A 144,179-nucleotide genomic window follows, 5' to 3' on the forward strand; every position below is an offset into this window, starting at 1 on the left:
ACATTTGGCAGGTCCCTGTGTCAGTGATTTCTTTACGGACATGACACTTTCTTCTTCTTCTTTACTCCAGTCCTCACTACCTAAAGAGAATTACTTTTTGACCATTATAATTTTCAGTTTGTTTCTGGATACATAAAAAAGCATTATTTTGTCCACTATCTTAAATATATTTTTTCTCAACGACCTTCTGAATATAACAAAGTAAAATACATTCTAAAAAGTACTCACATTTTAGTTAAATTATCCATTTTTTTTTCAGTATATATATTTTTCTTCACTCGTCCACTGTCTTGAATTTTTTCCAATGACTTTCTAAAAAATGTAATTAAATTTAATTACAAAAAATGAAACTTATTTTAAACAGTTTTTTAAATATTTAATTTGTTTTGATTCCCCCCCCCCCCCCCCCCTGTATTTTTAGTAAACTTTTTCATAGTTTTTTCTAGAAATTTCTTGAATTTCAGTTACCTTCTAAAAAATTAAACAAATAATAATAATATATAATAAAATAATTTTATCCATACCCTAAACATTTTTCAATTATATTGATTTTTTTTTTTCACCAAACAAACCTTCACTGCATTAGAATGTACTTTTTTGGAGTACTTTTTGACTAGGATGTGGAGCTCTAATGTCAAATTCGCCCTTCATAAACATTACCCTTCATTTCAAATCTATCATCAGCAGAGAAGAAACGTTGTTTCAGAGATGGTGGAAGTTAATATATTTTGATGAAAAATTATGAAGGCAAATTTTCCTTTAGAATAACTCACTGACAAATCGCTCACAATATGACCAAGAATACGTATTAAGAAAGTAAATAGGATCAGTTTTGATTTCATAATGATTTTAATCGTGCCCTTCTAACATGTCTTTTTCCAGATTTCAGGAGGACTGTCATGACAGGACGTTGTGTTTATGTTAGGAGTGAAAACACACCCCTCGATGTCAGTGGATCTGAGCCGGTGACAGCATCATCAGAATGCTAGTCTGTCACAACCGGATGCTTTGGCTCAGGCCCGTATAGCTTTGTGGAGCCCAGCGGGCCACAGGCTGCCAGACCCTGATCAGAGGAACTTTCACGCCTGTCTGATTTCCATCAGTTTCATATTTCTCAACATAATCTCTCACTCTGCCATAGTCAGTCTCTCATGCTTATCTCTTACTCTATACTATTCTCTCTCTCTCTCTCTCTCTAACAGTGTTAAGTTTTGGAAATCCTGCTGTCAAAAAGAGTGTGCTTTGCAAGTGAAAAGGTCACTTTTCCCCGCTTCTGCCCCAGAGCCGCCAGCACTACATGCGTTTTTGCCCTTATATCACGTTAATCTCTTGCTACTCCAAGATTGACGCGTCTGACAATCTGACCCTCGGATTTTTGCGACCTTGTGACCTCTCCTCACTGGCAGCATGGAGGAGGTCACTAAGTGGTGAGAAAAATCTGACCAAGATGAACTAGCTTGTCAAACCGACCCATCATGTTGTGACCACAGCATCTATTACAAGGTCTGCATGCCTTTTTCCTTTAAGCACCATGATCAGCTCATCTCCTGCCTCCATCCTCCATAGGCATCTGTTTTCTAAGACAGCATACTAACTGAAATGGAACCTCAGAAGTGATTTAGAAAGCTCTACATAAGCGATAGGAGACTGCGCTTACAATGGATTCCCATTGATTTTAGCATGTTGCTTAGCTGAGGATGTGACATTGTAATGTGATGTTGTTAGTCACTTTTTAATTGAATTATTTTAAATAGGTTTCAACATTCAATACTTTGAATAAACTTTTTTCAATGAACTAATTAAATAAATAACATTCAAATACAGGTTCTTAATAGCACACAGAAATATTGGTTAAAATAGGTTAAATTTCACTTTTTAATTAACTTTTAATCAGTTTTTGTTTTAGATATTTTACATTTTTTATGTTATTTAGTTTACTATTTTGTTTATATTAACTATTTTGAATAAATTTTTCTAAATTAATAAATAACATGCAGAAATATATTTTTTAAATAGTCATATTTTAGTATTTTATCCATACCATTTCTGTATTTTTAGTATACTTTTCTCACTTAACACTATTTTTGGGTTATTTTTTCCCCCAACAAACTTCTAAATAGTATACTTATATATATATATATATATATAAATAGTAAATAAATAAATAGTAGGCCTATGCACAAATATTTGTTAGAAAACAATATATTTTTATTTTATTTTATTGATAGGCCTACTTTTTCTGTATTTTCAATATACTTTTCTGCATTTTTTTCTTGTATCGTCCACTATCTTGAATGATTTCTTTTTTTTTTCTTTCAATGCATTCTGGGATTGCGTTCGCTACAAAAGATACATGTGACGCTAACTTAGAATTTGGCAAAAAGACAATACCTTATCATGACTGTTTTTAATATTTAATTTTTAATTTAATAACCCTTTATTTACCCAATATAACTGCTGTTTTCGGGAACGTGCAACATATGCAGCACAAAATGTGTGCAAACGCTGAGAAATAGAAAGTCTTGTTAATAACAGTACATTTCCGCCTAGTCAGACTAATGATTTTAAATTGTTAACCGCCCTCTGGTCATAGTTCAGCAGATTTCACAATATTTTAAAATCAGTCGTCCCGTATGAAAGCCAGAGTTAACAAATGACATTTGAATCAGCCGCTGTGATCGAGCACCATAATGGATTAAATAGCCCTGACATTTCAACACATGCGCCACATTTTGCCTCTCATCTGTCACTGTTAGACCACATGACCTCTGTGCTTTTAATCTCTCTCTCTCTCTCTCTCTCTCTCTCTCTCTCTCTCTCTCTCTCTCTCTCTCTCTCTCTCTCTCTCTCTCTCTCTCTCTCTCTCTCTCTCTCTCTCTTTCTCTAAGATGGTAATGTCCAGCTCATTTGTATGCTGTCCTAGTCTGAGTATCTTGCTGGTGGCTGGAGCCAAAGTTGTGGCATCAGATTGATTTGAATAGATATTATAGTGAATCTCACAAAACTGTCAACATCTCTCGGTCGTATTTCATAAGAAATATTGCTCAGAGACATTATTACATCACAATTAATCATTACATCCGTCCGTCCATCCGTCCTTCCTTCCTGTAGACCGGAGAGTGTTTGGCAATCTTTCACCTAACAATCATTAGTTTTGCAATTACACTTGTTGCACAGAAATGACTTATTTAAAAATAGGGTAAACATAGCCTTCATTTATTTTCTGCAAAACATTTATTTATTTCATTCATTTTTCTCATACAATAAAACATTTTAAACCTCAGTCACGAAAATAATGGCACGATGCCAAAACTCTTAATCTCAGGCTATTACTTTATGCAAACTATTTTGGGGTGCACACTGCAAAGTGACTTGTTTTTGTGAGATTCATATTTCATACTGTATACTGTGCATTTGGAATATATACCTTTTTAAACTGCATAAGTATCACACACATAGTGCAGGATCTGTGGGTCACAAACTTTGGTGAGTGTCATGCAGGAAGGTGAGGCAGATGGGGAAGGCAAAATCTACCATCAACCTTCATCTGTGTTGCCTTGAGAAAAAGAGGGAGAGCAATGCCTGCCTTCCCTCTCTCTCTCTCTTTCGTCTCAGTACAGAGAGAGTCAGGGAAGCAGCAAGGAAAGAGGAACGGAGAGGCAAGACCAGATCTGGAAGAATACCTTTGCAATAGCAGATCTGAAAGTTTGAACTCCAGCTGAATACAAATGAGGATGGCCTGTGTTGAGGCAGGCACAGTTAGAGAAACTCACACACACTTCACGTCAGGGTCCTGATCACCATGTTGGGGTTTAGTTTTCAATAACAAGTGATTATTACACAGCCGTAAATAAATAAATAAATGGACATGAAATATTGATTGGATTTTAAATGAGTTTATTATGTGAGAAGAAAGAGTGTGCAGAGTGATACGAGAGACTTGAAACTAGCACAGCTGTGTTGGAAATCATTTTCCTGGACGATGCTCAATTATACAGTTTAGCGTGCACAAATATTTTGGAATGAAAATGATTTTTAATAAATATTCAGGTCCGAAATATCTGTATGTGGCTCTGAGCATCTTATTTAGTAATCAATTACATTTATATAATGACATCTGGGTATTTTGGAGCGTAAACATTTTCCATAGGGATAGTTCTATGAAGATATATACAGTGTGATGCCATAAAGAATCGCATGCGCAGGGTAAGATTTGTGAAAGTGTACATAAGATTGCAAGCGTAAATTAAATGTGCATGCGCAAGAGAAGATTTATATAAGCGTAAATCGCCTTTCAAGTGTAAGAAAAAATATATTTGCAGAATTTTACTGTAATTCATGTATTGTGAAGCTGCAGCTTCATGCTAAAGCAAAATAAATATGATCTTTATTCTTCTGACTTCTATTTTTTTACACTTTTGTTTTTTTCGTACCATTTCGGCAGCGAGAACGATGCTGAGCCAAATGAAGATAAAGATGTGCTCTGGCAACTGGTGTGATTATTGAACCAATAAGAGTAAAACGAGAGTCAGCGAGAAGCTCATTTGATTGGCTACATGAAGGTGGACCCGCCCTCCTCTTTGCACTTGCAAAACTCAATGAGTGAGAGAATCGTGCCAAAACAGCTAAAAGTAAGACGCAACTGTACAAATCGTGTTATTTCGGGAACTTTTTTGCTCTCATGTACACAATAAGTCATTTAGACATTTGCAATTGCAACAGTTTATTTTTTTACACAAAGGTTGATTTTACACGGTCAATTTGTTTTGCAGTTCCTGACTCTGTTGATTTCGGTTGCAAATTGCTGTTCACAGGCTTGCAATGCTTTTGCCAAGGGGGTAATCCACCAGCCGGAAACTGAAGTTTCCCCGGGCGCCGCCATTGGCTAACAAGCCTTCACCTGCTGTTAGCATCCCATTGACTCCCATTCATTTTTGCGTCACTTTGACAGCGAATAACTTTACATCTGAGACGTTTAAAGACTCTATTTGTCCATTATTTATTTCTAAAGAAACACGACAATGTATAAAATGCTCCATTACCTTGTATCTTACGTTGTGGCCCCGTAGAAGCAGTTTTTGTAAAAATAGGCTAACGATTGCGTCATAACACGCGACTCTCTGTCGCATAGAAGAGAAATGACCGTAAAGACAGATGTGGAAGCTCACGCGCAATCGGGGGACGTGGAGGCATAAAGTCAAGGGAGAAGCCCATAGAGAGTCATAAAGTTGCTCCTGCTGCGAGCTCATTAACAGCTAATACTCACGATCTCCGGCTCTGTCAGATTCAGAAGGGAATGATTCAGATTCCTCTTGGCACAGCTACTAGAAGACGTACAACTGTCAGACAGGTTGCTCAAGTCACAACTACGTCTTCAAGCTCAGTTTGAGCATGCGCAGTGCGCTTGGCAATCAGGAAGTGAGTGCTTCTATTTGACTTCACTTTTCTCCATTGAAGTCTATGGGGTCGCTGTGTCCATTTCTTTTACTGTCTATGGCTTTTGCCCGTATTTGTGCGGAAAAAAAACGTGTCAAAAGTGTAGGCTAAGCGTGGAAAAATGGAAGTCAGAAGAATACAGATCATATTTATTTTGCGTTAGCATGAAGCTGCAGCTTCACAATACATGAATTACACCACTTGAAAGGCGATTTACACATTTACAAATCTTCTCTTGCACATGCAAATTTAATTTACGCTTGCAATCTTATGTACACTTTCACAAATCTTACCCTGCGCATGCGATTCTTTATGGCATCATATTATCTTCATAATAGTTCACCCAAAAATGAAAATGTTGTCATCATTTTCTCACCCTCAAGTTGTTCCAAACCTGTATGAGTTTCTTTCTTCTGTTGAACACTAGCCATTGACTAGCCATTGACTAACTTCCATAGAAGGAAAACAAATATATGCAAGTCAATGGGTGCCGTCAACTATCTGGTTACCAACATTCTTAAAATATAATCTATTGTGTTCAACAGAAAAATAAACTCATACAGGTTTGGAACAACATGAGGGTGAGTAAATGATGACTAAACTAACCCTTTAAATGTTTACATGTAAACATCTGTCTTTTATATATCACCAGCCAGACATTTTTAAAGTAAGAGCTACTTGCAAGTTTACACTGATTTTGCGTATTGTTTGAAACATAAATTAAAGCAGGCTATTTGTGGTTGATTATATATGATTATTCAAAGATGAATACATTTTATTTGAATTTGATGAATGAAAATAAATGTAGAACTGAAATGGCTGACACAAAACTCTCGTGAAAACAAAACAGTACACTAATTTTTTGTAGACTAATTGAGACATACGGTGCTGACGCTTTAATGAGGGTTCTTATGACTGCAATCAAAACATCCACATGAAATTTGATTTTAGTGCTGAAATGATTTTAATTAGGGAAATCAAGCTGTCCATAATTACAGGATCAACAGAGGTCTCTCTCCTCTGTGTCAGAAAGCCACATGATGAATCAGGACTTCATTAGCAGAAATATTACAGTTGCTAAACACAAAGAAAACGGTAAAACTCCCTCAAAATGTTCCCTCAAAAAACTTTTTAATAACCCCTCACAAGCTCACATTCTTAGCCAAAAATACCCCAACACCCGTCCTGAGCTCCAGCTATTCCTTTCACTGTTTTAACACTGTCATTTGGGTTTTGAAGGTTATGTTTTTGTCTATGCTTGCATGTAATTGTATTATTGTGCAATAATAATTCAGCATTAAATACGAATGTAGGCTATACGACATTTATTTTTAGGCTATACGACATTTATTTTTAGGCTAATTAAATTTGTCCAATTACATCATGTTGTTTTTTGTATTATTATTGTCGTTGTTTCTATGTTGTAATCATTAAATGGTTGTAACCATGTCGTAACAAAAAAGATTATGCTGTCTTCTCGTGCTATTGGAATGATCGTAAATAGTTTCCTTTCCTAGTTGAAATTTGGACATGAACGCCCTCTCAAGTCGGATTTACCACTGGGAACCTCGGGGTACGAAACTTCCCAGGAGGACTTGAACGCACCAAGTTTGATACCCAAGTTCCCGAGTTGGGCGTGCCATAAACTTGAAATTCTAGGATGGTAATTCAGCAAGTTATCTAGATTGTTGTCAGTGAATTGGACGCTAAATATCATTTTGGCTTTAATAAGATTTTCTCCAAAATAGGCAAGAATAAACCTGGCGTCCTCCTGTTCTTTCCGACAACAAAGCACTTGAATGTCACGACTTCAGAAAGTTGACAGTAGGGAATATCCGATAGCAGAGCACATGAAGGCTGACAGCTCTTAATGCACGAGCACCTGCGCATGCCCGCTAGGCGGCCTACCTAGATAAACTCTCGCGAGACGCGTTGCTATAACGACAGATGTACACAGTTTCCACAAGAAGTATTTCGCGAGGACGATGTGTTAAGGTGAGTGCTTTAAAAACCTGCGAATTTTTGATAACGTATTGTTGGTAAAGTATCTTTTAACTCTGTACAGTGAGTGCTGCAGCTCTCACCTTTGTTTTGGAAAGCTCTTATAATCATTCTAACGCCCATATGTGACTGAAACAAGAATGAGAACATATCAGCTTTCTCTCTTTTAGCTGTAACGTTAGCTAACGTTAATTTATTTCATCTTAAATGGCTAATAAGCAGGAAACTACAAAACGGGAAGGTAACGTTACTGTGGTAATATCATGTCGTATTCTTTGACGTGTCTTTGAGTTCCATGATTACTTACAGTATGTCAAAAGTTTACAAACTGGCTCTAACATGGTTCTTTAGCTAGATAGCATGGTGGTGCCATGGTATTCTTTGGCATACAATACCTTTGAGTGCCAATTTATGTCAATTGTTTGTAATAACACAATGACACTATCATGGTTGTTATAAATGCCATTTTATGTCAAATGTTTGCAATAACAAAATGGCACTACCATGGTTATTATAGCCTGTTATTCTTTTAAGTACATTGGAGTAACGTAGCATTTAAATACCGTTTTATATAAATAAATAGCAATGATACCATCACCGCACCATGGTACCAATACAGTTCTTTTTTTTTTTTTTTAAAGGTTTGCTATACTGTTCATTTCATTGGCCTTTTGTGTAGGTTAATTCAGTGAAATTTGTCCTATTCTGTGCTGTTTGTTTCTCACTCAGAACTCCTTTTTTCCTCAGAACACTTCAGTGGAAATTACAGCCTGTGTGAAGCTTACAGTCTGATCAGAGAGCACCATGAATTTAAACAACTTTGTGGTACTTCCCAGCAAGCCCAAGTCAATGAAGTTAAATGTCAGGTTTGAACAGTCGGCTCCCTTGAGTTGCTTTTCACGCTTCAGATTTTTCACATTATTAGCACATAACACGTCGCTTTTGCAAATGGCGGCGCTCCAAATATTTAAAGTAGTCTGTTCAAAATAACATGATTTTGTGTATTCAGTTGAATGATTGTCTAAAGCAGACTGACACAAATAAAACAAGTCAGGGTCACATTGGTTTGTAAGTAACCATGTAGTATATCCAATTGTATATTTCTGTGTATGTTTTTCCTAGGAATCTCCGGGAATTGCGTTTGGAAACAGTGCAGCTGGATCAACATGCCAAGGAGATGGAGAGCAGACTGGAGGAGCTCAAACAGCGTATGAATCAGGAGAAAGAGGAGAGGGAGTGAGTAAAATAGGGAGGGGAGGGACAGCTTGTTGAATTAATGAATGGGTGAGTAGATGAATAAATTAACGAGCCAAACAATGACTGTGACAGAGAGCGTTGAGATAAAAGAGAAAATGTAAACAATGAAACGGTGATGAATAAAATGAAAAACATAGGAAGAGATTGCAAGTGAAAGAGAGAATGAGAGATTATGAGGGTAGGTGTGGAGACAAAGACAGAGGAATTCAAACGAATAATTCACTGGTTCATTAATATTCATTATTATTCTGTTCATGTTTTTTTCACCCTCCCAAAACTTGTATGCAGCTGTTTTTCTACCTTGATTTTTTTACTAGTTTTTTCCTCATACAGTGACAGTTTACAGTGACCATGGCTGTCAAACTCCAAAGAATAAAAAAAGAAACGACAAAATCTCCATTTACATTTACATTTACTGTGTGCACTTGGCAGACACTTTTATCCAAAGGAACTTACCTTGCTTAGACCTACATTTTTTTAACAGTTCATGCTTTCCCTGGGAATCGAACCCATGACATTGGTGTTGCGAGCACCATGCTCTACTTTTCGAACTTTGTGAAGAGTAGAAGAGTAATTAACATCTTACATTTGGGTCTTTTACACAGAGCTATCGTGTGACTTCAGAAGACTTGAAATATAGGGCAGGAGTAGGGTTGGGTATCGTTTGGGTTTTATCCGATTCCAGTACCTACTCGGTATTTTTTAAACGGTTCCGGTGCTTAAACGGTTCTTAAATCGGTACTTAAGAAAATGAAACCGCACACACTTTATCAAAAAATAATACCCTTTAATTTACAGGGCCAAACTGGACACAATATTAACTTAAATCTTTAAATAATATAAATACAAGTAACATATGGTAATAATAAAACCAATATAAAATAAAAATTCATATTTACATAATATCAAATGAAACAATATTGTATCAAACAATGTAATAATACTGGAGATTAATAGAGATTTACTAGCAGGCAGAGCTGCCAACTCTCACGCATTGACCGTGAGACTCACGCAAATGACCCTTTTCACACAGAAAAATCGCGGACAAAGAGGACACTGACAGACAAGACAGAGAAGGTTACTTTTGATATGGAACAAATCCACAGCTGTCAGATTCTGTCAATATTTTTACGAGATTCACACAATAAATAACGTTTTGGCTCTTTGAAATGTGACAGATCGCTGTAGCGCGTCAGTTCAAACGGCACGTGATACAGCAGCCTACAAATACAAATCCACTGCTTCTTAGCTACGCAGCGTTGAGTGAACCTATGAAAGAGAACATCTCTGGTTGGTGTAACATATCTCTCAATAGGGAACGGGACGCAGCCAAGCTCCTCGCGCTGCCGACCAGCTTCCTTTTTCGGCAGAGAAATCTGAGGAGCAGATGGCGCGCGCGCGACAGCATAGTATGACGACGTAAGTGCGTCGATGCGGCGCCATCAGCCAATGAATTGGCTTGATTCTATATGGATTCAGACTATCGGCACACCCAGAGGGCGTTCTGACACGTAATTTTACACGTGAAATGCAGCCAAACCTTGCGAGAAAGAGCGCGCATGCGAGACAGAAGAAACTGTGCTCCAAACTGTGTAGCACACGCACGGCGGAGAGAGAGAGAGCGAGCGAGAGACCTTGTGTGTGTGCGCGTGTGTGCCTAATGAAGTTAGGCACCGAAATCAGGCACCGAAATTTTCTTTCTTATTCGGTCTGGTTACTACCGTTTACGTCGGAACCGGTTCCCTATTGGCACCGAGTTTCGGTACCCAACCCTAGGCAGGAGTCATATGGTCTATACCGTATTTATGTTTTTTTAATAGAATTTGACTTTTCTGGTCACTATGAACCGCACATGGATATCAAGTTGACGTAGCTGGATTTACTTATCTAAATAAAAAAAATACATAAAATAAAAAAATGATGTAATTTTTACCATTTTAATTAAGATGATATTAAAGACTTTTTATTCTTATTGCGGGCACCCTGGAAGTTTGCAGAGGCACCCTATTGGGCCCTTGCTCCCTGTTTGAGAACCGCTGGTTTATTATACTGCCTTGATTCAGAATATTCCTATAATATAAGGGGAATTGGTCTAAAACACTGCATTCACATAGCAATTAAATATGGCCTAAATCTGATTTTTTTTCCTCGCATAAGACGCAGAAATAAAGTGCATATCAGTATTTTTTGCAATGTGACTTTGTAAATATACATTAATCTAACTTGACATTTGTCATAAAATGTCAGTCCATTAAAACCCCTTGATAGGCAGGGATCACTGGTGATCCCGGATTAGTGTTGTTCAAAATTCATTACTTGTCAAAACATCTCACTCTTACTTGATCTGGACGAACTCAGCATCGTAAGAAAGGTTGAAGTCTACAGCTTCGATGTTTGACCACTGTTTATGATTTAACTGGTTTGCAGTGATATTAATTTCTTAATTTATGCCAGGAGTGCAAAATAATTCATCTGTAATGTTCGTTATTTTGAATAGAAATCATCACTCATAAAACATTAATTCTCGTGTTCTCCGGTTTATTTGTGTTCAAATACATACAATATACAGCATCCGCCAGGGCTATTAGTCCAATGGTGCGCATATTTGAAGAAATGATTAATAATTATCACATGCTAGTAAAATATTTCTTCATAAAGAATAACATTTCTATTCATTTACCACTGAAATGTGCGATCTAAAGAGCTCAGACAGCGAACGGAGCGAGATGTGTGTCTTCTCTTCCTGAATCGCGTCACATTTGACCTCAAAGCTATATCATTCGCTGTACAGCTGTCAATCATCTCACGTGGTCCAGCGTGACCTCTTCTGCATGACGCGTCATTTGTACACTTCCTCATACTGGACATCCGTGATAACAAAGCGAAACTGACATCTCTTCACCCGAAACAAGGAACTAATAAATGCACGATTGAAATATTATGTGTTTTGTGTTTGATTTTCGTGCGATTTGGGGTTTTCATATCAATACAGAATGTTTACAGAATGCATATGCTAGGAAATGCTAGCCCATAGCTTCATCTGAAATGCTAAATATAACATATTTCAAAATCTTTTCATGACTTGAAACCATTTTAATCCGCGACCGGCATATGATACAAATACTAGATGTTGTTTTAAAGTGAACTTTGAATAAAAGTGTAATATTAATACATTAAATTGTGTCATGTAGCTCGAGGCTACTTGTGCTAATGCACCTGCTTGCAGAAGCTATTCCATTTCATACAATCATTTAAAAAAAAAAAAATTCGCATTTAAAGTTCCAAGAATTGTTTGTTTTCTAACAAGACTTAATATAATAGATGGATTGATCATGTAGGGTGGGATCAGAGAGGTTTAGATGGCCAATATAGGCTATAATGGCTGAATTCAAACAAAAGAATAAGGATAAAAGAATAATGAAGATTAAGTCTCATACCGGCATAGGTGTGAAAGGTTGGTCGATTAAATGAAAAGAACATGAATGGGCCAGTTCTCCTCGCCAGACATTAGTCAGAGACTGTAAATGGGTGTTTACAGGGCAATAAAATATTTGATGAGAATCTTATATTAGCATCCTATAAAACTTCTCTAAACTCTCTCCTGACATGGTTTCACAATAGGCTTAATAAAATGCATAATTTTAGAAATATCATCCTCAGATTTTAAATGAAGCATGACCACAATTGTGGCTACACTTTAGTTGTGGTTTCAAGTTGCTATCCTAAATTCACATAATATTTTTATACATTTAATAAATATGTTCTTAATATTTGTTGTTTTTGTTTTTATGTTTGAGCTTATATATCTCAATATTAATAACAGTCTGATTAATTTTGAGTCTTGAAATGTAAACTCTCAAGGGTTGGCTTTCTAAATATATGTTGGTTATGTGTCTATTCAGAATGACTTAAGAGCAGCAACCTTTTTATTTTGGGTATGTCATGAATGCTTCACTTGCCAAAATTGGGGCCGACTAGTAAGGGGTTAAACCCAGTGCATGCAGTACATGCTTTCTCAAGGGTATGGGTCACCTACTAAGTGCAGTGCCTTGCAGAAACACTCTGACATATAGTTGTCATAAGGTTGCCAAAGACATCCTAAAGTTCTCAGAGAAGACATTATGTTCCCAGCACTCCTTGTTCCAATTGTACATCCATACACTCCTGTTCTGTCTATGTATGTGTGGGTTAGTTTAGGACCAGGATCTGATATGAGCAACATTTAAAAATTTGTGTAAACGACTGGCTACCTTTTGATACTTTTGAAACAGTACGTACATACAGGTATGCGAGTATATGTAGCCAAGATAGAGAAGAAGTGGAAATGGAGTGACAGAGATGACATTAGCTTTAAAATCTGATCGGCACATGGATTATGCAGCTCCTGGCCTGCTCTGCAGGCAATCTCGGGTGATGGTTTGACTTCTTAGCGAACTGGTTTGATGGAATCAGCATAGCCATCGAGTGGAAGGAAATTGAGTCATCTCGGCTCCAGCAGCTCTGCTCTCGCTGCACATCCATGCTTGTCTTCCCATTTCTTCCAAACAAATTAAGATTAAGTAGGACCCTATGCCAAAACGAGGAAGGCAGGAAATTAGTTTTCTGTCAAAATAAAAGAATAGGAAAAAAATAAAATCAGTAGTTATTAATTTGATGTCTCTCTCTCTCTTTCTCTTCTCAGCCCGGCCCCTTTCCTACAGCTCTTCATTAATAACACTAAAATGTGACCTGTTGAGGTCCACCTCATGAATTTATAGTGGCGGCCGTTTTAGGTGTACGTATCAGCTCATAACTCAACAGGGGAGGGAAACACTACAGTAATGAGGTAGATGCAGTGAATACATCATATTCCCATATATACTACCAAACAAACGCAAACATACACATGAAGTCGGTCAGGAAGAATGATGTTGAGGTAGCGTGATGAATGAATTTCAGGATGAATTATGTTGAGATAGCGTGAAGAATTAACATTATCTGTAATTTAACATATTTGTGCCTGGAAAGCGGATATATCAGCGAGGCGGAAAGCCAAACGGAGACAATTGCATGAAGCTATACCCGCGAGTTCTTCACAGGGATGGACGGCGCCATTTGCACCTGTATCAATAACACAAGGCAGCACTTTCCCGAAAATCAGATGAAGGAATGCAGCTTGAATGCAGCTATAGACTAGATGTCTGTGAGATCTGGGCTGCGTACCGGAACTGTCATATTAAGGAATGTAAGCGGTACCATATCTAAATTACGACTAGCTCCATACGGACGTTTTAAAATAAAACTGTTGTAGATTACCTCTTATCGGTGGCCATTAATCAAAGCAGAACTTCTGTTGCGGGTGCCATGCTGGGAATGGTTGATGTTATCTTCCTCCATGCTCAACCTGCTCGCTGTTTATTGCATTGAAGGCAGAGGACTAAAGGGCTACAGGTGAATTCATAAGAGTAGATGAGAGTCGATAGGCACTGGCCTTGTGCTTGGTGTAAGCTGTGCTTTCAAAGTGAGCCTTTTTTAATACTTTATCCTTTCAGAGCTGGTCATTAGTATACACTATCATTTAGAAGTTTGGGGTCAGTACACATTTTTAATTTTAAAGAAATGAATACTTTTAATCAACAAGGATGCATTAAATTGACCAAAAATTACATTTATAATTTTACAAAAGATTTCTACTCTCACCTAAAGGATTATTAGGAACACCTGTTCAATTTCTCATTAATGCAATTATCTAATCAACTAATCACATGGCAGTTGCTTCAATGCATTTAGGGGTGTGGTCCTGGTCAAGACAATCTCCTGAACTCCAAACTGAGTGTCAGAATGGGAAAGAAAGGTGATTTAAGCTATTTTGAGCGTGGCATGGTTGTTGGTGCCAGACGGGCCGGTCTGAGTATTTCACAATCTGCTCAGTTACTGGGATTTTCACGCACAACCATTTCTAGGGTTTACAAAGAATGGTGTGAAAAGGGAAAAACATCCAGTATGCGGCAGTCCTGTGGGCGAAAATGCCTTGTTGATGCTAGAGGTCAGAGGAGAATGGGCCGACTGATTCAAGCTGATAGAAGAGCAACTTTGACTGAAATAACCACTAGTTACAACCGAGGTATGCAGCAAAGCATTTGTGAAGCCACAACAAGCACAACCTTGAGGCGGATGGGCTACAACAGCAGAAGACCCCACCGGGTACCACTCATCTCCACTACAAATAGGAAAAAGAGGCTACAATTGGCAAGAGCTCACCAAAATTGGACAGTTGAAGACTGGAAAAATGTTGCCTGGTCTGATGAGTTTCGATGTCTGTTGAGACATTCAGATGGTAGAGTCAGAATTTGGCATAAACAGAATGTGAACATGGATCCATCATGCCTTGTTACCGCTGTGCAGGCTGGTGGTGGTGGTGTAATGGTGTGGGGGATGTTTTCTTGGCACACTTTAGGCCCCTTAGTGCCAATTGGGCATCGTTTAAATGCCACGGCCTACCTGAGCATTGTTTCTGACCATGTCCATCCCTTTATGGCCACCATGTACCCATCCTCTGGCCCCCACAGTCACCAGATCTCAACCCAAAAGAGCATCTTTGGGATGTGGTGGAACGGGAGCTTCGTGCCCTGGATGTGCATCCCACAAATCTCCATCAACTGCAAGATGCTATCCTATCAATATGGGCCAACATTTCTAAAGAATGCTTTCAGCACCTTGTTGAATCTTGTTGTTCTGAAGGCGAAAGGGGGTCAAACACAGTATTAGTAAGTATGGTGTTCCTAATAATCCTTTAGGTGAGTGTATATCAATTAAATGCTGTTCTTATTAACTTTGTATTTATCAAAGAATCTGGAAAAATTGTGAAATGTGGAAAAAAACTGTTTTCAACATTGGTAATAATAAGAAATGCTTCTTGAGCAGAAAATCAGCATATTAGAATGATTTCTGAAGGATCATGTGACACTGAAGACTGGAGAGAATTCAGCTTTGCCTTCACAAGAATAAATTACATTTTAGTTTGATTTAACACAAGGTTAAATGTGCAGTAGTTTAACCTCTCACCTGTCCCACTACCGCCACACAATGTACTCGAGTAGCAGAGGAGTTGGTTGTCTGTGACCCTGACAGGAGATAAGTGTTTGTCTTGTTGGTTGGCACTCAGTGTGTGCGCCCGATGGTAATCCGCCAGTTGTTAGCACAACTGCCACGTTGCTTGTGCGTTTCCCTATAATGCTGACAGGCAGGCTTGAGCGCGGTTAATCCCCATCCCAAACGCCCGTCTCCATCAGACTGATAAAGGCCAGCACATAAACAGCCCTTAATGAGAGTGGACAGCACGCAGAGGAAGTGTCCTCTCTCCCTGCTGGCCCCTTCCAAAGTCTCTGACTTTCTCAGTCTTTAATAACATGAGATGGATTTAAGTGTAGCTGCTGCGCTGTGTATTTTTAGCATGATTAGGCATGATCTATTCATGACTTTTCCTATTGCTCAAATTAGGGTTAGGTATTTAAGATGTTCCCAAAGGGACCACCTCTATAGTAGTGTGCTGTAAATCACTTTGACAAATTAGTAAATTAATGATTCGTAAAAACTCAAACACAAGTGCCTACCCTACTTCCGCTGAACACATTGAGCTCAAGCATTTCTGTGGTAAAGTCACATGACCTGTCACCGAGTACACATTCCTCTGGGATTTTGATATTTAAACAGTCTCTTTTTTTCAGGATTTTTCAGGCAGCCATCCAAACAGTTTCACGACCTTGAAGTGGCACCAGCATGAGAGAAAGATACATTTCAAGAGCACGGTTTCCTCTTTACTTGAAAAATTATATTGTACAAGCAGACACACATAGCATACATTTCCATCCTTTGAACACACTCCGGCTTGCGGCTCTACGCCAACATGACAGCCCACCCTAAACAAACGGCCTCCCCCGCAATCACACCGTGAATTATTTAGACTGTTGATTTGATGTGGCAACCAAAACAACAAATCAGAAAACAAATGAAGTCGACCTCCGTCTGTGTATCTGTGTGAATTATGTAGGGCAAAAGCTTTAATGTACTGTTTGTGTTTGTTTTTCATCATTTGATATGTGCTTAATTAAAAGTTACCAATCAGCAAGTGTTCTTGTTTTTTCTTAGTTTTTTCTTTATAAATTGACATTCCAAAGAAAATATGGTGATTGTCTGTGTGAAAGTCACCCCCACAATGCTAGAATGGTGTGGATAGTTACCAGGGCGTTGCTAAGGTGTTCTGAGTGGTTGCTAGGTCGTTGCTTACTGGCTCAAGTCAAAAGAGATATGGCTCCTTTAAGTCTGTGAAATTTTCCGCCCGTTTTATCTTCTGTCAAGCGAAAATTGTATGTTTGATTTGCTGTCCGTAGCACATGTTGAAAAGTTAAGCACTGGATTTTAATACTTAAGGCTAAGGGTTTTTCAAAAAGTAATCGTAAGTACTATAAATTCTGCAGTTCTGTGCTGAACTGAGCAACTTTCTGTGATATTTCCACGCAGGAAGATGGGAGCTTCTCGCTGGCATTCTGCACAGGCTCTTGGCCCTGCGTTTCAAAGAGTCAAGACGAACAAGGAAAACGCACCTCGCAGAGTAAGTCTTTTCTTATCAGACATCATCTTTTCATGCTAACACACAAAAAAACTCTGTCAGCCTGTCCATCTGTTTAAGATATCCAGTCTCAATCAGGACGACTTCACCTTCATTCATGCCAGAAATGGTCCAAATCCTTGGACGCACTTTCTAGAATTAACTGCTTGAACGATTCACTGGTGGATTTGGTGATAATGTGGTGTTTGAAATATGTTGTTTCGGGCAGCTCTCTCCAGGCAAGATGAAGATTAGAGTGCTGAAGGATGAGTCTGTGCCAGGTGGGTGGACTGGAATCTGAAATGTGTTTTGAACTCCTTTTTTTTCTCAAATAGATCACATGGACACTAGTATAGTAAAGTATTAGCTTTATACCCCCTTCTTTTTCTGTGCGAGAACTCATTTCAGAATGGTACGATTCAAAATTGTCTTTAACTCTGTTCCAAAGTCTAGTTAGCTAACTAACTATTTCATCACACAAAGCTTGTTCCAAACAATAGACAGCATATTAAAGCAACACTAAGTAAGATTTTTTACCTTAAAATAATGTTTCCAAAATCGTTTCAGTGGTTCATCAAGTCGTAACAGGGTGAAATGCACTTATGCCTCCGCTTTGCAGTCCTATATCTGCTATAACCACGCTATGAAAGATTGCCAGATCAGGTCGCGTTTCTGTAGTTTTAATGAGACATAAGAAAACTACAAATTTGACTTGCTTTACGTCAAGCGTTACAATAGTCGGTAACGCTTCCTTTTACAGTACAGTACTTACGTGTACTTAGTGTACTTACCTAGAAAGTACTGGCTAATATAAGGTAAGTACATGGGTTAGGGGTAGGTTCAGGGTTAGTACCTAGTTATTACCCAGTAATTATAATTACTATAATAAGTACATAGTAAGTACATGGGTAACAGGACTGTAAAAGGAGGCATTACCCAATAGTCATTATTTTGGTTTTCTTCGTTTTTGATGTCGCAATACATCATACTTTCATGAAATCATGCAACATACTCTACCTTGTCTGTGGACATCGTTAATTCCAAAGCCGGTGCTGGATAAACAACGAGCGTGCGTGCGACAGTAGGCTGCGGTAGGCTAAATTATTTACGACAGCGGTAATGGACAATTCCTCTTCCAACCTGTAGGGCGACAGCAGAGGAAAAGTTACTTGGTGTTGCTTTAAGGCATCAATGCACTGTATCTATCACAGAGATTGGACTGCAAAAAAGTAGTTTTCTTGATCGTAATGTTTGATTTGTTTTCATTTCTAAAAACAAGAAAGAAAGAAATAAAGATAACAATAATGATCTTTTGCAGAGTGAAAAAAGTAATGCAAAGGAAATGTTGGTTATACATATACTTGTATTTTATTTAATACTGCAAAGTTGTGATAAAAATGGCTCCAAATTGACTATTTTACCCAAAAGTTTTGTATTGTTAGAGTACTGAAGTGTTCTGAAGTTATTGAATTTTGTGTGTGTGTTTGTATAAATGTAGCAGTTCAGAAGCAGGTAATAGCGGAACCAGCCAGCAAGGCACATAGTGCTAACGGGAAGCTTAAACTGAGGGGAAAAGTCTGTGGACAGTGTGAAGTTCAACTGGCCGGACTGGTGAGTTTTCATCCGTTCTGTTATGTGAACCATTTTTAATCCCAAGCTATTCAACCCCTTCATTCATCATGCATCATGTCTCAGAAGGTCTTTTTCCTCACCAAAGCTACATTTATTTAATCAAAAAATGTTGTGAAATATATATATATATATTTTTAAATAACTGTTTATATATATATATATATATATATTTATATATATATATTTTTTTTAAATGTAATTTATTCCTGTGATGGTAAAGCTGTATTTTCAGCAGCCATTACTCCAGTTTTCAGCGTCACAATCTTTCAGAAATCATTCTTATATGCTGATTTGCTTGATGTTTACAAGGTTCATGAAGATTCATCTTTAAAAGACATTCAATAGCCTAGTTCTATTTGAGCCACTCTGCAGCAAGATATCCTTGAGCTTCAGTTTGTCTATTAAACTAACATTATGTATTTCTGAAAGTACATCATACAGGGCTTTCTGCACAACTCCTCACAAGGACTTCAATGCCACTTCAGTTACTATTATTATTATTTTTCCCACTATTATTATTGTCTATTATTGTGGTATCATCAATTTGATCCATCCCTAGTCATACATATTGGTCAAACAGTCTTCTCGACCATAATAAGCTAAAGCTTGGACCAGACTTCATACCGATAGTCATGGCTCTGCAAGACTAAAGTGCATGACACAAAGGTTTGTTCACACTTTCTCTGAGCCATGACTGGCAGCAGTAGATTGAACTGCTCCCAAATACAGTGCTGCAAATATATTCCTACTCATCCAACATGACTTCTTAGCAAGGAAGACATGAACTGCAGATTCTATAGTCCCAAAGCTCTCTTAAAAATCAGTTTGGGGAGAATGCCACTGCTGTCCTGCACTGTGCTGCTGTAATTTATTTCAGCGGTGTTGTGCTGAAATGAGACCTTTTTTATGTGGCCATTAAAAGAGCTGGTAATGGGCACAGCTGTAGATTCACAGAGCAGCACTGTATTTACCCTTTTCTTTATTCACTGTGTGTGTGTGTGTGTGTGTGTGCTTCTGTGGCCGTATTAAAGGGGACCCAGTCACCCCTGGGAGATTTGGGACATTCATGCACTCCTCGACTGTGTGTGTGAAGGGGACTTGAGTGCTTTGAGACAGACAGTCTCTAGGGGACATGTACCTGTGGATTTTGCACACAGGCATTTGGCTGTCAAAAGACAGCAACTGTGTTAAAGAGAATGTTCAGGGTGTGCGTGTGTGTCTCAATATGTGTATTTATGGATGTGTAGAGCCAAAGCTTCCTAAGGGTTTCCTCCATGCTCACTCACACAACCCTAGAGGAACCCACAGGAACTAAAGTTGAGCTGAAAGCTGTTGTTTTGTTCAGAATGAAATGTGCTATTTACTGCCAACTGCATAGTATACACTGGATACAGTCTGCCTACTTAAAAAAAAAATAGTATGTGAAATATAGTTTCAGACATCACACTTACCGATCTGTCCTTTCACTAACTGTTTGATACATTTGACAAGCACTTGCTGATACTGTATCTAGAGGCTTTGTTTGTAGTTCTCAGTGGAAAGTAAACAAAGTAGAAATCCACAAGCAGAGTTTTATTTTTAGATTTGTTAAAGGAGCTGTATGTAAGAAATTTAGTTCAATTAATCATAAAATGGCCCTGAAATGTCACTAGACATTAAGATATCATGTACATTTCAAATACTTATATCACTGACAACAGTAGTCTGGCCAGGATATTGTCATTTAAAAAGTGCAGTTGCAGCCCTCAACTGATGTTGATGTTGTCATGTTGTGTTTTGGTCTGATGCTCCACCCTCCACCTATCTACCAATCACGAAGTCAGTAGTGTTGCGGCATCCGGGTTGCCAGCTCTGCTCTAGTTACCACAGCTGCAGCTCGTCACGTTCCTGCTGGATCCTGCAGCCGATCTGGCAACCTCGAGTCAGGGAGGAGGGGGAGGGGATACACCACTCTACAGTAATTTGACAGTGATTGCAGTACTAGTTTTGGCCACAATCTTACATACAGCTCCTTTAAATAATCTGTATATGCCCTCTCTGTATGAAGATGCAGAACTTCGGCTTGAAAGGTGCATGATAGATGAAAAGAGAACAGTTTGAGTTTAAAGTAATAAACATTTGGACACACATTACAAAGTCTACACATTTTCATGTTTCTGAATGACTAGGTATTTATTACTTTATTAACTAGTATTTAAACGGCATGTAAAAACAAAACAAACTGCTGGTCTCTTTACTTGTCAGTTGATCTCATCCTGTCTAAGAGGGTCTTAACCTAATAAAGTGCAAAACAATGGCTGAATTCTGAATAGCATAGTAACTTTATAGCTTTTCGCTATCTGGCTTATTATAGTAAGTGCTATTTTAGTATTATGTATTTCTATACTATTTTTATTAATATTTTGAATTAGCTTTTATTTTTATTTATTTTTATTTTCATTTAACTTTTGTTATGTGCTTTTGTAATTGGTACACTATTAGTTTTTTAATATTTCTAATTAGATTTAAATTTACTTCAGTTGTAGTTTTAGTTATTTTCATTTAGTTGCTAAAACAACTTTTCATATATATATATATATATATTTTGTAGTTTTTTTCATGTAATATTTTATTTTATTTCAGCATTATTTCAATTAACAAAAGTGATTTTTAATAGTTTTCATTTTAGTTAATAACAGACAATTTCATGGTGCATTCTTGTTGTTTAATGTTTCATTTTGTGTTAAACATCTTGATTAACTAGGAGGCTTTGAGTTAATTTGTTAGGCTGGTTAACACTGCATTGTGGGACAGTATTTTGCACAAGGTGTTCTGCATATACTTCACATTTTGACATATTATGTCATAGGTTAAACATTTAATGCATACAGAGTATTAACATATATGCCTACTGTGCACAGTGCTCATATACTACAGAAATATTATTCCAAACATATCCGGAGTCTGTCCCAAAAAATTCTAACTCTTCCAAGCATTATGCATCTCTTAAGCTGAAGTGCTGCATCATCATACAGAGAGGGCATGTAGACGTTCAGAGTGAATTAATCAAGACGGCATTGCTGGGAAGATTCATTTACAAGTGGCTCTTCAACTGTGGATTTGATCGACCTTCTTTTAAATTCATGTGCCGATATGCCGTCTGTCTCTCTACCCGTCTGTCCATCAAAAGGATTCTCTTATCGCCATCCGCACTCATTTACAATCGGTAACAAAATAATGAGCTCCCTTAAGATTATGTGCAACTCCCTTCTCTCCATTTTAATATTTATCATGTTGAGCAAAAAGTGTAAGATATTTAAATATATATTGCTGATAATAAAGTTTTTGGGGTAAATATACCTTGCCGTACATATCCTAGGTTTATTTAACTGTTTTTGATCTGTTTCAGATGTGTTCTGAATGCGGAGAGGATTATTGTGTGGGCTGCTTCGTCAGATTCCACCAGAAGGGGGCACTAAAGCGCCATCGCATGGTTCCCATACAGGTGAGGAGGTGTTCTGGCAACCTTCGTCCTTCCCACGCAAACACACACACACACACACACACACCTACACACGCCCGCAGCAGTGCCAGGCACAAACAACGTCACCGAGCAGATTCCATCTTCCTCCTCCATTCCGTTTCTCAAAAAAGCAGAACGCTGATCACCATTAGTGGACAATCTGCTCACTGTAACCCAACTCTGATTACACACACCTGTTCCCGGGTTAGAGAGCAGCCACACAAACACACACAGCACGAAGGACAGCTGATGTGTGTTCACACACACTCGCTCTCGTCAGCTGGAGTTTGTTTTAGAGACTTGAGCGGCCCCGTGGTGAGGTCTTTGATTGAAGCTTTTATCAGGCGGTCAATACATCCATCATCGCACCGGATCGGACCATCATTGCCAGAGGAGGGGGTGCTGTAGGGACCATTGCAGTCCTGTTAGCAAAAGACGCACAAACCTTACTTTTTCTTGAGTCTTTGCAGTCACATTCCCTGCTGAAGAAACAACATAGATTCAAAGATATTCATTTTAACCCTAGTATGTGTTTTTATTAACAAAAAAAAAAAGAAAAAAAAAAAAGTCAAAGATAAATTTTTATGTCGACTTGACTGCCTTCTTTGGGAAGAAAATATTTGAATCTAGAAAGTTTCATTATGTCTTACCGACATACATATTGTAGATTTATTAATGAGGGTGGAATAATTTATTTGTTGAATTTTTGTTGGATTTCTTTGAATTGCAATTTTGAAAATTCCTCTTTCTGTCATTCCAGTTCAAACCCCAATTCAACTTCCTCTGTGGCCAATTCAATTCAAATTCACGTTAAAAAAATATAAAGAGATTCGTTAGTGTGAATTGGCCTGCGACCCTTCAGAGGATAAGTGGTTTTGAGAATGGATGGGTGAATTTAAAGCTGGGGGTCGAGCAAGGATGTCTCTCTGGAAAAGTTAGATAAGTGTTTAACTAAAAAATTTCTGAAGAAAATGCAAGTAGTATTTGCATGTTGTCACAGCCACTCAATCTTAGTTTCATTTTCATGGACTTTTAGTCATTTTCAGTCACATGTGTTCCTTTGTTCAGTTTTCCGGCCACTTACCAGTTGTCATGGTGATTAATTTGATCTGCACAGGTGTTTGTCTCCCTCATTTACATTGTATATAGGTTGCAATCTTTTCAGTCCTCAGTTTTCTGGTATTGTTTGTGTTTAGACCTTCTGTTACGCTGCCTTCTCACATTTGGATTACCTGAGTTTGTTTTATTAAAGAACCTTTTGTTTGTAGAGACCTGTTTGAACCTTTTTCATTATCTTCATCTGAACCAAACCGTGTCAGATGTGCAAAAGTCATCACCATGATGCTAAGGTGTTTTTGAGTGGTTGCCAGAAAATTGCTATGCAGTTGCTAAGGTGGTTGTAGTGTGTTGCTATAGGGTTTTACTCGGTGATTTAAAGACATCTGAGGTTGCTAGGGTGTTCTATGACTATAAATCTATTCGATTTTTGCCCAATTTGCACTTTGCAGTCTGGATGAATCTACAATAGTTGCTGAAAGTCTGTGTCAGTCTGAAGATTTTGAGCTGTCAGAGTTGAAAGATTTCACAGAAAATCAACCATTTTCTCTCTGTAACCAATTACAAAGTTGTATGATGCCTAGTGTTTTAAAATATGTTCATATTTTAAAAGTCTTGTAGTGTATTCCAGCCTAAATGAAAAAAAAAAAATCCATCTTCAAACCTTTGTGATCTTCTGGTCTCAGTCCCTTCTTCGCTATATATATACACTACCGTTCAAAAGTTTGGGGTCGGTACGATTTTAAATACTTTTAAAAGAATTCTCTTCTGCTAACCATGGCTGCGCTTAATTGATTAAAAATACAGCAAAAATCAGTTATAGTATTAAATATTATTCCAGTGTAAATCAGCTGTTTTCTGTGTGAATATATAGTAAAGTGTAATTTATTCCTGTGTCCAAAGCTGAATTTTCAGCATCACCAGTGTCAGTGTCTTCAGTGTCAAATGATCCTTCACAAATCAGTATAATATGAGGATTTGATGCTCAAGAAACATTTATTATTATTATCAATGTTGAAACAGTTGTTGGTCTGTCAGTTGTACAGTTTATTTTTTATTTTTTTAGGATTCTTTGATGAATAGGAAGTTCAAAAGAACAGCATTTGTTTGAAATAGAATCTTTTGTAACATTATAAATGTATTTACTGTCCTTGATAAATAAAAGTATTGATTTCTTTCCTCCAAAAAATAAAAATAAAATTCTCACTGACCCCAAACTTTTGAACGGTAGTGTATATAAAAGTGAATTCACTGAAAAAATAGTAACTGCACATATCTTCTCAAAATGCCACATAATTTGAGGTTTCGTCCAGGACGGGTTACTACTTTTTAATACTGGGTTTCAAAATGAGCAATAGATGCTTGCCTTAGTAAACACTACTAATAAATAGCATAATAATACTTTCTCTATTTCTTCATTTTTCTTTGTACCCATTAAATTAACTGTGTATGTAAAAATAACTGTGCTCATTAAATTACCTTTAGGCTTTATGTGATTTTACTATAATAGTATCACTCCGAACTACAGTTACTTAATTGGTAATGAATTGAAGGTTGACATTAATTACGCTAACTTCTGTGTACAAAACTATGTATAACTGTAATTAGTACATTTCTTTCAAGAAAAGAAGACCAACAAACACTATACTGGTCAAAAGTTTGGAATCATTAAGATTTGTTTTAAATCTTTTTATAAGCAGTTTCTTATGCTCACCAATGCTGCATTTATTTGATAAAAAATACAGTAAAATTGTGAAATATTATTACAGTATGAAATAGAAATAATGAATCGTACAATAGACATATTTTGTTACATTATAAATGTCTTTATAATAATGTTATATTAACATTATAAATTGATTAATTCTGAATTAAAAGTATTCTTGCTGAAAAATAATTGTTCTGAATTATCAGGGTGTATCAGGGTTTCCACAAAAAATATTAAGCTGCAAAAACTGTTTTCAACATTGATAATAATAATAATAATAATAATAATAATAAAAAAATCTTGAACACTAAATTAGCATATTAGAATAATGTCTGAAGGATCATGTGATACTGAAGACTGGAGTAATGATGCTGAAAATTCAGCATTTCAATTCAGCATTTCCATCACAGGAATGAATTAAATTTTTACATATATTCAGATAGAAAACAGTTATTTTAAATTGTAATAATATTTCATAATATAAATTTTACTGTACTTTTGGTCAAATTAATGTAGCCTTGGTGAGCATAAGAGACTTCTTTCAAAAACATTTTAAAAATCGAACCGACCTCAAACCATTTGAACTATACTGTATACTTTCTCAAACCAAGCAGTCGAATAAACAGTAGTAGGTTTCTGATTGTTAGCTGTGCATTTATATAGAAATATCCATTATTAATCATTCAAGGTGCAGTTTAACTTGAACCACTGAGTCATTCAGACTGTATTGAGTTTACTGGGAGAAATCATCTCATTATGGCCTCCATTTCAAGTTAAGCACTAACCCCAGGGATACATAAAACATATACCTCACAATGAGCACATGACCAAAAGCACTCCACATAAGCGTATACATATGTATAGCAGGGATGGAAATTAACTTTTTTGTCCACCGGCCACTGTGGCTGGTGGATTTCAAAATCTACCAGCCACTTTCTTGTTTTTAATTAACCGACAATGTGTAACTGCATGTGAAAATGAATACTACAAGAATACTTAAGCAGTTTATTTAATCTCAAGTCTCAATGAAATACTGACATTTTCTCTTTCCCTCACCCTCGGCCTCATCCACCTAATCTGTCATTTATTTTTGTTTTGATGATAATTTGAGCCAGCCTCCAAAAGTAATTAACCTGTCCTGTGATTTTTTTTTTCTCTCACACAACACTCTCCAGACACGGATTTATGAGCTATAGTATGTTGGTTGCCTTTACATTAGAATAATATTTAATATAATCTAGATATGAAATGGAATAAATAGCATTCAATACAAAATGAATATGTCTCATATATTGAAATCAAGTTTTATGTGATAAAATATTTGCTTTGTTGTGCATTAGAACCACATCAGGCATTTAGTACAAAATAATTTATTGAAGCATCCAGATACTTCACCACGTGACAGCAGCTAGGCTCCTGATTGGTTAACGCGGCGCGAATTGACGCCAAAGTTAAAATTTTTCAACTCGGGCGGCAGACGCGAATTCGCGTCAAACGCGTGAATGCACAAAAGCACTCAATAAAATCATGCGCGCGGAACGCGTCAGACGCTCGAACTTGCCGCGCGAATGAGGCGTATTCGCATCTACCACGGCGCGCTCTACACCTCATTCGCGCCGTAGGAATTTTTTACGCGCGTAACGCGTCTTTGCATTGACTTAACAATGAAATCACTCGCGCCAGACGCTCTATTCTCGTCTGGTGTGAACGCACCATGATGTTTTCTCTGCAGACCTCTACGCCTGCGATGTAACGCCACATTTTTGTTTGAAGGTGTGCCTCCTCTAAAAGTGTCCGCCGGCCGGGTGAAACAGTATGCTATTTTTATTTACCCGCCTCGGTGGCCGGTAGGTGAAGCGAGTTTACCCGCCACAACACAAAATCACCCGCATTTGGCTGGTGGCGGGTGCTAATTTCCATCCGTGATGTATAGACATCATTATGCATGTGTCAGTGTTGTTTGGAGCATGCGAGTTGCTCCAATTTTTGCATATAGCAGGTATGCTGGCAATGTGTGGTGATTGGCTCTTCCTGGAAGAGGATGACCTTGAGCGACCCACATAAGCCCACATGGATGTTTACATCCAGCCATGCAGCATTAGGCAGCACATGTGCACCGCCAACCTTCCTTCTGCCCTGCGTGAAGCTCACTCTGCACTGCCGCATGCTAGAAGACGTTAAAGTAGTTACACAGACACAAGCAAACAAGTCCAGATGGAGGAGAAACAGAAGAACCCATAGGCTCTATTCATAAACCGAGTGAGTTGCCTGTTATTTATGTAGATTTACATTATCCAAAGCGACTTACATTTCATTGAAGGCTTACATTTTATTACTTCATGCTTTCCCTTGGAATCCAACCCATGACCTTGGTGATGCTAGCACCATGCTCTACTGTTTGAGCTACAGGGATATACAGTGCTGTTAAAGAAGGTTGACTGAGCGAAGGAGAGAGAAAATCAGAGAAAGAGAGAGCAGTCACAACTTTGTGCTCTCTTGGCATGAAACAGAGAATTGTATTTAACTACACATCGGCTCTAATGCAGCTTTATGCGTCCTAATCCTGTTTAATTTGCTTCCATGGGGGGAAAATGAGAACAAATATTAATATTTTCATCCTCGGGTTTGTTCTTTGCCTTCTTGGTTCGTCTTCGTCTGTCTTTGACATAGGCGTTTCCCCATCTGCTTTTGATTCATTCTCTTTTATCTCTGTTTTCAAGTTACACTCACTTCTTCCCCTATTAATAGTTTCTGATTGCTTGCTATCGTCTGCAAACGTAAACTATCGATATGCAGAGATAAACTAATTAATTTGCTAATGTTTACTCAAGTGCATAATATAAATGTATTCACAAGACAGTCAAGGTCTTATCTGATGTGGTAAGAGAAAGCATTATTTAGCAGCCCTGACCACCATAATGGCCACTAACAATGTTATCTTAAGGACATGATGTCATAAAGAGGAATTAGTCGACTGGCTAGCGGTTATTGGGTTAATTACGTGATTTAATCAAGCTTTTTTTCTGTGCTATTATTCATTTGCACATTTTACAGAGATATTTGATAATGTTTGCAATAATCAGTGCTAATAAAAACTGCTAATACCTGGTGTGAATGTGATAAACTTCTGACCAAGATACCTGTAGGTGTTAGGTTTTCTTGTTGAAAGCTTGAAAGCATGAAAATCAATGTGAATTTCTTTTTGGAACCCATTTTACTTCTGTAATATGACTTATTTCAAGACTTCCATTGTAAGTGCATTATCGTTAGCATGATTGTTGGTTGTTTCTTCGAACTGATAGATGAAATTTCCATTGGAACCGACAGCATGCCACAGATGCTGTCTATAAAGCTTGTTTTAAATGCAGGATATCCATTTAATGATTTGGATGAATGCTTTACCTATAGAGGGTGTGCATTCATTCGGTTGCATCAGTACATTAGCCGAGTCATTAACAGGATGCATTTGTGCACTTTGAATTAAAGGTCTATTTGAAATCTATGTTTCATCCTCCAGGCAGAGCTCCAGACCCCCGTCAGCACTCGGGATGTGTTGGGTCGCCTCCAGCAGCAGGTAAGCGCTGAGGAGAGTCAAATTGAACGAGGTGCATCCTCCAATTCCACTGATGAAAGAGAAGACACAGAGGAAAGATCAACTCCTAGGCCCATGTCTGATAACCAAATACACCACACACAGGTGAGTCACTGATTGTTTTGGATGGTAGATCAAATTTATAAACAAATTTATAAATGTAGCTTCTTTAGGTCAAATATGGTTAAAAATGAATAATGCTTTAAATAGGTCTTCATAAAGTACATTGTAACTAGAGGTTGTACGACTACTGATTTCTGCTAGTCGATTTCTTATCAAAACAATACTCGAGTTACTCGACTACTCGTGGTTCATGCTACTGTAAATGAAAAGACATGAAATAGTTCTTATCAATAAATGTTTATTAATTCATAGCCTAAAGCCCCGTTCACACTACACGCGACTTTGTCGCTGCAAGTCGCCAGTCGCTGGCGATGAGGTCGCTAGTGGGCGTTCCCACTACTGGTTGACTAGTATGACATCCAAAAGACAGCGAATCAGCTTTCTTGCCGCTAAAAAACACAATTCTGGAGGGAAAATACTAAATATAAATATACTCCGTACATAAAAACGTCTGTAGTGAAGCATGAAGATGAACGAGACACAGAAGTCGATTTTTCTCGTTGCGGCCGTTTATCTACGGCATAAGCGCAAACGCCGGTCTATCTGGGTTCACGAGACCATTCGGGCTTGGAGACAGCACGGCGAGTACCACCGGCTGGTGCAGGAACTGCGGCTGGATGAAGTCCGGTTCCAGCAGTACTTCAGGGGCTGAGGAGAGGGATCACGTGCGCTCCACTCCTATTGGTTGTCGCTCGCGAAAATCGCTCTTCATTTGCATAAAGTGAAAAATTTCTCAACTTTGTCGCGTCGCCAGACACGCCCCATCTAGTCGCCACTGGTCGCTGTCGCGCGTGTCGCCGGATGTCGCCCGCTCACCATTGAAATGAATGGTATCGCGTCGCGTGTAGTGTGAACGGGGCTTAATGCAGACCTGCCAACCCGTACGCATTTTGTGTAGCGGATACGCATTTTGACCTCAAAGTACGCTGGTACGATTTGTCACTCTAAACTACGCAAAAACCTGGTGACGCCTCTGTGCACGCGCAGTCCTCAAATCAAGCAACAGCAAAATAAGCGGAGATCGACCAATCATAGCGCTGGGTTCATTCCCCAAATAGCAAGCGGGTATGATTGACAGATGCTTAAGGCCTATCTTTAAAAAGAGACTGAAAATCGACAGCAATAAAGAATCCCGCTCGATCCCGCTTCCACTCCCGCGGCGCGCCGTCTGACTGAGTTCATAAGAGAGGACAGTAGTCACAGTACTTCTGACTCCTGAAGGTAAACGGGCTGGGGTGGATGTGGAAAGTCGAAATATTGTTTTTAGTTAACTTAATCTGGATTCGATGATCACACGTGAGTGATCGCAATCGCATGGGTTATCTTAAAATACTCCGTCATTCATGGTCACTCAGATAAGGGGAAAACATCATTCAGCCATGCAAATTATAAAATGCTTAAGTAATACTGAACAATAAATCGCTATGGCTTAGTGATTATAAAAGTTCTGTGATTTGTGGATTGCTGAAGCACGAGTCTGGAGAAACAGGCGTTTATTTATTAATTCTCAGTGTTGAGAAACGTAGCCTGCATGTGTTACGTTATTGTGTTAAAAATAACTAAAGTACCTAATTAAAGCATTATAATTATGACATTACATATTTTAATTTTCATGTAACAGAGTAAAGCAAAACAAATAGCTGTTCTTGACTTTCATTACTGACGCAATATCCGCTTTTAGGGGCCGTTCACATATCGCTTCTTTTGCGCGCTCAAGTTTGTTATTTCAAATATAGCATGCTCATAATGGAAGCGGCACGCTCGTTTTTCCAGGCGCGCCTATGCCTCTGCGAGATGAAAACATCTCAACTTTTCAGAATGCTCTCTAGCTTCTGGCCAAAAAATCCTTCGATGACGCAAAATGACGATTTTTGCGTCATCGGAGGATTTTTTCCAGACAAAAAATACATAAATCTCTCGTATCAGAGGGATATGAGGGTGGAAAGCATGGTAATTTGAAAATACTACAGGTTTTCTACTAATACAAAGCTTAATGCTAAATCCTGAAGTATCCCTTTAATATTAATTTCAACATTTACTAATACAATATTAAAATCAAAAGTTGTATTTGTTAACAATAGTTAATACACTGTAAACTAACATGAACAAACAATGAACAGCTGTATTTTTAATAACTAACATTAACAAATATTAATAAATACTGTAACACATGTATTGTTCATTGTTAGTTCATGTTAGTTAATACATTATCTAATGTTAACAAATGAACCTTATTGTAAAGTGTTACCCAATTATTCATTATAGCTTTATTGATAAGTTTTTGTTGGGTGGAAGGAAGTGGACGTTTGAACAAGAACCCGCTCTCAACTTTCTGTACAGTGTGGAAACTTGGCCATGTTCTCCATTTAATTTAGTTTCCTTTTCTCACTCTCTCTGTCACTCTCATTGTGTTCTCTGTCTCGCCTCAGGTGTTGTTTGTGAATGACGGTGTTGACCTGGAGGATGAGGAGGCTGGTGAGGAAGAGGACAGCTCTCTGCTGAGAGGATGCTTTGATGAAGAAAAGTCAGCCAGGTCCTTCCAGGAGGCTCTGAAAGAGTGGAGAGAGAAAGGGCAGAGACCAGGTAACGCGCACACACACGCTCGCACACACACGCTCGCACACACACGCTCACACACACAGCTGTGTTTTTTGTGATATATGAGGACATTCCATAGGCGTAATGACTTTCATACTGGACAAATTGTATATTCTATCCCCCTACACTGCCCCTATCCCTAAACCTACCCATCACAGGAGACATGCTGCATTTTTACATTTAAAAAAAAACATTGTTTTTTATGTTTTTTAAGCTATTTGAAATATGAGGACTCGTGCAATGTCCTCATATATCACGTGTAAGTTGTAATACCAGTGTAATATGCATGTCATTATACACATTTGTGTCCTCATATATCACAAAAACAAAAAAGCACACACACACACACGCTCACTCACACACACACCCTCGCTCGCACGCACACACACACACACACACACACACACACACACACACACACACACACACACACACACACACACACACACACACACACGCGCACATCTAAGTCTGTGCAGAAAAGCTACAGTCAAACCACAGTAATAAAGTGACATACTGTCAGGTTTGTGTGAGCAGCCACGCATATTCTGTGGCAGGCTGTCAGAACACACAGAAACAGTCTCTCATAAAGCACACTCATGTGTGGCATTGACTGAAATAACGCACCGCACGAGTGTGACAGGGCCACTGATTGGTTGCCAGTTAACTACATACAGTATATGCATGACAAACATGTGCTATGTGACGGTGCGTGTGTGCTTCCAGATGCTGTGTACAGTTTGCAGAATTCCGTGATTTGACAACTTATGATGCAATGTGTTTTTCAGAAATTATCAGCAGAAACTTGAATGACGATGCCAGGTCACAGGAATTTAGTATGTTAGCGATATTAGTCAAGAACCATTGGATGCAGAGGAGGTTCCCCTTCAGTCGCTCACGTTCGACGTGACGTCGACGTGACGACGTTAGGGGATCACTTCAGGGAGCCCTATCAACTTCGAGTATCTAAGAACAAGCCAATGAACGTTGGCGTGCGTGAACGCGTCACGCGCCCCCGCCCCGCAGCGCGGGTATAAAACAGGAAGCGGGCGCGAGCACCCACCGTCTTTCATTTCGGAGCGCGAGTTTCCTGTGACTGATGTCTAAGATTCAACGCCTTTGAAGACTTCAAGGAAGATCTCTCTGTTCCAGTGTTGGTGTGACGGCGCGATCAGCGGTGGCCGCGAGCAGTGCAGCTCTCAACTGCTGTTCTCACAGCACTATTGTTTGTGTGTGTGTGTGTGTGTGTCCACACAGTGGCTACCCCTGGGCGCCTCAGCACTGTGAGAGCAATTTCCTTTTTTTATTTTACTAAAAGAGCAACACAAGCGGACCCTGCGTCTTTTTCAAGATGTCATTCCGCTTGTGCGTTTCTGGATGCAGTCGTTCCCTGGCGCCAGCAGATGGCCACAATAGCTGCATCTCGTGTTTGGGCGTTCGGCACGCTGAAGCAGCTTTTGTGGATAGCTCATGTTCCCATTGCGGGAATATGACTATCACAGCACTTAGATCGAGACTCGCTTACCTCAAGGGAGGTGCAGTCCCCTCGCCTATGCCCCGATCTAGTGCTTATTCTGCCCCGCAGAATAGGCCTACTTCGGCGCATGACCAGGGTGATCTGAGGATTACCGTGAAGGCTTCCCCGCCGAGGCAATCCCCGCGGGCCCCTCATGCCTCTCATGTGCTGTTGCCATCGGCGCCCCTTGGCGAACGGCTCGGTCCTTCTCCGGAACGACCAGTCGTTTCCTTTGGGGCACCAGCTGACGATCAGATGTCGATCGCAGCATCGGAGGGGGAGCGGTCATCTGGAGATGACGACTCGGCTGCGTTGCCCCCTTCGGGGTGTGTAGCGTTGTCCGAGCCGGATCCAGAATGGGCCGCTATGCTCTCCCGGGCCGCCGAGAAGGTCGGGCTTGCGTGGAATCCTCCACCACATCCCGAACCTTCTCGGCTGGACGATTGGTTTCTCGGGGCGGGCCGTGCTGGTTCTCAGTGCGCCGCCCCGGTACCTTTCTTTCCGGAGGTGCATGAGGAGCTTTCTAGGACGTGGAAGGCACCGTATAGTGCCCGAAGCCGTCCTAGTGGCTCCTCTCCCCTCGCCACCCTCGACGGCGGGGCAGCTAAGGGGTATGTGGGGATCCCCCAGTGGAGCGGGCTGTCGCGATGCAGTTGTGTCCGGCATCCGCCTCCTCCTGGCGGGGTGACCCACGCCTCCCGTCCAAGGCCTGTAAGTTCTCGTCCGGTCTAACGGCGAGGGCTTACAAGGCCTGTGGACAGGCTGCTTCCGCTCTTCATGCCATGGTGCTCTTGCAGGTCCACCAGGCCCAGGCGCTCATGGACATGAACGAGGGTGGTTCTGACCCAGAGCTCCTCCGGGAGCTCCGTGTGGCAACCGACCTCGCCCTCCGGGCGACGAAGGAAACCGCACGTTCAGTCGGTCAGGCGATGTCAACCTTGGTGGTCCAGGAGCGCCACCTTTGGCTCAACCTGGCGGACATGAGGGACACCGATAAGTACCGGTTCCTGGATGCCCTTCTCTCCCAGGTTGGGTTGTTCGGCGACGTGGTCGAGAGCTTTGCCCAGCAGTTCTCGGCCGCACAGAAGCAGACGGAGGCCATCCGACACATCCTGCCCCGGCGGACCGCTGCTGCTCCCACCCGCCCGCCGGCCGCAGCTCCTCCGTCTACTCGTCGCCGAGGTCGGCCTCCTGCGGCGTCCTCCGCTCCCGCTGAGCCCCAGCAGCAGCCATCATCCAGGCCTCGGCGTGGAGCAAGCCGCAGGAAGTCGACCCCGCCCGTCCAGGCCGCTGCCAAGCCAGGAGGCAAGCGCCGGTGCAAACGTCCCTGAGACGGGCGGCCCAGAGGTGGATCAAGTTGCTCTTCAGGAGATGGCGGACGTGCCACTCCTTCCCCCGGTGGAGGGCCGGGTGGAGAATCCTTTGTTTCCTTTTCTTTTTGTTCCTTTCTTTGAAAAGGTTCCCACCTTTTCAAAGAAAGAGCAATTTCTGAAACCTCTGGGCCCCAAGAGGGCGCGCTTGGCAGTCGACGACGCTATGCCTTGTCACTCCCGAGCCCCTCTTCCATCGCCAGCCGGCAGCAGTGGCTGTGTCCTGGACGCACTGTCGCCTCTGCACACTCACTCTGCCCTCCGGCGGAAGCAGGTACGTCTCGCACCACACGTTCAGACCCCACTCCGGGCCGCTATGCCGCCCGAGTCGGGTCCCTGCATTCCGTCACGCTGCCCCACTCCGGGTACGTCTGTGGTGCCGTTGGTCCCGCTTGCTCGGTCTCTGGGAGCTTGGCTAACGCTTCCCAGTCCGTCTCGCTGGCTCATCCGTACTGTCAGACTCGGCTATGCGATTCAGTTCGCCCGGCGCCCCCCTGTTTTCAGGGGCATCCTGTTCACCCGTGTTCTGGCGGACAGTGCCCCTGTTCTCAGAGCGGAGATTGCAGTCCTAATGGCGAAGGAGGATATGAAGACCGGCTTCTACAGCCCGTACTTCATTGTACCCAAGAAAGGAGGTGGGTTACGGCCAATCTTGGACCTGCGCGTCCTGAATCGGTCCCTTCACAGGCTACCATTCAAGATGCTTATGCAGAAACGCATTTTCAAATGCATCCGTCCCCAAGATTGGTTTGCAGCGATCGACCTGAAGGACGCGTACTTTCATGTCTCGATTCTCCCTCGACACAGACCGTTTCTTCGCTTTGCGTTCGAGGGACGGGCATATCAGTACAAAGTCTTACCCTTCGGGCTGGCCCTGTTGCCCCGCGTCTTCACGAAAGTTGCGGAGGCGGCCATTGCTCCCATGTGCGAGCGTGGTGTTCGCATTCTCAACTATCTCGACGACTGGCTTATTCTCGCCCAGTCGAGAGAGCAGTTGTGCGAACACAGGGATTTGGTGCTCAGTCACCTCAGCCACCTAGGGTTTCGGGTCAACTGGGAGAAGAGCAAACTCACCCCCTGGCAGAGGATCTCTTTTTAGGCTAGTGACAAATGGTCAAAAAGTGCTTTAGTTTTTGAGATACCCCTACCGGAGGTAGAACTAAACGCAACAATGTTTGTCCTCATCTCTAAGGTCTCCCATATATGAAATGGATTCTTGGCTAAAAATATTTTACTGCTAAGATTGTTAAATTAACAGATATTGTTATACACCCCAAAACCAAAAAAGGACTAAAATATAGCCTGTCCGTATGGGAGTTAAGGTATATAAACTAGTGCAGATCAATCACACAAGCTCTGAGAGCTTTAAAACTTGACATGTTTGTAGTCAGGAAGTTGCTTTAACTACTAGAAAAGACTGGATGTGAATATCTTGATGTATGGAATAAATAGAGACATATAAACACATACCTAAAATAAGCGGACATGCACGAATTTAATATTTATGCAGAATATTTTCATTTACTTTATGGTTGCTTTGCCAGGGATTATCATAGAAAGACATATGATGGCTTGTTGGAAAGGTGGGGTTGTGCTGAATCCAGCAATACCAAGTATGTAAATATAGCATGACAAATCAGGGTGTTCTGTCACTCAATGCATGAGGTGTCTAAAATGAAAGAAAATGGAACACTGACAAAATAGTCTCAAGTCCAAATCACATTATCAGTGGTGAGAAGAATGTTGACAAATTCATTGTTACTGCAAAGTAAGTTACAAAAGGTAAGTGCTGATCTGTATTTATGATACATTTAATAATGATACATTTCATAAGGCACAGTATACTTTACAGTATACTTTACAATTCATATGAAACACAGATCCAATTGAATCAGGTTAACATTGGAATGGAACACCTTTTATTAAAATATGTATATCCACTTGAATTTTGTTATGGTCAAGTCATTACTGAATAATGGAAAATGATATTGTTAGCTTTTGTCTGTCCAGACCAGCAGGGGGCAGTAGAGCCTACACTGCTTACTTCACCCCATTGGTGTGATCTTTGATTAGATAAGAATAAGATATTTTTCATTTGATAAGCGTATTGTGGTCTAGTGAGTTGACTACTGTTAGGCTAATGGTTGGATCCAGCTGTAGCTAGCGTTGTCTTTATTGATATCTTCCTAATCAGACAGGTAAATCATTACAAATATTATGCAGTGTTTCCCCTACCATTGTTTTAGGCGGCCCGCCCCCCCAAAACGACCCCCGCCCCCCCTAAAATGCTGACGAAATCCAGTCATTAAAACGGAATTTACTGTATAACACGGAATTTGTAAATCTTTTGAGGAATAAATAGAAAGCAGTTCAGTACACTTGAAATCAAATCGCGATGTAGACTAGTGTGTGTGAATATTAAACCACAAAGACTATTTAAATACGAATCCTGCATGTTCTGTGTTGATGAATGGTGCAGCCGGGTGCAGCCGACGCTCAGTTTCATTTACCTCACCACGACGCGCAGTTTCATTTACCTCACCACGACGCGCAGTTTCATTTACCTCACCACGACGCGCAGTTTCATTTAGTTTTTTTGCCTATATGAAGACACAAATGCATGAACTTCATCTACAGGCTCTAGATCCACTCTGAAAGTCACTTCGTGATCATTTAACCGCTTCATTTGAGAAAAACTATCATCATGACATAAACACACAGAAACTCAAAACGTCTTCACGGCAACCCGTCAAAATAAAAGTTCGGTTTAACTTGACAGAAATATATTACTGTTGTACAGTAGAATTTAGATATGTCCCAATGTAATAATACTAACACTAATCCAAATAAATTATCAAAACTAAATTTAAGGAATAATCAATTTTTCTTCCATGTTTTAATTTTAACAGTAACGTAAAGCTCATTGTACAGCACGTTATTTGACAAAATTTGTATTTAATTTCATATGATTAAAATTGATGATAAAAGATAAAATTTGTGTTTTATGTCTTAATTTTATTACCAGAAAAAACACAACACAGAAATAGTGTGACATTTTTTTTCATAGATTTGTAGAAAATGTTGTATAAGTGTAATGAATTATAATACATGATTTCAATTAATTAGACATGCTTTTTGATTACTAAAAAATGTACACCACGTATCCATAACACGCCCGCTCCGCAACACTAGCAGCCCCCCCCCCCCCCTGAAAAAAAATCCTAGGGGAAACACTGGTATGGCATATGAAAAGGCTGACCTAGCCTAATACAAGTAGCTAAATAGCTAGTTGTAGAAACTACTTAGCCTAACTAAGAAATTACTTAGCCCTCTGACTAATGTTGCATGTGTAATTCAACTTGATTTGGATTTCAATGAAAATTCTGAAATGTATATCATTTTTCCTTTTCACTAGTCTCTTGAATTATGGAGAATGTCTTACAGACATTGGATCCAAAGCTTTGTATAATTTGTGGGAAACATTTTGAAAAGGGCAAGAAAAAAGATCCCTATGTCCAAAACCCCACAGTAGAAGGTCTCCAACGCATACTTACCCTTGCTCAGCAGAGAGAGTATGATGTCCATAAAACTCTGGCTCCATATACAGATGACATACTTTCCTCCAAAATCAAAGTTTCATATCATGTATCATGTAGAGCGAATTACTGCAGTAAGACACAAATCAGTGAGCAGCAGCAAGTTGCAAATGTTGAGAGTGAGAGCACATCTGCACCAAGAAGGCTGAGTAGGGCTGATACAACATCATTTAAAATACGGAGAGATTGTTTCATTTGTGGGAAGGCCAGCTCTAGACCAGAACCTCTGACAGCCATTTCGACTGGTACAGGCGCAAGTACCAGAGACAGGGTCCTTCGGGCAGCTTCTGAAAGGCTTGATGAAGATGTACATCTTCGAATTCTTTCATGCCCAGATCTCTTTGCATATGATGCCAAATACCATAAAATGTGCCTTGCACACTACATCTCTGAACGAAATATAGCAGCTGCCAGACGAAGAAAAGAATCAGAAAAGCAGACCAATGTCTATGACAAAGCCTTTATTAAGCTCACTGAAGACATTGATAAAACAGTATTGTCCAAATATATGAAAGTGAGGACTCTCAACTCTTTGACTGATAGCTATGACAACATACTAAAGACCATTGCTGAGGAAGAAAGTGTGTCTATAGTTCAACACAAGAAATATAGATCCTGGAAACTGAAGGAAAAGCTGATACAGCATTACAAAGACAGGCTTGTATTTGTTCCACGTCCAGGACAGTCAGATCTGATCTGCTCAGATAGTATGACCATAGATTGTGCACTGAGGGAAGCTGCTAAACTCACAGAAATAACAGTTGACTGTGAGACAACACTTCCACAGACAAGTCAGAGTCTTTCCGAAATCCAAATATTACACAGAGCTGCAGACATATTGAGGAAAAGCATGGAGCAGGTAGAGCATGACAGTCAATCATATGTCAGCAGTGACCATCTATCACGTCTCCAATGCAGCAAGTATGTACCCAACATCCTGTATGACTTTGTCAACTGGTGTGTTGATTCACATGCCCACAGAGATTACCAAACATGTGATGATGACCCAGCTTCAAAGGACAATCTGTGTGTTATCGCAATCTGTCATGATCTCATTGGACAGAGCTGTCACGTCCATACGCCAATCACACTGGGACTTGCCATTTTGATACATCATGAGTTTGGTAGTAAGACACTCATCAATGAGCTCAGTGCAATGGGGCACTGTGTTTCCTATACAGAGGTTAGGCACTTCCTTACATCTGTGGCAGCAGACCAGATATCAAGGACAGAGAGTGGTGTCTACATCCCAACTGGCCTCACTGGAGTCGCTGAACATGGAATTGTTGATGCAGCCATCGACAACTTTGACCAAAATGAAGAAACCCTGGATGGGAAGCGTACAACTCATGCCATGGCGTCTGTTGTGTTCCGAAGAGGCCAAGTCTCCACAGCAGATAAATGCCTAGCACGGGTTCCACAGAGGTCCCTCACCACCTTAAACACGTTTGATATGAATGGAGATAAACTTTACAGGTACCTTTTTTGTCTGAAATCTATTTTTGTGTTGTTTTTGTTTTCATGTTATGGTATTCGCTTAGTCACATGAACTGCTAAAGATTAATACAAAGTAATGTTCAATATGAATGTATGTTGTGAGGTTTTAAAGTGATTTGATAATCAATGCATATGATCATAAGCTTATCCTCTCATTTCAATTGTGATTACAGATACATCAAATCTACAAAGCGACCCGAACCACCTGAACTTGGCCAACCTGAGTTACTGCACACAAACACAACAATCTCTAAAGCAGCTGAAGACAGAGATCTGGTATGGAAGCTGTCCCGAAATGTAATTGAGAATCAGCTGCATGTCCCTGCTTGGTCTGCATTTAATGCCTTCACGTCAGACACTGCTTGTTCAGTAGCCAGTGTACTCTACCTGCCCTTCATAAGAGAATCACCCTCAGAATTGTCCACCATCTACACATCTATGATACGACTTGTACAGCTTGCTGCAGAACTGGGACAGCACCATATTCTTGTGACAGCAGACCTCGCTATTTATAGTAAAGCACAACAGATCTTGTGGAGCAAACCATCACCCTTACAAGGAAAGATCACAATGAGACTGGGAGGTATGCATATCACAATGGCTTACCTAGCAAGCATCGGAAAGCTCTATGGCGATGGTGGACTCTTTGACATACTAACTGAGTCAGATGTGTATGCAGAGGGAACAGCTCGACAGTTGCTTCAAGGGAAACAGCTGACAAGAGGAGTAAGAAGCATAAAGCTAGCCTCTGAGGCTCTTTTCAGGCTCTTCTGGCAAGCTATGCAATCATGGCTTGAAAAACAAGGCCAATGTGCAATGACTGAAGCACAAGAGCAAATCCTACAAGATGTACAGCATGCATTTCACGCTAATGACAAGGCCACTGCTCAACAGCTCATCAGTGAGGTGAAGACTGATCTTCCTGAGATCCAGAAGAGAATCCAGATGTTCATAAATGAGGGAGTTAAGCAATCAGCAACCTTTGGATACTGGTTAATGTTCCTCAATGGTGCTGATCTATTGCTAAGGATTCTTCGTTCAGAGCGTGAAGCTGACTTTCAACTTCACCTGAATTGCATGTGTGAAGTGATGCCTTGGTTCAGAGCTGCTGGCAGGACCAATTATGGAAAGTACATGCCAGTCTATGTTGCAGAAATGAAAGCACTTGAACATGAACAACCAGAAGCATACACATTCATGCAGCAAGGTGGGTTTGTTGTTCGCCGGTCTGAGCATCGAAGCTTCAACTGTGTGGCTACTGATCAGGCACTGGAGCAAACCATTAATCGAGAAGGCAAGAGTCAGGGTGGAGTTGTTGGCTTCACATTACGAAAAGGAGCTCTCACAAGATGGTTGATGACAAGACATGTGACCACAGCATATGTGGATGCCATGAAAGAGCTTTGTGACACTGATGATCAGAGCCCGAAAGCACACAAGGAGCATGGAGCATCCAGAATGGACAGAGACGAAAGAGACATACAGAAGATAATGGAAGCTGTGGAGCAGAGGCAGAATCCCTTTGATCTTGATAGCATTCCTGAGGAACTGATCAACATTGCAAGTGGTCAGGTTGCATCTGAGAAAGTTGCAAAAGAGCTCTCAAGCTTCCTCCAAGATGGTGCGAAGCAGAATGCCATCTTTATTGAACAACGTCTGGCAAAATCAAAAAGAACAAAGAGCTTCTGGGAGCCAGAGAAAAGAAACCAGTGTGCAACCTTCAAGGACATGAAAACATCAGTTGGAGTCAGCATATCTAGAAAAGTTCACATGGACTCAGATGTGCTCTTTCGAAGATTACTGGCTGTCTCCAAGCAAAGAGAGGTGTCCATGGAGATTGTGATGTCTCACGAACTCGCAGCTGTCCCACCCTCTTTGTTTTATGATGATGGAAGCATGAGGAAGACAACAAAAGCTGACCTGGCCAAGAAACTTGAGGCTGTTGTTGAAGAGACACAGCAGCTGCCAAATGTTAAAGAACCATCAGCATATATCATTGATGGCATGGCTCTTCTACAGAGTCTCAATGATTCAGCGTTTCAAACATTCAATGACCTGGGTGAGTGTGTCTGGAAAAAGATCACAACTTTAATGGGAAAGGATACCTTCCTTTCCCATTAAAGTTGTGATCTTTTTCCAGACACACTCACCCAGGTCATTGAATGTGTCAGCTGTGTCGTTATAGTGTTTGATAGATATGACCACCAACACTCAGTCAAAGATCTTGAAAGACAAAGAAGAGGCACCATTCACACCAGCAGACGAACACATATCATCACAGGACAAACAAGTGTTCCAAACTACAGAAAATACCTCAGGATCAGCGGAAACAAGGCTGCTCTATGTAGCTTTGTCAGCACCTACATCGCCAGTACTGGGCCAACGAGAATTTCTTCAGGGAACACTGTCATCTTGGCAGGTGGCTTTGAAAATGGTCAAGAGGTTAAGAGGGTTAGCAAGTCAGGCATTGACTGCTTGAAAGATCTTTACAGTGACCAGGAGGAGGCTGACACGAGGATGGTGTTACATGCAATACACCTTGCACAGTCACATTCTCGTCTAATTGTCAAATGTGATGATACAGATGTACTTGTTTTGCTTCTGTACTATTCAAGCAAAGGAATGTTTGGATCCTCAGCAGTGTTTATGCTCTCTGGACATGGCCTTAAGGAAAGATTCGTCCCCATCTGTTTGATCGCTCAGAAGCTTGGAGCAGTGCTTTGTGAGTGTTTACCTGCATGCCACGCCCTCACGGGTTGTGACACCACAAGCAGTTTGTACAGAATTGGGAAGGCCACTGCCCTCACAAGACTGAAGACTCATCTTTGTGAGTTACAGGAAATGACCAAATTTGGACTCTCTGATAGCCTGGAAGAGGCTTTGCCTGTGGCAAGAAGGTATGCCCTCCTCCTGTATGGCCAAAAGAAAAAGGTGGATGGGCATCCTTGCACCAACCTAGATGAGCTTAGGTACACACTAGCATCTACCACAGATTTGTCAGCAGCAAATCTACCCCCAACAGAAGATGCCTTCCAGCAACATGTGCTGAGAGCCTTGTACCAAACAGCAGTGTGGCGTCACAGCCACCTGGCCAAACCTCTTCTCTGGAATCCGGTTGGTAGAGGATGGAGGCTTAGAGAAGATGGGTGCATTGAACCTGTGATGTTCCAGAAGGCACCAGCACCTAAAGAAGTTAGAGACATCACCCACCTCTACTGTAAAGATGAAAACTGCAACGATGCCACCAAATGCCAGTGTCTTTCAGGGGGCTTGACCTGCACAGAGTTTTGCTCTTGCCCTTTCCCAGACTGTCCAAATATGACCCACTTTGTCACTGATGACAATGTGGATGAGTGACAGTGGTGTGTTGCTGTTGTAACATCATGGGCGCCTGACCTCAGAATGGCTACCAAAAGCAGTTCATGTTCCAAATGGTTGCTGCTAGAAAAAAAAAAAAAAACAGCCTGAGAAGAGAGGGCTCATTCCCCCTCAGAGTTTTTGTTTTGTTAGATTGCCATTTGTTTGATTTAAGGCAGTAATTTAATTTGTATTATGTGAAGTTAAGTTATAGTTTTATTAAAAGGCTCATTGAGGTCAAACTGCAATCCTGACTCCTAGTCTCCTGTTTGTGCTATGGTAAGGTGTTATCTTTCGATTTCAGTCTTTGTTTCCATATAGTACAAGGTAGGGGTGGTTAAAAAAATCGATTATTGATTAATCGCGAGTATGTTATGGACGATTATGAATCGATTATTAAATTTTCAAAAATCGATTTTTTATTATTTAAAAAAAAAAAATTCGTTATTATTATTGCCGCATCGCTGGATCTAGAGAGAAGCCGCCGCCGCCGTCGAGGAAGCGACAAGACAGCGCCTGAAGAAGCCGGCCGTCTTCGCCACCTTCAGCCATCCGTGCGAGCTACGCTATCCGGCGACGGATCCTTTCTTGCAAAACTTACTGTCTAAAAGAGCAGCGAGCGTCTTTTTCAAGATACCTTGCACTTCCTGCGGCGCGTGCAGAGCCCCGCACAGCGACGGAGACCGCCATGTGATCTGCGCTCTCTGCCTGGGCCAGGAACACGCAGCTCTTCCCCTCAGGGGTTTGTGAGCTCAGCGACGCACTTCCGATGTCGACCCTGCGGGCTGCACTGCCGTCGTTTTCTGATGCAAATGCTCGCCGGAATGACTCCCTCGAGCGTCTATCTCTCCTTCTCCGCCCCCTCTCCCGGACTCGCAGCCGCCGGCTCCCGCCCGCGCTGCCGCCGCCTCAGGGGACGAGGCGCTTGATATGGATGAGGACGCGCTGCTGACAGCTGTTCTAACCGCATATAATGCAAACATTTTTTTGCATTATAAACTTTTTATTTACCTTGACATGTTTCGACTGCAACCTGCAGTCTTCCTCCACCTGAACAACACCTTGTCTTTCTAGAAGAAAATTGTCCAATTTCTACAGTATGTTGGTTCTGATCTACTTCCTTAAGGAAATAAGCCTTTCATTTATTTGTTATTGTTTCGTTCAACTTGATGAGTCACAACACAATGTGATGTATTCATTTCTGTGTTCTACAGAACATAAGCTACATACAAATAATTCTGAAGTTATAACTACACGACACAGAAAGTGCTTTGAGTTGTTGTTACTCAATAAAAGAGTTAAGTAATTCAGCAGCTGACTTTTTTTAATACTGCAATCACTTTGTAGTGTTTTTTCGTTTACTGTTGTGAAATGGAAAATCAATAATCGCTAATCGAGAATCGTTAATAATCGAAAATCGACTGTAATCGAATCGGGACTTCAATAATCGTAATCGAATCGAATCGGGAAATCAGACAGATTAACCACCCCTAGTACAAGGTGCCATATGAAATGTTTCATTATTAAATGTTTCTTATATTTGAATTTCTCAACATTTTTCTCACCACTGATAATGGGCTTTGGACTAAATTTTGTCAGTGTTCCATTTTCTTTCATTTTAGACACCTCATGCATTGAGTGACAGAACACCCTGATTTGTCATGCTATATTTACATACTTGGTATTGCTGGATTCAGCACAACCCCACCTTTCCAACAAGCCATCATATGTGTTTCTATGATAATCCCTGGCAAAGCAACCATAAAGTAAATGAAAATATTCTGCATAAATATTAAATTTGTGCATGTCCGCTTATTTTAGGTATGTGTTTATATGTCTCTATTTATTCCATACATCAAGATATTCACATCCAGTCTTTTCTAGTAGTTAAAGCAACTTCCTGACTACAAACATGTCAAGTTTTAAAGCTCTCAGAGCTTGTGTGATTGATCTGCACTAGTTTATATACCTTAACTCCCATACGGACAGGCCATATTTTAGTCCTTTTTTGGTTTTGGGGTGTATAACAATATCCGTTAATTTAACAATCTTAGCAGTAAAATATTTTTAGCCAAGAATCCATTTCATATATGGGAGACCTTAGAGATGAGGAAAAACATTGTTGCGTTTAGTTCTACCTCCGGTAGGGGTATCTCAAAAATTCGGGGGCATTGTCACTAGCCTATTTCTCGGTATGGAGTTGGACTCGATCAACATGACAGCGCGTCTCACCGAGGCCCGCGTCCAGTCAGTGTTGAACTGCGTGAGTACGCTCAGACGCAGAACAGCGGCACCACTGAAACTGTTTCAGAGGCTCCTGGGGCATATGGCATCTGCAGCCGCGGTAACGCCGCTCGGATTGCTTCATATGAGACCGCTCCAACACTGGCTTCACGATCGAGTCCCGAGATGGGCGTGGCAGAGCGGCTCGTGCCGGGTTCCAGTAACCCCGCACTGTCGCCAAACTCTCAGCTTGTGGTCGGACCCTTCATTCCTGCGGGCAGGTGTTCCCCTAGAACAAGTGTCCAGGCACTCTGTGGTCTCGAAGGATGCCTCTATCACCGGCTGGGGGGCCACGTACAACGGGCATGCAGCTTCAGGTCTGTGGACGGGGCCTCAACTGCATTGGCACATCAACTGCCTTGAGTTGTTAGCAGTACATCTTGCGCTGGGCCGCTTCAAAACGTCGTTACTAGGCAAGCATGTACTGGTCCGCACGGACAACACTGCGACCGTTGCGTACATCAACCGTCAGGGTGGTCTACGCTCCCGCCGCATGTCACAACTCGCCCGCCATCTCCTCCTTTGGAGTCAGAAGCATCTGAGGTCGCTTCGTGCCGTTTACATTCCGGGCCTGCTCAACCGTGCAGCCGACGAGCTCTCACGGCAGCAGGTGCTACCGGGAGAATGGCGACTCCATCCCCAGGTGGTCCAGCTGATTTTCAGGCGCTTCGGGACCGCACAGATAGATCTGTTTGCCGCCCCGGACACGTCTCACTGCCAGTTGTTCTATTCCCTGACCGAGGGGACCCTCGGCACGGATGCTCTGGCACACAGCTGGCCCCGGGGTCTTCGCAAGTATGCGTTTCCCCCAGTGAGCCTTCTGGCACAGACCTTGTGCAAAGTCAGGGAGGACGAGGAGCAGGTCTTGTTAGTTGCGCCGTATTGGCCCAACCGGACCTGGTTTCCGGAACTAGTGCTCCTCGCGACAGCCCCTCCCTGGCCCATCCCTCTGAGAGAGGACCTGCTCTCTCAGAGACGGGGCACCCTGTGGCACCCGCGTCCAGACCTCTGGAAGCTCCATGTCTGGTCCCTGGACGGGACGTGGAGGTTCTAGGTGACCTACCCCCAGCGGTAGTTGACACCATCACTTCCGCTAGAGCCCCCTCTACGAGGCGCCTCTATGCATTGAAGTGGAACCTATTCGTTGAATGGTGTTCTTCTCACGAGGAGAACCCCCGATCATGCTCGATCAGAGCCGTGCTTTCCTTCCTGCAAGATGGGTTGGAGCGAAGGCTGTCTCCCTCCACCCTTAAAGTGTATGTTGCCGCTATTGCCGCACATCACGATGCTGTTGATGGTAAGTCCTTGGGGAAGCACGACCTGATCGTTAGGTTCCTGAGGGGAGCGAGGAGACTGAATCCTCCTCGCCCACTGTCTATACCCTCTTGGGATTTGTCTCTGGTCCTTTCGGCACTTCAGGGACCACCCTTTGAGCCTCTGCAATCAGCTGAGTTAAAAATCTTGTCCTGTAAGACAGTTCTCCTGGTTGCATTGGCCTCTATCAAGAGGGTAGGGGACCTACATGCATTTTCGGTCGACGAATCGTGCCTGGAATTCGGCCCGGATAACTCTCACGTGATCCTGAGACCCCGGCCCGGATACGTGCCCAAGGTTCCTACCACTCCCTTCCGGGACCAGGTGGTGAACCTGCAAGCGCTGCCTTTGGAGGAGGCAGACCCAGCCCTGGCTTTTCTCTGTCCCGTCCGCGCTGTGCGTTTGTACGTGGACAGAACGCAAAGCCTCAGGACCTCAGACCAGCTCTTCGTCTGTTACGGAGGCCAGCAGAAGGGGAAGGCTGTCTCCAAGCAGAGGATGGCCCACTGGATAGTGGATGCCATCGCCTTGGCTTACGAAGCCCAAGGCGTGCCTTGCCCGCCCGGGTTGAGAGCCCACTCCACTAGGAGTGTCGCTTCTTCTTGGGCGCTAGCACACGGCGCCTCGCTGACAGATATCTGTAGAGCTGCGGGTTGGGCGACACCTAACACGTTCGCTAGGTTCTATAGCCTACATGTTGAGCCGGTTTCTTCCTGTGTGCTCGCTTCAACCAGCCGGTAACACCGAAGTTCCCGCTCTAGTGTCGGCTTGCTGCGCCACTCCCCTCTACGGAGCGGATACGTGCGCTCTTTTGCTCCAGTCGAGTTCCCCACCCAGGTGAACCCTGTGAGTTCCTCCACACCCCTTCGGCAGTTGGACGTTGCAGAGCGTCCGACGCCAGGCCTAGTGCTCGTATGCTTGTGTAACTTGTACTAGGCTGGGTTCCGTATGTGTGATCCCTGCGGCGATCCCATATGAGTATTTTTCCACGATCAGCTCCCTGCGGTGAGCCCGTGTCTTTCCCTTGGCAGAGCTCGCTCTGCTGTCACTGTCTGGTGTAGCCTCCCCCTCCTTAGGTGGAGCCACCCCAGTGACATTCCATATGTTGCACTGCCCCAACTGGCCAGTCCATATGTGTATTCTCCACATGGTACCTCCCTTCGGGCAGGATGTGGCTCCGCAGCGTCCCTCTCCCCTGGAGAGGCACGCTTCCCAGTGTTATTCAAGAGTTCACTGCGTGGGTATGTGGAACAGCAGGTTCTCCCTCTACGCAGGTTTTCCGCCCCAGCTTTGGGGGTCTGAGAGTCTTGCGTAGGGCACTGGATGTGGCAGCAACCGGTGGCGTTTTCCATGGGATCCCCTAACGTCGTCACGTCGACGTCACGTCGAACGTGAGCGACTGAAGGGGAACGTCTCGGTTACTGATGTAACCCTCGTTCCCCGAAGGAGGGAACGGGAGACGTGACATCCCGCCGCCACAATTGCTGACCATCGCTGTACGGCCGTCATTAAACTCGGCTCCTCAGTGAAAAACGGTGGGTGCTCGCGCCCGCTTCCTGTTTTATACCCGCGCTGCGGGGCGGGGGCGCGTGACGCGTTCTTAGATACTCGAAGTTGATAAGGCTCCCTGAAGTGATCCCCTAACGTCGTCACGTCGACGTCACGTCTCCCGTTCCCTCCTTCGGGGAACGAGGGTTACATCAGTAACCGAGACGTTTTTGTTGCTAAATGAAGGCAGACGTGAAGTTTCCATGCACTTGACTCCTCTTACTTTTTCAGCTCTGTATGAATTAAAATACTAGCCTATATATACTGCTTACTGCCTGCTATGGTTTAAGAATATATAAATCGGTGCCCTTTGTGCACTAATAAATGCCACAACCTCACCACTTTGCATATTTACCCTTGCAAAAATATAATTTTCAGCCAACTTGCATTTAATTACTGGCAGATTTGCCAGAAAGTTCACAGACTTATTTTTTTTGTTCAAAAATATTGATTCTATTTTTATTATTATTATTATGGATCATATATATATATATATATACAGTGGGGAGAACAAGTATTTGATACACTGCCGATTTTGCAGGTTTTCCCACTTACAAAGCATGTAGAAGTCTGTAATTTTTATCATAGGTTTTATCATAGGTATAGGTACTTCAACTGTGAGTGATGGAATCTAAAACAAAAATCCAGAAAATCACATTGTATGATTTTTAAGTAATTCATTTGCATTTTATTGCATGACATAAGTATTTGATCACCTACCAACCAGTAAGAATTCCGGCTCTCATAGACCTGTTAGTTTCTCTTTATGAAGCCCTCCTGTTCTCCACTCATTACCTGTATTAACTGCACCTGTTTGAACCCGTTACCTGTATAAAAGACACCTGTCCACACACTCAATTAAACAGACTCCAACCTCTCCAAAATGGTCAAGACCAGAGAGCTGTGTAAGGGCATCAGATAAAATTGTAGACCTGAACAAGGCTGGGATGGGCTACATGCCAATAGGCAAGCAGCTTTGTGAGAAGGCAACAACAGTTGGCGCAATCATTAGAAAATGGAAGAAGTTCAAGATGACGGTCAATCTCCCTCGGTCTGGGGCTCTATGCAAGATCTCATCTCGTGGGGCATCAATGATCATGAGGAAGATGAGGAATCAGCCCAGAACTACACGGCAGGACCTGGTCAATGACCTGAAGAGAGCTGGGACCACAGTCTCAAAGAAAACCATTAGTAACACACTGCGCCGTCATGGATTAAAATCCTGCAGCGCACGCAACGTCCCCCTGCTCAAGGCAGCGCATGTACAGGCCCGTCTGAAGTTTGCCAATGACCATCTGGATGATCCAGAGGAGGAATGGGAGAAGGTCATGTGGTCTGATGAGAAAAAAATAGAGCTTTTTGGTCTAAACTCCACTCGCCGTGTTTGGAGGAAGAAGAAGGATGAGTACAACCCCAAGAACACCATCCCAACGGTGAAGCATGGAGGTGGAAACATCATTCTTTGGGGATGCTTTTCTGCAAAGGGACAGGACGACTGCACCGTATTGAGGGGAGGATGGATGGGGCCATGTATCGTGAGACCTTCCCTCAGTAAGAGCATTGAATATGGGTCATGGCTGGGTCTTCCAGCATGACAACGACTCGAAACACAAAGCCAGGGCAACTAAGGAGTGGCTCCGTAAGAAGCATCTCAAGGTCCTGGAGTGGTCTAGCCATTCTCCAGACCTGAACCCAAAAGAAAATCTTTGGAGGGAGCTGAAAGTCCGTATTGCCCAGCGACAGCCCCGAAATCTGAAGGATCTGGAGAAGGTCTGTATGGAGGAGTGGGCCAAAATCTCTTTTGCAGTGTGTGCAAACCTGGTCAAGAACTACAGGAAACGTATGAACTCTGTAATTTCAAACAAAGGTTTCTGTACCAAATATTAAGGTCTGCTTTTCTGATGTATCAAATACTTATGTCATGCAATAAAATGCAAATGAATTACTTAAAAATCATACAATGCGATTTTCTGGATTTTTTTTTTTGATTCCGTCACTCACAGTTGAAGAGTACCTATGATAACAATTTCAGACTTCTACATGCTTTGTAAGTGGGAAAACCTGCAAAATCGGCAGTGTATCAAATACTTGTTCTCCCCACTGTATATATATATATATATATATATATATATTAGGGGTGTGCAAAGCAGCTGGTATTTGTATCTGTATTTGTATTTGTTGAGGGGGGAAAAGTATTTTTCGAAGTATTCGTATTCGAGTAAAATTCAAAATAGGCCTAAAAATCTAGTTTGGAGTTGACTGGATTGGTGACGGGGGGTGACTAGCTTTCATAACGCACACAAGCAAGGTCTCTCGCTCAGCTCTCTTCCGTGCGCGCGCTACACGGTTTGGAGCACAGTATGTTCTGTCTCGCATGCGCGTTAGATTCCGGGAGATTTGAACTAATTTCAGGGAGCCGCTATCAATAGAGACTTGGGATGTCTGCGTACCATATAACTCCCACAAGTGCATACAATTCGACACAACTACAGAAGCATTTTTTAACCTTTTTAACCGAACGTACGTAAACAGAGCGAACATGAGAGCACCCGACTGCAGACGTCAATAATGCAGCGTAATGGAATAATCTCCCGATCAAACTCCGCTTCCCGAAAGTTATAAACTGCCTCCGGAACCCAGTTAAGGTACAAAAATCTAAAAATGGTGATGCAGTTAAGTGTTTTTTCGCTCAGCCGAGCCCTCTCTGTTGCTGTGTGGAGCAGCCTGTTTCAGTCACCTCTTCCTGAACGTCACTCACTCACTCACTCATCCGTGCATGCACTGCGGTCTCGTGTGGAAACGCAGCTTTTTGATATAAAGTTTTTCTTGTTCCCGAATACAAATATTTTTTTTAAGTATTTGTTCGAAATAACTATTCGTAAAAAACACGTTATTTGTACCTTTCCGAATACCGTATTCGGGTTCGGCTCCACCCCTAATATATATATATACAGTACTCACCTAAAGGATTATTAGGAACACCTGTTCAATTTCTCATTAATGCAATTATCTAATCAACCAATCACATGGCAGTTGCTTCAATGCATTTAGGGGTGTGGTCCTGGTCAAGACAATCTCCTGATCTCCAAACTGAATGTCAGAATGGGAAAGAAAGGTGATTTAAGCAATTTTGAGCGTGTCATGGTTGTTGGTGCCAGATGGGCCGGTCTGAGTATTTCATAATCTGCTCAGTTACTGGGATTCACCAAACTTGGACAGTTGAAGACTGGAAAAATGTTGCCTGGTCTGATGAGTCTCGATTTCTGTTGAGACATTCAGATGGTAGAGTCAGAATTTGGCGTAAACAGAATGAGAACATGGATCCATCATGCCTTGTTACCACTGTGCAGGCTGGTGGTGGTGGTGTAATGGTGTGGGGGATGTTTTCTTGGCACATTTTAGGCCCCTTAGTGCCAATTGGGCATCGTTTAAATGCCACGGCCTACCTGAGCATTGTTTCTGACCATGTCCATCCCTTTATGGCCACCATGTACCCATCCTCTGATGGCTACTTCCAGCAGGATAATGCACCATGTCACAAAGCTCAAATCATTTCAAATTGGTTTCTTGAACATGACAATGAGTTCACTGTACTAAAATGGCCCCCACAGTCACCAGATCTCAACCCAATAGAGCATCTTTGGGAATGTGGTGGAACGGGAGCTTCGTGCCCTGGATATGCATCCCACAAATCTCCATCAACTGCAAGATGCTATCCTATCAATATGGGCCAACATTTCTAAAGAATGCTTTCAGCACCTTGTTGAATCAATGCCACATAGAATTAAGGCAGTTCTGAAGGTGAAATGGGGTCAAACACAGTATTAGTATGGTGTTCCTAATAATCCTTTAGGTGAGTGTATATATATATATATATATATATATATATATATATATATATATATATATATATATAGCAACTGCACATACATATGATTAGTAGCAAATTATTATTTAAAATGGTAAACCAGAGAACTGAAACTGTTACAGAGGGGTGTAGCAGACAGATAAAGAGGTAGCTGAATGAAGTTCCAACGCAAAGTTTAATAATAATCCAAACGGGTAGTAACACACACCATGAGCATAAACGCAAACGTGACCAGACAAACTCAAAGAGAAACCACAGGAACTATATACCAAAGATAATAAGGTGCACACAGCTGAACTGAATAACTCAATAATGATGAGACAACAAAATACTGATGGAAACTTAGAACAAAGGATAACAGAAACCAATGAATACAAATTAAAAGTCTGTGAAACTAAAACTGAACATAACTGTGACAGAAACATGATGAGGTGGCTTTAACGAAATAGTCACAATGAATAATATTTGTAGCAGTCAGTCATCTTACACACATGCAATTTGTAATCAAAATAATTGTATTTCACATGAACCGGGACAATAACGTGGGTGGTGTGTCTCTGCAGCATCTGTTAATTGAACGTGCTCCTAACAAATATTTTATAAACTGAATAGGACAACTGTTCCTACATTCCTTTAAACTTAATGGTCAGATCATACTGCAGCAAACTAAAGTTACTCCTTATCTTGTGTCAGACTCATTGCGTTTATTCCTCTCTCTCACTTTTCTTTTCTGTACTTGGCTAGCAGGAGTCTCACCCACTGCAGTGCTGCTTGGCTTGTGCTCATGGTGATAATGACTGCTGTGTTAAGGGGCTTTCAAATGCACTGAAGTCTAACCCGCCTTTATATCCTCACAATACAGCAAAAGAACTCTCAAAACAAAGACAGAATTATGTCAATAGTACTTCTTGAATTCTGCACCAGACCGCTTTTTTTTTTCATGTGTCTGTGTTTAATATAAATTCTTTAGTGGTTTGCTTTAAGCTCTGGATGGTAGTGTGTAATCGGGTTATATGTACTGCATTATTATCCTGTATGCACACAGTTCAGACTCAAGATCTGATTGGTGTCTTTTTCCTTCTAGTGTCTGTGATGGAAACACAAACAGAAAAAGGATCCCATCAGTCAATTCATGTAGAGTTCAAGGAGGACACTCTGAGCTACATGGAGAAACTCCTCCTGAAAAAACACCGCAGGTTAGCACCTGACACTTCACACTTTATAACCAAACAGACACCAATTGAATAATAGCATTACAAGCTTCATTTACCTTCCCAGGCCCCAATTAAGGTCCTTTAAGATCAGTTAATGACTTATGGCTGCTAATTACACAGCCTCACCTTTAAGTTGCTCCACCACAGATTCGTTGGATTTTATTGAGCTAATCAGCCCCAAAGCAGTTTTGTGGTATTGTTTAACTTTATAAAATGATCCTTAAACACACACACCATCACTGTTACAAAAACTAGTAAGCTGCACATGTACTTTAGGGACCATTTTAATGCATCATAGGCACACTGTTTACATGAACGCTGTTTCAAATGCCTTCTAAGACAGCTTATTTTGGTATTCTAAGGCAGCATTCATAGAGAATGCAATTCCAGAATGCATTGCGACTAGCTCAATGAAATAATAATTCAAAAAGAGCGAAGTGAGAGAGGAACGTAATTTTAGTGTAATTGAAACATATTTAAATAAAGCAGAAATAAAATATAAATATTAGATGAAATACGTAAACTTAGAAAAAGGTACCTTAGTTGAAGTACTAAAACTACAAAAAAAAAAAAAAAAAAAAAAAATTACGCTAAATTGAAATATTAAAAAAATAATACAAAATGACAAAAGCGCATCAAAATGTACTAAAATTCAAATTAAAATATAAAATATAAAAATAAAAGCTCATTCCAAATATTAAAAGACAAATAATACTAAAATTTACACAAGATTCCGTTTCAGTTAGGGTGCTTTTGAAGACTACTACCTATGTAGGCAGCACAAGTTGTTGTCCCCCCCCCCCCCCACCGCCCCCCCGAAAGATTGCGATGCTCGCCTACGAAATGAGAAAGCCTGACAAAAGCACGCAAAACACTCAAACACAGTATCTGTAAACCCTCCTAAGCGCTTTGAACCGCATCTCGAGCTTCTGGAGTGTTATGGTATCTGTGGCAGCGGTGGTATTTAGGTCGGCTATTCAAGAAGGGTCTAATTGTGAATCCATTAAATTGCCTTCTTTTGAGGCCTGGTGTGTGAAGAATCACAGAACAGGAAGCTGGATTTTTCAAGCGAGCGAGCGTGTGTGTGTGTTCGGGTTCTGTGGGAGGAGGGCAGACGTGTGGCCCAGGGCTGCAGCACACACTCTGGAGGAATGGAGTGTGTGATAGGGGAGTCTAATCCCTTCATACGCTCACAAACACACACGCACACACACACAATGAGGAAAGCAGGTTGTGCTGCTGAGGCAGCAAGAGTTGGCTTCAGGAAAGGAAACAAGAGCACAACGAGAGAGAGAGAGAGAGAGAGAGAGAGAGAGAGAGAGAGAGAGACTTGTTTGGGAAGACAGAGCTTTTTTGGCTTTTTCGCTAATGCGTTTGTATGGTAAATCACCGGTAAAAGGAAAGAAAAGGTTTAAAGGACTAAACCTGTGGTTCAGGGGAATCTGGCTGAGCTGAGATTTTTACTAACAGGAAGTCTGGGTCATCAACTTCCTTCAGCTGGTTTAATTTGTTATCGGATTTAAATGATGTCGCTTTCCTTGTATGCATACACTGTTTGGATGCTTTGTTGCATTCACATTTAACTTTCATAATGTGATGTGATACGAGTACAAGTGTGAGTGCATATATAGATAACTTGTTATGATTGCTCATTTAGCAATTACTAGCAGACCACACAATATGCACAGAGATATAGAGCTGTTGATTTCAGATGCTTTTTTGAAAGCGCGCTGCAGACTAACAGCAAACAATGACAAGTATTTGAATGTTGAGCAGCAAGTTCATTGGCTGCTGATGCAACAGCAACCAATCAGCTGCGCTATTTAGATAACGATGTGATCGCTAGCAAATTAAGTTAAGGATCTATCAGCCTGCCCTGCACCATCTAGAGTTTTATGACATTTGTATTAAACTTTGTATTAAACGGCAAAAACAGTTTTCAACATTGATAATAATACGAAATGTAATTTCTGGACAATTGATGTAATTGCTGCTGAAAGTTCAGCTAAAAATTATTAAAATACAAAATAGTTATTTTAAAACCTCCTGAGACCCTGCGGCCTCATATGAGGACATTACATTTTTGCCTCTTGACACAATGATAGTCAAATTTGTAAATCTTAGACATGTTGGCCACATTTAGGGGCACTGCCCACACCATCTTGTAGTGATATCATAACATTACACCAATGTCAGTGAGAAGAAAATGACCCTAACCCTAACCCTAAAGGTGATGATACACAGGGCAACTTTTTGAGCAATGTTGCTGGGCAATGTTGCCATCAGCGGGCAACCAGATGAGACACAAGGCCCACGACCCATCTAAATGATCCAGATAGAAATGTATTGCCCATTTTCAATGGCAAAGTGCCCAAGCAACAATCGCTCGGCAAGATTGCCCTGCAACATTGCTCAAAAAGTTGCCCTGTGTATCATCACCTTAACACTTCTACACCAGTTCCCGAAAGAAAAATGACCCAGGTAAAAAATCTATTCAAATTATATGAATGAAACAAATGTATTTATGTACAATACTGTCTCTATCATCATATGGGGATTAAAATTTGACATATTTTAGTAATAGTAGCACTCTAGGACATCAGTAAATATGAAGTACTCGTTTGAGGACATTGGGACTATATTACGTTATCCCCTTAACTGTCACCGTCCCACGTGGGACGTTTGCCCATATATATTTAGAACAATAATATCTTAGTAAAAACCTAAAGTGATATTGACAAACTAAATATCATTTGAAAGCTTACAATCTCTAGTTTTCATATTTGGTGGCTGTTTTTTAAAATAAATTACAGAATAGCAGTAATTTATCAATTTGCAACAAGAATATTTCATATTCATTAGGCGTGTTTAGGCCTTTATTTTGAAATAGAAAAAAAACATGAAAAATCATGAAAGATTGGTAGAAACCTCAGTTTGTTTTCATGCCAAGAGTTCAAAAGATAACACTAATTAAATGTTATGAGAAAAAAAGGTCTGAAAATGTTTAGAATATAAAGAAAAATATTGTGAATTCTCGATTTGTGATGCGGCAGCGAGCTATAACGCACATATGTGCTCTTTTTATGTTTATTAGAGGTTGAAATCAAATCAAATACTGCCAAAACACCCATACTATTTCTGAATAGGATGTACTAATAAATTGTATGAAATTATGGAAAGACATGGTTCAGATCACTCAAAACATATGAAAATGGAGACACCCTTATATGGTCAGTAAGGAAGCTGGTTGTCTTAAGTGAAAAAGTTTGGTACTACGCCCAAATAAAATCTTACTGAAAGCTCATTTTTTGAGATATCAACCTAAAATTTGGAACACAACTTGTTTAGATTTTTGGCTTTAATTCTCTAGCAGTTTTAGAGTAAAATATATTTTATAATATATATATTTTATATAAAATATAAATAATTATATTTTTACATTCTATATTTTCATAAACTCAAACTTATATAACTTTTTTTCTGTTTCACATTCATAATTTATTTCACTTCTACAATAATCTGGCATAATGTCTTAAAAACAAGACCAACCATATGTCTATATTCCAAAGCATTCTTGAATTACAACCATTTTACAACCACAAGTTTTTTTTTTTATTGCTAGTACTGTGTCCTCACACGAGGACATCATATGGTAAATCATAGACCCACTGTCCTCACATGAGGACATCATTTTCTGCAAAAACTACTTCCTGTACAAAAACAAATTTTAGTTATTATATTTATTAGGTCCTACTTATCCCAAATAGCAAGAACAATTATAAAATGCACACCAGGCAAACTCTCGGGTCTCAGGAGGTTAAATTGTTATAATATTTCACAATATTACTGTTTTTACTGTATTTTTTATCAAATAAATGCAGCCTTGGTGAGCATAAGAGACATTTAAAAATCTTACCGACCCCCAACTTTTGAATGGTAGTGTGCACTGTACAGTATATTGTTTAATAGTGGTTTCAATCCTTAAAACAATGTGTTCATGTTAAATTTAAGGTAATTTTACTGTTATCATAGTTATTATTCAAATTATTAGTAGTATATGCTATAAGTTCAGACCTCATATCTTATCAAAATTTATTTCATTTCAAGGATGTTTATTTATACTGGAATCAAGAAAATATTAAGACAATTATTTAATATTTTTAATATTCATAAATCATAGTATGTCATAAGTTACTCTATTGAAGGGTGTTTAGTGTCAATATAATTCACTAACAAACTCTATTTGGAGAAGATGATCCAATACTGGCCTAATTTTACAGACTGTATAACACTGATAAGGTGACTACTTAACCAGAGAGCCTCCCAACTAGCTGTTTTTCAAAATGTGTAGTTATATATATAGTTTAAAAAAATAATGAAGGGCTGGGCTTGATTTTATACATCAGGAATGGATTTGATCATGGAAATTGAAAAGAAGTGAAACATGTCAGGCTATTGCATTATTGGTTGATAATATTTTTCCCTATTGGCGACATTTTTTTCATAGCTGCATAAAGCTATTAATAAAGTGCTGTGCTGCACTGAAATGTTGTTTATAGTTGCACCGTTGAGGAAAGGGAGACTGATTAATTATCTTAAAATTTCTGAGTGTGATTTACTGGGAACAGCATTATTTTCTCTCCCTCAGAGGACAAATCGAAGAATTTCAGCCTCGGTCTGTCGTCCAATTCCAGCCAGAGCCACCCACACCTTCACCTGCAGAGACGGATGAACTGAGCCGACAACTGACAGGTGTGACCCGTTTCATCACACACACACACACTTTTTTTTTCTTCTTTTTTTTTCTGGCAAGCACTTAATAATGATTAATTGTGCAATTGTGCTTTTGTGTGAGTTTAAAAACTATATATGCAATTTGTGGCTGGAAACATGTCATATCGTATCTGGTTTGGACGAAGAGTGATGAGTAGTGGGTTACTGGTCATGCACATGCCAGCAGGTTCGATTCACAAAGACCCATATAACTGCACTTTCTCCAAAAAGTTGAAGAAATGAGCTGTGAGAGTCAGTGCGGAGGGCAGCTCTCTTCTCACAGCCGGCAGCTCGGATCCATCACTGTGTCCCTGAAGGGTAATCACACAGCTCTTATTACACTGGAGGGAGGGCGATCATCTGACAGAGCACTCCGACAGCTGATTGAGAGAAGTTTCTAGGTGCTGCTGGGAGGCCAGTTGATCACAGCTGTCAAAGATCTGACCACCTTCAGCTTTTCCCAAACAGCCCCTGTGATGAGCGCCGTCTCTCTTCATCTGCACCAGCCCGAGCCTGACGCATCTTTTCTAAAGCCCACATCCCTGATGCTCACGCCCCAAAACACTTTTCAGTCACTTCACTTGTTCAAATGCAAAGGCGTTATTATGGGCTTTCGTCTGATTTGGGTTTGAATAGCTGGTCACCTGTTTAGTCTGCTGACAGCTTGTCTTGACGCACCCTACATTTAAAGACATAAAATGACATTTGCAAAGCATTTCACTTCTGTAATGGGACATTTTTCTGACTGCAAAATAATATGCAGTTTATAATATATGGCAAGAATTTTGAGAAGATCATTAAGTAATTGGTTTCTAATGTTTTTCCCCCTCTTGCTGCCTTGTTTTACATAATCAGAAAAAAAAAACATTGTCAAAGGTGGACAGTTGATTATACGTTTAAAATCAGTACGATCTTCTAATGTTTTTGAAAGGAGTCTCTTATGCTTACCAAGGCTGCATTTATTTGTATTTATACAGTTTTTTAACAACATTTTTTGATAATAAAAAGAGTAATATTGTGAAAATATTATTACAGTTTAAAATAATTGTTTTTTTTAATTTGAATTTTTTAAAATGTCATCTCACTGATTCCAAACCTTTGAATGGTTGTGTATTTTGAAGAAATATTATGAAAACAATTACTTTTTCTGTAAGCAATATGAATTTCATACAGATTTATTATCGTACTGTATTTATTCAGAAAAGATATAGGGAAACGTTTCACAGGGCATAGACAAATAATACTCAAATAGACTCCAATATAATGCAGAAATGTAACATGTATAAAATTTAATGTAATGGTTTTCTGCAGTAATAGTAAATAATGATAGATATTCTGATATGAAATGCCTATTTTACACTATCCAATCAAGTCCTGATTAATAAAATCAAGTCCTGCCCTACTCCCCCATTGAAAACTGGTTCATGAATCTTCACAAAGTCATGTGTTCTTAGCTGGTTATCTGTCACTCTGTATTATGAATAAATACACACATTTACAGCAATAAGGCCATTCTGATTATTGAACTGATTTAATTTATTTGAACATAAATCTGTTTTACTGCCTCTGATTTGCAGCAGAGCGGATAGAGTTGCACAAATACTTGAACTCTCTCTTCGCAATTGGTCTCGCTGAGGATGCTAGGAAAGTGGACAGCCCTGCAGAATCCTGTTTGAGCATCGTAGAGTTAGATGAGGTAATTATGAGCTCCACCACCCCAGTCTTTGTAATGGACTGCTAGACGATGGCCAGCGAATGACTCCTCATTGCTGTTTCCATACACTTCATTCTGTCTTTTCCATTTCTCCTGTCATTTTGTTGTTGTTGTTGCTTTAATTTTTCCAGATGGATGGAGACTCTGTAACATACAGGTCCTTTGAAGTCAAGCAGGGAAATAAGAGCAAAATGTAAGAAACAAAAAGGAAACGACAGAAAAGTTCACAGTAGGAGTGTCGTCTTGAAGCAAGAATATGATTGAAGAAGTTGTTTTTTCTTAAATCAGAGTCATATTGACATTTTTATCAGCCACAACTAGACTTAAAATAAGGCTGCTAACTGTGGCAGTAGGTTTCAGACTAGATAGATGCTATATATGCATGTCTGTTTTTCTTCCAAAAGGTTTGCGGCTGTTGAAAATGAAGATTTATCTGGAGGAGGAGAATTTGGATGTTCAGTTTTGACTTCCACACCATCGTTCTCCGCGATGACCAAAGGATTGTTCTGGGAAAGTAATTCTGAGATAAATATGAATTCTTCTCATGAGATGTGGCCGTCGTCACAAGAGACTGAAAGATTTACGTCATCATTGGAAAGATCAGAAAGCTATTCTCCACTTCAAATGATGCTTCAGAGATCACAGCACCTTTCGACTACCTCAGAACCATTTCTGTCGATTTCACGAAGAGGAGGCCAGAAAGTAAAAATGAGTGACTCTCCAAAACCAAGTCCACAGACAAGGTTTTCTACAGCACAGCAGGACAAACCCTTAGAGCTACTACCAATGTCATCTCCTTCACTTCCAAAAACCAAATTGAATCAAACTTTTTCAAACTTTGAGGACTATATTTCCATTGTCAGCCCCTCTCCTCCTGGAGAACCATCTGCCAGGTCTTCTCAATGTCATTCTCCTGCATTTATTCTCATCCCTAAACAAAGCCCAAAACCTCCAGACTCTCCTTCCCCAAGGTCTAGACCTGTATCCTCTCCAGTCAACCCAATCCAATCTAGACCTGCTCATTCAACACCAGATTCTGAAACGAAATTAACTCAACTGTCTCCAGAAAGTGCCATCACTTCCCCAATTACTGCAATTCCTTCATTAAGGCAGTTACTTCGAGAATCATCACAGTTTGCTTTAGTCTCAGATAGTCTAGATAGTGGTACACCTACTAGGTGTGTCCATGAGTCCATCATGTCCTCTGCACCAGGGGTTGAATCCTTTCATACTGATGGGCACCATTCAACCCTGCCCTCCAAATGGTTAAAGGGCTCACGAAGGTCACCCAAAACTACAGTGCTCTCCCTACAGCTGAACATGTCAGGTTAGTATAACTTCTACTGGTAGATTTTTATTAAAGTTGACAACATTGAAAATAGCAAAGTCTAATTGCAGTTTAGTTTTTCTTGTGCTTTAGCCACTGTTTATAATTCTCCTGCAAATGTGTTTGTGAGCAATGAAGAATGTTTTCCTATGTAATTATTAGTGATTTCAATACTTTTAAAAGCAATAAGCTTTTGAATGTGCATGCTCTAGTGATTTTTAGACAGAATGTGAAGGCCTTTACTATTTAACGATTGCAAAATCACTGTAACAAACATAATGCTTATTGCTTTTATAAAATGCTGGCTGCAACAATATGATAAATGACACCACTGTATAATAAATAATTTGATTAATAATTTCAAATTTTTAATTTCAAATTCAGTAACTAGATCAAAAAAGTTAATCAAGAACAACTTTGATGCTAGCATGAGATGTTTTAAACTAGTTGAAAAGTTTTAAAGTAGTTTTAAAAGCTTGAGTTCAGTTGCTAAGAATAAGGAGAGCGTGGCGTGATAAGAGAGACATGAAACTAGCACAGCTTTGAAGGAAATCAGATATTTTATTGTATAAAATGTTTTAAAGTTAAATCCATGATTGACCAAGCTGAATCAAATATTCAATAAACATTGAAAAATTCTTTATAAATGACAAGAACCTGATTTCCAGCATCCCTTGGGGTCCAGTACATCTGCATCAGAGAGTAATGATTATGAGAAAACACCAGTGTGTAGACATCACCCTTCATTCACACAGTGCTTGTTTCTGCAGTATTTGCTGACTAGCAGAGTGATGGAAACTTCAAGCTGTGTAGGATAAGCATTATTAATGCAGGAGGCAGGAGACGGGAAGCAGGGAAGAGAAACACACAAGCTCTGCTAGACCATGTCCAGGCGGCTTGCTGCGAGCATTAGATAAGGGCACATGTTTGCATCCTCACTGCCGGCCTCCTGCCGGAACGTCTCTTCTCTGTCTCCTCCTGTCCTCATGGTTTCTCCTCTCTCACTATTTGTCACTGATCAGATTCCGAAGAGGAAATGACATGTGAAGATGATTGCCTGATGCCCAGTGAGGAAGACTCATCTGATGAAGAACTGAAACGAATCATAGTTTCAGAAGAACAAAAGAACGTTTCCAATCCGTGTTCCACCACTACCCCTCCAACAGACCCTCATTTCTCTTTCCCAAGCCTCTCAAAGTCAGAGCACGGCAGCACAGAGCCAGTTCTGGTTACAGGATTTTCACAGGTGAACCTCAGTTACTTGTAACAGGTTACCTTCAAAACTATTTAAAACAGTTAAAAGACTACAGTTCAAAAGGTTGTGGTTGGTAAAGATATATATATATTTTTTTTTGTTGAAAGAAGTCTCTTATGAAATGTCATGTACATCTATGTACGTCTGTCGGATGCAGTGTGAATTGGCCTTTATAGAGAGAGAGTATGAGAACTATACACATAATTCTGTTGTTCATATCGAATAGTTTTGCTGGAAACTATCGGATACCAAAGACTCAATCAATTAGATATTACTCCTGTGTAATTTAATTGCAAGCTGTGTGAGAGATAATAGCAAGAACAAGCACCGACCACTCTCATATCCACTCAGTTGATGAGGGACGAGAGGAAACAGAGCCATCAAGTCTGCCGCAAATGGACTATCAGAGTTTAATGGTGTAAAAGAAAGAGAGAGCAAAGAAAAATGTATTATAGTAAACACCTGAAATTAAATGTCTGATCAGAAAGTGTCTTTATCGCTGCTCTTTTGTCTGAAGATCAGAACATTTGTTCTTAACTACCACCCGCTGATTCTTTTCTCCACTATCTCATTTTCCGTTTAAAGGACTCAATAAAAACACAATTGTTTCTCATTTTCTTTCAGTTTTCAGTTTGTGTGTGTGTGTGTATATATATATATATATACACAAACTGAAAACTGAAAACTTTGCAAATCTACCTGAAAAACTATGCGCAAGTGTACCTAGGACAAAGGCTGTTTTATACGCAAAGGGCGGTCACAACAAATATTGATTTGATTTAGTTAATAGAAGTAAATTGATAAATCTGTTCCTGGCATTAATTTTGAAAGCATCATCACTTTGCAGCATTTTTACACAAGTGCCTAAAACTTTTCATAGTACTGTAGCTTTGGAGGTATGTTTATTCAAGTGTCTTGGAGACGTTGCCACAATTTCTTCATGCAATCTTCATGTAACTCCCAGAGGGTGTAGGAAGTTTACATAGGGCGCTGGATGGGGTCAGCAGCTGTGGCGCTTTGGTAAGGGATTCCTATTCATCGGTCAGCCGACCAGACGTAGAGAGTGACTGAATGAAAGGGAACGTCTCGGTTAAGTATGTAACCCTCGTTCCCTGAAGTAGGGAATGGAGACGTCACGTCCCGTCACCACATTCACGTCCCGTCAGCCAGGTCACCGGCTCGGCTCCTCTGCGAAAACCTAAAGAATGCGTTGCACCTGGTGCTCATTATATGTGCGTTTATAATGCGTTTTGGCCGTTCGTTTACACGACAACGGCATTTTGGGTGCCTGAAAACGCAAAATTTGGAAAACGGGTTTCAAAGTGCACGTTTTTGAGAACGGCGAATCTCTGAAGACGATGACGTCATACACATGGCAGCAGAATACAGCGTTTTTAGTCGTTCTCACGGATCTGTGTAAATGGGTATTGTTTTGACAATGACGTCGTCTGTATGCAGAAAACTCAAAGGAAAAACGTCTCCGTTTTAAGCATATTGTTGTCGTGTAAACGTACCCTTATTTACACTCGAAGTAGATTGGCCTCTCTTGCGAGATTCCTATTTGTCGGTCATCCGACGTGATGTCTCCGTTACCTCCTTCAGGGAACGAGTGTAACATACGTAACCTAACGTTACATTTAGCAATATAGCTGGTGAATTATGTATATGATGTTATGATGAACTATATGCCTTTCTCCACTGACGTTCTATGCTGTTTGATAACGTAGTCAAGCAAAAGGCTAATCATATTAATTACCATTATGTGTCCGACATTGTAAAGAGTGATAGCATTGTGCAGCGTTTACTACAAGTTGACCGAGTGGATCTCTGAGCTGGTGTGAGAGGAGGCGTGGCTAATTTGCATATTCATGGCTCCACGTATACTAAATGAAGCAAGGGTGTGGAGTTACATTCAAGCTATTTTAAGGCATTAAGAATGTTTTTTCACAGGGAAAAACGTTTAAATATATAATATTGTTGATCATATGAGTTTTAAGGGAGACAATTATTGACAACGGGGATCATGCAGTGATTACCATCCAGATTTTTTTTTTACTTTAAGCCTCAGAAATATTAAATGAATTTGAATGATGAAATTGAAACATGTCATTGTCTGTATGAATTGCATTTTTATACATTTCTGAATACATTAATAGGTCTGTAAATAAGTAAGTGCCACACCATTGACCCATTTATGAGTAATGACTTTCTGACTATTTTTCTTCCTTCCATTCTGTATCCCAGCGAGAGCAAATCCAGTCAGGGCAATACCAAGACCTGGAAGGGTTCTTCACGCTGGGGCTGTACCCTGGAGTCCTGCAACACAGTCCAGCTCCAGCTCAAAACCCTACAGAAGAGCAGAACTACATGGAGATTTCTCTTGGTATGTACAGAAACAAAACAAAAGCTCTGTTCTGGCAAAACAAAGCAACATATTGCTGAGGATTAGAATGCAAGATACAGCCCTTTTAAAATGTGAAATTATATAAAGTCAGTCAATCAGCTTGGAGCTTCCCATTTTGCAGAAGCTCTTGACATTTTTGTGCGCAGTACACCTGAGACGGTTGGGTCAAGATGCCTCTACTCTTAATAGCATTCGTAGAGACACAAAACATTGTCTTCCCTTCGGTAAGGTTCAGTATAGTCAAGTTTTACTGTGCAAACAGCACATAATTCTGTATAAAGCCACGAAGAAGAGCTGAACTCACAGCAGATTATCTCCTTTTTCACAGGAGCACAAGAGTACACTGAACATGAATTTTCATAAAGACAGCGCTCTCTCGAGTTAAGATACCCCATGATCTGACCCAGACCAGTGATTAACAACTTCACACAGAAGTCTGAACCTTCATAATGGATCAGATGTAATCTTAAAAATATGCACTAATGTTCAAAAGTTTGGGGCCGGTAAGGTAAGTCTCTTATGCTAACCAAGGCTTTATTTGAGCAAAAAATGCAATAAAAGCAGCAATATTGTGAAATATAACTTTTTTCTATTTTAATATATTTAAAAAGTAATTTATTCATGTGATGGCAAAGTCGAATTACTCATTAATTGAACGCCTCCTTGCTGAATAAAGAAAGAAAAAGCTTTTGAACAGTAGTGTACACACTCCAAATCATGCTTCTTAAACAATACTTACCGCAAATCGAATACTAGGGGCCCTATCATACACCCGGCGCAATGCAGCGCCAAGCACGACGCAAGTGTTTTTAGATAGTGAGTGTTTTTTGTTATTTGTGTTTTTTTGTTATTTAAAGAGCGCGTTAGTAATGTGGGCCTATAGGCGGGTCCAACACACGCATACACTCTGCTTATTACACACACAGGGACGCGCAGCAGCACACAAACTAGCCAAATATTAAAAATTAAAGGATAACAATGTAAAAGATTATTATTGTGAACATAAAGATATAGTGGAATCCGGCTTGTCCTGTAGAGTTTCTCTCTGGAGACTCGTTCAGTCTTTCCGCAAATTCCGTCATATAAATAGCAATCCGCCATGGTGCGAGCGCAACTGGCTTTTAAAGGGAATGGGAGATGAGACTCTGGTTGGTTTATTTCACGTTACGCCCAAAACACACCAATTACTCATTAACAGAATAGGGACAACCCTTTTAGACCATGTGACGCGCGCGCCGACCATTTTTCTCGTCGTTAAATTAGCAAAAGTGGATTTGGACACGCCCTAAGTGCAATTGCGCCCTGCGCTTTAGACAATGCACTTAGATCGTTAAAATAGGGCCCTGGGTGTTAGTTAAAATCCTCCTGTGGTGAAAATCAAGTTTTTAATGTTGTTTATATGTCTATGTGGTGTTTTTAACATGCTTTAAGACAAACCATGCACAGATTGTCAACACCATTGCTGAATATTTTCTCTTTAAAACTGAAGTGATCTTCAGATCTAGATCTATAGACAGTCTAAACAATGCGGTTTGAAATCGCTGTTTTTTCTGACGTCACAAACTACCTTGTAACCAATCACGTCATTGTGCCAACGGGCTTTAGCATATCATTTACTACTGCGAAGCAGGTGAGTCTCAAAAGATGCCAGGTTATTCTGGTATATTTTTCTAGTGATCTGAAAAAATCGGGTAAATTTAGCAATATGGCGGGTGTATGATGTACCGTATATTACGATGATATGATCAACTATATGCCTTTCTCCACTGACGTTCTGAGTTGTTCAAAGCGTTTCTGATGATTGTTAGAAGGCGGTTGTCTGACTCTAAGATGGCGAATGGGAACATTCTTTGTGTAACGTAAGCATAGCAACACATTATTAGCTGTTTGATAACATAGTCAAGCAAAAGGCTAATCATATTAATTACGGTTATGTGTCCGACATTGTAAAGAGCGGTACCACTGTGCAGCATGTATCGAGAGTTGGCCCAAGTGAATCTCTCAGCTGCCGTGAGTGAGTGGAGGTGGGGCTAATTAGCATATTAATAAAGGCTTTAAATTAAGCTGTTTAAAGATAAATATTAGTGTTTACAGTCAGGCTAATGGCTTCGCCAAGGTAGCACATTTACTCTCAGGAGCTAAAGGATAATTCCAGGAAATAATGAATGTGTAAAAAAGAGGCATATTTTATACTCATCTTTAAGCTAGCAGCTCTCTTCAATGGCCAATCCATCTAAGTATGGAATAATTAGGTATTTAAATAACACTCGCTGCACAGAATGCTCTGTTAAGAGAGATGGCTGTGGTTTATAAGTGTGGTCATATATTATTGTTGGAACCACGTAAGAGCCACATTCCAAATGTCTTATCTCAATTATTAGAAAACAAATGATGTATTTGTATTGGGTTGGCAGAATATAAATATGCAAAAGACAGTTTTTATCTAATATACCGTAAAAAAATTAAGCATATGTTTGGTTCATTGAGCTTCAAGGTTAATAAAAGTCCCTGTTTCAGTTCCGTATCTGTCATCTCTGTTTTCATTGGCTGATGAGTGTCTTCATCATTTTCCAGCAAAGTCTTTTCCTTTTCTCATCTTTTTTTTTCTTCTCTGTCACAGTCGAGTCGTTTTTATCGGCCTGTCTGTGCATCTGTAATCCCTGACGTGCACTGACAGGAGCACTGGCCAGTCAGTTGGAAAAAGGCTTAATTACAGCGGGCGTTTAAGATGGCAATAGAAGGCACACATGTTTAACCTTCAAACAGTCACTGTCTGCAGTCATACTGTTGGGTGTGTGTTGGGCCATGTGGTTTTCCAGCTAAAGCTCAAGGTGGTAACCAATAGGTTGATGGTTAAAAGCTCACAAGGAGTTTTCTATTGTGTCCTTGAATCCCAAGTTAGATTAGTCCCCTAAGTAGTAACACTTGAGTCATTACTATCCAATTACTATACCAAAAATATAATTTTTTTGACAATTGAGCACACTGTCCCATAAAATTCTCATTACTGTAATGCAAAAAAAAAAAAAAAAATTTAGAAGGAAAATGTACTTTAAAATAAATGTGAAAATAATGCTACAATGCAACAAATCTTAATGGACCTAAATAGCTTCTTTTTCTTTAGGCATTATAGGCTATATTTCTTTTTTTCTTCTTCTTTAGGATCCAAACGTTCCAAGAAAATGAGGCAGAGTATTTTCAATCAGCTGGTATTGTGAAAGTTAATTATGAACTATGAGATTAAATATTACGCATAATATTTGCTAATATTTGATAGTCGATAGTCCACTATGATTTCGATAGTCCACAATCTACTTTGCAACTATATTCAACTACCAGTCATTAGAGTATTAGTAGATCCTATAATTCACTTTGCAAGTGCTTGTCAACTTATTCTACTAACCCTAACCTAACAGTCTACTAATACTCTAATGAGAGTTATGAGTTTTTGCAAATTAATAAGAGTTAGTTGACATGTAGTTGCAAAGTTCCTAACAGTTATGTCTAAAGTAGACTATCGTAAATAAAGTGTAACCTAATATTTACCTTAAGCTTAGTTGATGGTGACAAAGAGAAGTGAATGCAGAGGTCAGATAGCTGTTGCATAGTGTGCACACGAACGGTGTGTGTGTGTGTGTGTTTTGCAAAAAAAGAGCCAACTTATATTTGCTGGCACAAAAATCCTTTCCATCTTTTGTGTTTGTTTGAATGTGGTCCTCTTTGTCTTCTAATGTTGAAGGTTACACATTCAGGGTGAACATTTGTTGTGTTGTGATGTACAGTAACACATTGGCCTTCTTGTAAACTGTATGTTCTGATCGTTGTTCACCTTTAAGACTGCAGTACATGATGAATCTTGTCTTGCTGTTTGTTTTCGTGTATCATTTTCTTGGTACTGTAGTTGCAGGGCAGGGGTCCTGGAGATCCAGCAGCAGTCTCCAGCATCACGCAGATGAGGGGCTAGTCACTGCGCTGGTGAACGGTGGACCCATCAGTAGCACGCCTCGTGGATTCACACCATGCCATGGCAGAATGTCATCACAGAGGCTGTGCTTCTCAGGTAAATAGTCTTCATTACTTGTACAACAATAGACATGTGTGTAGAGATTTAATTTGATGTGAATGAAAAAGGGGCTGCGAAGAACAACTTTATTCTGTGACTTCATATTTTTTGTGGAAACCATGATACATTTTTTTCAGGAGTCTTTGATGAATAGAAAGTTCAAAAGAACAGCATTAATTTGAAAATATATTTTCTGTCACGTTTGATCAATTTAATTCATCCTTGCTAAATTAATTTCTTTAAAAATAAATAAATAAAAATCGTACTTCTGACCCCAAAGTTTGAAGAACCGGAATCCCAAATGAGATTTAAGTGCAATATTTCCAATGACTCTCTTATAATAATATAATGCACAATGCACAAACTACTTTTATGGTGCTTTTTCATCCTGTTTTAAGTTTGAAAGCCCCTGGTCACTGTCTGCTTCTATTGAATGGACAAGAACATTTCTTTTTTTTGTGTGCTCCAAACTCAAACTGGTTTGGAATACATGACGATAAGACATAATTTTCATTTGATTTGGTAAACTATCCCTTCAAGTGAAGGTATCAATCATAATCGTTTCCTATGGTCTATTTACCACATCTAGGCCCTTGTCATACACTAGAAAACAGTCTGAGTACAATAAAACCTTCAGCTCTACTCTTTCATTTTCTTCTGTGTGCAGACTTAGTCCAGATTATAAAATGTTGAGCCTGTCTGATGTTATATCTTTGCCATGACTAAACGATTATTTACAGAGAGCGTCCCCCAACCCTTCGGACACGGCGTTACGGCCAACGGGACATCAATGACATGGCTGTAGAATAGTCGCGCTAACCCTCAGCAATGGCATGATTTATTGGCTCGCGCCCGTAATTAAAGCCGAGCTGATTCCTGAGCTTTCTGTGCCAGCACACACGGCTGAGGTTTCATAAAGAGATTACCGTGGGTTGCCGCATACGGGAGTGCAGGGAATGCGTCCAACGGCGCTCTCCTCAATCTCTCAGCTCAGCTCAGATCAGCTCAGCTAGCTAGCTCAGTTTATCAGTCTTGCTTTCTCTACCTCTCGACATATCTTCCTCTCTGTCTCTCAGCTCATCACTCGCAGGTCTGCAGAGGAGGGAAAAATAATCTGTTTAACAGCATGACAGCTGTGATTTCAGCTGGTGCAAATCAAAGCGTCAGATATCTGTCCATGCTCTCTTGCCTGCCTTTCTCTTTCTCTCTCTCCCGTTCATTCTCTTTTTGTCTCGTATACTTGTGTCAGGTTAGACACGCTAGAATGAGCCTTGTGCATCGGGGGACACTCAAAGCCGCTGGCTCCCGAGTCCAAATCGTGGGAAGCGATATCAGCTAATACACAATCACTCCTCAACAGTATGTCACCTGGGCATTTTAGTTGTGAACTATTGTTTTTAATAAATCTTTTTAGGTGAATGAATAATTCTTGTTCACTTCTACACTACCATTCAAATGTTTGGGATCAGTAACATTCTTTAAAGAAATTAATACTTTTATTTAGCAAGAACACATTAAATTGATCAAAAGTGACAGCAAAGACATTAAGGCCTGCCCAATAGGTCCAACGACAGTTTCCGATAAGTGGGTGAAGGTTTACTGCATGTTACTGTCTTTTCATCGTGGCAAAGTAATTTAATTCAAATTAAACTTTAATCTGACTCCATTTTATCACGACCTCGAATTTAGGTTAGAATGCCAGTTAGTTAGTGATCATTTATATAATAGTTTAGCAACACATTTGATTATTCTATTTAACTCTTTACTCTTATTATCCTCGTTCATTCGGGTGCCAAAGTAGCACAGGGTCATCACCCGGCCGTTAATATTATAATAACAGTTTTTGGTCACTAAACAGAGGCATTCACGCTTACTCAATCAAATATATTTTTGTATAGCCCCCCATGGATATGTATACTCTTGAATTAAAGTAACGTTTACTTCAATCAGAGGTCATGGCCACTAGCCTAACTACAGATATAAGCCGACCAATATTACTTCTCTGATAGTAGCTTTGGTTTGGTCATGCCATGGTTTCCCACGTACACTTAACTAGAGTAACATTACATTAAACAGAGGTAAGACTCACCCTATTTAGGTTGGTCGAGCAACATTTTGCTGTCCTAAAAAATTCTCTTTTTGTCTTTATATCCCAAGTACAATTGAATTAGTGCCAAATATTAGCCGGTACTTATAACTCGCATTTGGTGTGCCCTATGCTCCACTCAAAACTGGACGTTAGTCCGTTACTAATCTGACGCAGCTTTGCGGTAACAATCGATACAACGTAATCTACTAAAGTTAATAATTTCAGAGTAAGTCAGAATAAATCCAAATGTAACAATTTACATTGCCAAATTACATTGATTTGTATCATGCCAATTACATAATCAATTCAAAGATAATCAATACAATAACATCAAATGCTGTGAGATCTATAAGCTACCTGACATGAGAAAAATGCATGATGCTTAGTGTCTTGAGGACATTCAGCTTCATGGGCTGATCTGAACTACAAATCGCCCTGAGCCTCTTGAGACATTTCTTTAAATACTTAGACCAAGAAAGAAACCTAAACGTATACTAACAATGGGAATTTGCATTAATCACTGTCTCCAGAGTTTACACCTTTTGAGGGGAGGATGCTATTTGCATGAAAGACCCACCCTCCTCTGTAAGCAATATCTCTAAACTCTTAAAAACTTTATTACCTTTTGGTTTACTTCTTTGGGGATGAGACCATTGTACCAGTCGGACTGAGACATTTCAAATGATAACAGACATGTATAGTGTTGTATGATAATTGTTCACATTAAACAATATCGATTTTTGGGTGAATTTTGGTGATCTCAGCATGAGAGGGAGAAGGGACGGGGGAAGAGGGGGTCAAGGGAAGGAGATGTAGATTAGGATGTTACTGAGCATCTCGAATGGTGATGCTAATTTCACAAGAGAGAGTTCAAATGTTAATATCCTGACCTGAAACATCCTGTCTTCACAGGGAGTGGTCGTTCCTCAACCAGACTGCTCCGCATTTTATCATTTCTCAAGTCTTACAACATTTATAATAATACAAAAGATTTCTATTTCAAATAAATGCTTTTCTCCTGAACTTTCTATTTATCAAACAATTATGCGATTACAAGATTTCCACTAAAATATGAACTTGTACAACTGTTTAGTTGACTATCAGCAAGTGAAAGATCACCCAAGACAAGAGGAAGCTAGGGAATATATTGAAAAAGTCACATAGAAGAGAGAAAAGTGTGTTTTATTGTGATATGCTGGATCAGAGAGCATTTAAAGCTCTGTTTGATTGAAGCTGATTAGGCCAGCGCAAGGCAGTAAATAATTCTGACCCGGCTAACTTAAGCCGCCCATCCCATCGCTGTCTTCCCATGTCTGCTTTTTTGTCACTCGCTTTAACCTCTCTCCTTTTCTCGCTAACCACAATTATTAGTATTTGCTAGACAACTATTATTATTACTGTTACTCATACTTGGGTTTAGGAATCTGAACTGACAGATTACTGAATATATTACTAACTGTAATTATTACATTTCGATGTGTAACTCATCCTGGGGTGCGTTTCCCGAAAGCATCGTTAGCCAACTATGGTCGCAAGTTCCGTCGTTATCAGCATAGTTCAATGAGTCGGTGATTCCCGAAACTATAGTTCCAATGAACATTTGCAAACAGCATCGCAAAGTTCTGTGGTTGGAACTACAGCTGTGGTCAGAAGCAGAGTTTTGTCACGATGCGTGTGGGAATAATTCCGTGGATTCCAGTGCAGAGCGAAAGAAGTGTTTAATGAAGACAAAAACATAAAATAAACAAACCAAAACTACATAGGGCAGGGCAGGGCAGGGCAGGGCAGGGCAGGGCAGGGCAGGGCAAGGCAAGGCAAGGCAAGGCAAGGCAAGGCAAGGCAAGGCAAGGCAAGGCAAGGCAAGGCAAGGCAAGGCACAACGTAACAAAAACAACGAACGAGCACAGGACAGCAAACACAGGAAGACTAAATAGGGAGGCAAACAAGGAGGGTAACGAGACAGACAGGTGGAGCAAATAAACCAATAATCAGATAACAAGAGGGAGGGGTCAAACAATGACGAGAGCACATGGCTCAACATAACAAACACCCATGTGCAACACAAGACCGGACAGACATGTGACAAGTTTCTTGTTTGCATGACATGTGGACTTAATAAATCCTACCTTGAGCAAAATAAGCAAGATGACATTCAGTACAATCTATATCTTTTATTTCAAATACACACAATTTCAAATACATACAAATGTAATTTACGTCTTTTAGTTCGTCATTTTGTCACAAGTGATTTAAAGTAGGCAAGGCAAGGCAAGTTTATTTATATAGCACATTTCATACACAATGGTAATGTAATTCAAAGTGCTTTACATAGGAGAAATTAAAGTAATCAAAATAAATAAGAATAATTAAAAGAGTTTAGAATAAAAAAATAAAATAAAGTACAGTAAAAACAGTCGGACGAACAGTGGCACAGTGCTCATTCAGTAAATGCACAGCTAAACAGATGTGTTTTGAGTCTGGATTTGAATGTGACTACTGTAGGAGCCAATCTGATCTCCTCTGGAAGCTGGTTCCAGCTGCGGCTGACATAATAGCTAAAAGCAGACTCTATGCTTAGAGTGAACCCTTGGTATTTCTAGCTGATGTGATCCTTACCCCGGATTTCCACCAACTGCAGAACGGCTGCGGATCGACTCCGCTGCGTGTCGGATCCGTGCTCCGCCGTCCTTCAATACCTACCAGATACGGATTTGTTGCGGAACGGCTGCAGCCATGACTGACAGCTGAAGTCACGAGGACACACGATATCTCGCGAATTTACGTTTGATTGTGCGATATAACAGGATGTAGTTTCTATAAACAGAACCACAAAACGTTTGTTTCCATCCAGAGGAGTACAGGGGAAACAACTCTGTGCTGACCTGCTGATCTCCCTTTTTTGTGGAGATTATTGTGATTCTAGTACAATATTTATAATTAAATATAATCAACTTATAAAATGCTAAATGTTTATTTGGGTTCCTTTTTGAATGTATTGGGAAAGTAGTAGGCTGTGTAAATAAAGTTAACTATTGTTCTTGTTGGAAGAGGGAAAACTATATTTTTATTTTGGAAATTACCGGATGTTTATTTAGTTTCTGTGCTCGACTTCCTGCGGCGCTCTCCGGCATCCGGCAAAAATAGAAACTCTGCGTATCTTCTCCGTAGGGCTGCGGTCGCCGGAGCTGGGACGGAGTCGGAACGCAGCCGTTCCACAGTCAGTGAAAATGCACACATTGACTTTAATGGAAACCTCTTGACTCCGCCACCGTTCCTGAGCGGATCCGCAGCCGTTCCGCAGTTGGTGGAAATTGGGGGTAATGATCTGAGTGATCTGTTGGGTTTATATTTAGTGAGCATATCTGCAATGTATTGAGGTCCTAGCCCATTGAATGATTTATATACCTGTAATAATACTTTAAAATCAATCCTAAATGTAACTGGGAGCCAGTGTAGAGACCTGAGGACTGGTGTGATATGTTCATATTTTCTGGTTCTGCTCAGAATCCTGGCAGCAGCGTTCTGTGTGAGCTGCAACTGTCTTATGGTCTTTTTAGGAAGGCCAGTGAGGAGTCCATTACAGTAATCCACCCTGCTGGTGATGCACAAGTTTCTCTAAGTCTTGACTGGAAACAAAGCATCTAATTCTTGCAATATTTTTCAGATGATAGTATGCTGATTTAGTTATTGATTTGACATGACTACCGAAACTAAGGTCAAGTCAAGTCAAGTCACCTTTATTTATATAGCGCTTTTTACAATACAGATTGTATCAAAGCGCTTCACAGTGATAACATGAAAACAATATAACAAAGTTTGTTTCTAAAAGAAATTGCGTCAACGTCCACCTTAAGTAAGGCAGATCAATAATATTATTGAATATTAAATGTCCCCAACTAAGCAAGCCAAAAGCCAAGGCAACAGTGGCAAGGAACCAAAACTCCATCAGGTGACAGAATGGAGAAAAAAACCTTGGGAGAAACCAGGCTCAGTCGGGGGGCCAGTTCTCCTCTGGCCAACGAAGGAACAGTGCATGATTCGGGCAGCATTACAAGTCAGATTGGATCGGAACATTTAGAGTATTTTTTGGAAGTCCAAGTATGCACGCCGGTCTTAAGACGAGTTGTTGAGGATCAGTGCCGTCCACCATAGAGAGTCCATATCGCCCGTGTTGAGTCGTCACTTCATAGGCTTTGTGATTGGAGCATCTGAAGTCTCAGTGAGAGGCTGGATACAAACTGGAGCTGACAAACGCCATTTTCTTGGGACTCGCGTCCCGAGATAACAGCAGAAAAGCAAAGGGAAAATAATTAGCGTAGCTGCTGTTCATAATGATGATTTCCATAACACAGGCGTAAATGACAAAACATGAAGACAGTGACTCTTGCGTCCCAAAATCACCCCCCTCCGTCCCCCACTCAACTCAGCCCAGCTTACTGACCTCTACGTCCCTCCTGCTGCTGAGACCTAACCACAATCTCACAATCTCTCCGCAACCCAACCATACGCGCCAACCCGTTGACTAAGGCTGTCGAGCCCCACTGGTGCGTGAATAGGCAGTTTCAGTGGACAACGGTTCCGTATGGCATACTACCTACCGCAACACAATATCTGCCCAACCACCCGTCATTCACGCAATATACACAGGAACGTAATGACTGCAAATACTATGCAACCTATACAGATAACCTACAGTCTCTTCAAGTTTTATAGTATTAAATGCATTTGATCTGATTCAGCAGTATTATAAAAGGTAAGCATTATGTAAATGCTTGGCTAAAGAGATGCGTCTTTAATCTAGTTTTAAACTGGGACAGCGAGTCAGAGCCTCGAACAATATCAGGAAGGCTATTCCAGAGTTTAGGAGCTAAATGTGAGAACGCCCTCCCTCCTTTAGTGGACTTAGATATCCTAGGAATGACTAGAAGCCTCGAATTTAGTGATCTTAAAGAACGCGATGGATTGTAGGGCGATAGAAGGTCCATTAAATACACAGGAGCTGCTAAACCATTTAGGGCTTTATAGGTCAGTAATAGTACTTTGTAATTGATACGGAACTTGATAGGTAACCAGTGTAGAGATGATAAAATTGGTGTTATATGATCATATTTTCTTGACCTAGTAAGAACTCTAGCGGCTGCATTTTGCACTAACTGTAGCTTGTTTATTGAGGATGCAGGACAACCGGCTAATAAAGCATTACAGTAATCTAGTCTCGAGGTCATGAATGCATGAACTAACTTTTCTGCATCGGAAACAGATAGCATGTTACGTAATTTAGCAATGTTTCTAAGATGGAAAAAGGCTGTTCTTGTAACATATGAAATATGATTTTCGAAAGACAAGTTGTGGTCTAGTATAACTCCCAGGTCTTTTACCGTAGAGGATAAAGTAACAGGACATCCTTCTATATTAAAGTTGTATTGTAAGTGGTTTTGTGGATAGTTTTTTGGACCAACAAGTAATACCTCCGTTTTATCTGGATTTAGTAGCAGGAAATTATGCGTCATCCAGCATTTTATATCTTTAAGACACTCTGTCAATTTTGATGAGTTAGTGTTTTCATCTGGCCGTGATGAGTGTCATCAGCATAACAGTGGAAATTAATTCCATGTTTTCTTATAATATTACCAAGTGGCAGCATATATATTGAGAATAGCAGAGGGCCTAACACCGATCCTTGCGGCACTCCATAGTCTACTGACGTTATCTTCGATTTTTCCCCATTTAAACAAACAAAATTGTAACGGTCTGATAAATACGATCTGAACCAGCTTAATGCCTGTCCCTGAACACCAGTGTAGATTTGTAGTCGATCCAAGAGTATTTTATGATCGATAGTGTCAAACGCAGCACTAAGATCGAGTAGAACTAATATTGAGATACAGCCTTGGTCAGAAGCTAAAAGTAAATCATTTGTAATTTTAACTAGCGCAGTTTCTGTGCTATGATGCGGTCTGAATCCTGACTGAAATTTTTCATATATCTCATTTTCTTGCATGAAAGAGCACAATTGAGCGGACACAGTCTTTTCTAGTATTTTAGACATAAATGGAAGATTTGAAATCGGTCTGTAATTTGCTAAGTTATTTGGATCTAATTGCAGTTTCTTAATGAGAGGTTTTATTACTGCCAGCTTGAATATTTTTGGAACATGACCTAAAGATAAAGACGAGTTAATAATATTAAGAAGAGGCTCTTCCACTACAGGTAACACTTCTTTCAGAAATTTAGTTGGTATTGGATCTAATAAACATGTTGTAGGTTTAGATGCAATGATAAGTTTATTTAGCTCTTCCTGTCCTATAGTTGTAAAGCGGTGTAGTTGTTCTTGAGGGGCGATAATTGAGGCTGAATCATAAGACACCATAGAGGATTGTAGATTTACAATTGTGTTTCGGATGCTTTCTATTTTCTCATTGAAGTAGTTCATAAAATCATTACAGCTATACTGTAACGGAATAATTTGCTCGGGTGATGTCTGTTTATTTGTTAGTCTAGCCACGGTGTTAAATAAAAACCTTGGATTATTTTGGTTATTTTCTATTAGTTTGCGGAGATGCTCTGCCCTGGCTGCTTTTAGAGCTTTTTTATAACATGACATACTGTCTTTCCACGCGATTCTAAAGACCTCTAAATTAGTTTGTTTCCATTTACGCTCTAGGTTACGAGTTTCTCTCTTGATAGCATGCGTAGCACTGTTGTACCATGGTGCTTTACTTTTCTCTCTAACCTTTTTTGATCTAATTGGTGCAACAATATCTAATGTACTAGAGAAAATGGTGCTCAAACTGCTAGTCATTTCCTCTAGTTCATCTGTTTGTTTGGGTTCTCTGAGCAGCTGAGATAGATCAGGTAAGCTATTTGAGAATCTATCTATAGTGGTCGGAAGGATTGTTCTGCCTGGTCTATAACGTGGCGCAACATGACAAATTTCAGCAGTGCGTATTATACAAGTTACCATGTGATGATCGGTGAGATCGTCACTTTGCGGTATAATATCTATATCGGTTAGATTGGTTCCATATGATATAATTAAATCTAGTGTATGATTTAGACGATGAGTGGGACCACTGACATTCTGCTTGACCCCAAAGGAGTTTAATAAATCTGTAAACGCAGTCCCTAACGCATCGTTTGTGTTATCTACGTGTATGTTAAAATCTCCAACAATTATTGCTTTATCGGCATTGACCAATAGATCTGAGAGAAAGTCTGCAAACTCTTTTAGGAAATCAGCATATGGTCCTGGAGGTCTATATACAGTAGCCAAGGCTAGAGATAATAGGGATTTATTTCTTACATCTAAGAGCGTAACGTTTAGCACAAGTACTTCAAACGAGTTAAACCTGTGACCTGTTTTCTGAGTAACATTAATAATATCTCTATAGATTGTTGCAACACCGCCGCCACGACCGATCAGACGGGGCTCATGCTTATAACAGTATCCTGGCGGGGTAGACTCATTTAGACCGAAATACTCGTTTGGTTTAAGCCAGGTTTCAGTAAGGCAAAGTACATCGAAGCTATTATCTGTGACCATTTCATTTACAATAACCGCCTTAGGTGTGAGCGATCTAATGTTTAGAAGACCTAGTTTTAGAAATTGTTTTTGTTCACTGATATTTAGATTTTCAGGTTTAATTACAATAAGATTTTTCCTAGATCCTACAGTGGATTTATTATTTGGCCTCACTAAACGAGGAATAGACACAGTTTCTATATAATGTTCTACACTACTTATATCAATTAAATTGGCACAGCAAAGACTGTGATTTGGAATTAGATTTTCTAGTCATACGGTGTGTAACGTCTTGGAGATGTTGTCCGACAGAACAGCCGCTCCGATTCTGCTGGGGTGCAGGCCATCAGCACGGTAGAGCCTAGGTCGCTCCCAGAACAGATTCCAATTATTTACAAAGAGCAGTTTTTGTTCATTACACAATGACATTAACCATTCATTTAGTGCAAATAATCTACTGAACCTTTCCTGTCCTTGTCGGTACGTGGGAAGCGGTCCAGACACGATGATCGTTGCCTCAGGCGCTGTGCTGCGTACCGTCTCGATCAGGCTCCTGTAGTCCTTCTTCAGAACCTCCGTCTGCCGCAGCCTGATGTCGTTTGTTCCAGCGTGAAGCACCACAGCTCCGACGCGCTCTTCACCGTTCAGGATCTCGGGAACCTGTGCGGCGACATCAAGAACACGAGCACCAGGAAGGCAGTGAGTGCGCACCTTACCCTTACCCGAGGTAGCACGGACATGACGGACCATGGAAGTGCCGATGATCACGGCGTCGTCGCGTTCCGACTCGCGAAGAGGGGAGAAGCGGTTCCGGGTGGAGATCTCGAAGACCGGGAGGGGCGGAGAGGTTCTTGCTCTGGTCCTGGCTCGTGTCTTCCGCTGTGGGATCACCCAGGGTCCATGGTGTTGGGTTGGTGCCGGAGTGAATGATGCCAGAGATGATCGCGTCCTCCTGGGCAGAGAAACGCACGGAGTAGACGAAGTCGGAGTCAAAAAGTTACTAACCACTGACTTGTGTGCATCGGCGCGTGACGTTTCAAGCGCTGATCGCCGATCCCGCAGCTCGGCTTGCCTCTCTAGCAGACCACGGATCTGTTTCTCCACCGAATCAAGCTCCAATCGTACCGAAATCAGTTCGAATGTGTCCTCACCTGCACTCAGAGGTAACGTTAGACACACATCTGATATGTTCGCCATAACAGATGAACAGTAGATTAGTAGTTATACTACCAATATCACTAGTAATTTAGGACTGAAATGCCGGATATAACCTGTATCCTTTCAGTGAAACGGGTGTAAAATCAGACGGTCAATAGGCGCGAGGCCACGCGTGAAATGCTAGCGGACTAAAGGCTAGTAGCCGAGATTCGCAAAGTTGGGTCTAAGTAGCGATATCAAAGCAATCCGATTGTTTTTTATAAGGAATAGTATCGAGGATAAGTTCCCATGATATAAAAATAGAAAGTGCTTGTTTATAAATGAGTGGTAAAGAAGAAAATCAAGGATTAATGAATTGATTCGACGGAGCTTTCAAACACAAACACCGACTGCTCGCGCATGCGCAAAAGAGTGTAAATATTAAATGGTATAAAATATTAAAAGGTCTGACCCTAGAGACACCAAGATTCCTGACTTGATTTTTAGTTGTTAGACCCCTAGCGTCAAGGTATGCATTCACCTTGAGAACTTCATCTTTGTTTCCAAACACAATGACTTCAGTTTTGTCTTTGTTTAGCTGAAGAAAGTTTTGGCACATCCAACTGTTTACTTCATCAATGCATTGGCACAGAGAGTCAATGGGGCTGTAGTCGTTAGCCGATAGGGCTAAGTAGAGCTGTGTGCCGTCTGCATAGCTGTGGCAAGCAATTTGGTTCTTTCTCATTATTTGGCTCATTGGGAGCATGTACAGGTTGAATAGGAGTGGTGCAAGAATTGAGCCTTGAGGGACTCTGCATGTCATGGATGTCCACTCAGACCTATGGTCTCCTATACTCACATAATAACCTCTCCCTTCTAAGTATGACCTGAACCATTTTAGGACTATCCCAGAGAGCCCCACCCAGTTTTCCAACTTGTCAAGAAGTATGTCGTGATCGACAGTGTCAAATGCATCACTGAAGTCGAGTAGTACCAGTACTGATAATTTGCCTGTATCAGTATTTAAGCGAATATCGTTTATTATCTTTATGAGTGCTGTCTCTGTGCCGTGATGCGTAAAGTACCGTTTTTGAAGAGTGCGCATGAGAACGAGCCTATGATTGAATTTGGAAATAAAGCTAAATAACTGAGTAAAATGAGAATTAGCCCTCAGATGCCATGTCCCTAATTTATAGCAAAACATCTAGCATTAATAAGATCTCCAACGGATCCATTAAAAGTAGTTATTACTCCACCACCAGCGTTACACTATTAACCAAAGTGGTTGAACAACAAATTTGCAACAAAACGGTTTCGGGAAACAGTCGTGACTAGCTAGTTGATTTCTTCAATGATGCATCGTACTATGGTAGTTAAGCAGCAAGTTATGTCGTTGTACTAGAAACTCACCCCTGGTTGGGCCACAGACATGAATGATTCCTCAAAACAGAGGGTGTGTTTGCAGCCGTTTTCTTATTGTTTTTCTTACATGTCTTCTTATATTCTCATCAATGTCTTATTATTCATTTTAGGCACCAAAAGCAGATGTTCTCCCATCTCTTTTCGGCCCCCGAGCATCGAGCCTAGTCGGCCTGGCTCGTCAAACCGCCCACTGTCTCGTGTCGCCCAGGAGATCAGGGAGGTCCAGACTGTGGAGCACCTCGATCTCCAGGACTCTGATGAGGATGAGGAGGATTGCCTGGCTCTGGCCTGCCTTGAAGAAGAGTTCAGAAATATGAGCACTACACCATTAGATCAGGGTGAGGAGACTTAGTGACTAAGACTTGTCTGGACTGCAGTTACTCAAATTAAGGATTTTGATTATTTACATTTTTTTTAACAATTATTAAAAAATTCAGTGTAATACCGTATAAATAAAGGACAAGAAGATATAAAAGATAGATCTGTAGCTGTGTAGTTAGTCTATAAAACGGCCTTTATAGCCATTAATAGCCATTATTGGGTGCAGATTATTAGAATAACACCTCCAGACATATGTTCAAATATAAGATTTTTCTTTTTTTATTGTTATATTGGAAACTGTCACTAATTGTTAAGGGCTTTCAAATGCTGCATTGTGCAAAAATAAAATGTTAAAAAATGTGTATATGAATTCTGAAACTTACTGCTGTTTGTTACTGAGTAAAAAACAAATTTATTTCTGATATGTACTCAAATCCATATCCTTTTCATAAGAACTGCAGTAAAATATGGTACAATATGGTAACACTTTATAATAACAACTATATCATTTTAAATATTATATACTGTACATAATAAAATACATTTTATATATACTATTAGATTTGTTTAATGTTTTTAAAGCTCACCAATGTTTTTAAGGCTTATGCTCACCAATTAAAAATACAGTACAGTAATATTGTGAAATATTGCAGTGTTTTTTTAATTTGAATGTATTTTAATGTGCCCCTATTATGGTTTTTCGAATATTCCCTCTCATGCTGTGTGTAATATAGCTGTTTGTGAATGTAAACGTTCTGCAAAGTTGTAACGTCGAAAGTGCACGAAAGATAAATAGTTATTGTCTCCCAAAAGAAAGAATTGACTCTGAACCGCCAGTACGAGTCGTTTTTCATTCGAATCCTACTGCCCGCGAACAAATTGACCAGCTCACAACAGGTCGTTTTACTGACAACTGCTTCTCAAATCTCAGAGTTCAATGCGGGATTCGCAAAACGCTTGCTCTAGAAAGATGGGTCAGTGCTTAGTTTATTTGGACTAGCTTGCTCATGTGATGCTAACCGGCTAACTCACGTTATTACTGTGAGTGTCTTACTGAAATACTTCTGCTAAGCAGCTGTGGGCCACTATTACCTAAAACTGTGTCTATTAATGCAGAATGTCTGTCATTCTTACTACTTTGAGTAAAGATAAAGGATGGAGCAAGATTTGTTTTACAAACGTTTGTTACATCAGTCATTCACATTAGTGCTCCGCAAACATATGCACCGTTATTTTTATAGTTCCTGCATGTACACTGCAATAAATTAGAAATATAAACATCAGTTTGTTGATGGACATACTCTTGTTAATGCTGATGGGAGGAATTACAGTTGCAACATCTCATAATGTACCTCAAACTGAGTAGGGTATCACTAAGAAATGTCCTGCTGAAGTCGTCCTTGCGATGGAGGTTCTGGTTGAATAACTAGTTCTTCCAATGTTTCATCATCGGACTCGCACTCTGATTGATATTGTAAAATTGGTGTCATTGTTACTGTCTTTACAGTTCAATCACTGAGCTTTAGGAAGTGTCCAGACAGAGCTGATGTTCAGTTATGGTAATGGCGTGTAGCTTCCGGCAGGCGCTGTGTGCGGTAGACCAATGACAACAGACTGGGCCGTCTGGCCAATCAGAGCAGAGTAGCTCTCGGAAAGGAGGGATTTAGAGAGACTGAATCATCCATCGAGTTGTTTGAGAATCATTGAAAAATGTGGTGATGTGCAATGTATATTATGAGAAAATTCATCCTGTTTTTTTACTTTTGATGTATGCAAACCTGTTGTTGAAACCTCCAAAACAGAATTAGGAGCCTTTAAAATAGCATAATAGGGGCACTTTAAAATGTAATTTATTCCTGTGATGGCAAAGCTGAATTTTCAGCATCATTACTCCAGTCTTCAGTTTGACATGATCCTTCAGAAATCATTCTAATATGCTGATCTTGGGTATGAAATATGAAACCATCTCGGGTTAGGACGGTAATCCTTGTTCCCTGAGAAGGTACAACACTTTGGGGAATGCCCCCAGTGAAGCGCGTCTGAAGTATGAATGAAAATAATCCAATCCAATCCAGTTCGCACTTACATAGATAGAATAAATGCGTATTTGGTGTGCTGTCCGAGGAGAGGGTTCCGGGTTAGGTATTCGGCCCGAACCCAGAGTACTCCCCCCGTATTCCTGGCTGTGAAAGAATAAGCCAAGAGTGAGGAGTCGGGGTGGTGGAGGGATGCTGAAACTATCAAGGAATGTTAGGTGAGTTGACAGAGTGAATATATATATACTTCCTCTCGTGCTGATGGGGTAGACATGGTAATTGTTTAATGACAAGTTGATTGGAATGATTGTTTGAACGTGTTCCTCCCGAACTTTGTTTATAAAACATCATTTGGTGCTGCAGCATGACGGCAGTGACGGCATACACGGAAGCTACAAAGGGACGCCGGCACACAACAGAGTTAGCTTCTGCGATGAAGCAAGTCGCTCAAAGGCAGGGGGAGGCATAGCGAAGGGACGCAGTGTCTCATTCCCTTCTCAGGGAACAAGGGTTACAGTCGTAACCCGAGACGTTCCCTTTCGAGGGAACTCGCACTGCGTCGATACGACACTTTGGGAAACGAGTACCCACTATGCCACAATGCCATGCCTCTGGTTGAATGAGCCTTCTCGGCCAAAGGTGAAGGCAAGCTGCGCACCTGATTCATCAGAATTAAATGCAGCCATAATAAACAGACAAGTGAAACATGGTCTGAATGGTAGGCTGAATTAAAATATTTAACTCAAAGTCAGATAATATTCCACCATTTTAATTCATCAGAATTGAATGCACCCATAAACACCAGACAAGTGAAACCCAGTCTGAATGATAGGCTGAATAAAAATATCTAACTCCTCAAAGCCGGATAATATTTATACTGTACACCGGTCTCGTGATCTACGTTGCCTCGACAACGCGAGATAAGAGCCATTCAAAATACATATCGGCTTTCTTCCCTCGAGAAGAAAGTCAATAGGCGCGAGGCTGAAACACCCGGAAGCGCACGTCTTTTTCTTTTGCTGTACGCTTCGAGATATTTCTCAATGAACACAGCCAGCACCCTCAAGAGCTGACTATGCATGCCTCGCATCCAAACAGTATCACACACCGATCACGTGTGTCACCTCCCGAAGTTTAACGGGGGCAGGAAGACACACGCTTTCAGCTGTGCTTATGGTAACAATTCAAGTTCCCACAGGACAAACAACATAAAATATGACAGACAGTTGTACACAGTGGCCGGCTGAAGAGCAAAAAGCGAACTCTGTTGTGTGCCGGCGTCCCTTTGTAGCTTCCGTCTATGCCATCACATGTTACGTCATGACGCAGCACCAATCAGGATTGGATTAGTTTCGTTCATACTTCAGACGCTCTACGCTGGGGGCATTCCCCAAAGTGTCGTATCGACGCAGTGCGAGTTCCCCTGAAAGGGAACAGTTGTGCTGCTTAATTTTTGTGGAAACTATGATACATTTTTTCAGGATTCTTTCATGAATATTAAGTTCAGCATTTATTTAAAATAAAATTATAATAGTAAAATTATTAATGACTTTACTGTCACTTTTGATTCATTTACTGCAAATATTGAATGTACATGCATCAGTAAGAATGTTTGTTAATAACTTTAATGAATGATTTATGAAAGGCCTTTTAATGTGTTACCTAAAACATTAATATGTTTTGATTTTTCCCTAGCACACACTTATGTGCCTAACCGCCTGTGTGTATGATGAGAGATTCAGAGATGCACGTGTCCCGCAAAACAGCACACACCATGCGCTGGGTACCTGCTACTGTGGCATCTCGCTCATTAGATCCCCATATTAGAGTCAGCTCATTAGTGTTCAGTCTGCACACTCATTAAAAAACCCTCTCTAGCCCAGCACATGCGTTCAGCCTTGATTAATTTGCTTATTTCAGCATTCATTCACATCCCGTAGGTGAACAGAGTCAGACACACTTATACGCTTACACTAACACAACTGCTGAGACCCACCGCAGAGGTGCACCTCTCATGCGCACACACATGAAAATCTAGCTAAATCTAGCCAGATTTCATCTTCTCTTCAAAGATTACTGCCGATATCTCTGCTATGTTTTTTTTCTCATTCGCTTTTAAAAGAGATTCAGCAATTTAGTAATGACATACAGATACCTTGAGTGGACATCTTTGTGTATTTTTCATAATGTTTTTATAACCATAATTCTTTTGGAAAGTTGTATTTTCTAAGTTGTTTCAGTTGGATGATTGGCAGCCAAATAAAAACATAACAAAATGTAATGGTAAAGCATAATGACGTGCACTACCATTGAAAAGTTTGGGGTCAGTAGGGTTTTTAAATGTTTTTGAAAGACGTTTCTTCTGTTCACCAAGGCTGCATTTATTTAATCAAAAATTCAGTGAAAACAGTAATATTATGAAATACTAATACAGTTAAAAACGGAAAAAAAAATTGAAATATAATTTTATTCCAGTGAAGAAGGCAAAGCTAAAAATCATTCAGAAATCACTCTAATATGCTGATTTGCTGATGTTGAAAATAGTTGCACTGCTTAATGTTTGTGGAAAGTGATACTTGTAACGATGCGGGAAGAATGAAGCGAGAAGTGAATCCAATTGCAAGCACATTTATTAACAAAAGAAACTCAGACCAGGAACACGGAAACAGCAACCATTACAACATTAAGAACTCACAAGGACTGAACTAAAACACAGGGCTTAAATACAGAGGACCGGGTGAGTGAAACAAGACACAGCTGGGCAATTAACTAAGAACACACAGGTGGAAAACATGAACACAAACGAGGAGCGGGAAAACTAGACAGGACTAAACCAAATACACAATAATGGGGGGAACACAAGACAGACAGGAACAAGACATGAACCCACACCGTGACAATACTTTTCTGTCAGGATTCTTTGATGAACAGAAAGTTAACAAAAAAACAACAACAACAACAACTGTTAAGTGTATGTATGTATGTTTGTTTAACAAGTGTATGTTAAAAGGTAGTCTACAATAAAACACCCTAAAATGTTTTCTTGGTAGGAATCTATGAGCAAGATTTACCAAATACCTCCCCCTCTATTGCCAACATCATCCATGTTCTTAAATATCAAGATTGCTACAAGCGTTTGTTTAAGCATTAGTTATAAACCATGACAGCTTGCTCTGAGCAATAATTTAAGATTTATTTGTGTGTTTGTTGCTGTAATGATGGTATAGATGGTACACATTGGTCCTCCAGCAGTGTTGCTTTACCTTTCCTGTTAACATTATGCGTGTAATGTAATATTAGCATGTCTAAAGGCTGTGGCATATTTTTGGAAAGTGTTTTGTATTTCCGCCATGGCTCAAGAATTGCCTGTAAAACGGCCTTATCTGTGAGCCTCGGTTGTGTATGTGTATTTGTGTACTTGTTTGTGCACGATTAGACAGACAAATCTCTGCTGGAGGCTGACTGCTGCTTTGCTTTTGTTGCGTAGTGTGCTGTATGGTGCTGTAACGGGATTATAAGGCCTACTGAACACAGAGTATTTGTGTGTGTGTGTGTACAGGGGTATAAACATCCCTTACATCAACGTACTTTCAGACTGGCCAGAGCTCTGTGCTCGACATGCACACTGCCACACAAAGTACACCTTTACTCTTACCTCTTATGTTCTCTCTTACTTTCTGTGAAAATTTGCACAAACAAGAACAGGAATATCTGTCACTCTTTCACTCATGTTTTTTTTCATGTCAGGGCAGCAAGAGCATGTGTGTGTGGGTGAATCTCTTGAAATCTGAAAATAAATGTCCTGGTTATTTCACTCCAAAATCCAAAAAGAAATTATATTTTGCATAAAGAAAGAACAGTTTGAAGCTGAAATGAAAAATTAGGATGCATTTGTTTTGCTTTAATGACAGCAACAATGGAGCTGACTTGAACAAAACCTGGTGATGACCATATTCTTCTCCAGCATGATTTGAGATGATCCAAAGAGAATTTTGTGCTTCAATGAAGATATGACCGTCAGTGCAGAGTCACATGATCAATGCCAGTAATTATTTGATTAGAGTGCAGAGACTAAAATATTTCTTTGCCCTTTCACATCATAAAGACCTGCCTATGCCTTGCCTCGTCGTCATCATCATCATCATCACGTGACAAAAACGTTCAATAAAACTGTATAACTCTATAAAATCTGTGTCCATGATTATTCGACTGTGAATCACATCTTTTCAGTCAATTCTCAGATGTTTGGACTTCACAAGAAAATTATAGATTCTGTAACAATTATGGGTGCAACTGTAAATATATTATATATTAAATTATAATACTATACTGTAAATAAATGATAAACTACATTTGTAGGTATCAGTGATATTTTAATATTATGTATAAACAATTATAGTGTTTATTAATATTTTGATTTAGCTTTTATTTAAATATTTTGAGTTCCCTTTCGGTCGGTCACTTTTGACTTTGTGTCAAAATACCGATCGCTCTCGAGAGCCCCGAACACCTCTGACCCATTCAGAAAAGGCAAACGGAATTGGCCACGCCCCCGGACATACGGGTATATAAGGCGAGCCGGCTGCACACACACTTAAGGTTTGTTCTTCGGAGCCTAAGCCAGAGTCTCTTGTTACTAAGAATAGCAATTTCCATTCACCACTATGAAAGAAGTGCTTGTTTCTGGAGCGGTATATGAGTATCTATGAGGCCCTGCCTCCTCAATCGTCATCAGTCACCGCCACAGCGGACCCAAGGAACAAGGAATGTTTTTCAACACATCGCTCACCACGAGCAGTGTTGTGGGTAACGCGTTATAAAGTAACGCGTTAGAGTACTCTAATTACCTTTTTCGTGATATGTGTAACTTAACGCGTTAGTTTTGTGCGTTACGTAATCAGTAACTTCGTTATTTTTTTTTAAAGTAATCCGTTATTTTAAGGAAAGGAAAATCCCGACTGCAGCCTGTTTTTTGTCTGACAGTAGTATGCCTAGGTCTACTGTGCCACCTGCGGATGTATCAGCGGAGCCGAAGCGCTGTAATCATAAAGTCAATGGCTGTGATACGTCTGTGCCCCCCCCCCCCCCCCCCTGTGTGTGTGTGTGTGTGTGTGTGTGTGTTTTTTTCGAACTCCCGGCAAGATGGCAGAGAGGACAGCGTTCGCAGGATGGAAGTACGCACATTATTTTCAATTTGTCAACGAAAAGGAAAAGAACATAACGGTAAAATGCACACTCTGCGTTGGTGAAAAGCTTCTGTCGACCGCCAAAAATTCTACCTCAAATTTAAAAAAACATCTCACATCCAAACACCAAACTAGCACTCTGGTAGCAAAGCCTGCTGAGGAAGACGACGGTGGTGCACCAGCTCCAAAGCAACAGCGTTTGAGTTTTAACTCCGCTAAAACAGTCCCCATCAGTGAAGTTCACAAACTTGTGGCCGGTTATGTAGTTGAGGAGATGCTTCCAATTAACACTGTGGAGTCTCCATCTTTCCGTAGATTAATCAGTAAAATCCCAACTACACGTAACACAGAGACCACAAAACATTTGCAAGCTATCTGGACAAATCCTACACAGACATGGAGAAAGAACTGAAAAAAACGTTTGAAGAACTGGAATTTGTTTCTACCACGGCAGATTTGTGGACAGCTAATAATAAGAGCTTCATGGGAATGACGGCACACTGGATACATCCATCCACTCTGAAGCGGGGGAAAGCTGCAATCGCATGTAGGCGGGTGAGAGGACGGCACACGCATGATGTAGTTGCAGGGGAGATCGAGCAAATTCATACGTCATATGGCCTTGGTGGGAAAGTGACAGCCACTGTAACTGACAATGGATCTAATTTTGTTAAGGCGTTCAAGGTGTTTCACAAAACAGCCTCGGACTCAGAGGAGGAGGAGGAGGAAGATCGGAGTGAAAGTGTCACTTTTGAGGATATAAACGATGTGCTGTCAAGCTCTGATGGTGATGGCATGATCAGTCTCCCTCCTCACCACAGATGCGCGTCTCATACGCTAAATCTGATATCCACCACTGACATAGAAAAATGGCTGTCTTCCAACAGTGACACAAGAGCAGTATACAGGAGTGTTATTGCTAAATGTTCGGCACTCTGGACCAAAGCAAGCAGATCAGCATATGCATCAGAAACTGTGGAAAAATTCAGCAGGAGAAAGCTGCTGGTTCCCACGACGACCAGATGGAACTCTTTTTATGAGGCTTTGTGCAGGGTCATGGACATCCCCATCACTGACCTGCACAACTTATGCACCCAGCTGGGCATCAGGTGCATTACTGACAGGGAGTACCAGTTTATTAAAGAGTACTGCATGATTCTCAAACCGCTGGCCATGGCCCTAGATATTCTTCAAGGGGAGGAAAACTGTTTTTATGGAACTATCCTGCCGACACTGGAGGCCCTGATGGCAAAAACGGTGGATTTAAAAGACAGTCTCTCCCGGATGACATCTGGCCTGCCTGATGTTATAGTTGAGGTAAAATTGTTTGTTCGTCTGTTTTTTGTATTTGCTCATATCTTACAAGCTTTACTAAAACATTGTTTCTAAGATTTACGCTGCATGTTTTAAACTAATTTCGATGTGCCTGCCTGTATCTTGCAGGCCATAAAGACACGCTTTGCATCCACGCTGGACAGCAAGGAGGCCCTGCTGGCTGCAGTGACCATTCCTAAATTCAAACTGCGCTGGATAAAAGATGAGACTAAAAAAGACGCCGCCAAGGTGCTGCTTGCTGCCGAGTGCCGTGCGCTGGAGCATCCGCTGCTTGAGGAACGGCCACCTGCACTCGTCAGCGGAGGAGACGCCGTCGAGACCGACTTTTTTTTATTTACAGAGGACAGACAGGTCTCAGAGACGTTGGACACTGAAATTGCTGAGTATTTTAAGTCAGGTGTCGAGATCGATATGTTGAACAAGTTCCCCAGGATCAAGACAGTGTTTCTGCGCTTCAATACCCCACCACCCTCCAGCGCACCCGTGGAGAGACTTTTCAGCCTCGGGAGTCTCGTTCTTACTCCCAGGAGAAATCGACTGTCGGACAAACGTTTCGAAAATCTGCTTCTTCTACGTTTTAATCACTACTTTGAAGAGTAAATGTAAGAGGACTATGTTAAAGCGAATTTAGGTGAGTCACAAACGTTGTTACACTTTATTTATATTTAGTTCGGCTATTAAGCGATTTGTCATTTGCCTGTGTGGCAGTGAATGATTTTATTCAGTTTGTAATTATTTTTGTTTGACAGACAGCTGTTAATTTCTGTTAGATCGTTGACTGGTTGTTCATTTCTAACTGCATTAGAGTTAAAGATAAAATCAGGAGTTATCTTGTTCTATGGTGCTCATATAGCCTAGGCTACCCGGGCTGGGAATGTGCATTTTGTTAATTAATTAATATGTTCTATGATAATAAATAAATAAAACGCTATGTGAGCCTATTGATGACTGTCTTTCCTGTTATTGTTATCCCGCAGTGTTAATTTAGTCGGATGACTGACGTTATTCATTGCCAGGAGTCACGACTTCTAGGTGCATTTAAAGGGGGCCGTGTCTGTCAATTAAGCTGCAGCATGTGTGAGGCGCTGCAAACGGCTTTTAATGTTTGGTAACGCATGAGTACTCTAACGCGTTACTTTTATAAATAGATAACGCTGTAACGTAACTGATTACTTTTAATTGATGGTAACGTTGTAACCTAATCAACTACTTTCAAAAGTAACTATACCCAACACTGACCACGAGTAGCAAGGGATGCAGAGCCTCCCTCCGTGGCTTCCCTTGCTCCCCCTCACCACAATCTAAAAGAAGGTGGCCCGCACAGTCACAGCGGCTTCGTCCTCCTATTCGGTGCTTTTCGTTTGTGTTTCATTCATTTGTCTATTTGTAATTGTTAAAATCAGTCAGGCAAATCACAGTTACAGTCAGTCATATATCTTAAATATAGGTTTTTGATGTGATCAAGCAGTCACAATCTGGTCGTGCCTACTAGCTAGGCTAAAGGAACAACACCACAAACCACCTCTTCCTTATTTATTCCTCACCAACGCCAGATCACTCGCCATGAAAAGGGATGAATTACAACTGCAGATTGCCACAAATAATGATAAAAGAGAAGTGGTTGAACCCGCTCATACCCAACATCGCCCAAGGGACAGAAACAAAGATTCCGGTGAGACCAAGCGCAGTGGGCTTTGCATCTACGTACATGACAACTGGTGTACCAATGTCAATATTGTAGACAGTCACTGTTCTCCCAACCTAGAGTACTTGACTGTTAAATGCAGGCCCTTCTACCTAGCTCAGGAGTTAACCGCTGTTATGGTTACAGTTGTTTACATCCCACTGAATGCTAATGCTAACACAGCTCAAGGCTATCTACTACATGCCATAAACTCTAACCAGACTACCCCAACTGATGCTGTTCAAACCATAGCAGGGAATTTTAATCATGCAGACTTAAAAACTCTATTAAAAGCCTGCAATGCTCCAGAGACAAAGCCCTCTATAGTGCCATCAGAGCTAGAGTCAGAGCCATCAAGGTTGCGAAAAGGGTGCAAAGGAGAAATTGAGGACCACTTCGCACACAACGACTCTGGCAGGGTATCCAGCATCTCATAAACTACAAAAGCAGTATTCACAAGACCTCTGATGCTAATGCTTTGTTAGTAGAAGAACTCAATTGCTTTTTTTTTTACCTGCTTCGAGGTGAGAGTGGCAGAGACAGTCACACCACTCACTCACACCCACCCCCAAAGGACACGCGCCCCATAATTTACTAGACTGGTAGCCAAAATGCTGGACTTGGGTCTCTCCTCATCTATCTGCCATTGGATCAAGGACTTCCTGACCAACCGCCCCCAGATGGTTAGGTTAGGTCCCTATTTCTCTTCCACCGCAATGCTCAGCACAGGTGCCCCACAAGGCTGTGTGCGAAGTCCACTTCTCTACACCCCTTACACTTATGATTGCACCCTAACCCATCCTACCAACAACCCTATCATCAAATTCGCAGATGATATGACTGTTGTTGGACTCATCTCAGGAGAAAATGAAATCGCTTACAGAGATGAAGTTAAGAGACTGACATAATGGTGTGGGTTAAACAACCGTGACCTGAATACTTCTAAAACCAAAGAGCCGAAAGCACAAAATAGAACACACATCACTGTACATCAGCGGGGTCTGCGTGGAGAGGGTTCCAGTCTTTAGATTTCTGAACATCGCTGAGATTTTTTCCTGGACCACAAACACCTCAGCGGCAGGCAAAAAGGCACAACAGCGACTCTACTTCTTGAGGATCCTTAGGAAGAACCACCTGCAAGAGCAGCTGCTAGTGTCCTTCTATCGCTGCTCCATTGAGTGTGTGATAACTTATTGCATCTCAACGTGGTACGCCAGCAGCTCAGTGGCTGACAAGAAAGCCCTCCAGGGGGTGATCAACTCAGCACAGAAAATCATTTAGCTGCCCTCTGCTTTCTTTAAAAGAACTTTACATAGCACACTGCCTTAAAAGAGCAGCAAACATCCTAAAGGACCCTTTCCACCCTGGACATTACTTGTTTGTGCTGCCCTCTGGTAAGCGATTCAGGTCAATCAAATCGCGGACAAATAGACTCAAGAACAGCTTCTAACCCAGCACCATATGGGAGCTGAACACTGCCAGGCACACACACACACACACACAAACTGAAAGAATGTGCCAATCAGATTTGGCATTTCATACCTAAATCCCACAGGTTAACTTCCTCCCAATACCTCAATGTACGTCTACTCCATATGTTTACATTTTATATTACTTAGTATATGCTTATTTTGCACTTCGCCTTGACCGAAATGTCTAGGTAACTTTACTTACTATTTATATTTATTTCAATTGGACGTTTAGTTTGCACTAGTTATGTGATTGCACTGTAAGGATTGCTCTAATTTCACTGTACTTGTAGAATGACCATAAAGAATCTTGAATCTTGAACCCCCTACCTCGAGTACACCGGAGATTGTTCCACTTGTGCCACTCGTATGGAGTCTGGACTAGTGGTGCCCAGTTCATCGCGCTGGTTCATCAGAACCATCTGCCGCCCAGGTACAGTGGATTGCTTTTCACCTCTGTACAAGGAGAGAACGTTCCTATCTTTCGGGCGGAGATCACTGTCCTTCTAGAGACTTTCCCTTCCAGCCGAGATGAAGAAGGGGTTTTACAGCCCTTGCTTCATCGTAACAAAGAAAGGAGGTGGGTTGCTTGAGACCAATCTTAGATCTGTGAGTTTTGAATCTGGCCCTGTACAAGCTGCCAAAATGCTCATTTAGAAACACATTCTTTCATGTGTTCAACATCAAGATTGGTTTGCGAAGATTGATAGACCTGAAGGACATGTTCTTTCATGTCTCGATCCTTCCTTGGCATAGACCTTTTCTACGATTCGCCTTCGAAGGTCGTGCATATCAGTACAAGGTCCTCCCCTGTTTCCTCACGTCTTTACGAAGGTCGTAGATGGTGCCCTTGCCTCGCAAAGGGAGGTGGGTATTCGACATACTCAGCTACCTCGATGACTGGCTAATCCTAGCTCACTTGCGAGAGTTGCTGTGTGCACACAGGGACCTGGTCCTTGAGCACCTAGCCCGATTTGGACTTCGGGTCAACTGGGAGAAGAGCAAGCTCTCTCCTGTGCAGAGCATCTCTTTTCTTGGTGTGGTGTAAGACTCGATCACCATGACATCATGTCTTTCTCAAGACCGTGCAGTCAGTGCTGAACTGCTCAAGGGCATATGGCTTTGCTTGGGTTGATGCATATGAGACCGCTTCAGCATTGGCTTCATACTCAGGGACCAAGTGGTGAACTGGCAAGCAATCCCTCCTGATCAGGGAAACCCAGCCCTGTCTCTGCAGTGTCTAATACGCGCTCTGCGCATATATCTGGACTGGACGCAGAGCTTCAGAAGAGCTGAGCAGCTCTTTGTCTGCTTCGGAGGTTAGTAGAAGGGGCAGGCTGTCTCCAAACAAAGAATGGCCCTCTGGATTGTGGATGCCATTCTCCAGGCTTATCAGGTCGTTGTTGTACCGTGCCCACTGGGAGTGAGGGCTCAATCCACCAGGGGTATCGCATCCACGTTGGCTCTAGTGCAGTGGTTCTCAACTCCAGTCCTCGGGACCCACTGCTCTGCATATTGTGTATGTCTCCCTTATTTAACACACCTGATTCAGATCCTCAGCTCGTTAGGATAGACTCTATGAACTGAACTGAGTGTGTCAGATAAGAGAGACATACAAAATGTGCAGAGCAGCGGGTCCCGAGGACTGGAGTTGAGAACCACTGCTCTAGTGAATGGTGCTTTATTAGTAGACATATGGAGAGCTGCGGGCTGCAACACTTTTGAGAGATTTTATTATCTATGCATGGAGACAGTTTCGTCCAAGCTTTACCTGTTATTACCTTAAGGCCCATTCACACCAAGAACGATATCTATAAAGATAACTATATTAGTGTACACACCACTATGTGGACGATATCGTTCTGTTTATTCTAAGCATATGCTTGTTTTAAATGCTCAAGCTCATGACAGCAGGATGGATTATGATTGGCTGTCAATGTTTTTATCATTCATCAGCTGGATAAAATCATTTGTGATTCCTTGATTCCAAAGTGATTCCAACTATATCGTTTCTCTGTGCCGTTATCGTTATAGCTGTGGTGTGAAATCTGTAATATTGAGAATGTTTTTTAGAACTATATCTTTATCCTCCTATCGTCCTTGGTGTGAACTGACATTTAGGTAATAACAGGTAAAACTCGGACAAACTGGTTGGATAATAGTGCTTGCATTAGCACCTGATAATGTGCGCTTTTTAGGTCCAGTTAGAGTTTCCCTTGAATGGTGAACCCTAGGCCCCCCTTCTCCATCACTTAAGCAAGAACGATTCATTCAAGAATGTTGTGCAAGTTTACTGCATTCCAGCATTTAGTTGATCCTAGTAAGCGCTCATTGTCACAGTTGTAAACACACAGCGTTCTTCTTCCATGAGGGGTTTTGGCGTCACGGCATTTGTTTCCAGGAAGACCGATAAAGCACGTGACACACGTCTCCTGGACATCCTGTAGAATTCAACCAATCAGATCGCAACTTCGATACTCCTGAAGTGTTTCGAGAAAAGTGTGCCATATGCATCAGACGTTCAGCCAACGGTCCATCTAGTCTGATGCTGAGACTAGGTGGAGCCCACCACAGGGACTCTTCCCTATGAAAGTACTCCCCTCTGGTGAGTCCATTGGATGTATTTTCCACATGCTCAACATCATATCTCAGTGAGAAGGAGAACGCTTCCCAGTATTAACAAGCAGGTATTTATTGCTGTAAAAAAAATGTGTGTGTGCACACATAAATGTTTTTAGTGGCTTTCAGACGCTGGCAGCTCAAAGCATCGTCTCTCTCTTTGATGTGGCATAAGTATTGACAGGGTCACACAGATGAAGAGGAGGAGATCTTCATCAAGAATGCTCTTGCTATGAGGCTTCTGATGACCTGAGATTTATTTCCAGGCCACGATTACAGCACTATCTCTATCTTCCTGGTATCTGTCCAAAAAAGTCAAAACCCTAAAAAGTCCCTCCATGCTACCTTCCTCTGTGATTATGGTTTTGTTTCTAAGTTGTAAATTGCAAAGATATTCACTCAGTCAGTTTGTTTTCATCGAAACTGTTTTCAGATATTCACAGACTGGTGGAATCCTCTATCACCACTGTGCCCTGGAGCTGGATGCTTTACCCCGGGCTGGGAAACTGTGCTGCACGTTGCTTTTGTCACCCGTAAAATATCTGCTAAATGACTAAAATCCAATTGCAGCTTCAACTTTTCTAATTAACTGCTTATGGCTTGACAGGGTTCATGAGAGATCTAGAGGAAGGGAAGATGAAAGAACATGCACCAAGCAACGGCATGCCAATAAAGGATGGAAAGCAGAGGGATTTCCCCAACAAAGAGAGAATACAGCACTGGTCACTGAGAGCAGACAGGAAGCCACTAGCACCATAAGTGGTCCCGCCGGAGGTAAGGCATCGAGAGGCAGATGAATCCTCATTTTGAGGGACATCAGGCATGCAGAAAAGAGTCAGTACTGAGAAGATGGTCCTTGAATTCATTGGGGCTTTATTTACAATGGCTACTGTATATAGAATATAAAAAGTCTTTATCAAATATTGAATCCACTATTATTTTGCCCTATTTATTATTTAAAAAAGGGACTCTGTCAGTCACACCTCTTAAACATAAATAAACCTCTTAGACATAAAATATTTACTTGAATGGCAACACTTTATTTTAGGGTCCAATTCTCACTGTTAAGTTAAGAATGCATAATATTAGGATATTGGCTGTTTATTAATACTTATAAAGCACGTATTAATGTCTTATTCTGCATGACCATATTCTAAATCCCTTAATCATACCCAATACCTTATTGAACTTAACAATGACCTTACTAACTATTAATAAGCTGTAATTAATTTATTGAGGCAAAAGTCATATGGTCAGTTAATAGTGAGAATTGGACCCTAAACAAAAGTGTGAACACTTGAATAATTTAATGACACATTCACGTGGTTCATGGTCCTGTAATGTTTTTTTTAATGGTCACATGACCAGATAAAATATTTACTGGTAATCTTTTTTTAGTAAGTCATTTATTTTGATGTTTTTATTTTAAAATATATATTTTTTATATGGCTGCAGGTAAATAGAGTTTCCTCTTCTGAATCTATTATTAAATTATTGTCACATATATGTTCTGTTTTGGCTTAGTTTTTTGTTTTGTTTTAGTTCTGTTCCTATTTGCCTCTGTGCCCTGTAATCTTGCTGCCTTCAGAATTATAGTAAATACTAGTTTACCGGTACTTGTTAAAAAATTGGACATGAACGCCCTGCCCTCTCAAGTCAAAACTTGAATGTGATGAGCTCGTAATCACGACTTCAGAAGTGGGAGATTAATCATTCCGTTCACCTGCCGTTTATTAACCTCATTTAGTCGGTGTATACTCCTTGTTTTGTTCAGTTCTTGGCCCGGTCTCATCTTTGTAAACTGGGTGTGTTATCTTGTGTTTCTGCTCTGTATCCTGTGGATTATTGAATTAAAAGACTATTTCCTTGCATTATTCTTCTTCATGTGCTCTATATACAGCCACCCATGACAATTCTTCACTTTCAAACGATCAAATACTTGAGAGCTTTTATTTAGACGGATTAATTTTCTTCAATAAAGAGTCATAATTACACCACCCATAAAAGCAACCAATATTACAACAAAACAGAATCTACTTCTGGAAAAGAAGAACTTTTATTAGATATTATGGAGGATTTAACTATTCATCACCTGAAGCCAAGTTCCAAAATTAACTGTTGCTATTCCTGCTAGTGATAAGTGAATTTTTACCAGCTTTAAATGTTTTATTTTGTATTTTTTTGCACATTAAACTATATTTAGAATGATATTTCCCTTCATTGAGCAAGATTTCTGAAGGAGCAAAATGTGTTAAAGAACATAACAAAAAACAGTTTTGGAGTTGTGAAAATATTTTGTAGTCTCCATTCTCCGATTTCAGATAAGGAATAATATAAGGTCAACCATATTATAGTGCAATTGCAAAAGTTACTGACCAACTTAATTTTGGGGCCTACATAAAGCATTTCAAGTGATGCAATTTAATCTATCTGGGTTTTTCTGTGTTTTCATATATTTTTGTATAAGAACATTTTATGTTACCCTGTCATGGACCTCGCTTAACTGTCTATTCAGTGGCGGCTCCAGACAATTTTGATTGGGGGGGCAATGGGGGGTCCTGGTCATTTCAAGGGGGGTCTCATGAAAACCAACAAAAAATACAGTGGACACGGCTAATAACTGCATATTGCTGCTACTTAACAAATGGTAAATGGTAAATGGACTGCATTTATATAGCGCTTTCACAGACCCAATGGCCACCAAAGTGCTTTACATATTGCCTCACATTCACCCATTCACACACCGACGTTTTTTTGTTTTTAATTAATTAATCAATTGCAGTTTGCAAACAATATGCTCGAACTTTAATTGCCATAGCCACACCCATGACAGAAAACATATTTACAAAATAGTATCCTCCTCATCCTCCAATTCCTCAGTGTCCTCTGTTTCCAGTCTTTACTAAGAAATCCTATGAAAAATTATTTACAAAATCTTCTGCAGGACAGTTCAATTCTTTACAATAATATAATATATTATAAAAGAAAATTAAGCTGTTACACTGAGATGGTTTAGGAAAACCATAAAGTGTTTTTGTAAAGTCAATTAATTGTACAGGCAGCATTAAACCATCAAAGTTAAATGATTGTTTATAGCTTATGAATTTCCTAGCCTATATTTTCTTTAGCAGGGGGTTTCAAACTTTTTAATGGCAATGAGCCCTAAACAATACCCTTGTGAGATTCTTTATTTAGGCTTATAATATAATACAATATTTGCCCAATATAATATAATATAAAAAAAATGAATTGAAGTATTTGAAGTGATAGTTTAAATGCTTCAATTTGTTTTCATATAATATTATTATAATATGAAAACAAACTGAAGCATTTACTGTAAATAGCTAGATCTAATAGCTAAATATTTTCAAGAAAAGTCAATATGTGAACTCTTTTATAGTAGCCTAATCTAACCATGCCTGAAACTATTTAAATCTATGTAAACTAATAATGTATTTTGAGTTTGCACGCGGGTGGGTGTCTGTAATTGTTACCGTTCTGTGTCCATCATCCGTTATTTCCACCACTTTAATCAAACCACTCTTCTTTAAAACATGATATTGTGATTTTATTTCACATGTCTTTGCGTTTCTCGTCGCCTCTCGTATTGAGCTATTTGGTCCGCACACACGACTCACTGCCAATCACACGCGCTCACATCATTCTCTTTCTTTGAAACCTGTTAACTGCACTCACCAGTTTGAGCACTGCAATTATTTCTCACATACAATCAAATGGATTTCCCCACACATTTCGCGTCAGTCCTCTGCGTGGCATATTATTCTTTTCTGCGTGGCCGCGGCATCAGAAGTGCACGACCGCGCACGCGCGCAGCTTAGAGGGAACGTGATTCTTATGTTCATATATTTTGTACGTCGAATAAATTATTAATTATTATTGTTCTGCGTAGTTTGAAGATAAACATTTTTAAATATTTATCCCGGATATATATTTTTTTAATCAGGAAGGGGGTGGGGGGTCAAATGGGGGGTCAAAGCATTTTTTGGGAGGGTCTTGAGACCCCCCAAGACCCCCCCTGGCGCCGCCTCTGTGTCTATTAAACAAATTATACCGTTTTTCTTTTCTAATTAAAAGGTTCAAGTCACACTAAAGACTTATGATTTCAGAACATTTGCCATCTAGGAATGTGTCTTGAAATGTGTCTTCAAACATTATCATTACAAATCAGTCTCTCTGTTGTAATTTTGAAAGGAGACCCTGCTAATATTTTCTATCACGGAAGCATAAGTCAATATCAGTACCAGAAAATACAAGACAATCACAATAATAACAGATCTGGAGGTTCAAAATGACCAAATCTTTCTTTGTCTCCCATCCAGATGCCTTCATAACCGGTGAAAGTGAGAATTAACTTGGTCATTGTTCTCCCAGGACAGCTAGTTCCTGCAGCCGTGGACTTATGGTCTCTGAAAATAATGGCTTTTATAGTTCTCACCCTTCACTGGGTCTGTTTTCTTTCAGAGACACAAGAGATGCGGCCCGTGACCCGGTTCATTGATTCCTATCAGAGACAGGCTTGCAGAGGCAGTGTATGAAAGTGCCCGTTATGACAGATACACACTATTACATTTACAAAACACTACTGTTGTTGTTGTTGTTGTTGTTTTTAACACACTCTCACTTTTCAGTTCTCAGTGCATTGTGGGGAAACAGCTGCTGGGGTTTAACACTCATATAAGGTTTTGCCCAAAGGACATACACAACACGTATAATATTTGTACTATGTTTTTTTTTTTTTGTCCTACCTTCATACCTGTAGACTAACTTATAAAAAAAATACTCATGAATGATCAACATGTAATCAATTCATCCATACAGTATATTGATTTTAAACAAAATCATTACATTTGAGGCCAACGGATGGACGGAAGTGAATGGACAGTGTGTCAGGAATAAGAACATGGCATTTGTCAACTGAAAAATGAAGAATGCATTTATTGCATTCTGGTAAGTTGAAATGACTTATTTGTGGTCTAAATGTGCATTTAGTTCCTGTGTGTTTATGCATACATTTTCCCTGTGGTTTTTCGCTCAAGAGCTGATCTATCATTCCGGTAACGGTCTCTAGCCGGACACGCGCTGAACTCTTCCACCTTGTGTTTAATCCAGCCACTAGACTCGAGAACAGCAGCGGCTTTCACTCATGGATCCACTCACACCATTATATGTCACAGAAGATTTGTTGATGTAGATGTTTACACAAAGGAACGCTTAGCTATGTTTGCATACTGTTAGCGTGTATGAGCATGTTTGAGTTTGATGCATTGATATGTAATGCAATGAACAAACACCATGGAGTGGAGTGTTTATTTCTGTAATCCAATCCATAAATCCAGAATCAGACATAAGCGACGGTCAAATAGAGACAAACTGTGCAGTTAGAAATTGACAAAAAGACATGTAGACAAGAAGGGCATGGATATATTAAACATTCAGAACACCAGACAGCGATCACATGCAAAGAGGTTTTTCTTAAACAAAACAAATAAATACAAATTTTTAGATTGGATTATAAGAGGCTGGAAAATACTAATGAAAAATGAAATATTTGAAGTAAAATTATAATATATATATATATATATATATATATATATATATATATATATATATGTTAGTGCTGTCAATCAATTAAAAAACAACCAATTAATCAAACATTTTCGCACCTAACATTAAAGTTTTTAAATATATTTTTATATTGTAATAATTTCACATTTCATCTCCAAAATAATGTAGAAACAGCATCAAGACAGTAGCCTATATTTTAAATATTTGTTCAATGGCATTTTTTTTTTAAAGAACGCCATCACCGATACCAATACTGCTACTGAAATTGTAGGCATTCAGCATTGCAGTCTAGTTGAAAGCTATCAATTTTTAACATTTTTTAGGCTATAAAAATATCAAAACTTTAAGTGAACTTAAAACAATCTTCCATAAACCCATTATAATAAATGTCACTGTCACAATGTAGCTAAGCATGATGTCAAACAGAAACACGATGGAGAAGATGAATATAAAACAATACTTTATTAATATAACGAAAGAATCACCAAACTCAAACTAGAGTTAATGACAACCGACAATGAGAACTGAAAACACATGCAGGGAAATAATAAGGCAAACAAGGATAATTAATGACATAGAATAACGAAATCATGTCCGTTACCATGAAAACTAAAGACTGGCGGGAACTAGAACAAAGGAGACTGAATAGAAACAAACTAAAAGTCCATGAAAGTGAAACTAAGACAAAAATAACTGATTAAGTTACAGTCACATTTTCATGTGCCTCATATAAGGGCTACATTTTATATATAGCTCGCTACCTTTTGTTCGCCAGCCTGAAAGAGTGAACAAAGGCTCGCCTGCTCGGTGTCGGTCCTCTGAAAATTGTGTTCAGTGTCTGTTTGCCAGTGTTTCCTTTTGCTAGTTTGCCTCCATGGTTGTTGATTAAGTTATTCAGGTGTTCCTTGGTATGTTAATTATCTCTGTGTATATTAGCCCTCAGTTCATTCAGATTTGTTCAGTGTCATCAATGTTATGCGTGGTTGTGTTTTCCCAACATTCTAATTTTTTTTTGTTTGCTTAGTGGTGTATTTGTTTAAAACTCCTTCGTTGTGTGCTTTGTACACCCACAGCTGCTGATACTATCATTCACAAAAGTCAACCAGTCACAGAGTGTAAGATCATTGGGTAAAAGAACAAGGTTCAGAAAGAAGAGAAAAAGAGAACGAGGGGCGAAGAAATGAGTCAATGTCCTTCAGAAGGTCATGTGTTTATTGTGGGGTGGTGTTCATTGTGTTCAGTTCCTGTTTGCCAGTGTTTCCTTTGCTAGTTTTTCTCCATGGTTATTGATTGAGTTATTCAGGTGTTCCTTGTAAGAAAGAAGCTGAAGGAGAAAGATTTTTCTTTTTCTCCATCAGCTTCTTTCTCCTTCAGCTTCTGAAGGAGGTCCGAAGAAATGAGTCAATGTCCTTCAGAAGGACCTGGAAGATAAATTAACATTTTTTTAAGAGGGACTTTGGAGAAGTTGCTACATATTGGAGCTGTACTGGAAATTCAGTTTTGACAGGAAGCATATAATCAAATCCACAAATAAGTCCATTTTTACTGGCATCATTTCACCTCATATGCCTTTATCAGAAATCCATTTATGCACCAACAACTACAGTAGTTTTGTCACGTAAACAAGCCATCTATGAATCAATTGAGTCACTCGCTGTCCTTTCATTAGATAGTTCTTTTATGTACCGGAAGGTCACGCAGGCTGTTTATTCGTCATCGTGTCTCATTGTCCTTCAATCAGGTGTGCTGTGAAGAATGAGCTAATGAATGGGAGTGTGATGTTTTCTCTGTGGGGTGTGAGAGCTAAAGTCGACCAACGTAATGGGCACTGAAGGCAGAGGGCAACTAACAGGTGCTTCTCATTACTGAAGACAAGAATATGAGAAAACAAATGAGGGAGCACAACGGAAGTGTTTCATTAGCGACCGTCTGTTTGACTGTAAAATGGCGTGTACAGAGTTTTACAACATACACTAACATTCAAAAAGTTTGGGGTCGGTAAGATTCTTAAAATAAAGGGAAAAGTTCACCCAAAAATGAAAATTACCCCATGATTTACTCACCCTCAAGCCATCCTAGGTGTATATGACATTATACAATCGGAGTTATATAAAAAAATGTCCTGGGTCTTCCAAGCTTTATAATGGCAGTGAATGGCTGTTTATGTTTTGAAGCGCATCCATCCATGATAAAAGTGCTCCAAGTGGCCCTGGGGGGTCAATAAAGGCCTTCTGAAGTGAAGAGATGCGTTCGTGTAAGAAAAATATCCATATTTAAAACTTTTATCGACTAAAATAACTAGCTCTGTGTATAGCTAAAATCATCTCTGTGTATTTAAGTTACTCCCTTTGTAATGTTCTTTGGCTGCGTTTACACTTGGCATTAACATGTGATCACCGTGATCTGATCAAGCAGATCGGATCATTAGCCAATCAGGACATGGCGTGTTTACATTAGTTCACATTAAGTAGCCTCTGTATCTGGATAACCGATCGGATTTCTGTTTCCTGCATAATATTTAAATTAGGTCTGTGGCACGACACCAGATTAAGAGTAAAGATGATACCAATTAAACAATGTACCAATTTCTTTCACTCACTCACTTTACTTTCCTGTGCAATCTCCAGTCTTAGATCAAATAAATTTTTTTTGAACGAAGGAATACTTCCGGAGTTGATCATACAAAAATAACTGGGTTGATATAACTCGTACTAGATCGATGTACTCCTAGTTACGAGCTCTGACATCACATAGCCCGCGAAACCATACAAAAAAACAATGGCAGCCCCTACGGATGCAGTGTTTCTGCAGGCGGTACACGGTGAGAATACACTTTAGGACAATATAACGTTAACTAGTTTTCAGTCCATTGAGTGCAAGGATAAATTAATACCAAATACATTTCCAAATATACAAATAAAGTAAAATAAAAGGTACAACAGCTTATCTTGCCTTATGCGCCGTTTTTTCTCCTCCGTTTCCCTCAAATAAACAAGGAGTAAGCACCTTTGGCGACAGAAATGATTACAAATGCACATAAGCCCCGTAAGGTCCGCCATGCTGGTTTGTTTACATCTAGCTACCACAATTTCTTGCGCTCAGGTAGTTTGGCGTGACTGGCCTGGAATGCTACAAAGTCGTGAGTCGTGGTTTGAAGTCGTGATTTACGTGCTCAAAAACCTGCCTGGAACGCAGCATTAGAAACACACGTGACGAATGAAAACAAACTATCAATGAACAGAACTAAATAGGAACATAACATGGCAAAGCTTTTTTAACTTGCACTGGTATAAAGAGAGTAGTACAATGTTGTCAAGGGAAACCATCAAATATATTTTAGTGGTCATTATGCTGTGATCAGAATCAAGTATGTCAGATAATATCTGGTGTCCACCCAAACATTGTTGTTAAAATGTGTTAGTTGCAAGAAACAATCATCTGTTCATGCACACAGAGAAATTATGCACATCATTACACAGGATAACTTTAGGCTCCTATCATTTGATTTGACATGATTAGTCTGTTGGACCTATCTTGTGCCAAGAAGATGAGCTTCTTATTGACCTTGTATTCCCCTATTTCCCTCAGTTGGCTGCTGCCAGGGCAGTAACTTGGACCTCGCCAATGCAGGTGGGAGAGGTAGAGCTAGTTAAACACATCAAGCCCGGAATCAATTTTAGTCATTCATTGATTCATCTCAGAGGGATTTGGTGGAAAGTCACCAAGGTTTTTAATCCTTTATCTTAGAACATCAAAATGTTTCTCTCTGTGGGAAATAGGTAAAGAGCCATATCAATGTATTCCTAACTTGTCCTGAACGGTCACTATGAAGACTACAGGGGTTTTCTAGTGGGCTCATGCCTCTCAACAACGGTTTAAGAAGAGAATGCATGAACGTATCCACTGACAGTCAGTTGAAACTCATGAAGCAGCCGAGTGTGCACTTTGACCTATGTGCCCTCCCTCGTCACCAATCCTTTGAGATTAAGTGATTTAAAATGGTGCATTTAGTTGTAGTCCATGTTCTTTATCCCACTGTGTGACTCAAATAGCAAAAGAGAAGTGAGTGACCTAACAAATGATAGGCCAGTGGTAGCTTTCTTCCTTTTATAAAGGCATAATAAATTGCACCCTTTGCTGATTTGACATTTAGCTGATGCTTTTATCCAAAGGAACTTACTGTTGTAATCGAAATTATTCAACCCCCATTGAAAATCAGGTTTATGATGGATTCATTGAAGTATCAGGAAATCCTAGGAGAAAAGGTCATGTCGTCACGTCAGTGAGGAAGCTGAAGCTTGGGCGTCATTGGACCTTCCAACAGGACAATGATCCCGATCATACCTCAAATTCCACCAAGGTTTGGTTGCGGAAGAAGTCCTGAAAGTGGACATCACAGTCACCTGACTTGAACCCCATAGAAAATCTCTGGTGGGATTTGAAGAAGGCGATTGTAGCAACCAAACCCATGAATATTACTGAACTGGAGGCCATTGCTCATGATTAATGGGCTACGATTCCCCAGAAACGCTGCCAGAAGCTGGTGTCTGGTTGTACATATTGTTTGAAGCAGGTCATCACAGCAAAAGGGTGTTCTACTACACTGTAAAATGTTTCTGTTAATTTACACCCAAATTTCAACATGATTAACCTGTTATTTTTAATAACTGCGCCTTACTGTTAATTTTAGGGAATATATGTTAAATAACACCTCATTTTTGTTATTTAACACCTCATTGTTAAATAACACCTCATTTTTGTTATTTAACCGCAAAATCGAAAATTCAAGCAAAGATGTCGGATAACGGTCTGGTATGTTTGTTGATAAATGCCGCTATGCAATTTTATGCTTATTATAAAAAAAGTTATTATATCAGTGGAGAAGTTATGCAATTTCATTTCGGTTTTTTAGGTTGCTATTAAACGACTGATTCAATCAAGGTTCAAGGTTGGGTGGGGGTGGGTGTGTCTCCCCTGTTCTTTCTGAACACGGTGTAAATATCCGTATGACACGCAGCACGCTGGCAGGCGCTACCCTATTATGTCTATTGGCGCCACTATTTGAAATAACATGTTCATACAGTATTTTTTTTAATTCTGGGAAGGAGCGTATAAGGCATTTGAACCGGCCGGCAACGAACACGGAGATCCATGTCGGAGGATCGCGGTGGTTACATCGACCAAAATCACAAGAGAGTTTCTCGAAAGTCATGCATAGTTTTAACATCTATCAGTGATGTTGATGTATACTAAACGCCACGGACTTACACCACATGAAATGAAGTAACGTAACTTAGCTAGCTAGCTGCTAATGAGCCTAGGTGATTTTGATAGTTTGTCCATTAATTTTTAGAAACAATGCGCTTATTTTAATGTCCATTTATGTGTACGATCTAAATCTATAAACAATAGGCTAACATTAGGCCTATAACTTTAAGTAGCATTCCCGTGGTCAAGTTTGTGTGGCATTCTTGGCATGTGCATGTCTGGTTAAAGCAGATTTATCCTGAAAATCAAACGGCTAACATAAATCTAATTTACTGATAGCTGTTTATGATGCTAGATAACGTTAACTTAGTTGGTCTAGTTGGTCCAAGTATTTAATGAATTCATGTCAGCTGCTCGTCTTTGATCGATTATAGCTGTTTGGGCTACCAGACATGCTGGTGTGACTATTTTATGTGCAGGTTTTAGCCTTACAATGAGGTAAATCCAGCAAAAACAGCTATTACTGATAGGGCTAGTGCAGTATCTAGCTATGTGAACAGCTATTCTCTTTTAATTGCCTTGGTATAGTGCACCCTATTTTGTGTTTTTTTTTGTTGCTGTTTTGATTATCATTGAGTTGTAGATCAATGTTTACATTTGTTTTCTTGTTTTTTTTTTATTACAGATGCAGGATACCATCCCTGATCACTGCTGTTCAAGATGATATCCCAGGATTTATATCTCTATCTCTCTATCTATATCCCCTCTCTCTTTATCTATCTCTTCCTGTCTCTCCATCTCTCATTCTATCTATATATTTATCTATCTCAGTCAGTGGTAGTCTTATGTCGTTAATATTGTGTTTAATTTGTTCTATGTCCTAGGGATATGCCACTGAAGCTGACCTTGAGAGTTCACTATACCTGCAACTCCTCGTCTGATACTTCTTGGTAAGTTGGTTTTAGATAGGACAGTTGGGTTTAGTGTTGTAGTGAATTCAATGGTATCAAACTAAACTATTCAAAATGAAAACTAAAACAGAAATTTGACAGTTAAAACATTTCTGTTTCAGGAGAAACATGAAGCCGCTTCCAGCGCTGGATGCTCAGCCTTGATGGCCAAATCATTTGCAAAGGGATCCAGTCCACCTTTGTGATAGGGCTCCCCCCCCCCCCCCCCCACCCCCCACCCCCCCCCCCTCTCTGTTTTTACATCTTTAACCTACAGTACCAAGAGGAGGCAGCCTGCACGATTGAATTCATCCAGAGGTAAGATATTGTCTGTTAACACCTGCATATTTTTCTGGCCTAGCTGTGGCTCAAGCATGGTTTCAACAGGTCTGGTGATGGGATTTAGCAATTAACTTTGATTTAGAAAGTTTTAGTGCAACTTACAATATTCACAGAGGCAAGAAGATAGTGCATGTTGAGGATAGTTCATGTACATTTGTTGTCTTTGTTGTGCTGTTAGTCTGTGTGAATTACTAGATTTTTAACCAGTGTATAATTTTTCAGACGCTTTGTGGGTTTAAACCCAGAAAAAGGGACAAAGGCTGCAAAGGGGAAAAAAAAAGAAGAACTTTGTCAATTCACACGTCGCCAGCCACGTCTTGCTCAAGCTCATGGGCTTTCAGTGGGATTTCATTTGAAAATGGTGAGTAGATGTATACATTACACATATGTTCAAACAGCAACAACTCAGGAGCTGGGGAAATTCATTCTAATGTTCATTCTCAACTGCCTTTCAAAGTTAGAATTCTGAATTCCTCTTCCATGCTCTTGCCATTCTTTTTTTGTTCTTTCAATGAATTGTACTCATCACCCTTTCTATTATTTTTTTATTCTGTCTGTTTTGTGCTCTGTTTCTAAAATTAGCTTTTGTTAGGTCAAGCCATGTGATATAATTTTGGATTAAACATTTGAAATTATGGAACTCCTCTCTCTCTCTCTCTCTCTCTCTCTCTCTCTCTCTCTCTCTCTCTCTCTCTCTCTCATACAGACCCAAGACTTTGCAAAGGATCCTCATTGTGTGCTTTGAGAAAATGGTTAGTGGTCTAAGCAGTGACAGAGTTTTTATTGTTTATTGCTCTTTATTGATGAAGAGTTCCATTAAGTGTTGGTTTGAATGTATTCATACATGTTGAATTTTTGTGGTTTATGTAACACTAAGTGTTGAGGTTCAGTATTTTGTTATAATGAACAATGTATTTGAGTTTAAAAATGTATTTGCTACTTTTTAAGCCATGGACATGAGAAAATGAGATTTGTTTGTGATTAATCTGAGCCTATGTGTAAAATTTTTATGTGACCAGGAGTCAATGTGTATATCCTTGGTTTGAGTTTTTTAGCTGAATTTTAGCAGTTCAGGGAACATTAAATGTTGAGGTTTAGGGCCTTATCTTGCACCGACGCAGCGCAAAGCTATTTTCCGTCCAGCGACCACAGATGTCAGCAATGAACATGATATACAGTATATTTCTGTAATTGGTCTGATCCATGTGTGCCTACATTTGTAAGTATTTACCTTTCAGTGTTTGTATTACAATAAAAAAAGTTAATTTCAACACAGAACTATTCGTTTTCTTTCACTTAAGTGTTATCTGATGGATTATGCCTATTCTTGTATTAACTCAAGCTAGAATATGTCTATAACAATCAGTGGTACACGTTACAATATGCAAAAAAAAATTAACAATATTTAATGGAAATAAAATAAATGGTGATTTAACAGGAAAATAATGGTAACACTGCTGCCAGTTGTTTCCTGTTTTTTCTGCGATTTACAGTAAATTCCTGTTGAAAAACATTACGGGGAGTGCACTGTAAAAAAACATTAACAGGAATAAACTGTTAAAATAACAGGAAAATAATGGTAACCCTGCTGCCAGTAATTTCCTGTTATTTAACAGGGAAATAATGAACAGTGTAAGTAATAAAGATACTTGCCATGATGCGGTTGAATCATATTGAGACTGCAGAAGTCATTAAAAGTTACATTTTCAGTTGAATTTGGGGAAACCACTTGACACATTTGTTGTGTTGAGCGATTTCAATTACTTTTGTTTGATTTGTTCATTGCAAACAGCTGAAAGTAAGCTGTACATTTTGCCAATAAACCTATTTTACAATAGAGGTTGAATAATTTGGATTACAACTGTAAGAATTATACAAATTACCTTTAACTATTTAGGCTAGTAGATCTGCTGAGTGTAATTTGTAAAATAAGCCCTTTTTTTGTCCTGAGAGGTTTGTACTGCATACTGTACCATAAGCCATTTGTTTAGAGGCTCTAATGAGCATGCAATCCCTGTGGTCTCTGATTGGACGAGTGGACAGTCAGGGGTAAACTGAGACAGCAAGGCTATGTGTTCTCATTAACAACTCATTTACTCCCACTTTTCACTCTTTTTATTTTTTATGGTTAGTATTATGCCAGTCTGTGTTTGAATTTAGATTGAAGAATTCTTGCTTATTTCTAGGGGGGGAAAGGTATTTTCAGCATTTTCTAATTAAGAAACCACATAATTACTGTTTTTTTTTTTGTGCTTCCACCTCATAATTAACAATTAACCCCTCTCATTCTTAGGATTCTCAAGCACAGCCACCAGAACCATAATCAAGATCTACTGCTGCTTCACCTCCTCGACTTGACCAGTCTGATCTTCAGCATCAATCAGGGCCACATGAAGGGCGAGTGTTGATTTCTGATAGCTAATTTGATGAGACTCGCTTGAAACATCGACTGGGCAGGTGAGAAGGTTAAATGACCAACAATGTGTTTGATCCTCAGATTTATCCTGGATGGATCGCCAGTCATCAAACGCATGTTGCCGTCTCGCCAAATTCAATAACTCCCCCATCATGTCATGAAAATCTCATTATCTGCCACGGAACAATATCTCTAAATATTGATTTCTCTGATTGCTGCCGCCTTTCTTTCTCCTCCTGTCTGGCTTTGTCATTTGTTTTCAGCTTCTTTGTGAGCTGGTTGGCAGTGAGTATGTTAATGTAGATGATGAACGCGAACCAGCCAAAGCACTTCACACTGATGGAATAAGATCATAGACCTCTTCTTTCATGCTAATAGATACAAAGTGAAGGGATTTGTAATATGGACTGCCTATTGACATACAGGACTAGGCTGGGCAATATATCAAATATTCATGAGTTCAGGCTACATCATGAATATGTAATAATTTAATGCACTTTTTATATGGTCATTAAGTTAGATATTAGATTAGTTTTGTGACACTTCTTTGTCTTCAGAGTAAGACAATTGACATTGACTAAATCTCTGATTTAAACTTCAGTTGCAAAATAATGTTAGAGTATTTGATTAATTTGTGTGCAGTGAATCAAACTGTAAACTCTGAACTGATTGAAACATATATTCAAACATATATAACATATGCATGTATTTATATTGATTTATTAATTACATTTATATTACAATTTACAATTTAGGGTGACAGTATTAAACTTGAACTAAAATATGTACACTAATAATATGTAAGTAGTTTGCTTCTTTGCCAGAAGCTTGAATTGACCCTTCGCTAAGCCCCGCCCTACTTAGTTACTGTTGCTACGCCTGTCAAGCTTTCGCGGCTGCCACGTCTATTACAGTGTGAATGCACCGGTGTCAGACATTCCCAAGGAGATATTTAGTCATTTTTGGCGAACAAGTGAAATATCTGAGAGAGCAAGACAAAAGGGACAGCAGTATGCATTCGAGGGATATATCCACGACATAATATGTAACCGATTAGAGAATAATTTCATCAAAATTGAAGCTAAAGCCTATAACGTTAGGTCCCAGCGCAAGCAGCAGCCGCCTCCTTAGCAGACCATTCAAATGGGAAACACACAAATTGAACAGCTATGTTCATGCACAGCAGAGTAAGTGAAATGTGAAAATAATCTAATAATTACAAATCAAACAGCTTATCCATCAATCTAACACCGGGAGAGCCGCGATCGGATTGGGGTAAAGTTACAGGGGTAAAGTTAACGTTAGTAGGCCGTCCGCCGTCGATTAACACAATGCTGAAACATATTTTAAAGTATGTCAGTGAGCCTCCGTCTTGCCTTTAATCGTCTTATTTTACGTTCAAATATATGCATTATGAACAAAGAACCGCCATTATTTCCAAGCAATAGGCGGTTTTTTTTTGTTAATCCTGTCGACATTTAGTTGTGAATGGGTCTCCACACTGCTTGATCCACGCCCGGGATTTCTCCCCTTTGGCTTTTAGGTTTCGGGAAGAGAAAAAATGCCACCCCACCGTCCAAACTTTTAGAATACCGGGTATCAGATTTGCACAATCCATACGCACAACGCGTCGGCATGTTTGCCTCGCTCGAAAGCTTGACAGACCTCCCGCGCCTAGTTACGGTTGCTAAGCCACGATTGGCCAGTGGCGGTTTTCGGGCGTGGCTTAGCGAAGGGTCAATTACATGAACCGCCCGAATGAATTAATTCACTACAATTAATCTGATGTCCCTGCATGTGCAACATATGAGAAAAAGGGGACAATTTAGAAAAGCATGTTTAGAAGTTTATACGTGCACACACCTGTACACTTGGGGCCCTATCTCGGCGCAATGCAGCGGCAGGCAAGTCTTTTTTTGAAAGTGTTTTTTGCTAGTTTCAGCCCGACGCAGTTATCATTTTCACGTCCTGTGCCACGTTGTTTAAATAGCAAATGCATTTGCGCCCATGGGCTGCTGGTCTGAAAACGAGGTATGTTCAGGCGAATTGTTGGCGCTTTGCTATTTTGAGGCAACTGAAATAGACTGCAAATAGACTGATTTTTTATTTTTTTTTGTTATTTAAAGAGCGTGTTAGTAATGTGCACCTATAGGCGGGTCCACAATGCGCGTATACTTTGTCCCGTAGACGGTCAGCTCCGTTTCCTCGCTAGAGAAGCGTTCAGTTTTTCCGCTTGCAAATTCCGCCATGTAAATAGTGAATCCGCCATGGTGCGAGCGCAACTAGCTTTTAAAGGGAATGGGAGATGAGACTCTTATTGGTTTATTGCATGTTACGCCCAAAACACACCAATTACTCATTAAGAGAATAGTCGTTAAACTAGCAAAAGTGGATGTGGAAGTGCACTTGCGCCGTGCGCTTTAGACCCTGTGCTTAGACAGTGTTGTGTGTAACGCGTTACAGTAACGTAACTTTTTTGGGTAAAAAGTAGTGTAACGCGCTACTACTGAAAATTTGGTAACGAAAGTTCCTTTTTCAATTCGGCGAAACGTTACTTTTCCCAGGGACAGATTTGACCGCGATCTCCGTCATTTGACAGATTTGACAGCGATCGCCATCTCCATTGTGAACGCCTACAGAGAGAAATGCACATAATGGACACATAATCAGAGAGTAACCTATTTCTTTTCGTTTTGAATTGTTTCGTTTAAAGACATTTCAAGCTTTTTATATTGTATCTCATGTCTGTGAGGCATACGCTGAGTTTTGGTTAATCACGCGCAACAAGTGACCACGCCGGCGCCTTCATGTCATGATTATATTGTCTGCTATATTTGCTTCTTATTTATTAAATCCAGGCAATTGGTTGTTAAAAAATTTATTAAAATTAAGATACAATTTATACAAAACGAAATTCACTTTAAAGAAAGGCTTTCTTCAAAACAAAACTTAATGAAGTGGTCAAAATCATGTCTGACCCACTCAATGTCTCCCGATATATTGCACATCCATCTTACTCATGCTGTTCACTTTTCATAATCAACATAAATGGAAAAAAATAACATTATAATATTTTAACAAATATGAAATTAAATGCACTTATTTAATGGCTACAACACCAATAGTAGGCCTAGACTCTCTATTTGTACAAATTGCAGCACATTCATTTAATTCTGAATTTTGCACATATAAGTTGAAAGGCATTTGTTTATGTGCATAGGAAAAACATATCTGCAACATTTATCAAGTTCACGGATAATTGTGCGTGCATTTACTAATCATTATGATACTAAAATCATAATAAAGTATACTATGTACAAAAAATCAGATGAGCCCAGAAACGCAACGTGTTTAATTACACGTTAAGCATTTTCCTCCCATAGAAAACCATTATAAGAACGCTTAATGCAGATTAGAATGTCCCCTTATTATGTCGAAATTTTAAAACAATTTTCTTCACCATGCGGTTCAGGACTTCCCTAGAATACAGCCTGAATATAATTGCTTCCAGAAATTCTTTTTGGTGGTGCTAACGGGGTGCTTTGGTCTTTCTTGGAGGCTTTCTTTTTTTTTTAGCCCCTCCCTAGCGCCGCCCATGCATGCCTATCCATTAACGGGCATTTCTTCAGAAATATTCAAAATTTTGATAAATGCATTATGCATTTATGGCATATTATTTGGGATTATGCATAGTAGAACTTTATGTAGGCCTACACATTTAGGAACAGATATTTGGTTCTGCCCAAAGTCAAGCAACATAAAAGTAACGTAAAAGTAACAAGTAACGTAAAAAGTTACTTTCCATATGGGGTAACTAAGTAAAGTAACGGATTACTTTTTTTTAAGAAGTAACGAGTAACGAGTTACACTACTTTTTAAAAGTAACTTCCCCAATACTGCGCTTAGATCGTTAAAATAGAACCCTTGCTGTTTTTCTCTTACCAGAACAAATATTCCAGCTGTTACTGTGGGATTGTGCTTTTGTCTGGGACATTAAAGAAGGATAATGTCTTTAGAGAGACACTCTGTGCTTGACCGCTGCTTTATTCTTTCATGGTTTGACCTCTATGAACAAAAGAATCCAGCAAATAAAGTCCAGCTAAAAGAAAAATGAAGAAAAGAAACAGACACTCTTCTTAAAAGCTGGAGAACACCAAATGAACTTCCTCTGAACTTCCATTCGACATCATAAAAAAAATCACGACAACTACGCCAACCTCCAGAGGGATGTTTTAAAAATGAAATAAAAGGGTTGCTGCTTGTTTCATCGCACAACCTCTGTGTTTACCCTCAGTCCAGCAAGCTGAGTGAGAGGAAACAACAGCACGAGGACCTGCAGGAGGTTTTCATTTACTGCCATGGAGTCTTTGCCGGTTGTGGCGGTTGCCGTTGTTGAGTCTCTGGGGTCTGTCGTTTCAAAAACACAGCTGCTAATTAGTGGCATCACAAACTTCTTTAGTCTGTATAACTCAACATACTGTAGGCTAGGGTTGGGCATTATAGCTCAAAACATTATTTTTCGATATTTATCAGCCTTTTTGATGATATTTGGTATTATATATTTATGTTTATTTATGCATTTGCTCTTTGCCAAGTATATTTGAGACGCTTTACGTATGAAATGTAGGGAATGTTGCTCAGAAGTTTTTGAAAGCATGTACACTACTGTTCAAAAGTTTTTTTAAGATTTGATCTTGAAAGAAGTCTCTTATGCTCACCAATGCTGCATTTATTTTATCAAAAATACAGTAAAAAAAAGTTATATTGTTAAATATTATTACATTTTAGAACAACTTTAGGGAGGGAAATAACGTTTCTAAGTGAATGGAATTCTGTATGGCTAAAATAATTAAGTATTTTTTATAACTGTATTTTAATGTTTATTGTCTGACCCCATGTATTTTTTGCCCTGTTTCTGTGGTAATCAATACTATATAACATGTATTCATTTAGCAGCATGCATTTGGCAGACAGCCTTGGAGATTGAACATATGACCTTGGTTTTGCTAGTGCTATGCTCTACAGTTTGAGCTACAACAATTCTTAAAAAATGCCAAAGTAAACCTGGAACATTTTAGAGATTCCTATAGCATTTAGAACATCTTAATCTCTCATACTCGTAAAGGTCCCATGGCATGAAAATTTCACTTTATGAGGTTTTTTAACATTAACATGAGTTCCCCTAGCCTGCCTATGGTTCCCCAGTGGCTAGAAATGGTGATAGGTGTAAACTAAGCCCTGGGTATCCTGCTACGCCTTTTAGAAAATGAAAGCTCAGATGGGCAAATCTGTAATCTTCCCTATAGGTCGTCATATAGCGAAAGGTTACCTCCCCTTTCTCTGCTTTGCCCGCCCAGAGAATTTGGCCCGCCCATGAGAAAATGAGCTACGACCGTGCAAGCGCAATATGGTTTTTTCCTCGAGAGACATCATGGCTTGCAAACGAGCAAGGCATGGCAGTTGCTCAGTGTTTGGATGTACAAATGAACACAAAAGTCTTTTTTTAGTTCCTTCATCACAACGGCAAAAATGTAGATGTAATAATGGCAGAGGTCTGACTAATATAGTGGCGCTGGTTAGTGTCTATAGATGATATTATATATATATATATATATATATATATATATATATATATATATATGGCAGAGTGGACAAGCAGGTGTTGAGTAGAGGTAAATCTTCAGGAGTAAATCATGGGTTATGTGTAACATGACTTCAATATACGTAGACATGGAGAACTTTGTCATTTAAAAATGAGCAGAGTAAAGTCTTCTCTAAACTACTGATATGTAAAAACAGCTTTAGAACGATAGCAAAACAGAGCAACATGAAAAGCCAACAACGTAGGCTAGCGTTAGCTACATGATAATAACTGTAACAGCATATATAAACAAACCAACTAAAGTACCGTATCCAGAAACAATATTTTAGACTAACCATTCGGATACGTCCTGCTGTAGCCTCTGAGTTGCAACTTGTGCTTCTCCATCCGGATCAGATTCTGGGTCAAACTGGAAAGCTTGAACGACTGTGTGTCTACATCCACTGTAAACATTAGCGCATGGTACGTGGCCGCAAGCAGGTCAAGGCCACACCCCCACCCTCCCCCTCCCCCCGCCTCTCTCCTCCTCCCCCCGCCTCTCTCCTCCTCATCAGTGGTGGACGAAGTACACATACCATGTACTTGAGTAAAAGTAAAGATACTCAAGGTAAAATATTACTCAAGTAAAAGTAGAAGTGCTGCCTTTAAACATTCACTTGAGTAAAAGTACAAAAGTATTTGCCTTCAAATGTACTTAAGTATCCAAGTACTTTGATTTTTTTATGGCTATAATGTCCTATTATAATTTGTCACAAGACTCTTGCTTAACTCAGTATAAGTGAAGACTAATGTCACTCTTGGCACACCAATCTATTAATGAAATGACATTAAAGGAGTAGTTCACTTTAAAAAAAACTTTTGCTGATAATTTACTCACCCCCATGTCATCCAAGATGTCCATGTCTTTCTTTCTTCAGTCGAAAAGAAATTAAGGTTTTTGATGAAAACATTCCAGGATTTTTCTCCATATAATGGACTTCCATGGGAACCAGACGGTTCAAGGTCCAAAAGACAGTTTCAGTGCAGCTTCAAAGGGCTTTAAACGATACCAGACGATGAATAAGGGTCTTATCTAGCGAAACGATCGGCCATTTCAAAAATAAATAGAAAAGTTGAAGTTTAAAAAGCACAAATGATACACGTTCGTGACTCTCCTGTTCGAACTCGTTCATCAAAATGAACGAATCTTTTTTCGAGTCATTTCGTTGTTCGAAATGTTCCATCTATCATCTATGTTCGCAACTCTCATATTTAACGGCTCTGATTCGCGCTTAGTAGATACCACCAAGGCAATTTCAAAACAAAGCGCGCGCGCGCTGTACTGTGATTGGTGGCTCGTTTGACTAGTTACGTTTTTATCCACTCATAAATAAAAAGGAACGACTGATTTTGAAAATGTAGTTTAGTAAAAAGTAAGATATTTGACTTTGAAATGTAGTGGAGTTAAAGTAAAAGTCTCCCAAAATGTAAATACTTGAGTAAAGTACAGATACGCAAAAAAGCTACTTAAGTACAGTAACGAATTACATTTACTTCGTTACTGTCCACCACTGCTCCTCATTAGTATTTAAAGCTACAGACACAGACATGGCACGTCCTCAGGAAAGCTCATTGTGGGACTGGCTCGTAGTGGCTGTAATTCTGCACCAAGACGGAAAGAGACTTCCGATCAGTCCCGGCGCCATGGGCGGGCATTGGGGGGCCTGGCCCGCCCTGTGAGTCACTAGTGCCCGCCCTGAGCGAGTCTCTCCCTTCACCAACTCCACTTCAAGTCCCACCAGTCCTTGCTTGTTTGCACAATATCTTTTTTATCAATAGGCTACTGTTATCAAAAGTTATCCTTTTGAATATACATAACTCCTGAATAAAAATAAAAATGTGTTTGGTCGGATTATTTTCTAATTGTAAACGGATTGATTGGTTTGTCGATAGAGAGCGCGGAAATGCATGTGATAGCGGTCTTATTAAGCGAGTCATTCATTCAAACATTTCGTTCAAACGCCATAGAGAAATGCACATTTCATACGGATTACATGAGCAGGGAGCAGTCTGTAGTCTGTTTTCTTTCGTTTTGAACTGTTCTGTTTAAAAGTAGACATGTCTGTGAGGCGGGCTACCTTATACGCCTACACGAGTTTCGGTTCAATTGCGACGAGCTCCAGTTCACGCGCTGGCTCCTCCGGTTCGTCATTATCGTCTGCTATATTTACTTCTTATTTATTAAATCCATCCAGGCAATTGGTTGATGAAATATTGATTAAAATTAAGATACAATTAATACAAAACGAAATTCACTTTAAAGAAAGGTTTTGCTTGCTGTTTGATGTCTCTGTGAAAGTTTTAAAGCATCTTTTAGTGCCGCTTTCAGAGCGCTCACGTCCGTAACATTGTTTTTTCCTCATAAATGCGAACACGAAAAATAAAATGAAATGAATATTTTATGCTCTGTGGAGACTACTGTTAGCCTACTCATAATTTGTATTATGAATACGTAATACGTTGTATTACTTTGAATGAGTGAAAAGGAGGTTTGAGAGGGATGTGCAGGTAGCTGGCTTGAGACCAGTGGAGTTGTCGATAAGAACAGTCTTGTCCAGTCACTTGATTACACAATGTCTTTCTTTATTAGGTATGTTTGTATATGTGTGTGTGTATGTGTGGTTTCTAAAAGGGAAATGATATGAGATACAATTAGCTACATAATGCCACAATCCATTTGAATGACAATCAAACATTTGTACATTTAAACAGACAGAAAGGAACAGTCTCATAAAGTAACATACGATCAAAAGAGAAACGTATGGAACTTACATAGTTCAATAACGCACACAGGGCAGGAGACAAGGCATTTCCAGCAGCAACATACAAGGATTCCTCCATGTGGCAGGAACAAAGAGAAAGGGCTGTGTACAGGTGCTGTCTAATAAAGTCTGTGGCTGATTGGAGCTAATTAGTTGAAGGTGTGGTGAACTGCATGGGGAACTGAGTGACAAAGAAAAATGGGCGTGGCAACTGCAGGACAGAGAGGAAAACTTCCAAACAGCCGCCCCCAAATTTGTCTTGCAAATTTGCTTGAGTGGAAGGTCATGGGGGTTCAGGTAGGGCAGGGAGTGGGATGAGGCGGGCAACGGGTCTTGTGTACTGTTTGTTCCCCACCTGGACATCTGCAACCCTACAACGGCCGTCCTTGCCGGGATGGAGGGCAATCACTTTACCTACTGGCCAGAGGGACCGGGGGAGCTGAGGGTCAAGAATGAGAACAACAGTGTTTAGTTGGAGATTAGGATTATCAGTGCGCCACTTCTGTCTAGACTGGAGAGAAGGAAGATAATTTCTGAGGAAGTGGGCCCAAAAATGATCAGAAAGAATCTGACTATGACGCCACTGACGGCGGCTGCGCAGCTCAGAGTCAGGATACGTTACCAAGGGGAGGGAAGAGTCATGCCGCCCCATGAGCAACAGGTTAGGAGTCACCGGATCAGGATCTGCAACGTCAGAAGAGACATAACCAAGGGGCTTTGAATTGAGGATACCTTCGATTTCAATCATCACTGTGCGTAGCACCTCTTCAGTGACAGCTTGGGCACCTAGGGTGGTCTGCAGGGCAATCTTGATGGAACGTATTTCACGCTCCCACGTCCCGCCGAAGTGGGGTGCGTGTGGGGGGTTGAACTTGAAGGAGATCCTCTGTTTGGCCAGGATTGCCTGGAGGTCAGGGGTCAGGGATCGGTAGACTTCCTCTAGCTCTCTGTTGCCTCCGATGAAATTGGTACCTCTGTCAGAAAGCAGCTCAAAAGGTTTGCCTCTGCGAGCTATAAAGCGCCTTAGTGCCATTAAAAAGGAATCGGTATTCATGTGACTGAGTAGATCTAGATGTACACACCTAGTTGTCAGACATTTGAAAATAATTCCCCACCTTTTCTCAACTCGCCGTCCAACTTTCACAGTGTAGGGCCCGAAACAATCTATCCCGGTGGAATAGAAGGGAGGTTTGCGGAGGCGTAGGCGAGCAGGAGGAAGATCGGCCATTTGGGGGATAAGGGGTTTGGCACGGAACTGCCTGCACTTAGCACATCTGTGCTGGTGTTTCCTGACAGCCTCACGACCCCTCAGGATCCAGAATCGCCTCCTCAGCTCAGCGAATAGCCTCTCGGGACCAGAATGATGTAGGTGGTCATCACAATGTTTAATTATAAGTTTCGTGGTCGGATGGGCAGGGTCCAGGACAACTGGATGTATGGCATCAGGGGGCAGGTCATTGCTTTGTCGTAACCTTCCGCCTACTCGAATGAGACCTGACACTGGATCTAGTTCCGGAGCAAGGGAAAGAAGACGACTGGAATGTGGAAGGGGTTTGTGGGTCTGAAGGCATGTCAAATCAGTTCCAAAGGAATCCAGCTGGGACTGTCTTAGGATTGCAATCTCTGCGTCAAAGTAGGTTGCTGCCGATGGTGTTGCAGGAGGTTCTGCCACCCCATGATGGGATGCAGCAGTAGAGTCAAGGAGATCCTGAAAGGTGGTGAACTGAGTAGGGTCGGAGATAGAAGGATTTTGGCAAAGAAATACAGCACCACAGAAACTGGGCTTACGTAGCTCGACAGGATCTTCGGCCTGATCTATTGTGGGGTTAGTTGGCCACAGGTCAGGGGGTTGCAGGAGGAAGGCAGGTCCTTGGTTCCACCTGCAAGGCTTACTTAGATCAGACAGTTGCTTCCCTCTAGTCAGATCGTCAGCTGGGTTGTTCCGGGAATCCACATAGCGCCATTCCTGGCCTTTGGTGAGCTCCTGGATTTCAGCCACCCTGGTTCCAACAAAGACCTTATAGCGGCATGAGTCTGAGAGAAGCCAATAGAGGACAGTGGTAGAGTCACTCCATAAAGTAGCCCGTCTGATGTTGAGGGTGAGCTCTGTTCGGAGGAGGTTGAACAGTTGAGCTCCAATGAGGGCTGCGCACAGTTCAAGTCGAGGGATAGATAGTTGTTTTTTGGGCGCAACACGGGACCTTGCCATTAGGAAGGACACATTCACCTGTTGACCATCTTCAGTGCGCATGTAGGCGACTGCACCATAAGACTGCTCTGATGCATCGCAGAAGATGTGCAGGTCTTGGATGGCTGAGGGGGTGTTTACTGTCCAATGGATAAGACAACGGGGCAGTACTATTGAGGAGAGATTAGGGAGTTCTCCTTCCCAGGAAAGCCAGGCTTCTAGGATGTTGTGGGGAAGGTTTGGATCATCCCATTCTCTCGCCTTTGCCCACAGGTGCTGGACAATGATCTTGGCTCTTGTTGTGTAGGGGAGGATGTAGCCAAGAGGATCGTACTGGCTTGCAAGAACTCTATAGATGTGACGCATGGTGGGAGTAGTAGCTTCAATGGCTCTGTGCCTGTATTTCAGGGTGTCCGTATGGCAATTCCAGTGGAGGCCTAGAGTAGATTCCATGGGATCAAGGGAAGGATGGTGTGACAGCCAGAGCTCTGCCTGGTCTGACCTAGCATCGGGAGGGAGATCACAGATGACCTTGGGGTCATTACTGGCCCATTGTCTAATCTCAAAGCCACCAGAGGAGAGGGTTGCACGCATGCAGTGAAGGAGGTCCTTAGCTTCCTCTTGTGTGGGGAGACTTTGAAGGCAGTTATCCACATAGAAACAATGCTGTATGGAATAGGTAATGCGCTCATCTGCCTGTGCATCCTTGGCAATCCTCTGGAGGGCGTAAATGGCACAGCATGGGCTGGCGGTGGTGCCAAATGGGATGACTTGCCATTCATATACAGTTGGAGAGGATCTACTGTCTAGGTTACGCCAGAGGAAGCGCAAAAGGGGTTTATCTCGGGGTAACAGGCGCACCTGGTGGAACATGGACTTAACATCTCCGCTGATGGCAATCCTATGCTGCCTGAAACGGAGGAGAACTCCAAGGAGGGAAGGCCCAAGGGTTGGACCAGGGAGCAATTGTGAATTCAGGCATTGATTCTCATAGGAGAAAGAACAATCAAATACAATGCGGTCCTTTCCATTATGACGCACAATGTGATGAGGTATGTACCAAGACTCAGGAGTATCTTCTACTTCAGATAAGGTTAACTTCTTGACATACCCCGCATCAACCAACTTCTGGATCTCTCTGGTATAGGTCTCCGCCTGTGAGGGGTTTTGGAGCAGTCGCCTCTCACAGCTGCGAAGACGGGACATAACTGCTTCCTTAGGGGCTTTTAGAGGGGGCCAGGGATCTGCTTGGAGGAGAGGTGTGGCATACCGTAGGACGTCATCAACAGGAATTCGGATGGTTTGAGTCTCCAGCTGGTGAATTGCATCTTGGTCCTGTTTAGAGCGGACAACCAATTTTGTGTTCCTAGGAGGCACTGTGTCCAGCTGCCACAGTTTTTGCACATTGTGGTGGATGTCATCAGGTGGGCATTTAAAGGAGATATAGTGACACTTGGTGGAGGGAGAGCTAACAAGATCTCTAGCAGGGCCCTGTAACGTCCAGCCGAGACGGGTTTTGATTGCTACAGGGGCTCCGGGGGGGCCTAACTTTACAGGCAGTGTTGGAGTGATAAGGTGGGTATGATCAGCTCCTATGAGTAGAAGGGGGCTTACGTTATCATGCTGCTTCAAGGGAATCTGCCGGAGATGAATGTAGCGCCGCTGGAGGGATTTCACAGGATGAGAATGTTCGGATAAGGAAAGCTGATCAGCAGTGAAGGCATGCCTGATGGCATAGGATTTCTCTGGATGGGCCTTTGGAATAATGGTGAAGGACACGGCGGCACCATTTAGAGTCTGGACATCCTGTCTCACAGTCCTCAGCTTCAGGCTCTCAGACTCTCCTACCAACTGGAGCTTCTGGGCGGCAGGATGCAGGAGGATCGTACGTTCTGACCCATCATCCAATATGGCATACGTGTCTAAGGACTTGTTTCCATTACGTAGGGTCACTTCAACTATCTTCAGCAGCACTTTATTGCAATCGCTAGGATGGTCTAGGTAGAAGTTCTGCACTTGCCTCTGGTTGATGTTGCATAGGACCTGCAGATGTTTCCCATTGCATTGGTTGCAGCGTCCCTTCAGATCACACTGGTCTGCAAAGTGGTCTCGTGCACATCGCCAGCAGCGTTTCTGTCCTTTGATCCAACTAGTTCTCTGATCTTCAGTGAGCTGGAGGAAGTCATCACATTTACTGACATGATGTTCATGGGAGTTACAGTAAGCACACACTGGACAGAGCGTGGATGTGATGTTGGGGGGAAACTGACTGGCTCTAGGAGGAGCTATCTGGACTTTAGGGGAGGTCATTTGGGAAGTCTTGCTACCGTGAAGTATAGCTGTAGCTCTGAATGGGTGAGAGGGTGGTGGCCTTGGTCGGACAGGCTGAAGGGTTCTCTCCCTTCTGGGCTGGCAGCGGGTTTCCTGTTGCAGCCAGGAGGAGAAATCTAGGAGGTTATAGGAAAGGGGACCTGGTTTGGTCAAACTCATGCTTCTCTTAAACTGACAAAAGTGCTCACTGGGTAGTTTTTCTAGTAGCCGCTCGACATGTGAGCCACAGGTAAGCTCGGAGAGACCTTCACGGCCCATGGACTGGAGGAGACCCACTAAGGCTTGTACTCTAAGGGAAAACTGATCTAGGCCTCTACCATCCCCTAGCCGGATAGCAGGCATCTCCATTATAGCCCGGAGCTCTCTCAGGGCAAGCTGTCTGGGTTGGCCATAACGCTCATCTAGGGCCCGAATAGCTTGAGTGTAGGGATCTTGGGCATAAACATAAGCTAAGGCAAGTCGCTTCGCCTGATCTACCTTTAAGTGATCCAGTAAGATATGATATTTATACTGCTCCGACTCTCTTGGGTCCAACAGGTTGGATAGGGCCATCTTTAACATCATATACTGACTTTCATCCTCTCTAGTAAGATCAGGGAATGAGGGACCTTCTACCTTGCTATATGACTGCAATCGGCCAGAAGGGGGAGCTAAATGGCTTGGTGGGGCTGCAGAAATAAGCTGGTGAGGTTGCACATTGCTGAGCTGGTATGCTGGCTGGGCAGAGTGGGCCATAGCTCTAGGCGAAATTTGAGGTGACAACATGTAGGCTGGGAGCAAGGGGTTATGTGAGACTGGGACTTGACAGGTGGCAAGGAACTGACTATGGTCAGAAAGATTCGTGTGCTGCCAGGGCTGAGCTAAGGGCTGAATGGCAGGGGCACAGCTTACAGGAGGTTGATAAAGAAGCTGCTGCCGAGGTGGGGAAGAAAAGGGCTTATAGTCACTTGTGGTAGCCTGGAGTGGCATTGCAGCATACTGGGCTTGTGATGCTACTAACTGAGGGCCAAGGTTTTCAGGGGATGGTCCTGAACGAGACCGTGAGAATTGGCCTTCACCAAGCATACAGCGCTGGATTAGTCTACCTTGGTTTCTTACTTCTTCTAGTAACTGCTGTAAGAGCTCAGTTTGAGGGTCAGGAATTGGGGCTACATGAGGGTCACGTGGGTACTCAGGGGCTAGGGCTCTCCCAGAAGAGACAGGTGAGGGAGGCTCTGTTGCTGGCTCTTCCTCTTCCTCGCTGGGTAGTTGATGTGCCTCTTCCTCCTCACTGGGTAGTTGAGGTGGCTCTTCCTCCTCCTCAGACTCATGCTGTGGTTGATACTGAGGTCCAACACCGAAGATGTCTGCAGAGTGAAGCGGTGGTGGCTCTGGTGCTTCAGCAGGATGCCGTGGCTGCTGACCATATTCCATGACGTAGTCATCATAGCGTACAGGACGCTGGGCTTGGCGGTGAGGACGCTGAAGTAACGAAGGCAAGGAGTGACTGGACATCTCTACTGGTCGTCAATGGCTCCGGCTCGAAGGACCATGAAAAGGAGGTTTGAGAGGGATGTGCAGGTAGCTGGCTTGAGACCAGTGGAGGTGTCGGTAAGAACAGTCTAGTCCAGTCACTTTAATTCCACAATGTCTTTCTTTATTAGGTATGTTTGTATATGTGTGTGTGTATGTGTGGTTTCTAAAAGGGAAATGATATGAGATACAATTAGCTACATAATGCCACAATCCATTTGAATGACAATCAAACATTTGTACATTTAAACAGACAGAAAGGAACAGTCTCATAAAGTAACATACGATCAAAAGAGAAACGTATGGAACTTACATAGTTCAATAACGCACACAGGGCAGGAGACAAGGCATTTCCAGCAGCAACATACAAGGATTCCTCCATGTGGCAGGAACAAAGAGAAAGGGCTGTGTACAGGTGCTGTCTAATAAAGTCTGTGGCTGATTGGAGCTAATTAGTTGAAGGTGTGGTGAACTGCATGGGGAACTGAGTGACAAAGAAAAATGGGCGTGGCAACTGCAGGACAGAGAGGAAAACTTCCAAACAATGAGTGTTTATGCTTTCGAGGTTTTTAAATAAGCTTGATATGTGTTTGGGAAGATGTTTATGTTTTGTTGACATGTCGAGTTTTTTCGGTATTATATTTTGGCTAAACAGCACAAGACTTTAATTAAGTAGGCTAACGTTAGCCATTCTGTTTGTGCTGCGTGATTTAAAGAAAAGTGCGCTCTTGCTCACACGATCAGCATGGTGATCTTGTGTTTTCTCCTAAATAAAAGCTCAAAGGTTTATTTCTTACAAGTGAAGAAATTAGGACAAAAGTAGTGTAATTTTCCTATTCTATAGCTTAATATAAAATAGGATGTAATGTAGACTGAGACTATAATTAACAAGATGTTTGAGCCCTCTTTAGGTACAAGTCAATGCTTTTTCTTTGTTCAATGTGCACAGTTCATGGGTCGAAGCCGGTTGAAGCTCTTAATTTTGAGCTCTCAATGTGCACCAGATTGATGCATTTAAACTTAAAATGTACAAAATTTTCTTGCGGGGGAGAATGCCCCCGAACCAATTTTTTTTCCAATAATAATTCACAGCACCCACTGATTACCTGAAAACACCTCTCAAACCTACTTAAATTAAATCGAAATTTGCGGAGGCAGTGTGTAAACGTACCTTTAGCGTCAGTAGCCTATTATATAATTATTATGCTCTATCGATCATTGCATAGTATCATAATCGATTCTGTTATGATGCAATGAGGTTGTTTTCATTTGTGCCCCCCTGAAAAAAATGAATGCCCGTCCGTGAATTTGTGTCTGGCGCCGGGTCTGCTTCCGATACAGTATTAGGGGACCATTAAGACCTATATAAAGCATCCAAAAAGCAGCATGTCATGGGACCTTTAAGACAAAGCAGAGCTAACAAAAGTAATACAAAGTTAAACAAAAAATGACACAGTAATGGGGCACAAATATCTGTTTTTCCTCTTTCTTTCTAGATTCAGTCTTGCTTGGAGTTACAGAATAGCAGCTTATCTTAACACATTCTTGAGCTTGGGGAAAACCGACTGGAATTTTGATTGAGTTTTAATGTTGTGTCCACATCCTAAAGATGCAGGTGACAGCTGCACTCTAGTCGTAGCATCTCTCATTCTCTTTAATGTTTCCCTCTATCTGTTTACTCTGGGGGTAAAGCTAAAATAATAGAGAGGCTTTTGTAAATAAACGAGTCATGTTTTGCTTTTCATATTGGTTTCAGCTCAGATGGAAACTCCCCGCTGATGCAGCCAAGAGAGGATTCTGATTTTCACTCTGCATCTTTTCAGGGGATGAGAATCACTAAAAGAGAAACTGTGAACCTCAGTGTTAAGCTAGTCAGTTAAATTACTGATGACAGGTCAGGTCGACAAAGTATGACTGAATATGGCATGACAAAACATTAACTAATTTGAAAGGACGTTTTTTTTTGGTCAAAATTAAATGATAAAAAACACACAAAAAAAATTGACGTAGAAACAATGTGCACAGTTTCACAATTAATTACAAAGAAATGGCTAGTAACACATTGAATTAAATGTGACATTTTGAAGTAGAAAGACTAAAATTTTATTTTATTTTAAAATGTACTCAATAAAATTTGAGAAATATTTTTTCACAGTGTATTTTAAACAGAATTAACAATTCATAATCATTTTAACCTAAAATCGTGGTGTTGGTTTAGAAAGTAAATGGACAGGTATTGGGGATGGCGATAGTGTTTACTCTGTATTTATCTGGCAAAGAATAAAGAATAAGGCTTACCATAGACAACACTATTGTATTATTTTCTCAGCCTTATTATTACCACAGCCATATCACCCTTTATCCCAAGACTGATTGCCCACTGAAGCTAAGCAGGGTTGAGCCTGGTCATCACCTGGATGGGAGAACGCCCGGGAAACTAGGTTGCTGCTGGAGGAGGTGTTAGGGGGTGCTCACCCTATGATCTGTGTGAGTCCTAATGCCCCATTATAGTGATGGGGAAACTATACTGTAAAAAGGCACTGAACTTCAGATGAGGTCTTGACTCTCTGTTGTCATTAAAAATCCCATGGCACTTCTCGTAAAGAGTAGGGTTTGACCCCAGTGTCCTGGCCAAATTACCTCCATTGGCCTTTATCAATCATGGTCCCAAATAATCCCCATCTATTGAATTGTCCTTCCTTCCTTCATCAGCCCCAGCTGAGGATATTAGCTCCACTTGACTCTGAACTACTGTGTTTTCATCTTTTCTAGTACACAGATCACAGATGTAGCTTTATTAAAGGGGTGGTATAATGCCCTTTTCACAAGATGTAAAATACGTTTCTGATGTCCCCAGAGCAGGGTTCTCAAGTCTCACGCATTGGCCGTGAGACACACGCAATTCAACCAGTTCACATGCTCACACGCCACACCATGTATTTCTCACGCTGAAAAGGCAATGCCAACCAAGTTGTCCTGCAAGCTTTATATAACGTTGTATACGAGGCGCATGCACACAAAGTGAAGTTTCCTGCCGCCAGCGCGTCCGTATCTCGGCCAGATTACGTTCGTTACTAGGCAACATAGATGCGCGAACACACGGAAATTGGCGGAACATTCTCGGTCATCGCGCGAACGCATAGATGGCGCGAACGTACGCACACACATTATCGGCCACAGTACATTCGTTACTAGGTAACCAACAATATCGCGCGAACACACGTCGTGATCATAGGTCGTGATGGAGAAGGTAAGTTGGAAGAAAGCTCTTCTAACATTTTTAGGCTAGAACATTTAATATATTGAGAATGAGGAGTCACGTGCCGATTTGGGCGGGGTCTGAGCCGGTCGGCCATGATGGTAGGAGACGCTATCGGTTGCCAGGGGCAACGCCTTCAGAACTTCACAGAGGCGCGACTAAACATTCCAGAAATAGCGAAAGAAAGACAGCGCAGCTTAGTATTTGTTTACATTTTACATTTTACCGATACGCGGCAGTTTCTTTGGAAGATATGGAGAAGGAAGAGAAATGAAAGGGGTTCTATCGGGAGAGACTAAATAACAATGCTAGCCAGTTTAGAGAAACTGCTTGTCAATAAACTGACAGCAGCAACAGCGAGCAAAGCCTGCTTTCAAAAGCAACACATTTCAGCACAGTTCGCCTTTTATTTAACACAAACGAACGAAATTAATACTCTGTTATTCATCTAGAGTTGTTTCATTTGTTATAGATCTGTACCGCGAAATGTTTTAAAAAGACACTTTTTTTAATGACGTACGATTCGCATTGACAGGGGAATGTCCGATCTGTCCGCTGGACGTTGCACGGCAGGTGCAAATGCACGTTATCTGATTCATATCAGATTTATTTCCACATATGAATGAGGCCTGAATGAAACATCAAGTATGACTGAACTCTCGCAGTTTAACGTTACAGGTTTGGGGGTTTCTAAGTCTTGCACCCAGCTGCAACAGACTTGTTCAGCTTCTAATGACTTAAAGCTTCTGAACTCTTGCATTGTAGGCAGTAACGTTAGTCACTGATACCATAAACAAACCAGGTAATTAACTATGTCAGCGTATGTGAAAGGTGGTAGTGCTTTGGGTCTTTCGTCCATTCTGAAGCAGGTCGTACGGGTCCATGTTGATGTCAAGTAGTTTCTCTAAATAACGCTGCTTTGTGTTGTTATTTAATCTCTCCCGATAGAGCCCCTTTCCTTTTGCTTCACCCTTCTTCATTTATTCCCAAGAAACTGTGCCTTATCGCAAAAATGGAAACAAATATCAAGCTGCTCTCTCTCTCTGTCGCTATTTCTCTCGGTCTCACGGTCGAAGTAACCATGACAACGGATAGCGTATCCTACCAAGATGGCGAATCCTTCCCACAATGCAACGCGGAGTGATACGCGTGACGTCACCTTCTCATTCTCAATAGCCAATCGTATACATTATTATTGATGCAGTCAAAAACTCTACAACTACTTTGCAACCAAGCCAGAAGCTTTTGCTAAGGGAAATGTTAGTGGGTATGGGAAGGAATGAAGTTAATTGAAGAATTGAATTTTATTTTAAATTATATATTATACTGTATTAATAGTCTTCCTAGTTACATTAAGGCTACATGTATTAAGGCAGAGTGCTCTGGGTAATATTTTATATCCTGTCAAAACATACATTAATCATTGCCATTGCATTTGTATTTTTCAAAGATGTCAGGGAAAAATGCAAAAAGATTTGTTTTTCCAAACTGTTTGGAGCAATTTGTTATATTTTAGTAATTTTGAAATATAACATTAAAGAGTATATTTGATGTGATGAATTGCTCTGTCATTTATCAGATTTACCAATTGTTATAATTTTAATTTGTGCTGTTTAATTATGAACAATGGGTAAAATTGGGGGGCGGGGTGGGCGGGGCTCCACTGGGGCTCCTCCCCTTGGGCTCCTCCCCTAACCGCATGTGATCTCACTCCAAGCTTTTGATAAAACTTGAGAACCCTGCCCCAGAGTGTGTGTGAAGTTTTAGCTCAAAATACCCCACATATATTTGTATATAGCATGTTAAAATTGTCACTTTTTGAGGGTGAGCAAAAACGTCTCAGGTTACTACTGTAACCATAGTTCCCTGAGAAAGGGAACGAGACGATGCGTCATCGACGCTTTGGGAACGCCCCCAGCGTGAATGCGTCTGAGCATCAATGTCAACTAGTCCAATGGAAAGAATGAGCGTCCCGGGCGGGTGACGTCATGACCAGGAAGGCATAAGAGCACATCCAGTGAAACGCGGCATTAGCTTCAAAAAGTCGAAGCAAGCCGATCACAGGGATGCAGGAAGTATGGCAGGGTGACGCATCGTCTCGTTCCCTTTCTCAGGGAACTATGGTTACAGTAGTAACCTGAGACGTTCCCTTTCGAGGGAACTCGCGATGCGTCATCGACGCTTTGGGAACGAGAATACCCAAAACGCCAGAATTCCAAGTACCTGAGTGTCAGTCTGTTGGAACTAAGCACTAAGCACCTGAGAACCTGGGGCAGCATCCAGGTCCAAACTGTAAAACCTGACGAATGTGAGCGGTGAGGACCAGCCTGCCGCATCACAAACGTCTTGGAGAGAAACCCCAAATAACAAGGCTTTAGAGGCCGCCATACCCCTCGTAGAGTGAGCTCTGACCACCAAGGGACACGGATGGTCAGAGTACTCGTATGCAAGTGAAATAGCCTCGACTATCCACTTACTAACCGTCTGTTTAGAAGCAGGAAGACCCTTCTTAGGTGATCCAAAGCAAATAAATAACTGGTCGGACTTCCTCATTGAAGATGTCCGATGAACATAAGTATCCAGTGCTCGCACTGGACACAAGAGGTTCAGCCTTTCCTGGTCCGCAGATGTAAAAGGAGGAGGACAGAAAGCCTGCAGCACAATAGGCCTCGGAATCAAGGTCGGCACCTTAGGGACGTATCCCTGTTTCGGATATAAGAATGCCTTGACCATCCCCGGTGCAAACTCAAGGCAGGTGGGGGAAACCGAAAGGGCCTGAAGGTCTCCAACTCTCTTAAGGGAAGAAATAGCTAGCAGAAAGATAGTCTTGAGGGTAAGAAATTTCTCTGAAACCGAATCTAAGGGCTCGAACGGAGCCCTAGACAGGCCTTCTAGTACTATAGCAAGATCCCAAGCTGGCACCTTAGTGCGAGTTGCAGGCCTCAGCCTCAATGTGCCACGAAGGAAACGTGTAATCAGGGGGTCTCGACCCAACGATGTACCCCCCACCAGGGCGTGGTAAGCCGCAATGGCCGCCACGTAGACCTTGAGCGTGGAAGGACATAGACCTGACGTAAAGCGCTCCTGCAGGAACTCGAGTACTGTGTTCACAGAACAGTTACCTGGATCCCACTGATGTCGGTGACACCATACAGAAAAAACTCTCCATTTAAGCGCATAAAGTTTCCTAGTAGCTGGAGCTCTGGAGCTTAGGATGGTCTCAGCAGCCTCAGCTGAGAGACCACTCTCTATGAGTTGGGCCCCCTCAGAGGCCAAACCCACAGGTTCCAAATCTCTGGTCGAGGGTGAAATATTGTGCCCCCGGCCTGAGACAGAAGGTCTCTCCTGATCGGGATCTCCAAGGGAGGACCGTCTAAGAGATGGATCAGGTCCGCAAACCAGATCCGACTCGGCCAGCGTGGTGCTACAAGCAGTAGGCTTATTCCGTACTGGCGGACTCGTTCCAGAACTCCTGGGAGCAGAGCAACAGGGGGAAATGCGTACAGACGTAGCCTCGGCCACGTCTGCACCATAGCATCCAGCCCCAGGGGGGCTGGGTGAGTAAGGGAGAACCAAAGTGGACAGTGCGTCGTATGCTGAGACGCAAACAGATCCACCTCTGCTTGGCCGTAAAACTCCCAAATTTTCTCCACCGCCTCGGGGTGGAGTCTCCAGTCCCCTGGCCTCAGCTCCTGCCTCGACAGGATGTCTGCCCCCATATTCTGGTCCCCAGGAATATACACTGCCCTCAGGGAGAGTACCTTCCCCAGAGACCACAGGAGGATCTGGTGCGCCAGTTTGCAAAGCGGACGCGACCGCAGACCCCCCTGACGGTTTAGATAAGAGACCACTGATGTGTTGTCTGTTCGTACAAGCACATGATGGCCCCTCAGGTCTGGGAGAAACTGTCTCAACGCATTGAAGACAGCCATCATCTCCAGGCAATTGATGTGCCACGAAAGATGATGACTTTTCCACAGACCCTGAACCGAGCGGCCTTCCATTACCGCTCCCCAGCCGGTGAGGGAAGCATCTGTCGAGATCGTAACACGATGGCAAAGAGCTCCCAATACCGGACCCTGGGTTAAGAACCAATGTTTCCTCCATATAATTAAGGCACGAAGGCACCGCCGCGTGACCTTGATCATACGAAGTGGGTTTCCCCTCGGGGAGAACCCTCTGGTCCTTAGCCACCACTGTAAAGGTCAAATGTACAGCAGGCCAAAAGGTATCACATTGGACGCTGCCGCCAAGAGACCCAACAGTCTCTCGAACTGTTTCACAGTGCGTGACTGGCCTAGCTTTAGCTCTTTGGTGGCTGTCAGGATAGCAGCTACACGAACGGGCGATAGAGTGGCCCGCATCGTCACTGAATCCCATACCACACCAAGGAAAGTGGTTCTCTGTACTGGAGAAAGAACACTCTTCTTGGCATTGAGCCTCAACCCCAACATCTGCATATGAGCGAGAAAGACACCTCGGTGCCGAACCGCCAACTGCTCTGATTCCGCCAGAATCAGCCAGTCGTCGATGTAGTTCAGAATACGTATGCCCTGAAGCCTGAGAGGGGCTAGAGCTGCATCCACGCATTTCGTGAACGTGCGGGGTGATAAAGCTAGACCGAAAGGAAGAACCCGATATTGGTATTCTTTGCCCCCGAAAGAAAACCTTAGGAACTTCCTGTGCTGAGGGAGTATGGAGATATGGAAGTAAGCGTCCTTCAGATCTATCGTGACAAACCAGTCCTCGGACCTGATTTGAGTCACGATCTGTTTGAGTGTCAGCATCTTGAACTTGAGTTTCTGTACTGAACGATTCAACAGACGAAGATCTAAAATGGGACGCAACCCCCCATCCTTTTTTGGAACAATGAAATAACGGCTGTAAAAACCCGACTCTCTGTCGGGTGAGTACACCTGTTCTATAGCTTCCTTTGCTAACAGGGCCTTTACCTCTTGCTCCATTACCAGAGCCTGCTCGGGATGCACCACTGTGGGCAGCACCCCGTTGTAACGAGGAGGACGAGAACCAAACTGGATTCTGTATCCTTTCTCTACAATCTGCAGGACCGCTGCGCCCTGAAGCACCGAGGGTGGCAGGGTTGGCAGAACGGGCTCGTGAGGACCCCGAAATGGAACGGGCACCGTATAATGAGGTGTACACCGCTCTATTTCGGTCGGGGCTGTCCTCACAGGCCTGATGCATGAACATCAGGACCTTTTTTTTTTTTTGAGCCGAAGTATTCTTCGCCTGAAGAGCGGTCCTCAGATCCGGCTTCGACTTAGAAGACTTCGGCTGAGAGGGTTGCGTCTGTCTCCAGTTTCCACGTGGAGGTGCACGAGACGCAACACTCTCTTTCTGATGCACACGATATGATGAGCTTGATGGCAGGGGCTGCTCACGCCCAGCAGCCCCAGGGGGCTTGACACGGCGAGGGATAAACTTTTTGAAAGCGTCCGCTTGCTTTTTTGATTCCTGAAATCTCTCGACGACCGTGTGGACTGCGTCACCAAAGAGACCAGAAGGTTCAAGCGGAGCATCTAACAAAAAAGCACGATCTTTTTCTTTAATCTCCGAAAGATTCAACCATAAATGTCTCTCAGTAGCTACCAAAGCTGCCATAGACCGCCCAATTGCTCTGGCGGTCTCTTTAGTAGCCCTGAGAGAAAGATCGGTAGCCCGACGAAGTTCTCGAATATCGTCATGACTAACTCCCTCACTATTATCCAGATCCCCCAGCAGGTCAGCTTGATAAGCCTGAAGCACTGCCATAGTATGCAGACATGCTCCAGCTTGACCTGCTGCCGTATAAGCTTTGCCCACTAACACCGACGTGGCTTTGAGCGGTCTAGTGGACAAAGCCGAGGCTTTCAGAGACGATGCGGGACCAGGGGAAAGATAGCTGGCTAAATTCTGTTCCGCCTGGGGCATCGCCTCATAACCATACTCTTTCAGCCCTCTAATTCTTGAATAAATATTAACTTGAGGGCTGAAAAGTCGTGATGAGTATGGCTTATTCCATGATTTAGAAATCTCATTGTGAAGATCAGGAAAAAATGGAAGCCCTCGTGGTGGAGATGAAGCAGTAGAAGATAAAAAGCGCTCATCTAATTTACTCTTAGGACGAGCGCCCCTGTTATCAGATGGCCATTCAATCTTTAATTTATCTACAGCCCGCGACATAACATCCACCAGCTCATCATATGCTGGGGAAATAAATTGTGAATCTCTTTCCCCCATGTGTGTGCTTTCACTCTCCAAACTCATAGCATCGACCTCCTCGGAGGAAGAGCAATGAAGTAATGGAGGGCTCTCTCCCCGGGCGGAAGAAACCGCAGAGCGTGCTTCCGACACCGGGGGGGGGGGGGGAACGCTGGATCTTTCGGGTAAAGAAGGAGAAAGAGCCCTCGGACCCGTCTCCAACCCCTCCGAAAAATCCTTTTGCGATCCCCAGGAATGCATTCTTCGCGCTGCCTCGGCAGACGCGGGTCCTGATCCCTGCGGATCGCGAGCCTGCCCACTCTCTTTATTAAAGAGTGACAGGCGAGAGCGGAGCATGCGAAGCGGTAGCATCTCACAATGCTGGCACTCAGCCCCCTCGAAGGCTGAGACCGCATGCTCCACTCCCAAACAAATGACACAAAGCTCATGTGTGTCCCCACCCGTTAAATAACGCGGGCAGGGAGAAGCACACTGTTTGTACACTTGTTTAGTTTCCATCCTTTTCCGCAACAGACAACAGTAAATAGACAGAGACAAAATGACACAGATCGCTTGCTGAGACACAGAAGCTAATGCCGCGTTTCACCGGATGTGCTCTTATGCCTTCCTGGTCATGACGTCACCCGCCCGTGACGCTCATTCTTTCCATTGGACTAGTTGACATTGATGCTCAGACGCATTCACGCTGGGGGCGTTCCCAAAGCGTCGATGACGCATCGCGAGTTCCCTCGAAAGGGAACACACAGTTTTTGTGCCTGTCCCTTTAAATGCAAATGAGCTGCTGCTACCGTCACAGAGTGCAGAGCTTCAAGAGCTCCTGTGTGTGTTCGTGTGTTAGCAGCTCCGATTACCTCACACAGACACACCGAAAATTTCAAAAAATTTTATATTCAAACCGGAGTCAGACAATGATGGAGAGACTCAAGAAGAAGTGGCAACATCTAGAATGTAACAGGACATTTCTGAATGGTTAGTTGATGAATTTATATTGCTGATGTGGAGTTAACTATCTTTTAGTCATTGATTAGCATATTCTGTGATGATAATCTATAAATCACGTTCCTGGGGGAGGGGTTTATGTAAATTCTAGGGTTGGTGATGTCACTAACCCGGGAGGAATGTTGTGTAGTCCCTACCAGCCGTTTGTTGTACTCCTTAAAAAACAAAAGCAAATTTCTTCCTTTGCTTTGAATTTTGAGCGTTGTAACTTTGTAGATGTTGTTTATGCTCAAACAGCAACATTACACACTAACTAAAGTTAGAAAAGTGAAATCATAATCAACCACCCCTTTAAGACCGTGGAATATTGAACTTCAACCACCAGAGAGCATCAAATCCTTATTCCATTTTATCTTTGTTTTTGTACTGCAAATTTAGGCTTTATAAAACTTTGTGTTTGCACTTTTTAAACACACATATATATAAATAATAGACCAAAAAGGACTGAACCTGTGAAGACAAACTATAGGGTTTTTTAAAGTGAATATAGGCTTAAAAAGAAACGCCAATTTAAAATAGATAAAAAGATATAGCCTATACCCGTCTCGTAATTTATTCTTCAAATCAGTGCAGATGTTCAAAGTTCCCGCTTTGTTCTTTAAATAATTCCTTACCAGCTAAAAATGGTTTTCTTTCTACCTTCCTGTTAAAATCAATTATCTTCTGCCACAACCGCTGAGCTATTTTCAGAGTTGAGCTGAGCATAATGTGAACTTTTAATGTTTGCTGCTCATTAAAAGAGTTTCTGCATGATTGTCTTAAGCATGTCGCTATTATTTCTTCTCAAATTGGTTTGGGGACACAAAATCTCTCCACCTGAAAGAACACCTGAAACCTTCAAATAAATTCTTTGAAGAGCATATAATTGATTGTGTCTTGATGTAGTGCTTTTATCTTTCATAGACTAACTGATTCATTTATATATCAGTTTGTCTTTTAATAACTCTCTTTCTGTGCGGCAAATGGCAGTTTAATGATAGCAACGATTGTGTGGATCTTTTTAAGCGAAATTTCTGTGGTTACATGGGGTGCCGATACAGACCGGTCCTTCCGCAGACATCAGATCGATAAATCTCTATGTATTTCTTGATGTCGATCAATAGAGTTGCCCTCTCAGCAATATACTGATTCTATGTCTCCCATCTACCTTGAGTCACATAAAGGTTGGGAGAAATCCATACTCCCTTGCTGTCAACAACACTGGTGTAATTTTTATATATTTGTTGAGAGCAGCTGAAAGCGTATACACGGTGAAAGCTGCACTGTTGATGGCTGCACAGCCATCAACTCCTGTCTGAAAGTGTGAAACTTTATAATTGGATTCATGCCTCGTTTTAACCTTGCACATGAACTGTTTCCTTTAATGAATTGTTATAACTGTTGCACCTTTAGACAAATTTGCACTGCAGCAAAAAAAAAGAAAAGAAAAAAGGGTAGCCCTATAGTAAAAACTTATACCAAAATGTATTTAAATACATTTATTTCATACTGAATATGTGACCCTGGATCACAAAACCAGTCACAAGTCGCACAAGTTCTTTTATGCCAAAAATCATTAGGATATTAAGTAAACATCATGTCCCATGAAGATATTTTGTAAATTTCCTACCGTAAATATATAAAATATTTATTTTTGTGAGTGAATGCAGCACAATCGCGAACATAAATGGACAACTTTAAAGGTGATTTTCTCAATGTTTAGATTTTTTTGCACCCTCAGATTCCAGATTTTCAAATAGTTGTATCTCGGCCAAATATTGTCCTATCCTAACAAACCATACATCAATGGAAAGCTTATTTATTCAGAAAATTGACCCATATGACTGGTTTTGTGGTCCAGGGTCACATATAGGCTACTACAAATCCATTTAAATATTTACTGACATTACTAATATAAATATTATAATTAAATTTTTTTTGTTTTTTGGAGTACTTCTTTATTGCACAAGGGTTAGGGTTAGGTGTAGGGTTAGAATACTGAATATTATATTATCAGCATACAATTTCCAGTGAAAAGTTGAATAAAAAAACTGACAATAATGTCATCTTTTCTTCTAATTTCTTAAATTTACTTATTTGATTAGCAGCCTATAGTAAAAGCGCAGAATGTAAAATATGATACATTTGACATCCCCTGGTCTAAAATAAGCTCTGAAAACACTGGAACAACTTTAAAGAACTGTTAAATCTTACGGGACTATAATTATTTAATATATATATATATATATATATATATATATATATATACACTCACCGGCCACTTTATTAGGTACCCCATGCTAGTAACGGGTTGGACCCCCTTTTGCCTTCAGAACTGCCTCAATTCTTCGTGGCATAGATTCAACAAGGTGCTGGAAGCATTCCTCAGGGAGTTTGGTCCATATTGACATGATGGCATCACACAGTTGCCGCAGATTTGTCGGCTGCACATCCATGATGCGAATCTCCCGTTCCACCACATCCCAAAGATGCTCTATTGGGTTGAGATCTGGTGACTGTGGAGGCCATTTTAGTACAGTGAACTCATTGTCATGTTCAAGAAACCAATTTGAAATGATTAGAGCTTTGTGACATGGTGGAAGTAGCCATCAGAGGATGGGTACATGGTGGCCATAAAGGGATGGACATGGTCAGAAACAATGCTCAGGTAGGCCGTGGCATTTAAACGATGCCCAATTGGCACTAAGGGGCCTAAAGTGTGCCAGGAAAACATCCCCCACACCATTACACCACCACCACCAGCCTGCACAGTGGTAACAAGGCATGATGGTTCCATGTTCTCATTCTGTTTACGCCAAATTCTGACTCTAACATCTGAATGTCTCAACAGAAATCGAGACTCATCGGACCAGGCAACATTTTTCCAGTCTTCAACTGTTCAATTTTGGTGAGCTCTTGCAAATTGTAGCCTCTTTTTCCTATTTGTAGTGGAGATGAGTGGTACCCGGTGGAGTCTTCTGCTGTTGTAGCCCATCCGCCTCAAGGTTGTGCGTGTTGTGGCTTCACAAATGCTTTGCTGCATACCTCGGTTGTAACGAGTGGTTATTTCAGTCACTGTTGCCCTTCTATCAGCTCGAACCAGTCTGGCCATTCTCCTCTGACCTCTGGCATCAACAAGGCATTTCCGCCCACAGAACTGCCGCTCACTGGATGTTTTTTCTTTTTCGGACCATTCTCTGTAAACCCTAGAGATGGTTGTGCGTGAAAATCCCAGTAGATTAGCAGTTTCTGAAATACTCAGACCAGCCCTTCTGGCACCAACAATCATGCCACGTTCAAAGTCACTCAAATCACCTTTCTTCCCCATACTGATGCTCGGTTTGAACTGCAGGAGATTGTCTTGACCATGTCTACATGCCTAAATGCACTGAGTTGCCGCCATGTGATTGGCTGCTTAGAAATTAAGTGTTAACGAGCAGTTGGACAGGTGTACCTAATAAAGTGGTCGGTGAGTGTATATATATATATATATATTTTAATTATTTACTGCTACTGTTGTATTAGCTGTTGATTTAATTCTAAAGCTAACAGTCAGGACAGTTGTTGCCGAATGGTTAGATAGTCGGACCCGCAACCCAAAGGTCACAGGTTTGATTCTCAATACTAGCAGGAAACAACTGAAGTGCCCCTGAGCAAGTTACCTAATCCCCAATTGCTCCCCGGGCGCTGCAGTGAATGGCAGACCTTTGGGTGTGTGTGTGTGTCCACAGTTTGCTGTGTGTTCACAACTCACTGCTCCTAATGTGTGTGCACTAACTTGGATGGGTTAAACGCAGAGGAAAAATTCCGAGTATGGGCTGCCATGCTTGGCCTTCACGTCACTTCACTATTGTTTTTTTTTTTTTTCAGAAGCGAAAACGTTTTATTTCTAGGTTTAAATTACATTTTCATTCCCTGATTTTTTAACTTTTGGACCCTACTCTATATGTGAAACCTGCATACATCATAAATTGGTGGGTGGTATCATCACATTGAGTTTCTGGATCTTATTGTCTCTTCAGGATGTTCCTGCGTGTGACTTCATGTCTTTATATGCTTAACAAGATCTGTGACCCAACTCCCTTCACAGCAAATTGGGTGTTAAAAGAGTTGAAACAAGCCATAACACGCAAGCCTTATTTTAGACTGTGACCCTTATCTCACTAGCACCCAGTGTCACCATTCAGCATGGAACTAAACAGATTTTTATATTACCCTACATTTTTGATAGCATCTTTCATACGTGTTATTTAAGGTATGTAACTTTTTTTTGCTCAAACTTAACATATTTAAATAATACAAATTTAAATTATGAGTCAAAATGTGTTTTAGTCTAACCCTAATTCACGGTACAGACAACACCATTGTCAAAACAATCCCCATTCACACGGATCCGCGAAAACGACTAAAAACGCTGTATTCTGCTGCCAGGCCATTAGATGGCGATGAAACACTATAGACTGAACACATAATATGCATGTGCATGACGTCATCGTCTTCAGAGATTCAGGTTTTTGTTGTTTACACGGAGACCGTTTTCAAAAACTTGTGTTTGTTGTGTAAACAAATGGCCAAAACTTTTTTAATAGAAAACAGTGTCCTGTGAGTAAGGCATTTTATTAAACAGATAAATCATTATGTAGCTCTCTAACAGAGTTCATTGTGTATAATATTATCTATTGTGAAGGGTCATATTCATCCGCACAGTCACTCAAGAGCCGAAGCGCAACCAAAACAATGTTCTTCCGCAAAATGCATTCAGTTTAGTTTTTGTTTAGAGGGCCAAAAGTTACATAGTGTACCTTTAACTGTCAAGAGTACAGTGCCACTAGTAACTAGTCATCTCTGTTTTCTCAAATTAGAGTGTACAGACCAGAATATCACAGAGGCATTTTAACTTGGACTAGTAAGCTCACAGTTTTGCTTTTGCACGCACCACTATCATTTTATTTAAAAAAGTTTGAACTACATGAAAGTGCCCCACATTGGATGGCCTTCTCCACTTTGTATTGCTCACGTTGCATTTTTGAACAGTCTTGGTTATGTGTGGCTTTGATTGGCAGTTTGGAGTATGAAGGGCTCTTGACAGAACTCCCATCCGCCTCTTCCATCCAAAATCCATCAGAAAGCAGTTCACTTTAAGAGGCCTGAAGGAGAGAGGAAATCTAATTAAAAACTCCAGGGGCATCAGAAGAAGGTTCTGTGGTAACAAAAAGGCAGTTTAATTCAGTCCAGTTAATTGAATCTACAAGCCGTCCGCCACTTTTTGCTGCTCAGGCGTTCTGCGATGTTGACTCTAAAGGACCCTTCTTTCTCCACTCGTTCCTTTCCATTCCAATGCTTCTCGAGGATGAAATCAATTTCGTTCAGAGGCCATTTTTGAGTGCCCTTCAGTAACATACACAGAGCAGTTTAGTAAAGGGTCACTGCTGACATTTTTAGTGTAGGCCTATGTAATGCCAGTGTTAGGTTACTTAGGGATGACATGAACAATAAAATTAAAAAGGTGTTATTAAAGTTACACTATGTCAATTTGGTAATTCCCCAGAGGTTCCAGATTTAGCGAAAAAAAAAAAAAAAAAAAAAAAAAAAAACTTTTCCACATCTAAAATATAAACACTTATAATAGGCTTACCATAGTAAATCAGGATAAGACAAAAATACAATTTGGAAGAAGGATTGACGTATTGACTCATTTTTTAAAGTTTAATTTTGAACAAAAAAAAAAGTTACAACGTGTACCTTCAATCACCTTCACTTACGTGCCAAGCTGTGATGGATTCTGACCCGGTGATGCAAAAAGCTTAAAGCGGTACTTTGACTAACTGTCTATCTGGGCACATATTGACAGACAACTTTTGAGGACAAACAGAAAACACCACTTTAAAAAAAAAAGAAAACTCCCCCAGTTTAGCAAATCTAAATGCAAATTCCTGGTTTTATTGTGAATGATTCCTCTGTGCACATTATTCTGAATACAAAACAGAATACAAAACAAAATGATGTTAAAATAATGCTAATGAACAGTCAAATAATTATATAACCATTGTTTTTTTTTTGTTTTTTATCAAACTTTCATTCCGGTCTGGCTCATTCTGGTACTGTACGTAACACCGACTTTTCAAAATCAAGTTAATTCCCAATGGATAAAATTTAGTCCCAGTCTACATTTTCTTTCTTGTCAAATATCCTGTTTCTCTTTGAAATGCATCACATTACATACTTATTTTAAAATTGGAAGCAAACATCAATTTGCAATGACTTGAAAGCTTTTAGTATCTTGATTTCAATACACCCTTGCTCTTACAAACAGCAAATATACAACCTGAGCTGAGCTCTTTTCCTGTCATGGAAGTGGATTCCATATAGTGCTCTCAAAGTCTAACCTTGAATTTCATCCACATTCACCACATGCACCACATTCTCTATTGAAAACACCCCCATGCACATACATTTCATCCTGTGCTACAGCTCTTACCGCATGAAGGCAGCGTACTTTACTCTTTTAGTCATCTGTCCATCTTCTCGGGAAAGGGCCGTACATTACATTACCTCAGTGGCTCATCGATTCGCTTTCACTCGTAAAGTGCTATTGACTGAAGTACGCTCGCTCCGTAGTGCAACTCTTGCATTCGTGCACCAGCATTGCACAAAACCCAACCTAGCCTTTGATCCTTCTCACCCCCATACCAATTTTTACCGCTCATGCAATTATAAATAACCACAGAAGGCTTATCCTCAAAACTCACTTTAGACACTGTTTTCAAAGGCAGGAGTAGAGTACTCTGTGACAGTGGTTTTCAACTGGTTCGGTTTCAGGACGCAGATTTCACATTGTATTTGTTTATTGGACAAAAGTGAACAAAATTGGCCTTAAAACATTGAAATGACTCTTTCTTCAGGGTACATCACCAGTAGGTGGCGATGAGTGATTTGCTGCATCCGAAATCGCATTGTTCTCTACATAGTAGGCGGAAAACAGTATGTGACAAGTATGTCCGAATTCACAGTAGTCCTAAAAAGTACCCTGATGACCTACTTCTTCCGGGCCAGATTCTGAAGTGTGCATATGATGGACACTTTACTATCCCATGAGGCCACAGGAAAAGATTTGTGATGGGCAGTGAAGCGACGCAACTGACACTGGTAGGTCTCATGTTAATGAAAACATGTCAAATGTAATACGTCCGGATTACATTCATACTATATAGAACATACTTTTTTAGAGGCCTCAAAGTGAAAGCAAGTACTTATTCAAAATAAATACCTACTCAAGTGAATATGTGATTTCGGACTCAGCCATTGTCTTTATGAATCATTTAATTATTATTTCAATCATTCAATATGCTAAATCATTCAGGACTGAAACATGCCTGTTTTTGTGAGTTGGTCATTGAATCGTTCATTTAACCAATTCGTTAAAACACACTGATTCAACCAAGACCGAAACATGTAATGCCTTTATGAGTGTATCATCCATTCAACCAATTCGTTCAAACACTTAACTAAGGAACTAAATCCTGCTGTGTTTTGCTCAGATTTTTCAGTTTTTAGAATGGATTTGCTCTAACCTATTTCCATTGCCGGAGCGAACAAAAGAAAAGTATCTGGAAATATTTGTAAGTCAGTAAGTATTAACTTCTTGTAAGGACAAGCAATTTCGAACTTGTGCTGTCTGTCTGTCTGTGTTCATTTGCAACAGCGACAACAACAACTCTCTTGCTTGTGTTGTTGTTTGCATTTACATTTAATCATTTGGCAGACACTTTTATCCAAAGCGACTAACAAATGAGGAGAGCAATAGAAGCAACTAAACTAACAACATGACAACAATGCAAGTGCTGTATAGTGCCCAGTTTAGTCTAACGCAGTATATGTACATTTAAAAAAAAAAAAAGATATAGAAAAGAAAAGAACCAGGGTCGTACATTACACTACCTATGTTTGTAGTGTTTGTTTTTTTGTTTGCTTAAATGAACTGCAAAATGGACAGTTTTTTTTAAATAATCTTTTGGATTTCGATGATTTATTAAGCGTTTGAACGATGACTTTAGGACCTTTTAAAAAGCGCAATCTGTTGACATTAATGTGTGTCACTTATATTGTCTTTGAGAGATGTTTTCTTAAAGATAAAATACATTTAAAACAAATGTAAAACAGCGACAGTAGGTAGGCCTATTTATGTTTTGCTGACATACAGTACCATCCGATACTGAACCAGTTAGAAACAATTTGAGCAGTGCTGTTACGATACAGTCATAACGTCTGCAGAGTAGACGGATGTGATTTTGTGTGCTAATGTTGCTCGAAAAGGTTATTGGCAAAATGCACATGTAATATAGAATTAAAACTGTTTAAAGTGTTTCGAAAGATTCCCTTCCAATCTTTTGTTTTGACATCTTATGGAGGTGGCACTGGGGTTAGACCCCTCAAATCCTCCCGTAATCCTGGTTTCATTCTCTTGGTTGTCAATAATTTACCAATGGGGTCAGCAAAAAACATATACAGTATATACAGTATCCTTGTTGCGAGTGGGGCGTATATTCGTTTACTTTGTGTAGTTTTCTCGGTGGTTTTTAAGGATGTCACAAAGCCTATCTATGTTGGCATGTCTGATTTGACTAGTTTTACCAATTAGCCATGGCGTTTGATTGGACTCACAGGCTTTGGTATCAACAAAAGAAAGGGGGAATCTTTTTTCTCCTTTTGTTAAAAGATTATACACTGTTTTGTTTTGCAGTCCTTTCTGTTTTGCAACCCACCAGTTCAGAACAACTGGTTTAGATCATAGCCTTCCAGCTGAGAAATCAGACCGCTTGGAGCCACAGCAGAGAGATTTTAATTAAGAGACCTAATTCAGTCTGGGTGAGGTGCCAGGAAAAGCCAATGCCACATGGGCTGGCACAGTTCGTAAGAGCTTGACTCACTGCATGTGTGTTTGAGAAAGAAAGAATGTGTGAACAGAGAGTTGCAGGGTTTTAGTGTTGCTTGGCAGCCATATTGGATGCCGGATGCTGTGAGACTGCGTTACACCTCAGAGAGAGGTGCTTCTCTCAATGGCCTAATCAATAGTCAATTTTCTGGAAAAGAGAAGTTGCTGCCTTAAATTTTTAAAGCTGCAGACCGTAGCTTTTTTTGGGTTAAAAATGATCCAAAATACATATTTGAGAAAATACATAACCAGCCAGTGTTCAAAACTATCTCCTTGCCATAGCTCGATTCAAAGCGGTAAGCTTGTAATAATGTTTTTAATTCCAGTGGTACTAGTGGATTTCCGCGGGAGATTCGAGCATGTCTTTGCGTCATTACGTCACATCTGTACACATAAAGAAGGAGTCTCGGCTAGTAGGCTATATTGCGTGTGAGGATGTTG

The 144,179-nt window shown here is 40.9% G+C and overlaps 1 protein-coding gene across 1 annotated transcript; it reads left to right on the plus strand.

Moving 5' to 3' along the window:
- Nucleotides 1–7,356: 7,356 nt before the first annotated feature.
- On the plus strand, nt 7,357–81,167 carry zbbx (zinc finger, B-box domain containing). The gene is made up of 18 exons (XM_056244480.1): nt 7,357–7,431; nt 8,185–8,303; nt 8,560–8,673; nt 17,194–17,284; nt 17,511–17,562; nt 18,780–18,892; nt 22,302–22,397; nt 28,697–28,876; nt 31,324–31,477; nt 52,926–53,037; nt 57,704–57,807; nt 59,406–59,524; nt 59,674–59,735; nt 59,947–60,869; nt 61,892–62,115; nt 64,369–64,507; nt 68,430–68,588; nt 80,872–81,167. The coding sequence occupies exons 2-18, from the start codon at nt 8,242–8,244 to the stop codon at nt 81,111–81,113; spliced, it is 2,946 nt and encodes a 981-aa protein (XP_056100455.1). The 5' UTR covers nt 7,357–7,431; nt 8,185–8,241; the 3' UTR covers nt 81,114–81,167.
- The last annotated feature ends 63,012 nt before the right edge of the window (nt 81,168–144,179 follow it).

The sequence above is a fragment of the Rhinichthys klamathensis genome, unplaced genomic scaffold (assembly GCF_029890125.1).
Source record: "Rhinichthys klamathensis goyatoka isolate OS25496 unplaced genomic scaffold, OSU_Roscu_1.1 h1tg000988l_1, whole genome shotgun sequence".
Taxonomy (NCBI): domain Eukaryota; kingdom Metazoa; phylum Chordata; class Actinopteri; order Cypriniformes; family Leuciscidae; genus Rhinichthys; species Rhinichthys klamathensis.

Bases quoted from the DNA above. Each gene is read 5' to 3' on its own strand.
- zbbx (XM_056244480.1), top strand. From the start codon at position 8,242: ATGAATTTAAACAACTTTGTGGTACTTCCCAGCAAGCCCAAGTCAATG. The intron at 53,038-57,703 runs GTTAGCACCTGA...TCTCTCCCTCAG, and splicing joins CTCCTGAAAAAACACCGCAG to AGGACAAATCGAAGAATTTC. The intron at 62,116-64,368 runs GTGAACCTCAGT...TCTGTATCCCAG, and splicing joins TGGTTACAGGATTTTCACAG to CGAGAGCAAATCCAGTCAGG.